The 128,713-nt window shown below is 52.8% G+C and overlaps 9 protein-coding genes and 1 non-coding gene across 13 annotated transcripts; 5 read left to right on the plus strand and 5 right to left on the minus strand.

Annotated features, from left to right (window-relative positions):
• Positions 1-2,491: 2,491 nt before the first annotated feature.
• GFER (growth factor, augmenter of liver regeneration) lies at positions 2,492-7,426 on the minus strand. Its single transcript, XM_074919679.1, has 3 exons — positions 7,222-7,426; positions 6,644-6,855; positions 2,492-5,721 (listed from the first exon to the last, which is right to left on the minus strand). The coding sequence occupies exons 1-3, from the start codon at positions 7,423-7,425 to the stop codon at positions 5,559-5,561; spliced, it is 579 nt and encodes a 192-aa protein (XP_074775780.1). The 5' UTR covers position 7,426; the 3' UTR covers positions 2,492-5,558.
• An 11,379-nt stretch (positions 7,427-18,805) lies between these two features.
• NOXO1 (NADPH oxidase organizer 1) lies at positions 18,806-21,846 on the plus strand. Its single transcript, XM_074919696.1, has 7 exons — positions 18,806-18,895; positions 19,004-19,079; positions 19,556-19,736; positions 20,001-20,194; positions 20,457-20,570; positions 20,836-20,953; positions 21,192-21,846. Exons 1-7 carry the CDS (start codon positions 18,821-18,823, stop codon positions 21,844-21,846), a joined length of 1,413 nt encoding a protein of 470 aa, XP_074775797.1. The 5' UTR covers positions 18,806-18,820.
• A 1,409-nt stretch (positions 21,847-23,255) lies between these two features.
• Positions 23,256-33,927, minus strand: TBL3 (transducin beta like 3). Of its 2 annotated transcripts, XM_074919128.1 has the most exons (22): positions 33,824-33,927; positions 33,616-33,667; positions 33,434-33,526; positions 33,114-33,161; positions 32,674-32,815; positions 32,070-32,154; positions 31,441-31,608; positions 31,059-31,134; positions 30,549-30,645; positions 29,984-30,180; positions 29,463-29,604; positions 28,944-29,002; positions 28,315-28,418; positions 27,255-27,405; positions 26,880-27,110; positions 26,043-26,113; positions 25,475-25,631; positions 25,030-25,088; positions 24,427-24,530; positions 24,124-24,195; positions 23,634-23,792; positions 23,256-23,480 (listed from the first exon to the last, which is right to left on the minus strand). In XM_074919128.1, exons 1-22 carry the CDS (start codon positions 33,862-33,864, stop codon positions 23,368-23,370), a joined length of 2,421 nt encoding a protein of 806 aa, XP_074775229.1. In that variant the 5' UTR covers positions 33,865-33,927; the 3' UTR covers positions 23,256-23,367. The 2 variants fall into 2 exon arrangements, with proteins under 2 accessions (XP_074775229.1, XP_074775230.1); XM_074919129.1 differs by lacking the exon at positions 23,634-23,792.
• Positions 33,928-34,499: 572 nt separating this feature from the next.
• Positions 34,500-34,624, minus strand: LOC141966768 (small nucleolar RNA ACA64). Its single transcript, XR_012634615.1, has one exon. It is a non-coding gene; the product is annotated as a small nucleolar RNA ACA64 (small nucleolar RNA).
• Positions 34,625-35,072: 448 nt separating this feature from the next.
• On the plus strand, positions 35,073-38,235 carry RPS2 (ribosomal protein S2). The gene is made up of 8 exons (XM_074919118.1): positions 35,073-35,091; positions 35,226-35,384; positions 35,579-35,668; positions 36,109-36,216; positions 36,784-36,957; positions 37,040-37,199; positions 37,661-37,752; positions 38,112-38,235. The coding sequence occupies exons 2-8, from the start codon at positions 35,229-35,231 to the stop codon at positions 38,190-38,192; spliced, it is 861 nt and encodes a 286-aa protein (XP_074775219.1). The 5' UTR covers positions 35,073-35,091; positions 35,226-35,228; the 3' UTR covers positions 38,193-38,235.
• Positions 38,236-38,678: 443 nt separating this feature from the next.
• On the minus strand, positions 38,679-40,284 carry NDUFB10 (NADH:ubiquinone oxidoreductase subunit B10). Its single transcript, XM_074919339.1, has 4 exons — positions 40,068-40,284; positions 39,524-39,662; positions 39,015-39,154; positions 38,679-38,895 (listed from the first exon to the last, which is right to left on the minus strand). Exons 1-4 carry the CDS (start codon positions 40,213-40,215, stop codon positions 38,789-38,791), a joined length of 534 nt encoding a protein of 177 aa, XP_074775440.1. The 5' UTR covers positions 40,216-40,284; the 3' UTR covers positions 38,679-38,788.
• Positions 40,285-40,761: 477 nt separating this feature from the next.
• Positions 40,762-49,297, plus strand: RPL3L (ribosomal protein L3 like). The gene is made up of 10 exons (XM_074919357.1): positions 40,762-40,834; positions 41,698-41,890; positions 42,496-42,664; positions 43,543-43,678; positions 44,737-44,923; positions 45,479-45,639; positions 45,933-46,034; positions 46,752-46,847; positions 47,347-47,466; positions 49,212-49,297. Exons 1-10 carry the CDS (start codon positions 40,832-40,834, stop codon positions 49,266-49,268), a joined length of 1,224 nt encoding a protein of 407 aa, XP_074775458.1. The 5' UTR covers positions 40,762-40,831; the 3' UTR covers positions 49,269-49,297.
• A 544-nt stretch (positions 49,298-49,841) lies between these two features.
• Positions 49,842-56,652, minus strand: LOC141966607 (testis-expressed protein 2-like). Of its 3 annotated transcripts, XM_074919528.1 has the most exons (12): positions 56,526-56,649; positions 54,203-55,125; positions 53,869-54,069; positions 53,476-53,779; positions 53,009-53,223; positions 52,637-52,786; positions 52,433-52,532; positions 52,139-52,271; positions 51,896-52,033; positions 51,460-51,672; positions 51,204-51,324; positions 49,842-50,447 (listed from the first exon to the last, which is right to left on the minus strand). In XM_074919528.1, the coding sequence occupies exons 2-12, from the start codon at positions 55,103-55,105 to the stop codon at positions 50,322-50,324; spliced, it is 2,604 nt and encodes an 867-aa protein (XP_074775629.1). In that variant the 5' UTR covers positions 55,106-55,125; positions 56,526-56,649; the 3' UTR covers positions 49,842-50,321. The 3 variants fall into 3 exon arrangements, with proteins under 3 accessions (XP_074775629.1, XP_074775628.1, XP_074775627.1); XM_074919527.1 differs by having other exon boundaries at positions 52,637-53,223; positions 54,203-55,122; positions 56,526-56,652; XM_074919526.1 differs by having other exon boundaries at positions 52,637-53,223.
• A 3,561-nt stretch (positions 56,653-60,213) lies between these two features.
• MSRB1 (methionine sulfoxide reductase B1) lies at positions 60,214-62,944 on the plus strand. Its single transcript, XM_074919113.1, has 5 exons — positions 60,214-60,333; positions 60,948-61,090; positions 61,204-61,318; positions 61,774-61,801; positions 62,631-62,944. The coding sequence occupies exons 1-5, from the start codon at positions 60,279-60,281 to the stop codon at positions 62,686-62,688; spliced, it is 399 nt and encodes a 132-aa protein (XP_074775214.1). The 5' UTR covers positions 60,214-60,278; the 3' UTR covers positions 62,689-62,944.
• Positions 62,945-85,546: 22,602 nt separating this feature from the next.
• HS3ST6 (heparan sulfate-glucosamine 3-sulfotransferase 6) lies at positions 85,547-126,388 on the plus strand. The gene is made up of 2 exons (XM_074919105.1): positions 85,547-85,969; positions 125,008-126,388. The coding sequence occupies exons 1-2, from the start codon at positions 85,602-85,604 to the stop codon at positions 125,624-125,626; spliced, it is 987 nt and encodes a 328-aa protein (XP_074775206.1). The 5' UTR covers positions 85,547-85,601; the 3' UTR covers positions 125,627-126,388.
• The last annotated feature ends 2,325 nt before the right edge of the window (positions 126,389-128,713 follow it).

Consider the following 128,713-nt stretch of genomic DNA (forward strand, 5'->3'; position numbering starts at 1 on the left):
TGAAATCCCTTTCCTACAAGCAAGCAATGCCCTGTATTATGCACACAGTGCTCTGTATAAGAAAGTGACTGTTACAAAATTACCAGATAAAATACATTCGTCCTTTCCAATCTGTTAATAGCCTGATATAAAAGCCAGAACTTCTCCATATATGACCAGCTACAGGCTGAAGATCAGGCAGGAAACAAGCTGGAAACAGCATCCAGACAGTGTTTTATTATACTTCCAAGTGCAGATTTTAGCTGCAGGCAGAGAAATAACACATCCCTCTTTTAGGTAATTATACAAGAGGTATTGTACACTAGTATGAAAAGTAACCAAAGTCAACAATAATCTCCTCCCAAAACCACGGGAAAGGGACTAGCATGAAGTAAAACATTTGACGTCTGGAGCAGTTTGCTATTCCAGAGAAGCTAAGAGACAGGAAAGCCAACGAAATACATGCTTTGTTGCCCTCTACTGTTGGCTTGATTAAGATGAAAAGCAAATTTTTCCCATAGCTTCACCCCTGTGGAAGAATCCAAGAAGTACGATGGTATGTGATACACGGGACGGAAAACCTGGGACCAGGAAGAGGCTTCTTCTGCATTAGGAGTGCTCAGAGGAAAACCTGCGGCCTGCACTAGCACAGTGCATGGAAGCAGAGGGCACCTTTCCACAGGGAGCAGCTTGGCAAGGCCACGGGAGGCAGGGGCAGAACTCAGCAAGCCTTGGTGCCAGGACCACGGCTGAGTGCTAGACCGTGCCAGACACTGCGAGCCCAAACGCCAGCGCAACTTTCCAGGCTGTTTTACCCTTCACTAGCCCATGAAGCACAGACAGGATTGTCACACACCGAGAGGAACAGAACAGTTTCAAAGCTTGGCAAATGTTACAGCTGCATGTTAGACTTTACTTCTGGAAACCTTAAGAGTAATTATAAAAATTAAAATGTGACAGCAATAAAGATACCCCAGCAGAGAAGGGTACCGAGTCCCATTTACCCTTAGTTGGTAGAAACCGACCTTTGTGTCAGAGTTTTGCAAGTTGTGGCAAATTTTGACATGTAGTAGATGCAAGCTGTGTGCCAACTACCACCATTGCTCAGCTCCCTCGACTGTGAATTAATTGTGCATCGGTGCAAACACACCTGAACCAGCTGTGTCAGCCAGCCTGGAGTCGGCATATGGCGTCAGTGTGCGCTTCCCTGCGGGACCTGCCAACCCAGGTCAGTGCTTCAGCGGACCGCAGCGCTGCCCCCGTCCCCTCAAACAGTTCTAACTGCTGATTTGCCCACATGCCATTAGCTGTGGGTTTGCTTTATTCACCTTATTATATTTCCTTTTAGCCTACAAAATCAAGAGTTGACTTCACGCGACCTTGCTGGCAGTTTCTTACTGAAGTGCTTACTCCTGACTACACAAAATACTGAACAGCTCGTCTCCACTGTTCAGACAAAAACCCAAACAGCCATTCCAGAAATGGGAAAAAAAAAATAATCAATGCTGATAGGAAGGGCAAAAAACCCAAACCCAAATCTAAATGCTACCCTCTCTGAGCCTGTAAAACACTAACAGGAAGAAACAGCACACACAGCCTGTAACAGGCTGGAGCAGAAGACACATGCAAGCAAAGCAACTCTTGGGAATCTTACTGTAAGCAGGAGACTGTACACACCCAACACACTGCAAAGGAACAGCTAATCCCTGGAAAAATGTTAAAGGCACAGTGGTGCTTCCACCAACATCTGCACTTGGTACTTGCCAAAGTAACTCAGCCTCCCATTCATGGAACAGACAATTCCCTCGTGGCTCCCTGCTCTTTGCTTTCAGGGTGGGGAACAAAAAAAAAAAAAAAAAAAAAAAAAATAAGTACAGCTATGAATGCAAACCAGTCCATGGAAACAGTAAGTGCTTTGTGAAGCCGAAAGGTTAACCAGGTGTCTATTACAGAGGAGCTGCTCTCAAGGAAGGTCCCACACCTCCTTAGGCAGCAGCTGCTCCTGGCTGTGCTTTGTCTTGCGAGGGCTCCTCGTATTGATAGGAAGCAGCTTCCCCTTCCTGGCAAATGCGATGGGATGTGGATGGATGTGTGGTGAATATGCAGTTAATAAACACTGTCCTTCAGGAGGTAACACCCTCCTCTGCCACCCTGCTCAAATTCAGCAAGATTTGAGCTACTCCCAACTGTAATGCTACCCTTAGTGCTGTTAGAAACAGAGAAGAAAAAAAACACTTGAGCCCCATAAAAAATTCCACTGGTCCCCACATAAAATCAAGTTTCGATCTGACAGGCAAGGACCCGCTGTACAAAATCACTGAGTTTTTGTAGCTTCATGGCCACAGAGAACGATGTCACTTCAGCAGGACAACAGCAAAGGAGCAGTTTCAGCCCCACCTCGCTGATAACACACACACAAAATCAAACCAAGCTCAGACTGCGGTATATTGGCACACAGAAGGTCAGACACACCAGTACAACACGATGCCTAAAGTCTCATGCAGTAGGGAAGTCAGGAATGAAATCAGTTGCTTTATTATTTTCACATCAACAGGAAATGTAATTTGAATACAGCATTTTAAAAACTAGATTTAATCAAGTGCATTTAGAAGAGAATTCACAATTTTCTGTACACAAATACAAGTATCTTCAATAGAAATTCCCTACATAAAATTAAAACATGAGATGTGGTACAAATGAGCAACAAAAGAAAATCTCCCCCTCCCTGCAGATAGGTCCCCAGAGATGACAATATGCCTGAGAAACATCTAAACCAAAGCTCTTCTGCCGTAAACACGAGAGAACAGAGTGCAAGCATGTATTTCACTAAATGGCCACTTTGCAAAGCTACAAACCGCCCTCGTGACACCGCAGCAGCCACAGCTGGAGGGCTCATTGTTAGGAAGCATTTGCTAAAGGCGCTGGCTTAGCTTTAAGGCTCTTCCCCTACCCCTGCACCACTGCCAGGACAGAGAACTTGCTGGCAGAAGGGGTTTTTCCTCCTGCACACCTCTACCACCTCCCTGAACAACACCACAAGGTGAGGAAAATTTTGTGTTGCCACAGCTGCTCCTCCCCGATCTTGAGCAGGATGCACGTTTATTTTCCTGTCTACACTTTTAATCTGTGGGCAGATGCTGCATCATGAAGGTTACCGTGCAGCTGCCTATCACAAACCGCTGGCCAGCACAAGGCAGCAGCGGCCCCAGGACTCTGCAGCAGAGATCAAGGGCGCTCGCACGCGTGAGTGCGATGCACCGACCTGGCCCATTTTCAGTATTAGGATGGAAAGGGATGAGATGGGTGTTCTACCAACCTGCTCATTTACACTGAGGCAAATCAGGAAGAAGTCTCATCACCTGCTCCACAGGCGAGAGAATTATCACGGAGAATAGTGGAGGGCAGACGGGAAAAAAAACGCAAATTCTTCCTCCAGCACAGTCAAGTCCAGAAGAAAATGCCTGTCCACATGCCCAGCTGCTAAAACCATCCTGACAGAGGTGGGTAATTCAGGTCGTGCCTGACAAAAGGGGAGGGCCACAGCCTTTTTGTTGGTCCTCTCCCCACAAGTGTGCTTCATTTCGAGACCAAGTTTATTACCAAAAGACAAAAAGCAAGGGCTGGAATTTATTTGTTCTAAGAACCTCAACATGTTAATAGGGAAATTTTCTTTTAATATTTTTATATATACTTTTTAAAACTTTTTATATATAATTTTATATATACTTTTTATATATACTTTTAATAACCGGAATGATACCTTCAAGTCGTAAATCAGATTGCACGCTTCATAAAGTACCTTATCATCAGTTCTGTTGGGTTTGTGTTTAAAAACGTTATTACATAAAAAACTTAATAACCAGTCCATAAAATTTGTTTCATACTGTTTTAACAGGTCCAACTTGAAAGAATTTGAATACACCATAAAACATTAAAATGTATTTCCAAAGTTCTTATTGCTTTTCTGAACACCAAAGAGCCCCACGCACACTGGTTTGAAGAGCAAAGTTCTTAGATACAAGATGTCATCACTCTCATACTATTGTAAAGTACCATTAACATTTCCAGGTAACACTCAATCAGCAAGAGTAAATTTACAAACATACTGTAGTGCTTGAAATGAGGAAGCTCGCTAACACACGCAAGAAAACCTCAGCAGGAAGTACAGAAGCAAGAAGCCTACTATTGTCATAGTTTGTGCAAACTCCTGCAAACTTTTCACAGCCAGAAATTCATTAAGGGCATGATATCGCTATCTACTTTAAGAACTTGAAATTATTTTGACTTCTTTTTGGTAAGCTGTCCCTTTTTATAGAGACACGTGCACTGTGGTGGAAATAATTTATGCTGCTATTTCACTTGAATCTGAAAATTCACACTTACGTTTCAATACACTGATACAGGAACTGACCTAGGAAATACAGATAGCATGGATTCTGAGCAGTTCCTGCAGAGGAAGTCTACCCTAGGGACTCAGCTCTGAGTCCCCTGCACAATAAATACTACATAAAGCTGACACAGCAGTCTTAAGCAGGACCTAAATATTGCACGGAGCTTGTAAAGTCCTTTTGTTCTAGAGAGATTTTTAGCTAGCAGATAACACCAGAATATCAACCCGGTCAGGAAGTACCAACCAAGAATTTAAAAACACAAGTGATATCTCAGAAATCCTGTATGCTAAATAAAGCTGAATATGTTTCATTACAGATATGTCTCAAGCTATTTTCAGGACAGACAAAAGTGCACCGCAGAGATGAAGAGGTTATCTGCTTTAAGAAGTAGGTTCAGGAGAACTTATCATCATACCACTTCTGGATCCAAAGAAAATTAGCAGCCAATTTAAAACTTTTGAATTTCACCCAGTTGACACTTCATTCCACTCATCAGATGAGGTTCTTTTTCTGTCCTGCTTTAGTTTCTCTTTCTACATGGTTAGTTGAAACACAAAAATAAAATGAGAAATCTGGGCTCAGTGATTTTAGTATTTAAATTAAATGCACCTGCCTTCAGGCCTTTTATCAAAGGAACTGGATGCAAGTTTAACAAGCAGCATTGGAGATCTCAGAAATAGAGATCCAGGGGTACAGACTTGGCACAGAACACAGCATGAGTTTTCACTATCAGAACAACAGAAATGAGAATTATGATTAATCAGATGCATCTTCTAAAACATCAGGATAATGCCTGCAGATAAACATAAAATGCCACAGGGCAGCCTTCTACAACTGTGTTCAGGGCAAATGAATTCTAGTCACAGAAATAAGGAAATGCCCCTAAAATAAGGAAATGTCATAATGAAGAGGTCTCTGAGTTTGGGACAATTTCATAGGTTTCTGGCAATCCCTGTGTCAAATGTAAGGCCTCAATACCTCGGGTAATACATGTATGTAATCTTTTATCAAAATATTATTAGGCTAAGATTTTCAAATTTACTTTTAGAATTGGTTTACCTTTATTTCCACAAGCCGTAACAGTCACACACACAAGCACACATACAGTTATTGACTCGCACATCTCCCTGCAGTGACTTGACACCAGATTGAATTGGTCTCTTTGATTTCCCAAGCAGTCTCTACCGATTAATCACAACTACCATCTTTCCAACCATCTCGCCAGCGCTCATCCACACGAGAGCAGTCAAATTCAGATTTCCCCAGTTTCCTGTTCACTTCATTATGAAGAAGACACAACCACTGGGAGAAGTTATTTCTGTTGCTAGTATCGGGCTGATTTGTACGCAATCTGCAAACAGGGAAGAGGAAACAAATGTTACTTCTTTACAGTCCCCCACTTCATACCCAAAACAGGTACATAGCACACAGACAGCCAAAGTCTCCACTTCTGCTATTGCAAGATGAGTCACAAAGAGAACCCTGAAGAAAGCACACAGAGATCAGTAATTATCACAGGTCAAACCTCCACTATAAAATACTGATGGCTACAATTGGCTTGGTTTCATTCACTGCCTAGTCTTGTGAGCTGGAAAAGACACAGGAGTCAAATAGCTTACATATGATAAAAAGCAAGAAGTACTTGAATTCAACAAAACCACAAACTAAAAAAAAAAAAAAAAAAAAAAAAAAAAAAAAAAAAAAAAAAAAAAAACACAAAAAAACCAAAACCCAAAGCACAACCTTGTTTTGCCATATGATGCCTGCTAAGACAACAATTGGGTTTCAATATTTTTTTTGCATGTTCATAATCCAGAAAAAAGGAGTTGAATCTTTCGAGAAACGAGCTGACTGTAACAGGAGAAGAAAACTTTATCCAACATCACAGCACATTTCCATCTTTGCCTCTACTGCTGAGGTTGCCAATAAAGGGGATTTTCTGGGGCTGAAGAACGCTTGCCTCCGGAAAGCCACATTATTTCAAATCTCAGACTAATTCCACATCTCAGCACAAGTCCAGTTTGAACCAGAAAATCCTGAAATTGCCTCAGGGATGCCTTGGAGGCAGCACACAACCTAACATCATGAGAAAAAGTATTTATTTTTTGAGTAAGTGTATCTCTGGTTTATGCAATAATGGAAGAAACCAGTTCAGGTAGCAGCAAACCCCAAATCAGGAAGAACTGCTGATATGCAAATAGCTGCTGCAGCTCAGCATTTCACTTTAGCCCCTTCGGCAGCAGCCACCAAAAAAACCCAATGAAGCAACTCACCTTGCCCTCAGATCCTCAGCACAGTGCTCGCAGGGGTAAAACTTGGAGAAGAGGTTGATGAACTCCCTCATCTCCTTCTGCTGGGCACTGGTGGGGTGGTCAGGGTAGTACGCAGCCATGGTGTGCAGGAACGCCCAGGTGTTGCGGCCCAGCTGCTCGCTGTCGAGGGGACAGTCCGGAGGTGGCTCTTTCTCCTCTGTGACTGTCAGCTCCTGAAGCAGGAGAAAGGGTTGTGAGGGGACCCCGGTGCTTGGTGGGGAAACAGCCCCGCTGCACTCAGGTGGGAGGATGAGGTGTGGGGGAACAGGCTTCACACCCTTAGCAGGGGGCAACGGCTGAGCCCCCCTTCACACCTCTGGGGAGAAGATGGAGCCCACCTTCAGACTCCCACAGAGGGGAAACCCTGCCCATGGCCCCTTCACACCCTGAGGAGGGGGACACACGGCCCCACCACACTTGGGGGGCAGGATGGAGGGCCATTTCACAGCTCTGCAGGCCCCCCCCCCCCCCCCCCGGCTCCTGGGTGACAGGGGAGGGTCCCACCGCCCCCCCCTCCACGGGAAAGCCCGCCGCCTCACCCCGCCCGGGGCCGCCCGCCTCCTCTGCTCGCGGAGCCAGCTCTTGAAATCCGTGCAGGCTCGGCACGGCTTCTTGGGCGGCTCCTCCGCCCCGGAGCCCGCGGCACCGTGTGGAACAGCGAAAGGGAAGGCGAAAGGGCCGCTCTCGGTGCCCGGGAACGGCGAAGCACCGCGACCCGGCCGGCCCTCGCTGGGCGCCGCCATCTTGGCGCCGCGGTGCACCACGGGCCGGGGCGGCCGCCGCGGGAGGCCGCCATTTGAATCGTGCCCCGTTTCCCTCGGGCGGGAGCGTGAACCGCGGGGAGCCGGGGCCGGGGTCCCGGTCCCGGTCCCGGGAGGTGCGGGAGGGCCTCGCTGTACCCCCGGCTGGGTGCTGGCTCGAGGGACGGGGCTTTTCCTCGGCCCAGGCGTTGGCCGTTAAACACCACGCACAGAAGTACACGTTTCTGATGGGTTTTGCCAATACGGCAGTAGCCTCTGGCTTTAAATCTTGTGTTTGAGGAGAAAAGAGTGGGCTTTCCTCTCACAGCACAGTGACATGAGCCTCCTGCTAGCACTTGTTCGCCTCACATCTCTGTATATATATACATATATCTATATCTATATAGTGTGTGGCAGGGCTCGTGGGCCGGAGCAGCTCTCCTGCATAGCGAAGGGCACCTCAGCAATATCGGTGCTAAGAATCGAGCGTGATTTACAAAACAAACAAATGGATAACTCAGTTCCAACTCACGCACCTGTAGCGGAACACACTCCTATCAAATTTTACGTGTTTTAACACCTGTCACGTGCTTGTAAAACTATATTGAAGGATTTACTTATCTCCCAAGAGCGTTTGCACGTGTCACACAAGGACGGGTATGTCAAAGAAATGAGCCCTCACCTGCAGCTAAGCAGCTCAGGGGTGAAGGAGAGCCCAGGCCTTGCCCCAGGTCTCGAGTGGACATTCAGCAGCTTTCCTTTTCCTCCTGGGGAGCCACAGGCTTGCAAGCACGTGAGGACAGTGCCCCAGCTCCTGGATGATGGTCCAGCACAGCACCAGCTTCAGAGCTGGGTCTCTCACCGCTTGGAAAGGTTAATTATCTGGGGCTTGGCACAGTGCTAAAAGCAGAGATAAAGCATTTGGCCGTTTCATCCTGTAGTCCGTGGGGTGTGACTGCCTGAAGTGCACCCTGCAACCAGCCTCCAAGACAGCCACCTCGGCAAGGTCTTGGGGGTCAGAGGACAAAAAGCTGGAGTGCAGCACAGACTTGCTCTTTTCCTTCTTTTTGGCTTGACACTGTGGTGCCATTAGAAGTTTTGAGGACATAGAATGAATCTCTCACTGTGGTCAATGCACTCTAGAATGCAAATTTTGTATCCACTTCCACTTTTTACCTCTTCCTGTCCTGCAGGTCAAGTGAAAAATATGATTATTTTGTTTAATGCAAACAAAGGTATGGCCAGGATGGAGATGGACCAAAATACCATCTTAAGAAATGTATCAGCTGGCTGGGATAGGTTTTTGCCTCCCTCCCTTCCCTTCCATCCTCCTTCCCCTTCAGGCAGCATCAGCCCTTTTCATGGCCCTTCAGGCAGTTGTGACCTGGGACATTTCTCCTTAGGAGCTCCTGCCCCTACAAACAGCTGCACTTCTCCACATCCTGTTTCTTCCAACTGCTTCGTAGCCTGTTTGAAATACATCTTGAGTCTTTTGCCTGATGTTGTGCTGCTGTGTCACCAGTTCTGCAAAGACACGATTTGTATGAAAGTTGCTGGAAAAATACTGCTCATTTTCAGCTGTTATCCTCCAATATATTTAACACAGCATGGTGTAAAATGTTTAGTAGGTAATGCAGCACTTCAGAGAAATGCTTCAAAGACTCGCCTTTGAAAAGATTTCAAAACTTAGTGTACTTTCCGTGGAAATGGCTGATCTGTTTCTCAGTCTGTGTAGCACTAAGTTGACAATCTGGATCTCCATCTTTGGACCTCCTATTTACCAGTGCTCCTTTTTTTTTTTAAAAAAAAAAATAAAATATTTGCAATTTAATGAGAACATTTCTTTGCTGATATTTGTGAGGGAGGAAAGAGAGACATGAGTAACAGATAGGAACTAGTGAAATGGGTTTGTCTAAAGTTATAGAAAACTATATATCTCAATTTCACACACAAAGGAAATATCAACTAGGGGAAAGGACATTCTCTATGTTTATTTTCCTCACCCACCAATAAATGTTTAAATTATGTTGATGACCTCATTCTTTTTTTTTTTTTTTTTATTCAGGAAAAAAGGCATGCTGGTATCTGGAAGAGAGACCTGGGGAATTTCCTACAGTGCTTTATTGCTTAGCCTTCAAGAAATTAAATATGTTCAGGGATGTTTCTAAGTCAAAGCAATCTCCTTATTTGGCTGTTAACAGTCTGTTTGCTTCCTTGTGAGTGATTTCATTTATTGAGTTAGTTAAAATATAAGCATGTTTTATTTTTATTTAAAAGGAAAAAGTTCATAACCCGGAAAGAAGCTGTTGCTTACAGAGGGATTTGTGGTCAGTGTTGGTCCCCCTGCCCCTTTCCTGGTTGGCTTTAAGAGCAGAGCTGGCTCTTTAGGAAAAGGTGTTCCCAATTTTCTTTATTTGCCCTCATAGCCAGCATCATCTTGTTTCAAAGCAGTCAAGTTAAAAAACAGAGAGATGCTCAGATTCAAACCAGAGCAGGGAAATCCACTTTACTGTCTCTTAATTGAATCCAAGTGCAGAACTTAATTAATTCCATCCGAAGGAAGGAACATGGCGCAGAGCAGAGGAAGGATGCAGCAGCCTCCTGTTCTCCCTTCTGTTCTGTCCCAGCAGGAGCCTGCTGGGTGCCCCGTGGAGGGTCCCCATGGGTGCCGGTGTTCAGCCACGCATCCCTCACCAGGACTGTGCCACACTGGAGCATCCCTGCTGTGTCCTTGCACCACTGCTGCCCCCTCGGCTCCGAGCCTGAGGGTGCTCAGACTGGGCAGAGAAGCTGCAGCACGCGTGGGCAACACGTGAGCTCGGGGGGGACGGTGCTCTGAGGCTGAAGAAGGCCGTGGTGAGCCCCAAAAGCCGCTTAATCCGTGCCTAGAATAGGGTAATGTGAAGGACAGCGATGACAGTCATTACCAGGAAGCGTTAGTAGAACCTGCACTTGAGAAAATGAAAAGGGTGTGTTTGCCTTTCTCAGAGGAAGACCGCTGTTTGATGTTCTGCTCTTATCTCTGGCACTTGCTAAACAAGAGCTTGGGAACTGGCAGCTGAAGGCAGGTGTGCGGGGAAGGAAGAAGAAATGGGCTGGCAACGGGAGATGACCTGTTATTTGAGGCCAGATCAAGAGGTATTCCTCTGCTCGCTCTCTGGTGCGAGGGCAGCAGCTGGGGCTGGACCCCCCCGGGGCTGAACACCCCCTGGAGACCTGCTACATCGCAGCCAGAAAGGCGAGTCAGGATGGGCAAAATACCTGGCACAGGCATCCCCCCCCAGTGGACATTGGGTGAGGACAAAGGCCTGAGCTTAAATACAGCTCCTGAGCAAAGGAGGGGAACCCCAAGGATGGGGAACCCCAAGGAGGAGTGATCCCAAGGAGGAGGAATCGCAAGGAGGCTTCACACAGCTCTTTTCCCTGCAGCCTGACCCCAGGCTGCTAATTTTCAGAGCTAACTGGCTTAGAGAGGCCAAAAGTCTTGCTGTTTTCTGCATAGCCCACTTTCTGGGGTGCAGCAGGATTGTATGGGAATGTAATAGCCTGCAGGGCCAGAGAGTCTGGACTGCCTGCTGGCATGCATTTCTGTTACTGCAATAAAAAGTTAGATTTTGACCAGAGAACAACCAATAATATTCTCAAAGCCTTGTGCTTTATTTGGGAACCCAAAACCCACTGACTTCTCATTAATTTATTTAAAGTTCTTGGAAAATTTTACCCTATACCTCTCAGGATTCTTACCATGTTTTTTGTGATGGTTTTGTAGGTAGTTCCAGTTGAATGTAACTGTTGTCCTCTCCAGGGGAATACACCTGCAGGAAGCTGACATGTATTTACATGCAAGGATGGGAGCCTAAAGTCCAACCAGTTACAGAGTGAGCATCAGAAATTAGTCATGCAGTTGTTTGTGAAATTACAGTCAACTAGGAAATAGCAGCAGAAAAAAAAAAATGTTTATTTCCAGGTAAGTGAATCATATTGAACAGTTTTGCTTGTCTACAACATCACTGCAAAATTTCCAAAGGCATGAATTTATCACCCAATTACCAGGAAGGACCCTGCTGCCGTACAGACACGCTTCACTCCACTAAATGGGTGAGACACCGATCTCAGTTCAGATCCATCCAGAACTACTAAAATCTGTTCAAACAGTCAGAGGTATAAGGCTTCGCACAGAGTATACCAAGCCTCTGTCTTGCTCAAATCTGGGGGTCTACACCCAGTGAGTGCAGTATGTTATTTTAAAATTTGTGCTGGTTTTATGTGTGGATCCTTTTGCTAATTAAACTGAGAATTCAGAAGCAGTGGTGTATATATTTGCAATGGCAGGGATAGGGAGAAAACCAAATTGTTTTCTGCAAGTTGGTACAGCCAGTCCTCTGATGCTGGTGTCGTGCTCCAGTCTGTCTCCTACATCCCAGACTCTCTCTGAGCATCCATGGAACCTGTTAATGCATTCTGAGCACAAACACAGCAAAATTGGGGTTTTCCTTCTGTGCTCTTGAAGAATAAAGCACAAAATCTTCAGCAAGCAGCTCCCGTTCCTCTTGGTTTTGCAAAAGGAGACTGGCCCAACTGCCCTCTGCGAACGCCAGCAGAGTTCAGGGTGGGCTTCAGAGGCAGCCCTTGTTTTAGTAAGAAGATGCTATTTGAAGTTCATTTTAAAATGTAGCATGCTGTTTCCCATGTGGATTTTGAGGGTCTTTCCTTACCAGATACTCCCATTTTTGTCTCCTAAAAATTAATGACCCTGTTGTTACGAGATCTGTGCTTTTTAAATCACTTGTCCCATACAGGACAGGTTCATCTGGTGATTCCCGTCTTTTTCCTCATCCTTATGCAGCTCTCCCTGATTTTGGGGCAATCCCTTTTTCTAGAAGTAGGTCAAAGCAGGTAGATAGTAGTAAGTCCAATCAGTGGTAGAGGAAGAGATTTTTCTCAGATAACAATTGCTAGATAATGTGTTGAATCATTAAGAATTAAACATTAATGAAACAACGGTTCTCCTTCCATGTTACTCTTCTCCTCACCAGACTTTTGATTGAAGATTAAATATTGTTTTCCCCGTTTTATAAAGGGGGTAAGGAACACAATGGTCTTGTCTTCACTCTGAAATAAAGGTGAACTTTTAACTTGGGCTACCAGTGCCAGTGGAAACCCCAGGAGAGATAAAGCACTTTGCATATTCTGCTTATCGGTGGCAGTGGGGAATGAGGAAAGGGTAAGAAAAGGATGATCAGATCTCAGACTAATCTGGGAGGAATGCAGTGGTCTTGCCTCTGATCAGACCGTACCATATTTACCATGAAGTAAGAATAGATTTTGCCCAAGAGAGTATTTCTACATGTCCGGTGGTGCTTGTTTCCACACAGGTTGTGTTGCTGCGATTTTCCCCTGACAGATTTCGTGCGGGGCAGGCTGTGCACTTGGAAACTCAACCCTGCCTTCCGTCTCCTTCAGGCCCCGTAGCTGTGTCCCAACATATACATACACTGCATTGGCCTTGCACCACACCCCGCATTCATCAAACACCTTTTTTTCTTTTTTTCTATAGGAAACGATGCAGGAAACTTTCTCTTGCAGTGGCTTAAGTTATATTCTCATCCTTCCTGTAAGTTTTCTTCCTGAATCATGCTTTTTTCCTTTTCACAACCTTAGGAAAACATGCTACTTTTACAAAGGAGCTATGAAACTATTGCCACAAGTGCTTGGTAAACAGGGGCCTGTCCAGCGTGCCCCAGGCAGCAAGCAAACCTGCACCAGGCAGCTTTCTCCCTGCGCTGAGCAGCTGGAATCCAAGGGCATTTCAAGGAGAATTTGCTCTGTTGCTTTCACCCCTCTCAGCCAGCTAGTGCTTGGTTTGAGGGAGTTTGATGCAATGCTGTGATTTTATACCAGCTGTAAGGCTGAGGCCACGCTGCAGTGACCTGGGGAGGGACAGGACCCCCCTGTGCTCAGCTCCGATCTCCTGCATGTGAGCAATAACCAGGGACAAGTCCATTGCAGGAGACTGTGGATTAAAAGGTGTGGGACTCACGCTGAGGTGGGAAGGTGGCAGAGGAAAGCAGGCAGGCATGGAGCACAGAGGAACAAAAATGCCCGCGGAAGCCAGCCCCTCTCAGTGTGCTGGCTCACAAGCCACGGCGATCATGTGCAGTTTCCTTATGTAAAAGGCAGATCAATGCCTTACAGAAAACAAGCACTGTCTTTTCCCAGCACTGCTGTAGGAGGCTTTGCTGGCTGGACTGTTTCTAAGACAGCTCAGGTAGCAGCACTTCAAAATTACTTTTTCTTCCTTCCAGCAAACGCTGCCTTACCAGTCTGAGCTGGTGGAGAACAGAGCAACACACTCAGCCTTAATGGCTCTTCAGTCTCTAGCAGGAGAAAAGTGTTACAAGCTGCAGCAGTTCACTGTGATCCAAATGAAAACTGGGCTTGCAGGTATTGCAAAATTCATTCTTGGTGCTGTGCAGACACTGCAAGTTCATTACTGGGAAAGGAAGGTCCTGCACACAGCCCTGGTGCAGATACCAACCGCCCAGCTCCTGTTAGTGTCCCCACAGTGCCCGTTACCACAGCTCTTCCATGCTTGAGCCCTAACTCTTTAAAATTTTTTCAATCTGCCCTTGAGGAGTCAGTGAGCCCCCTGCACTGAAGATGGACGTGCATCTTCTGAAGCTCCTGCAATGCAGCCACTTCGGGGCATGGAGACGTGCCGCGCTTCTGCGTGCGCTCAAAGGATTTCTGAATTGGATTCCACTGGCCACTGAAAAATGCTTTAGTGCCTGCAGCAGCTGCTGAAATTAGGAGGAAATGAAATACCTTCTTCTGGATTAGATATTGCAAAATCTCTCATCCCAGCCTGTGTGAAAGTTCAACTGCTTCCTTTGTTTATGAGGTGAAGGATATTTTTGTCAACTGCAGTGTCTGATTCTTTTTTTTTTTTTTTTAAATAAGAATCTGTTTATTTATTGGAAGTCTAAAACCTCTTTGAACTTTTAAAATCAGCTTTTAGCAGCTGGGCTTTTCATTAAAGGTGCTGATAGGTCATGTGTTATCACAGGTGACCTTCAAGAACAGTAAAGGGCAGGTTTTGATCCTGAGGTGATGGTGGGAAAAGATGAAGTTCTACTGGCGTCGTTCCAGGCAAGGCCCCCCCTTGGCTGTGCCCACGGCTCCTTTCCATATCTCTTTCTTGCAGCCGTAGTATCTCAAGGTTGGTTTGAGGACTTTTTCTCTCTTTGCCTTTCCCTGGTGAGTTTGCAACAGGTCAGTGAGTCTGACCTCTAGTAATTCCTCCTGTTTTGGGCATAGAAGTGCCTGATTTAGAGTCCCACACATCTGCAGCTTTGAAATGTACAGGTCACTAACTGGCCCAGACCTGACTTCTGTACGTGGTAAAGGATGTTCATAGCATGGTTCCTTCTCTTTTTCATATGTGTGTGTTTGTGACAAGGCCATTGCTTGTTAGACTTGTCAAATGGCTGTGGTGGAGCTGGTGAAGCACTGCCCTTGGCTGCCCCCGAGCACCCAGGCACTCAAACTCTGCTTCTGGCTCTTGCTGGATGCAGTGAAGGACTGGTCCAGGCACTTTTCCTGCTCGCTCTACTCTGGTTAAACACACCAGATTAAGTTATTCCTCATCTGTACTGAAATGAAAACCAGACCCTCAGTGTTTATTTGTCACAAATATTTTGCACTCAGTGGGGGGAAGCTGGTCTTGTAATGGCAATAGTGGCAGGGGCAGCCCGGGTGGCCAGGGGGACTCCCTGAAGCCACTGGATGACTTACCCCGTCCCTCAGACTCTGGACTCTTTAGGGTGGATCTCTGGTGTGACTCCCTGTGACTATACCTCAGTCACTGTCTGTGACACAAACAGTATTTCATGTACCCAGAGCAGCTGCTTCGGGGTGGCACTGATGTTCCTCAAGTGGTGGGAGGCAGAGCTCCACCTTTGCCAGGCGTGCTTGGAGCTGGCTGCAAAACAACTGCAGTTATTACTTGTGTTTCTTCAGTCTTGTCAAATCTGGAAAGTCCGCTCCTATATATTATTTGCTAATTTATGATCTTTTGTACCTTCTAAAACAACCAAAGAAAAAAGTAACTGCTGTCCTCAAAAACTATGTAAATACTGATGATGAAATAGCAGCACCCAGCAATACTTCCCCCAGTTTTACTTTTTTCAGGCAGACCACACCTACCCTTCAGTTAATCATTACACATAAGGAGGTACCAATTTATGGCAGGACAATATGGAAGTAGTAGAAAATGCAAAGTAAACTTGACAATGTCGGGAAGAGGGTGTTTTGGTTTGTTGTTTTGCAAAGGTGATGCAGTAATGCTGCTGAGGAGCACTTGTGCTGACCCAGAGGCCATCTGGCACGGCCCTTCCTCTGGTTTCACAGGTAACGTCACTTCAGACTAATATGACGTGACTCATTAACTCAATGTCTTGAACAGACAGTTTCTTGACATCAAACTTGTCAACAACACAGCAGTGATACTGCAGAGCCCTGAACTGAGCTCTCTGGGATGACACCAGAAACCTTGTTATCTCTGAGTAGTGCCTGGCCATTCTTCCCACCTCTGCTCTCCATTGCAGTGACCTTTGCTTCTGCAATACGCTTTCTCAGTAACTAATTATTGAGGTTTGAGTAGTTTTGCTCATACTTCACTTTATCTGAGATCCCTGTCCCCAGCCAATCTTCCCCAGAAAATGGACTCTCCAAACCGCACAACTGGCCCTTCACCCTCAGGTGACTTCCAAACCTTCATCATTTCACCCTCCTGTTGTGACATCTGGTCATATGTTTTCCATGTCCCCCTTCTGCCTGAATTTCCTGAAAATGGTGAAATCTGGCAAAGTTTTTGGAACTAGCAATTGCCAAAACCAAGACTGTTTCCTACTGTCCTTGTTTTCACTGACACCTGATGAGCGACGTGCTGTCTGAACCTCGCCTGGCCATCTCCTGTGTGTACAGACATTGCAACTTCTCAAAGATCTTAATTGTCTTTGGCTTCTCCCATTCATGTTTAACATTTTACACTCTCAGAAATACATCGTGTTTCATGTTTGCTCTGAGACAGGAAACCAATCAAATGTGCTTGATCGAGAGTCTTGGTTCCCGCTGTTTCTGAGCACCGCATAAGAGCCGTGTAACAGCGAGCTCGGCCGCGGCTGGGCAGCCGAGGAGAAGCCTGCGAGCGTGGGAATGATGACAGGGACTCGGTGAAGGGTTTTGCCACCTTGGAGAGTGGCAGCTTCTAGATAAACACGGTCATAAACAGAATAAACTCACTGGATTAACTGATTTTTTTCTCTCTCTGTAAAAACCTTACTTTTTGAACCAGGTAGATTTAACAGCACGTGCTTTTGCTGGACCCTTTGTGATCCCTCAGGGATGGAGGGTCTGATTCCGGGGCTGTTGAGGGCAGTGAGCTGCTTTGTATCACCTCTCCTCAGGGCAGCTCCTGTCTGGCTTCACGAGCCAGGAAATGCCCAGGAGATGCCGTTGAAGGGGTTTTCCCACCAGGACTGAAGTGTTGTCTGTATAACTTTCCTTTCCCTATAGAGGACAGATATCCAGCAGCAAAAGATTGAACTGCAACAAAAGCACCTCCCCCAGAAACTGCTGTCCTGCTGCGCAGGAGCAGCCTCACATGCTCATGAAACTCAAACCAAGGCCCTGCTCACTGTATTTTCTGGCCATCCAGAAGAAATCTTGTTCAGCCTCTTATTCAGATTCTGGGGGGATTCTGGGGAGATGAAAAGTCATCCACAGCTGCTGCTGAGGGTTTGATACACCAGGTGTGACTGGAAAATGAAAGGGAAGGCAGCACTGAGCCCCTCAATTTGGGCTCCAATAACGAGAATGATTCAATTTAGACTTCATCAAAGAAGAGGGGGAGGGAGGCTGGAGGAGGCGGTTTGATCACAGGGATGCCCTTCAGCCAAATCATACCCTGAGGCACACAGAAGGCAGCGGCTCAGTGAAAGGACAGGCTGGAATTACGGGTCTTGCAGTGCCTCTGAGCAGGGGGAGCTGGGCCAAGGGAAGAGCTGCTGGTCGCCCTGGTGGGGTGTGGACACCTGGCTTGGTGCAGGATAGAGCACCCAGCACCTGCAGCTGAGTCTCCATCGTCTATTTACACTTGAGCAGCTTTGGGACTTTTTCAGTTACACCCTGCGAGATGGGTTAATCCTTTGTTCCAACAACATTGGCATCAGCATCTTCCACGAATTTCTGAGAGCGCACAAATATTGATAGAGCTACCAGAAACACATTTAAAGTGAAGCATCTTAGCAGGTGGGAAAAAGCAGTAAAGAGAAGATTTGTACCAGCTAGCACACACACCGAGTGGTGCCTGATGTGTGCTTTACACCGAGCCATGTTAATCAGGTTTTGGGCCTGGTGTGAGCGCAGCCCGAGCTCAAGCAGCTCGGACAAGCAGGAACATGTGCTAAAGCCATAACCACAACAGGTCTGTCCCTGGAAATGCACTTCAGATCACAGGAGGTGTTGCTGCCCTGGTGGCCTCCCCGACACCCAGGGCTGATAAACGGACCCAGTCTCACCTGCTGCATTATTCTAGGAAGGATGTGATAAGATCAGCTGCTTCTCCTCCCCACCTCTCCAAACTACGCCCCTGCCATCTGCCCCTGGGTGTATGTGCATGCTAAAAGCAGGGGGGCAGGTAAAAGGCAAGAGGTAGTTTGCAAAATTACGGAATTTCTGCCAGCGTCCCTGGGCGGAGGAGGAAGAGCGGGAACTCCTGCGCCCTGCCTCCCGCGGCAGCATATTTAACCGGGAAGTCGAGCCTGGAGCTGCACCTCTGCCCCGGGGAGTGAGGAGCAGGCTGAGGGAAGATGAGCTGCAGCAGGTACCCAGTGAATGTGAAGGCTGTTGGCTTGATGCAATGCAGAAAGCAGAAGGTACTTAAATGGGTTTTTTGTTGGATTTTTTTTTTTCTCTTTAAATATTTACAAACCGGGAAACTAGAGGGCTTTTTGAGTTATTCTTACAGGGGTATGTTTACTCATTTCTCTGCAGTATTGGGATCAGAGCCTTGTGATCTAGGAGGGGGGGGGTCTTAGACTTGTTTTTTTAATGGGCTTAATATCATAAGAAAATGGTTATCTTGGATTCTGCTGTCTTTCTGTTCACAGTGTCATAAAAATCTTCTGGTTTTAATGATTACCCATTTGGGGCCCTAAAATTAAGGAAATATTTTTATAGGTCTAACATTTAATTTCATTTTTTAATGTGACAGTTTTGCAGCCTGAAGCCAGAATTAAACCACAGGTCCTAGAAAATGCTGATTGTCGAAAGCATCCAATACTGAACATTGTAATTTTAAAAAAGGCACTTTTTGCTTTTATTTTTCCAGAACTACATGATATTTGTGTCTTGGTCAGATCAGAACAACATTCTCATCTACCGGACATTTGAAGACTTTAAGAGATTCCATGTAAGTATCCCCCTGAAAACAGGATTCCTGTCCTGGGGAGGGGGAAGGAGCCCAGCTGTGTGCCGGGGCTGCAAAGCACCACTGTTCTCTCCTCTTCCTTGCTTTTAGAAAGAGCTGAAGAGAAAATTCCCCATCGAGGGTGGGTCGCTCAGGAGATCTGACCGGACAATACCCAGGTTTAAAGGTAAAGAGAACAAATCTCTAACAGCCCAAACACAACAGCACTATCAGGGACATTCATAACTGATGACAGACTTCAGTCCTTCCTCTGGAACAGATTAACAGCTTGCTGCTGCTCGTGGCCCAGTACTGCTGGGTTTATTAATGCACTTGGGTCTATTACTGACTGTAAATAACCCAGAATGACTTAAACAGAGAATTGTACTTGGTAAATTTATATTACACTTTAAATACTGGCCCAGAGTTCCTTGCAACATTTCAATGTGAACAAAGATAAAATTTAGGTATTGAAAACTTGTATCAGGTGCTATTAAAAATGATAAGGAAGCAGAAGCAGCTGCTGTTTCCTCTTCTGACAGTTTGGGCTTGTGTGTGGAAAGGGTGGCAGGTGAGGGCACTCTCCTCTTCAGGCAAAAGATGCTGCTCTCAGGGCATCCAGACCTGTTGTTTTACACCAGCTTTGCTCATGTTATTTTAAAGATGCAAATGTGAAGCAGAGGAAGAGGGGGAAGCTGAACAGGTGCCTGGAGATACTGAAACTGCTGGAAACTTACTCCCAGGAGCTGCTGAAAATGGATGCTAAAATATCCCAGGGTGAAGATGTGATTCAGTTTTTCAAGGCACAGACCCAAGACCTAGATCCCTCCTTTCCTGAAAACAGGTACAAAATCACATTTGTATTTTTTGTTTGTATGCATCTTCATGAAACAGAAATGTGACAGAATATGGGTAGAAGAGAAACAAAAGTTACATACTGGGGTGGCAGAGCAGGGAAGTTCTATTGAATGCTTTAATGCACGTTTATGTTGTTTCTGATGCCTAAGCTTTTCTTAGCCTACTACATAGATGATTTTACCAAAATTAATACTAAACTCAACCTTCCACGGGAGTTTTCAGTAAACCAGTATTAAACTTTACTTTTCAGTGTTGTGATAATGCCATCAGAAATTGGAGGGGAAAAGAAAAACCCAGCACAGCAGAAGCTCTCCTCTATCACACATCCCCAGGTGTCCCAGAGCTACAGGTGCATCGAGACCTTTGAAACCAAAGACACAAAGAACAAGACTTTCAAAGTGGATAAGAAGGAAATTATTGAAGTGTTAATCAAGGACATGACTGGTATGTTTGATAGGGATTTTTTGGTTTCAGAGCGGGATGGTGTAAGATTAATTCACGGCTTGGCAAATGCCAAGTCAGGAGCACCCTGGCTGCGGGTGGGTGTTTGTGCCTGTGCTGTGCTCACCCGGATCAACACAGGAGGAAGGAAAAAAGTATCAGCATGGCACTGGCTAGGCTCTGCAGAATGTCCCTCCTGTTTCTTGTGTATTATGGTTGTCTACTTGCAGGCTGTTAAAAACCTTTTTTTGGCTGTTTGCTGCAGGATGGTGGCTAGTGGAAAACGCAGACAAGCAGATAGCCTGGTTCCCAGCCTCATATCTGGAAGAGATTGATGTCCACAAGGACATCCAGAGTGCCTTGAGCTCAGACAAGGAGGGTAAGACTGGTTTTGGCTCCCTAGGACACCATGTTCCCCCTTCAGAAAAAAAAAAAAAAAAATTCTGCAAAAATCCTGCCACTTCGACCACAACTTGGAGCCCCTGCCTGGAGCTCTGACTTCTGATCAGCTGTGGGTCTCCTGGCAGTTCCATCACTCACAGGAGTGATACTTGTCCTGCAGCTACCTTGTCCCCAGGGCTGCGGAGCTGCTCTGTCCCATTTTATCCTCAAGGCAAAATCTGACGTCCCCCTCCTCTCTGCAGGCAGCCTTTACTTTGTGGCACGGGCCTACGAGTCGCAGAAGGCAGACGAGATCTCGCTGAACAACGGCGTCGTTGTGGAGGTGATCAGGAAATCCGATGACGGCTGGTGGCTGATCCGGTGAGGCGGCTTTTCCGAGGGGGCCAGTTCCCTACTGCGGGTGCATCCTGCCTGCTCGGGGCGCGGAGGGGCTCCCCCAAGTTGACTGCCCTCACCTAGGGAGGGTTTTCCCCTTCCTCGTGCCCTGTGCACTGGGCTGAGTCCCCACTTGCTTCCCCTGGGCGCTCTGCTCCCTCCCCACGCTCTGAAGCTGGGAGAAGGGCTCGTTTCAGCGTCTCTTTCCCTCCATCCCCCTCAGATACAACGGCAGAACCGGCTACATGCCCTCCATGTGCCTCCAGCCCTACAAGAACCCTCACCACAAGCTCCAGACCATCATGAGCTGCGGGCTCAACGTCTCCACGCCGAACCTCTGCTCCTCCCTGCTGGTTGCCCAGCCCCGGGCTGAGGCTGCAGCACACTGCAGGGTGCAGGTTTGCTCCTCCCTCGACCAGACTGAGGAGGACGTGAGCTCCTCAAGAAGCAGATCAAGGTCTCTGCCCAGGGCCAGCTCCACCCCAGACCTGGAGTCAGACAGCTTGTCCCTCAGCTCAGGGAGCAGCAGTGAGCGGGATGGCCGCCTCAGCTGGAAGCCCGATTTGTCAAGATCTCTGCCCGAAGTTGAGCAGGCCAGGAGCTCTCCCCTGGGCCATGCAGCAGCCACGCACGGCAACAAGTCTCCCCGCCTCACCCACGAGGACAGAAATGATTCCGGTTTTGTGGAATCATCTACAGCTGATTTAAATTACTCCCTCACTGACCCCGACTTGGCTGCTTGTGCCCCCAAGGTGCCTGTGCGTCCCTCAGCCCACGAGATCCTCCAGAAGTGCAGCACCGTCACGAAGCGAGCCGTGCAGCAGTCTTCCTCCCGGCCAGCACTCCAGGCTCTTCTTCCTCTCCCCAGCACACACTAGTGCCCTCAGGGTGGGGGCACACACCCAGCCCCGGGCCAGACACCATCCTCGCAGGAGCCAAGGGCTTGGGGCTGTTGCTTTCCAAGGACATGGTTAGATCCCGATGGATCCCACGTGCAAACGTGGCTTCTGTGGGCAACACCGCCCCGTGCTGCAGCTTGCGGTCAGGAGGAGCTTTAGTGGAGTTAGTGGGAGAGGATTTATGGGTTTAACTTATCAGGGGAGTCATAGCAGCTCCTGGGTCAGTCAGAGGTCACTTCAGATTCAGTTAATTCTCCCTCAGGCAGGTGTTTATCCTGCAGCACAGGATGTGAACCTTCTTTGCATTATTCCTGAGGGGCTGCAGCTGCCCTCCATGGTGGAGAAACCAGGTCAGAGCAGGGGAGAGTCACCCCAGAAATCCAGAGCTACGATTGCTGGGATGGGACAGTACAGCCATGTAGATGTCATTTATCCAACCCCCCTATTATATATATTTTTTAAAAACTCTGATTTTTGGTGTTTGTTTGGGGGCTTTTTTTGTTGTTTCTTTGGGGAGGGTTTTTTTGGTTTTTTAAAGGTGAGATCAAATTGGGTAGTGGAGAACCAGCCTTCAAATACAGGAATTGGCTGGATCTGCTGATCAAAAAACCTGTTGGCTGGAAACCTCATCTCTAACCAGTCCCTGCAGTGACATCTGTGCAGGCACAAAGCAAAACCAGTTGCAGTCCACCTTCCCTCCCAGCTGGGAAAGGGGGCCAGAGCCCATTTTTATGAACAAAATATTCCCCTTTCAAGGGGGTTTGCTAGTTACTGAAACTCGCAGCAATTCTCATCCTAAACTCATTTGCTAGAATTGAGTTAGAAAAATAGTTACAGAAAAACTTAAAGATGTATCTTATATAGATTGCTGCCTTTTAGTTAATCACCCAGGTATCTGTTCATTTTTTTTGAAACAAGTAATTTAACCGACTTGTATTTATGTTGTTCTAAGTTTTGTACATCTGACTATATAATAAAATACACAAATACCTATAAGACTGCTTGTTTTCTGTACTTCAAAAATTTGCTAGCTGGAGAATTAAAACTGTGCTTATCTCCCTTTCCAGGTGCTAACACTGAGGGCAGGCACAGGGGAGATACCTGGCTTGGCCCAGGCTGAGTTTTGCCCAAACAAAATATTCAATGGCATTGATACATCACGCCTGGCTGGGCTGCGGGATACAATACAATGTCATCAGTTGTCTCAAACTCTGTAAAATCTTTAAATCCCCAGGTTCTGCCTTTTCTCCAAACTAAGTGCTGTTTAAGTGTCCAGGCCTGAAAATTCTGGGGGTGAAAATATAAAGGAAAACCACAGCTTGGCCAAAGGAATGACCCCTTCCTCTCATTAAAGCCCCAAGGAGACCAAATGCTGGACTTGTTTTAGAAAGTCGAACTTTAAAATTTTATTATAAAATAGGGGAATAGTCCAGTTGCCATACCTGGCGGAAAAGCAGTTCAGGCTCTCCCCTCCGGAAAAAGCAATGGGCAGGAGGAGGGTCACAGCGTCAAGTCTTCCTGCTGGGAGGCATCAGCCAGCCTCATGTTCTGCCACATGAAATCAATGAACATGGAGGCCTGGAGCAAGCGGCTCAGCCTCTGAAAATGCCGCTCTGAAAGAAGAGAAAGGTGACGGTTCGCACTACGGGAGGGAAAGCTCAGAACAAGGCGCAAAAAATCTCTCTTTTTAGACCAAGGCAAGCAGGGAATATTCAGGACCAGGAGGAAGCCTCAGGCTCGGAGCCCGTCCCTGCAGCCTGACTCACCGGTGTAGGGCAGCAGCGACTCCACTGCAGATTTAATGCCCGAGTACTGCAGGAGGCTGTCCGGGGCTTCGTGCTTCAGCAGGGTTTCGATGACAGCTTGGGCCTCGTGGCAGTTCCGCGTGTTCGTATTCCATGTCACCAGGAACGTCAACACGGCCTCTACGGGGCAAGGAGAGGTGAACTGCTGGCGTGGGATGGGCTGAGGCAGCAAATGGCTCTTCTGCCCTACAGAGCAGCCCCGCTCCCGCCGGCCGTGCCCAAGGGGCCCAGAGGGGCAGAACAACGATGTGCTGAACTGTTTCCTGCATGGCCAGGCCAGGCCAAACCACTCAGAGCAGCTGCCAGTGTGCGCACGAGAGACACCATGACAAAGCCCGGGGAGCTCACTAGTAAACGCTGCGTTAGGGACATTCCTCTCCTTTTCATTTCAGTTGAGGAAACAAACCCCTGACCCGAACCATTTTAGCACTTAAACAACATTGCAACAAACCTTTCTGATCCTTCCGGAGCCGAGCAATGTTCTCTTCCAAGTGCTTTCTCCCGTTGGTTTCCTTGAGGATGGCTGCAGAAAAAGAAATGGAGAGTCTGTGCGGGAGCTCAGCCCTGCACCCGCGGGCTGAGCAGGGAGAGCATCCACTATCAGGGGTGACTGCACCGAGGGAAACAGGAGCCGTAAGAGAAAGGGAAAAGCAAGACTTTCAGACAATTAGACTTTGTTATCTTTGTCTACCTGGAGATGTTCTGGAAAGCAGAAAGGGCAGAAAAATGCCTTCAGAGCACAGCATGGACTCACCTTTGACCACCATCAACACTGTGTGTGGACGATCCAGCGAGATTGCCAACCCTAAAGCTTTGAGGTATCTTTTCTCATGAAGCAGGTTCGAAAGCTCTTGCTCTCTGGAAAACAAGTCAGGGTCAAGAGAGTAAGACAAATTATATGGTTGGCAGAAAAAAACGCTATACAGAAAGTAGCAGATTTGGCAATAGCAGCACGCAGAGGTTTAATGCCAAGAAGTTAACACCACTTGCCAGCGAGTGCCTCAGTGCCCTCATTGTGCAGGTAATTACCCTGGCACGTTCAAGGGCTCCCTGAACTATTCTGTGCTGGCTGAAGTGGGAGAAAGTGAAAGTAGGTTTCAGCGGTTTGACTTTGCTTATCTTGGCAGTGCCTAAATGTGAAACCAATCAATTGTCAAGCTGACAGTATTATAGCAAGGCTTTGCAGGAACTAAAGATAAACTACAAAGGAGAAGTGACTGCTGTGCCTTGACAGCCTCTAAATAGCTAAATGATGTAATTAATATTCGGATTAGACTGAGCTGGATGGCTCTAGGTGTGGACAGTTCCACTGGACAGCTTGTCTTTCACAGCTCATCACTGCACATGATCAACTTACTTCATAATCTGCTCCTCCTGTTTAGCTTGTGCCTCCTCCTCTTCAATTTCAGTGACATCCTATAAAAAACCCCAGAATATAATTGTCAAATCTTGCTTTAATACAGATAAATTTTTATTTAGCCATCAAGTGATGAGATCAGTTTCTGCAGCAAAATCTGTAGGTCAAGTAATTGAAGTGATAAATCCAGCAACTCATAACTTCCCTCCAAACCACCCTGAGAACACCAGCACCGGGCAGGCTGCTAAGGGCCATCTACTGTTCCTTTAACATCAACTGGGGAAATACCATACGGCCAAACCCCCCAAGATATGCCTTACTGACCCAACTTCTAAGCGCAGAAAATGAGAGCACATGTCATGTTGGAATAGCGGGGAACAAGCTGCTGGGATCCCCGAGTTCTCCACCTGCATCCTGAGGAAACAGAGGCAGACCCCGACTGTACCTTCCACAGCAAGATGCAGGAGTCACTGGATGCTGTCACAACCATGTCATCTTGCTTGTTAGAGTGAAGACCCCAGATTTTATCTTCATGACCATCTAATGTTTTCACACACTCATTTGTTTTAATTGTCCAGAGTTTTACAAGACCATCAGAGCCGCTTTTGGGAGAGAAAGAAACACAACAACAAGAATCACTGCCTAGATCCATTCTTGCTCCAACCCACCGCAAGTATCAGATAAAATGGTCCCATTCTGATGCCTTTCAAACAGGAGAATGAACCAAAAACATCTAGGCTGAGATGCACCCTCTGCTCTGCATAAATAGAGTGTCTGTCACCAACCCAGCAATGTCACAGCAGCTCAGGACAATCCACAGCGTAGCAGGAGAGGAGGAAGGTTAAGTCAGGCCCTGCAGAAAGCCTGGCATAAACACGGCCTCTTCCTATCAGTCTTTCCAAAACTAAACCCATTGCACAAGATTCTTCCCTCTTGCTGCTGCTATCAGCTAAGAGATTTCTCTTCTCATTAGTTTTGGCATCTTCCTCTAGACTCCTGGTGTAGGCATTTACCTGCTGAGCAGTTGCATTCCTCGGCTTACAAAAATGATCTTCAGTACGGAAGCATCGTGACCTTCAAAGGTCTGGAAAACAGAAAGAAAGCTCAGACCTGTTTGAATTGTTGCCTTTCAAGGGGATAATATTTACTCCCATACGGGTAATTTCCAAATAGCAGCCTTAATCCTTGGGATTATTACAGCTGGTTAAAAGGACAGCAGGAAATGATTTGTCCCCACACCATTTCTGCAGCCAAGCTGCTTGCCCACCCTTGTTGGCCGAGGTCATACTGCAAATGGTGGGAACGGGGGGGCCAACCGCCCCAGCTGTGCCCCCAGAAGGCCGATTCCCCCGACACTGCAGGAAGCACCTGCTCAGGGGGGTGACACTGCCAGGCAGAACGTGGCACAGAGTCAGCAACTGCCTTCTCGTGGTCTTAGCGAGACCCCACTGGACTGGAAAGATTGTTCTAGCAAGAGTGAGTCTGAGATTTAAACTTGTGTGCTTGAACTTGATGGGCACAGCTGGGTCAGGCAAAGCCAACCTCCTTTCAACAGCATGAATGTGCTTTTCCCCTACGATCAACCATGTTGCTCACTGGTTTAGAGAAAAGAAAATCACTTGAACGCTGGGCAGATGCTCTTGTCCTGCAGCTTTGTGTGCAGCTCACAGATCCAGGATCCTGCAGAACAAGGCTAAACCTGGGGAGCTCAACCTTCATCATGGCCACGTTGCTGCGTTTCAGCTGCACTACCTAGCAGGTTTGGTTTTTTTCTAAAGCAGCCTTAATCAACCCCTTGGGCTTTGGCACAAGGGCTGTCTGGAGAAAGGGGTGCTCTGAGTTCTCATTACCTTCAGACAGCTGAAGTCCCGAAGACCCCAAAGCTTCAGGGTCCCATCTGCAGAAGAGGTGGCCAAGACCTGATCCACGGGGGAGAACTGCACACACCAGATCCCACGCTTATGGCCAGCGAAGACACCCAGCAAAGAGCAATCGGAACAGGCCCACAGCTTGGCCAGCCGGTCCTGCGAGCCAGTGGCAATCAGCTTGTCGTTGGGAGAAACTGCCACACTGTTTATGTCCTGGAGAAGTCACACAAGTACAGAGAGCACCAGGCAGCGTCAGACTTTGCTCTAGCTGCCAGACAGGTAATAAATGTAGGGTACAACACAGGAGAGAAAGATTTAAACACTAAAAGCATGTTTTAATGTCAGGTGAAGCTTTACCTTGTCGTGACCCCTCTCAGTCACTTTTGCATGAAGGGCTTCTGGGCTGGAGATCAAGGCTGCTTTTGCTTTGGAAGTGAGGGATTCCGGGATATTCCAGATCTTGACAGTGCAGTCCTGGCTGCTGGTTACCACGAAGCTTTCTTTCAGTCTGATAAGAATAAAAATATCAAGTGTAAGGAAGCAAAATGGTGGTTTCCCACACACAGAAAAAAGCCCTTTTCCTCCCCTACCAGGATCTACACACGTTCAGTCAATCTGCTGGGATGTGAAACAGTGCTTTCATGTTTTTCCAAGCTGTCTTTCATTTTACTTAGGTCCCTGGGATAGCCTAGAGCAATTCACAGAATCACAGAATCATTCAGGTTGGGAAAGACCCTTGGGATCATCGAATCCAACCATCAGCCCTGCTCTACAAAGTTCTCCCCTACCCCACATCCCCCCACAGCTCATCCAAACGGCCCTTAAACACATCCAGGGATGGTGACTCCATCCCCTCCCTGGGCAGCCTATTCCACTGTCCGACCACTCTTTCTGTGAAAATTTTTTTCCTAATGTCCAGTCTGAACCTCTCCTGTTGCAGTTTAAACACTAGCCTCAGACACTAGGCAAGAGCATTGCTAGCTCCCTTCATCTGCAAAGGTACACTGCAGCTCTTAAATGGGCAAGCTGAGCTTCCAGGCTGTTAGGCAGCATGAAGAAAGAAGAGCTGATAAAAAGACATGCTATTCAAGCAAGCACCTTCACAGACACATTCTCTTCACTCCCCAACCCTCCTCTCCACATCACTCAAGCTTTATCTGGCAACTTATCCAGCAGCTGCTCTTTAAGGAGTTAAACTGACAAAGAAATGCAAACTTTGCAACTTATGGATAAACAGATGTGCATCCAAAAAAAGTCACCCTTCCTTCAAACTCAAGAGTGCTGTGGTGAGCTGGGACCAAGCATGAGAAACAACAGGGCTCAGAGGGAGGCACCCACCAGAACATTCACCCTGAGGATCAGAAAAGCAGCCGCAACTCATACTGGCAAAGGGAAACCCTCCTCTGATTTTTATTACCTTGAGCAAGAGACTGCGCCTACCCCGTGCGCGTGACCCAGTCCCTGGGCCACACAGAGCACCCTTCCATCTTTGTTCATCCGCCAGACTCGAAGGCTTTTGTCCTGTAACAGGAGAGGACAGAAACCACTGGGATTTGCTGACAGGTGATCAGTTCCTCATGCACTCACCACGTCCATAAGCCTGACTCTTCATTTATTTTCAGGCTTGAACCTTCGCCTGCATTCATCATAGTGGGTAAGGGTAGACAAAGGCAAGGCAAACCTGGTGTGCTGCAGCCAAGGAGGTTCATTTCTGGGTGTACCAGGGCAGTTGGCACCTTTTTTCTAACTTTTTTTTTTTTTTTTTTTTTACACGCACAGCTCCCCATCAGTCTCATGCTAATGACCTCTCTGAACTCTAAATGCACTTGGAGAATGAGACATCTCCTTTCAGGCTAATAAATCCCATTTCCTCAGGGACAACGTTAAAAAAGAATAGGGGAAGAACCTTATATTTGGGGGATGTTGCAGAAAGAAATTCTGTCTGAACAAAATCCCTTTCTGGATCACTAAAAAGAAATACAACAACTCTGCCCATAAAGATCACTAGAAATGAAGAGTTTCATTAAAGGAAGAAAATTAACACACCTTAGCACAGCTGACGAACATCAGGCCTTTTCTGAAGACATCCAAAGCAAGAATTGTTTCTAAACAGAAGAAAAAACAGCTGGATGCAAAATAATACTGAAATCAGAAAATAGAAACATGTCAATTAATCACTGACTGGGGGACAGGTTTGGGACACTTGAACAAATCCACACACTACATAGGGACCGGCTGCGCTCGGCTTTGGTGCGAGTCTGTCACCTGCAGCCACAAAACTGCACTCAGAGCTCACCCCCATGTACCCACGTCTTTAGCTCCACTTTAAATCAATCTCACTGCTAGTGAAAGGGACCAAATTGGCAGACATGGAAAAAGAAAACTAGTATTTTCAAAAGCAGGACAGCTTAATATATCCTTTTTCCACACAACTCCAAAACCTGCTGGGATGCTGTTCCAGAGAGAACTCAAGGACTCCAGTCTCCACAGAAGAGGTGCGAGAGAAGCTGCATAAAGAAATACTTGCAGATCTCCCACCTCCACGTCAGAGCTGACCACACACACCTGTGTGGCCGTAGAGAATTTGGCAGTGTGATGTGGCCAGTTCAAACACTTTCAGCTGAGGGCTGTTGGTGGCCACAACAATGTGAGAATCACCCGGCCCAAGGAACTTCACATCCAGAACTTCATCGTTGTAACCTGCAAGCTGAGGGTGACAGAACAGAAACAGCTTAATAGGGACAAGTCAGCTGGTTAGAGAAGCACTGAACGGGTCTGTGCTCAGGGAGACTGTGCGACTGTTACTTTTCATTTAATACTGTGCGTAAAAACCTTTTTTACACATAAGATGGAGCATGGGAGGGATTTCTAGCTAGGCCTGTTCTCCTTTCTTTTTCCTAGGTTTGTCTCTGTGCAATATTTTTCCAAACAAGCCCACCAGTGAAATTGGCTTTCTGGCTTGTAATCAAGGAACAATTCAAGTATGGGCAGGAGGGGAGGGCACCCTGGACAAAACTTTCACCAGAAGCAGAGCTGATCCTCAAGTATGCATAAGGGAGAGGAAAAGGGAGACTGAGGGTTGTTACCTGCTTCCTGAGCTGAAGAGTTTGAGCGTCATATAAAACAATGTTGTGTTCCACGGACACTGTGACAATCTCGTTTCTCTCAGGCACAAGCATGCACTGGGTGAGGCTGTGCTCGCTGGCCTCCTCCTTCAGCGCGAAGGGCATGGGCTGGGTGTACACACAAGCAGCTGTGGCAACTTCCCAAACTTTCAGGATGCCTAACAAAAACGATGAGAAATTATCTGTCAGAGCTGCTGTTTCAGATAGTGGTTGTGCAAAGAGTATAAAACAAACCCTGGCCTTGCCAACTGGAAAAAAGCTACGCAGCCTTTTGGCAGGACTGCGATGACATCCAATCACAGTGGCACGAAGGGCCACAAAATCTTTCTTCTTCAGTCCAAATCAAAACTTTACTGCAGTTTGAAAACATAAAGAGTTAAAGCTCCACAGCATGTCTGATCAACCCTGCTCACCCACTGTTGTCAGAGGAGGCACTGAAGAGAAGGCTCTGCCCTCCAGCCCGCGGTTCAGCCCGAGAATTCTGCCACACAGAGAACACACATCCCAGGAATGCAGCGACACTCACCTTTGCTGCCAGCTGTGACAAAGTGCAACCCTTGTTTCTTCACACCCAGCTGAGAGAAATCTCCTTTTCCAGGTAACAAGACAGCAGCTTCCACGCTCTGGAAGAGAGTTGGCCAACCACCAGCTGAGCACAAGGGACCGGAGTCCCATTTCAGCAACCAGAGCTGTGCAACAGCTTGCTAGAGCCGACACACCCCCCCACGCTCCCCTGCCCCAGGCTGTGGGGCTGCCCAGGACAGGTAGGCAGATGCAGTGAGAGAACAAAGCTTTTACACAACTGCCCTTCCCTCTTCCTCCAGCACTGGAGGCAGCAGTGGCAGGTATTTCCTCAAACTGCCCCGACACAACCACACCAGGCAAGCAGAGAAAGAAAAGAAACAGCTCTGGAAAGCACAAGGGAGGGAAATTTGATTTCACAATCTATAGGAACCTAAAGAGGGAGAAGTACTGTAGGATCATGACCTAGAAAACTACAAAAGATCTCAAAGAAATAAATTAAATGCAACTTCACCTCATAGACAGGGACGGTTCTTTTACTTTCTTTGGTTTTCAGGTCCCACACCATGCAGATTTTATCACGGCCAGAACTGCAAGTTAAAAGAGCAGTTTCAGGCTCTGAGAAGTCGAGCTGGCTGAGTGCAAATTTGGAATTGCATGAGTTCAACATCCCTCTGAAGAGGCCCACGTGAAAGAAAGCACCAGCCTGCCATGTGGCAGCGCAGCATATTGCCAGAAACAAGGGTGTTGACACCCTCGGTTACTCAGTTCTACGGTCAGGCAGAAACTGGACACTTGCAGGAGCCTTTCTCCTCACAGGACCTTCCCAGACCCTACAGAAACACCCAGGCTCTGACAGGGTGAAGGGGAAAGGCAAAGCCTCTGCAAGGTTTTACCTAATGAGCGTGTTTCCATCTGCAAACGCCAGTGAGGTGACAGCGCTGAAGTGGCCATCCAGCATAGCAACACATTTGCTGGAATTTAGGTCCCAGATGCGGATTTTGTAGTCAACTGAGGAGGAGAAGAGTTGCAGCCGGGAGACGTCAGGGTGGAACTCAACAAGGCTAGACAGGAGGAGATGCACTTGAACAGGACAGGAATAAACTATCTGGCGTGCTAGCATTAGCCCAACACTTAAATACACTTTCTACACAAGAAATTTGACAGATCAATTAACAGGAATTTGTAAAAGGACTTTATAGGATTTCATTCCTCTGCCACCCACCAGAAAGATTTACAACTGCTCTTTGCCACTCTTTCCACATTCTTGAAGTACAGGAGTTAGCAAGCACAGATATTCCATTTAGAGCTGAACAAGTTTCTTGACTAAACTGTTTCCTTTCTGGGCTAAAGTCAGTCATGGTGCTGCTCCTTCACTAGACATCTCAAAAAGCAGGAAGCAAAAGAGCCCAGAGCCTGCCCAGAATGGGCCTTTATATTCCATTAACTCAAGACATTTCACATCAATCCCAGCATCCAAGCAACACACTAATGCCAGCAACTGACAAATACGACTCATCCTTACTGTACAACTCCTGAAGATCCTTTTAGGTTGTGTGTGCAGTACTGTTTGATCATGTCCCAAATCTTAATGGTACTGTCACAGCCACCTGGGAAAAGAAGAGCATGTAAGAATGAACTATGGAGGAGACACACAGGAGGTTCAACGTATCAGCAAGTGTAAAATTTCATGGTTTGCAAAGGCAACAGAAAGAAAAATGAATCCAATAACAACCACCCATGCACAGAAAGTCCATGGAGCACCTTACACTTTCAGAGAGCTAGGCAAAACCTAACTGCTCACAGTCAAATCTGAAGTACAATTAAGCTATAGGTCATGCCTGACCTCCTCCATCTCCAAGGGTCCCTGTTCTACACCAGGACGACTACATTGCACTGCCTCACAGATACCTGATGTTTATCAGCATTTTACTAAGCATATTTTAGACAAAACATTGAAAGGATCCTGTCTATCAAAATGCCATTTCTATTTAAGTAAAACCTCTTCTGATGATGTCTGAATTCAGGAGATTGCTACCTCAGGCTGTGTCCAGCTGAGCCAAATGATTGAAAAGCAGAAGGGCCACTCAGTACCATCCCCCTCGTGTGACACTGAAATAGGGCCATACCTGTGGCTAACAACGTTGAAGTAGAGTCGAAGGCCATGCTAGCTACCGGTGCAATGTGCACGGCTTTCCACGTGCGAACACACTTGTTCTCTCGCCAGTTCCACTGCTTCAGCAACAGGGCTCGGCTCCCTGTCACGAGTATCTATGCAAAAGCAAGAAAAAAAAGCATGATGATTACTAATTAGATTTCAGATTTCTTTCAGCATCCACAGGCAAAGCACTGAAATGCCGGTTACTATGACACTCTTAAAGCTCAGTCTCTCAGCATTCCTCTGTCTGACTCGAGCCCAGAAGGGGAGACGGATGGAAGTGCCCAAGATGACTCTGCAGAGATGTCTGGAAATGCAGAGCGCTTCTAGGAGGAGCAGCTTTCAAGTGTCTGCTGGCTTTACCAGGAGGCCTAACAGAACAGCACAGAAAACCACAAAGAAAACACATACCTCATCATCAGGGCTGAGAACAAATGAAGTGATATCCTCTTCATCGTCCTATAAAAATGAAAAGAAAAAAACGCCACAGTTGAGCCACCCGTGGAGTGCTCTCAGAGTTCCCTCTTGACATGCTTCTGCTGACACTGAGTGCACCCAGCAGCTTCCAGCTGCACTTAGGGACAACACAAATAACATCTGCGCCCAGAACCATTCTCATCTTCCCCTCCGCTTCTCTCTTGTAGGAGCTTTAAGTCAACAGCCAGTGGTAAAGCGTCCCAGGAGCCCTGGAAAACCCTCCTCTCCAGTCGGCGGAGGCTGGATCTCCTCACCTGCTGGAGGCTGTGGAGGGCTCCTGTTTCTACATCGATGACATTCAGCTTGGTCCCACAGGGGCAAAACATGAACTTGCCATCTCGGTTTATCTGGAGAAAAGGGAATGGAAACCAGGAACGTTAAGGAACCGGGAGATGGAGTATTCCCAAACCTGCCCCTCGCTGTCTCAGCACATTACCTGGACTCGCCCTCCTTTGTAGAAAGGTTCGATTTTCCTCGACACGACGTAGCTGGAAGGAAAAGATGAGAAACGCGCAGACCGGCGGTTAAACAGAAACTGCGGCGGCCTGCTAGCTCCCGGCCGCGAAGCCCCCAGGCAGCGCCCGCCACACGCGCCCAGCCCCGGCCATCCCGCCGCCCGGGGCCGCCCCCCGGCCGCTCCTCACTTGCTCTTGAAGCGGACGGGGCTGGCGGCGGCCGCCTCCATGGCTGACCGCGCCGCGCTCCGCGTGCCGGCCGCTTCCGGCGCTCCCGGTTGCTACGGGTGAAGGGCGCCACTTCCGGCGCACGCCAGTGACGCGCGGCGCCACGCTGCAGAGGGACGCTACCAGCGCCATCTTTGGTGAGGGCAGGAGTCAGCTCCACCCGATGGCGAGGAAAAATACCCGGTATCCCCGTGCCAGGACGGGGAGGGGGAGAAAGCTGAGCCCAGAGCAGCCCCCGCACCGCTTCCCGGTGCTCCAAAGCGTCTTCCAGCGGGGCATTCCCGGCCCCATCCACATGGAAACAGTGGGATTTTTAGATCACAGGAACAGCAAATAAGAGACTTAACAAACGAGCTTTCAAGTAATCAATCTTTTATTGCATGTAAAAATACATAACTGAATCTCTTCAAAGCGTTCCTGCTGTGAGTACGCCGGCAGCTCTGGCTCGGGAAGGCAGGACCAAGCTCCGCAGCCCAGGCAGATCAGCCCCAGGTCCAGCAGCACCAGTAGAACCGTCCATGCGGGGAGGCCAGGCACGCCTGGGCCGCGCTCGACACCTGCTGGCAGAGGGAAAGATGTCTCCGAGGAAAAGCCGGTACCTCACCACGCGTTAGTCCCCGGTACCTGCTCAGCGAGGGGCTATGGGAACACGGGTTTCATTCCCCACACTTCACCGTGGGCAATAAGCTTAATGTTCCCTATACTATCGGCACAGTTATCTCACCAGGGGCCACAAGAGACCCCAAGTGATTTTCAGACTGCGCCCAGCGCCCGCAGCTAACACGATCTCCGAAGCGCCTTCCCAGACCGCTCCCCGAGGCCCTCCCCTCCGCACCCCACCCGACAGCGGCTCAGCCAGCACCAGAAAAAACACCCCAACACGCCTGTGGGTTTAAAAAAAAAAAATTAAAAAGGACAAACTTAAGTAAGGCACAAAGCGAACCACACAACACTCACCTCCCCGCACTCGCCTCAGACTGAGCGCTACGCCCCTGCGCGGCCCTTAGATACTGAGCTCATACGCATGCGCGAGTGTGGCGCATGCGCACGGCTCCAGCGGCCCTACCCGCCCCGCACCCTGTATAAGTAAGCGGAAGGCGCGGCTCTGCCCGGCGGTGTATTCCTCATTCATGGCGCGGGGTCCGCGCCGCCGGGCGGCGCTCTCGCGAGATCCGCGGGTATAAGTAGCGAGCGGCGGGGCGGCGCGGCCTTCTACACTGCGAGAGCACGTAAGGGCGGCGGCACAGGGGCGGGATGGCGGCGCGGCCTGGGCCCATCCGCGCCCATCGGGGCCGCATCGGCCTCCGCGCTGCCCTTTCCTGCCCTTACGGTATCCCGGTTAACGCGCCTCTCTCTGCTTTAGCAAATGGCGGACGACGCCGGTGCTGCGGGAGGTGCAGGAGCGGCCCGAGGGGGCTTCCGCGGCGGCTTCGGGACCGGGCTGCGGGGCCGCGGGCGCGGCCGCGGTAGGGGCCGAGGGAGAGGCCGTGGGGCTCGTGGAGGCAAGGCCGAAGATAAGGAAGTAAGTGGTTCCTGGGGCTGCGTGGGACCGTCCCGGGTGGCGGGAACCACGGCGGAGCCGGGCTCTGCGCTGCCGGCCGAGTGAGGGGCTGTGTCAGCTGCCCTCCCGAAAGCTGGAGCAGGAGGCGAGCCGGTTGCCGTGGGGTGCTGGCAGCGGTGCCGCTGGTGACCCTTCCCCACGGATTTCTTTTGTAGTGGATTCCTGTCACTAAGCTTGGTCGCCTGGTTAAAGATATGAAGATCAAGTCTCTTGAGGAGATCTATCTCTTCTCACTTCCGATCAAGGTAAACTGAAGTGAACATTGAAGTGATACGCAGCAGAATCATCATCTGAACTGCGGAGTTCACAGTAATTGCTACATTTGTTTGGGTTTGCTCAGGTTAAGTGCTCGGGTTAAAATCAACAGCAGCTGAGGACCGGTGCAGTCACTTGCAGTGAAGGGTGGTGGAATTTGTTGCACTTCTGCCTTGTGTGGAGATGGCAGCACGTCGGTGAAGTGTTTCTATAATAGTTTTGCTCAGTGGTGGAAAAAAAAAAAAACTTTAATTTGCGATGTTGGACTACCTAGCAAGCTAGAATAAGTTTATGCCTATAAAATTCAATGTATGTGCCTGTTACTTAAAGTACATGTGCATAGGATTGCTGAACTTGAATTGTAGGAGCCTTACTAGTGTGTTTGTTTAAAAAGCGTGGCCTTGTGTGATTAAATGACTGATTCTTGTAGGAGTCAGAGATCATTGATTTCTTCCTGGGGTCTTCTCTGAAAGATGAAGTTTTGAAGATCATGCCTGTCCAGAAGCAGACTCGTGCTGGTCAGCGCACCAGGTTTAAGGTAGCCTTTTTCTTGTTTTCTCATGTTGAGAACTGTGTGTTGTTCGCTGCTTTTTTCGTATTAATGAATTAGTTCAAATGCCTTTTTCTTCTGTATTAGCTAGTGAGTATTTTGGTATGGAGACGAGCTTGGGTACCTTGCAAAGTGTCTGTATTAACATTTGAATGTATTACTGAGGTCTTAAAGTTATTTGAAACAGCCCTAGCACAAAATCAAGTTGCCCTTGTGCAGTGATGTTGGCTTTTCAGGGGCTGTGGTGGAGGGAGAAGTCTTAGGCATAAAGAGGGAATTCCGTTTGGAAATTATCAGGACTTATGAGCAGTATGAGGCTGTAGTAGGGAATCAAATCCCAGTTCTTCAACCTTAGCTGTTTTTGACCAGCTCTGAGGGGGAAAACGGGCTTCTTGAACCATGAGCTCTGCGAGTTTCAGCAGGTGTTGTTTTGATTTGTACTTGAGACTGTTCACTGCTGTTAAAGGGTTTTGCCAGACTGGGGGTATCCTTGATGAGAGACCCTGCTGGAGAGCGTTCCCATGTAGCACATGAAGACTTTTCTTTCGATTCCAGGCTTTTGTTGCTATCGGGGACTACAACGGCCACGTAGGTCTTGGTGTTAAATGCTCTAAAGAAGTTGCCACTGCTATTCGTGGAGCAATTATTCTGGCTAAATTATCCATTGTGCCAGTACGACGAGGCTATTGGGGGAACAAGATCGGCAAGCCCCACACCGTGCCTTGCAAGGTGAGAGGGACTTGCTGGGCCTGGTCTGAGAGATGGTGCCGTGGCGGCTGTTTCAGGGCTGTAACCTGTTGGTTTTGTGTAGGTCACCGGCCGCTGTGGGTCTGTCCTGGTGCGGCTGATCCCAGCCCCCCGTGGTACAGGGATCGTGTCTGCCCCCGTCCCCAAGAAGCTGCTGATGATGGCTGGTATCGATGACTGTTATACCTCGGCCAGGGGCTGCACTGCCACCCTCGGCAACTTCGGTGAGATTTAGGATTTTGTGCTGTAGCTTAACAACACATGTTGCCATTTTTGTCATTGACAGGGACGCAACATACCCATTTTCTATAGTATTTTAAAATTATGTCAAAGCTTGTAGTAGTCAAACAAGTGAAGGCTTCTGCTGATACCTTTCACAATGCAGATTAGTCCTGCTGTAGATGATTCTGAAGTTCTGTAAAAGTTAATTACAAGAAACTGTTTTTATACTTGAATTGATGCTAAAAAAAAAAATCTCCCAATCTGCGCGATTGCACTTGTTTGAAGTAGTGTAATTGTCGTAAATGGAGAGAGAAAGAAACTTGATTTTTGTGTGTATATCAGAGAGGCCCTGCTATGGTCTCCCTGTTCCTTCCTAAATTCTACATTTTTGGAGCTGCATGGGCGAGTACTAGCGAGTGGGTTTCTGTAGCCGTGACGTGTGGTGTTTGACTTCTGTCCGTAGCTAAAGCCACCTTCGATGCCATCTCCAAGACCTACAGTTACCTGACCCCTGACCTCTGGAAAGAGACTGTGTTCACCAAGTCTCCTTATCAGGTAACAGTATTTCTGCAATTTGTCACTCAGATCTTACCCTTTTTATGTTTTAAAGTTCAGATGCTGTACCCAAAGAATCTGCAGTTTAATAATAGGAGAGTAGAGTTGCAGTCAGAGCTGACTGCCAGGTAGAGTGTGATATTTTTTTTTTCAGCATGCAGTTTTGAGTATAATACTTAAATGGCATTTTGTGGACAAAGGAAATGGGAAAAAGAAAGCTTTGAAACATCAAGTAAAAATAAGTTGTATCTGAACTACCCCTGCCCCTACAATAGGCACCTTTATGGAAGGGGATGCAGCACTGAAACGCCTATGACAGTGGTTTAAGAAAAAAAAATTATTTGTTTTCTTTTTTGCAGGAGTTCACTGATCATCTGGCAAAGACCCACACCAGAGTCTCAGTGCAGAGAACCCAGGCAGCTGCTGTGGCAACAACTTAAGGGGGTTTTGTACAAGACAATAAAGTGATCAGTGAACAAGAAATTGTGATTGGTTTGCTGGGTTTATGCACTGGGCAGATGGACTAAATCTGCTGGGGATTTGAGTAGGTTCATGTCTGTGGGCCAGAGCCAGAACATCTGTTGAATGAAACAGTATATTACATTATACTGATTCTTGTTAATGGTGTATTAATCCTAAATGGGGTCTAGAACCTGCTCTGAAGATTATGTGCAGTCCTACAGCAGGTAATCATTACCCTAGCAGGGAATTCTCTGCCAGGGCTGGGCAGAGGCTGTTTCTGTTGGTGTGGAGGTGGGGGAAGAGCTCCAGAGGGGAAATCCCAGTTACGGGCAGACCAGGGTGCTGGGAGTTGGGGGCTGACCATGGTTCAGAAGATGGTAACAATCAACTGGAATTCAAAGATGAATTCAGAGCTGGAAAAGGAAAAATTCTGTTTGCAGATCTCTTCAAAGAACGAGTCTAGATTCTGGTTGTATGGCAGAGTCTGGCTGCACATTTATTGTAGAGGTCAACAGCATCAAAGATGCAACATGCAGTATTTGATACAAGCACCACAGAGGGAGGGACTAACCATTTAGGTCTCTTGAGACGCATTTGCTTGTGCCTTCCTCTCCTCCATCATCCTGTGCTTCTGCTTCATCAGGCATGTTCTTGCATTTCCATGGACACCAAGATCACCATCTAAAAAGAAAGTAACTGTCTGAAAAGTGCCTCTAAGCAGGTAAAAAAAGAAGCCTCTGTTCCATGTGAAGCCTGGGATGTGGCTTAAGACCCCATCTCCCATCTGCTGCCATACTCACATTTGTCCTGGTAGGCCTTGGTGACCTGCACCAGCTGCTCTGCCTCCTTGGCGCAGTTCTGTAACCGGTTGGGTCCTTCTCTCTGATTGCATGCGCCCAGCCTTTCCCGGATTATCTCCACGATTTCCTGATCAACCATCCTGTGGGCAAGACCATGATCAGTGTGAGCTCAGCCAAGAGATGACAGAAAAGCTGAACAAAGGGGCAATGATACCCTGTGGAAATTCATCTCTGGGTTTTTACAGGGTCCTGGTCTGTCCTGCAGCAGTGCTGCAGGAACCAGGCAGTGAAGAAGGATGTGTCCTAATGCCACCCTGCTGCAGGGGGGACAGCAAGACTGTGAAATAGCTGTTCTGTAATGGAGTGGGCAGGAGGTGCTGCCTTACCACCCCAAACTCCACAAAAATGCTGTGAGTTTAAGCCAGCTGCTGCAGTTCTTAGGGCTGGCTAACCAGAGCAGTGTGCTCTGCTGGGGCCTCAACCTGGGGACAGCCCTGTGACAGCCATACCTGTCCCTCTTCCACTGTGCTTCGGCCTCGAAGAAGCAGAGGTAGTCATCCTCCAGACACTCGCTCAGGTCAGGCACACGGCGAAACTTCTGGTGGTAATAGTAGAACTTGTTCTTGGCCTGCTGGCGCTCGATCCACTCTGCAGCAACAGCCCTGTGGTCAGACATCCCCAGCCCACGGCTAGCGAGCAGACCCTGTGTGTGTGTCTGGCTTGCTCCTCCCTGGCCCTGTGTGCCCATCTGTGTGTCTGTCCCTCTGCCTGTGCTCTGTCATTGTGTGTCTGTCCCAGTGTCCATGGTGTGTTCTTGTCTGTGTCTCATGTCCTTGTGTGTGCCTTCGCGTGTCCCGTATCTCTGTCCCAGTGTCCATGCTGTGTCCCACGTCCCTGCCCCGTGTCCCCGCGTGCCTGTCACCCCGAGTCCGCCGTGCCATGCCGGGGCCCGACTCCCGCAACCGTCGCACACCGCGGAGCGATGCTATAGTGGGGGGGCCCGGCCGCCCCGGGACGGCGGCGGCAGCGGGGAAGGGCTCGGTCCACCGGTACCTCGGACGAAGGTGACGGGCGCGTCGATGACATAGTTGAAGACGGTCTGGATGAAAGGGACCGGGTTGGGCACCGACGTGGTCCTCTCGGAGACGGGGGTGCGGGTCGGGGGCACCTTGTACGCCTCCCAGTTCCTGTCCTCCGGCATGGCGGCAGCGGCGGGCCCGGCAGCAGGCGCGGGTAAGATGGCGGCGCCCCACACCACCGCGGCGGGGGACACCGGGGGTCAGGGGGCGCCGCTCTGCGCATGCTCCGCCGCGCCCGGTGCATGCTGGGAGGTGTAGTCCGTGCCCGCCACGGCGGCCTCAGGCCCCGGCCTGCAGGAGCAGCAGGGCCCGCCCTCCCCACCACAGTTGGGGCCTCGGCCTCTTCCCCAGTCAGAATCGCAAAATCTTTCTCACCTGGGCTGATGGAGGGATTTTCAGTCTGCCTCTACCCAGAGCAGCTGGCTGCCCGGAGCTCAGGGTGCCCGGCGTGGGCAGCTCTGGGTGCGCGGTGCCCCGTTCGGAAGCTATCCTAATTGCCGTTGACGTTCAAGTTGTTTAGGAGGGAGAGGTGTAAACTGAGACAGTGGCAACTGACCTTTATCACACCGCAACTGTTATGTCCAACCTGCCAGCTTGGCTGAGTATGAAATGAATATAGCAGTGGATGAAGCTAGAAGCTAAATTTGTGTCTTCAGACTGATAACCATCTTAAGTATTAGACTGGGGAAGCACTTACCGACAGCCTCTTCCTCTGCTGACCTGGGCTGAAGACATCCCATGGTTTGTAAAGCTCCGCACTGCTACCTTTCGATTGTGTACAGAGGGACCATGAGCAGGGCTGGGTTACCGGTGATGTTAGTGCAGCTGAAACGGGGTTGAACTCAACATAGCTCCGCTTGGGCTGGAAAATAAGCTTGGTAGAAAGTACAGCCAGGTGCTGGGACTGCTCTTAGCAAGGGGAGAGTTGTAGTGGAGGTAGATCTAACCCTTCACTGCTTGGTCTGACTGACCATTCCCCTGCCTTGAAGCCAGTTGTGTGAGAACTTGTCCACGTCTCTAAAGCGCTGTTGCTTTCTCTCTGCCTGGCTCAGCATGACCTCGTGATTGGGGTTTATATATTTAGCTCTTCTAATTTGGTTTAAAAGGTGCATATTTAACCTGCGTATGTTCCTATTACTGATTCTTGTGGGAATCCTTTCCCATTTCTTCTGATTGTTAGCTGTGCTTGTTTGGTGCTATTTGCCTCAATGACACAAAGCCCATGAATTCTGAGCAGGCTTTTGGTGCTGCAGAATACAAAATGACTCGTTATAATTAACATCACAGAAGGACAAACCCATTAAAGAATGTATTTCTCCTTCAAAGCCCTCAAGCAGAAGGAGGGAGATCATGTTCACATTTTTTTATTTAATCGCCATCATTTATCTAGAAACTTATTAAATTCTTCCACGCACATGATGGAAGCTTGAACAAAATCCCATCCTGTTATCAAGTTTTTTTTCTCATGTTGGAATTGAGGAAGAGCCCAGAATCCCGCCAGCATTCATTGATGTTACAAGGGAGATTTCCTGTTGTGCCTTGGGTCCTGGTGGCTTCTAGGATCTGAAAGTGAAGCCAATCTTTTTTGTTCTTCATCTTGGCAGTCCCACCGCAAGTTCTCTGCTCCCAGGCATGGCCACCTGGGCTTCCTACCCCACAAGAGAAGCCGTCGCCACCGAGGAAAGGTGAAGACATGGCCTAAGGATGATCCCAGCAAACCAGTCCACCTAACAGCTTTCCTGGGCTACAAAGCTGGCATGACGCACACTGTGCGGGAGGTGCACAGGCCTGGGCTCAGTAAGGCTTGGCTGATAGAAGTGGGGAGCCGTATCCAGGAGGGAAATGAGGGAACAGACCCGTGGGTGGGAAAGGCTGCTCATGGGGACGGATGGTGGAGCACTATGCTTCCAGGCTATCTCCTGTAATGCTGTCCAGATCTTGGGTGGCCAAAGGCCACCTCATGGCCAGTGTGAGCTGAGTCTGTGGGTTTCTGGGAAGTCCCCACACCAGTATGGTGACTGGGGCATTATTGGATCCTGCTGGCAGAAGGACTCTGCAGCACAACTACCTGACAAACCCTGCACTTGAAGCATCTTGCTGGTGAAGTTTATATAATGTTGCCCTCTGGGATACCCACAGGATTGGAGCCAAACTCCAGGGCAAGAACCATCCCATGTTCTGCTTCCCCCAGCCTGGGGATGATGGGTTAAAGTGTGCTGGGCCACAGGGTCGAACCTGTACTGGGCATCAAATGTTGCATGGTCCTCCACCCAGGTGGGAGGTGGAAGGGCTGAGGCTGGCTGTAAGAGCAGAGTGTGACCTCCTCATGGGCCATGAATGGCTCCAGGGAATGACCTGATCCTAGACGATGCTGAGCATCGTTTCCCTTTGATGTCTTGCAGAGATCTCCAAGAGGGAAGAGGTGGAGGCCGTGACCATCATTGAGACCCCGCCGATGGTGGTGGTGGGGGTCGTGGGGTACATAGAAACACCAAAGGGCTTGAGGAATTTCAAGACTGTTTTTGCTGAGCACATCAGCGATGAGTGCCGACGGCGCTTCTACAAGAACTGGTACGTGGCTCCGTGGCTGGGGAAGGTCACTGCATGTGAGGAGTTCCTCGTAGATCTTCCCCGCAGGCAATCCCTGGTGCCCAGCCCTTGCAAACAGCTCAGCTACTGGCAGCTGGCTCTAAGGTGGAGTGAAACTGGTATTTATTTAGTCATGCACAGAGATACTGCAAACAGCTTGATGCTGGGAATCAGCATATGCATATGTAAATTTATTCTAATAGTTGAACTAAGTTAGCTCTCCATGATATCGTATGGCAGTGCGTGCTGCAGGTTTGTTTTCCTTTGTGGAGGTCAGGCCCCTCTACTCTCTGTTAAATTGGAATACATGAGCTGAGGCACCAAACGAAGGGAGTAGAATCAGATTTGTCAGGGGAAAAATTGATGCAGAATGTGACCTCTGGCCCTTGTAAACATCGACACCCTAAATCCCACACCAGCAGAGAGGAAAATGGAAACATGAATTTCATAACTGTAGGAATCGTGTCTCCTGCAAAAGTGCCGTTGAGATCCACCCACCACATGCCTCTGATCCCTGTTGGAGCCTGTTTTCTCCTTTCTCCACTTAGCTCTGATTTTGTGCTTGTATTTTGATGGCATTGAGCCAGTCAGTGGGAGACAACTGGATTCCTCAAGCAAAAAGGTTTGAATTACCAGCCCTTTTCACAGCTCATTATTCACTTTCCTCTTCACATCTCAAAGCCCTGGGTGGTGACCCTGACAGTCTGCTGAGTTTCAGGTATCCACAGGTACTTTGCACCTCCGGGGAAGTGCCTGGCAAGGTGATCTGTCCCCCCCACTCTGTGTTATCTCAGGGCACAGCAAAGTGCAGAAGCACTTCACCATTCAGCAGTGTTGGATGTTAAACACTCTTGTTGTAGGCACAAGAGCAAGAAGAAGGCGTTCACCAAGTACTGCAAGAAATGGCAGGATGAGGATGGCAAGAGGCAGCTGGAGAAGGATTTTGCGGCGATGAAAAAGTACTGCAAGGTCATTCGTGTCATTGTGCACACGCAGGTCAGAGCCTCAACCGGGGGGGTGGGCAAGGGGGGCTCAGGGTCTTTCTCAGCTCGGGAGCATGGTGAGGGCCTGGGATCACGGGGGTGTCTTGGTGGGGTCAGAGGAGGCTGAGCAGGCAGACGCCGGTCAGAGGGTGTGGGACAGGGCGTGCAGGTGATGGGAGGTGCTGGCTGACCTTCCCAGCTACCTCCTGACACCAGCCCTGTCCTTCTGAGGGGGCTCGGCAGAGCTCCTTGCAGGGGGGCGCCGTGGGGCTGTGGCTTGGGCACGCTGGGGAGCCCACACAGCCGTGGAGGAGAGCAGACTTCGCACAGAGCCTCAGCAGGTGGTGAGCCCTGTGTCAGCAAGGGACCTTAGGCCCCATGATCACCTCAAATTAGCAACTGGTGTCAAATGTTTTGGGCAAAAATAACCCACAGGGAGTTTTGCCAGATGCTGATTGCCAGGGACTGTTGTCATGCTGATCCCTGGAGTTAACAGCTTCTTTGGAGTCTGGGGCAAGAGCTGAGCTGGCTCAAGGCTTCACTTGTGGCTGGAACAGACCCTCAAAGTCCCACCGTGGTGATTTGGCGGGAACTTTGCCCAGGGGGCTGGGCCTGGGAGAGAGCGGACACACTTCTCAGTGGGAACTAGAAATAATTGCTCAGTCTGGAAGCACAAGCAAAGGAGACTCTGGCTCGGAGCACAGAGCTGCATCCTGTCTGGTCGCAGCATTTGGCCTCGGTGCTCTGGTGATGGGCTCCTCTGGGGAATTTACCATGGTTATTACTACTGTGCTTAACTCTTGGGGTAGGATGAGGCCAGCCTGTTCCTCCCTGGAGAGGGGGTGTGCATCAGCTCCTGCCTGGAATGGGAGCACTGGCAGATGGGGTGGCTGGGCTCAAGGACAAGGAGTTGGATGGAAGAGATATGTAGACATGCTGACCCAGGTCGCTGGCTGTTATGAAAGGGGTTGACAGTGTGGTGAGGAGGGGTGGTGAAGTGCTGGCCCTGCCCTCATGTTCATGCCTGGGAGGTGAGGGCAACATTTTGCCCTAATGCACTGTCTAATGCAGATGAAGCTGCTCCCGCTGCGGCAGAAGAAGGCCCACGTGATGGAGATCCAGCTGAACGGCGGGACGGTGGCTGAGAAGGTTGACTGGGTTCGTGAGAGGCTGGAGAAGCAGGTTTCCGTGCACAATGTCTTCAGCCAGAATGAGATGATTGATGTCATTGGCGTGACCAAGGGGCACGGGATGAAAGGTAGAGAGCAGGGACACCCTTGCCAGGGCTCGGTTCTGTCCTTCTCATATGGCACTGCCCATAAGGTAGTGTTGGGGGAGGGGAGTGTTAGCCATGCTGAGAACCCACCAACTTATTGCACAGGGTGTAACAAAAAGCCTCTGGACCTCAACCATGATGTGCAGTTCCATTGTAGCAGCGCTTGGTTTCCTTAATCTCAGTAAAGACCATGTTGTCTGCCATGCCCAGAGTCCTTCCAGGAGGCTCAGAGGCAGTGTGAGTATATGTAAACCCACCACAGTTTTCACAAACCCCCTGTGTGTGGAGGTGTGGGTGTTTCTGTGCATGCGCGTGGATGTGCGCAGCAGGAACATATCACAGTCTGATCGGATCCATGGGAAGTGAGAACAGTTCTGTGCTCTGGGCCCTCACGGTGGTGACAGCTCTTGGGCTCCTTCCAACACGGTGTCTTCGGAGAGCAGCAGGAGAATGATGAGACTCTCCTCTCCCCAGCACTCAGATACCAGCCCTAAATCTCCCTGCTGTTCTCACCGCACTGTCCGGTCACACTTCCAGGGGTGACGAGCCGTTGGCACACCAAGAAACTTCCCAGGAAGACACACAAGGGCTTGCGCAAAGTTGCCTGTATTGGAGCCTGGCACCCAGCCCGGGTTGGCTACTCCATCGCTCGGGCTGGCCAGAAGGGCTACCACCACCGCACGGAGCTCAACAAGAAGGTATGACCCAGACAGGCTCCCTCGGAGCACCACTGCACCTTCCTGCCTGCCTGCCTTCCTCCTGTGCTGTCACCGTCCTCCTTTGCCCGGTGGCCCCAGTTTCCCCCAAGCTTTCCTGATGTTTCCCTGGAGATTTGCAGTGCTGCTCTTCTCCATGTCTTTCCCGGTGCTTTTTCCCTGCTCAGGGGGACACATTGCGGGAGACACATCTTGGTGAAAACTGCATCATCCCTGTGACATCGCTCAGTGAGGGGGCAGGAAAGTCTCCATCTCTGTTTCGTTTCCGTTCCTAGATTTACCGTGTTGGCCGTGGGATCCACGTGGAGGATGGCAAAGTGGTGAAGAACAACGCCTCGACGCACTACGATATCACCGAGAAGACCATTACACCTCTGGTAAGGGCTGAGGAGGTAACAGGGCTGTGACTGGCCCTGGCTGCAAAAATCTGAGACAGGGAAGTAATTCCTTGGCTGGAGACAGCTGCATAGGAAATGATTTGAAGGAAATTCGCTGAAAGAAATACAGTTATTCCTTTCCTCATGTTTTGGACATGGAAAACCATCTCTGTGAAGTGGTTTTTTTAGGCCCACTGGTAAACCCAAACATTTAATTTTCAGTTGATAACTTGGGCAGGAAGGGAGAACTTTGTTTAAAAAGAAAAAGAAGTATAAATTACATTAAAAATCTGATATTAAACAGATAAATATTTGTTACTTGGTTTAAAAATTCATTTTTTCTTATGAAAAACTGTTAGCTTGGGAGTCTAGCCAGCTCTGCTCTCTGTTCACCCATACCCTTCAGGGAAGGAAGCAGGATTACCGGTTCCCCAGGTCTCATGGGGTGCTCCTGAGCTGGGATCATGCAGTCTGTGTGTCTGACATGCTCTGGTGATCCTGAGCAGGCAACCTGAAGGGTGCAGAGCGTTGTTACAGAATCACAGAATCATCTAGGTTAGAAAAGACCCTGAAGATCACCGAGTCCAACTATTAGATTATTAGCTGGAAGCACTGTCAGTCACTACCTTCTCCTTCCCTAGAAAATGCCACCCGTGGACATGTCTGCTCCCACCCAGCTCTCCTGCCTGCCAAACCTCTCTCTGCCTCTTCCTGCAGGGTGGCTTTCCTCACTATGGGGAGGTCAACAACGACTTCCTCATGCTGAAAGGCTGCGTCGTGGGCCCGAAGAAGCGTGTTCTCACCCTCCGTAAGGTGAGAGTGCAGCTGGCGCTGGGCAGGGACAATCTGTAGCTCTCCACGAACAGATTCACCACGTGGAGAATGCCACTGCCTCCGGATGCTGGGCAGGGAGGGTGGTCGGGTCCTGGACACTGCGTTTTAGAGGGCCTGTGGCACAGGAGTGCAGTGCTCAGGGAGAGCATTCACAGTTAGATGGTTTGTGGCAGCATGCAGTCGGCTGTGCTCTCACTGGAGACAGAAGCTGCCAGCCTTTGAGGGCTGTGGGGTCCAGAAATGGAAACCTTGGCCCTAAGCAGATTGGGAGGAAATGAAATGCTCGTTTCAGAGCTGCTCTGCAATCCAAGGCATCACCTGCCACCTGAGCACCAGGGTGTTTCTCTGAAAAGGCAGATATTTATGGAGATATTTGTCTCATGGATGCACCTAGAGTATTCCAGCCCTTCTTCCCTCACAGCAGATGTCCAGATTTTCTGGAACAATAAGCCGATTCACTGTGACTCTTCTTTTCCAGTCCCTTCTGGTGCATACAAGCCGCCGGGCTCAGGAAGCCATTGAACTCAAATTCATTGATACTACTTCCAAGTTTGGCCATGGCTGCTTCCAGACAGCTCAGGAGAAGCGGGCTTTCATGGTGAGTTATGCTCTGTGCCGGCGCCAGCTCCCAGGTTGTGATCACATCCGGGGCTAAAGCAGCTGATCAACTCCAACCAAGCATCTGCTTCTCAATACAACAACAGTCAAATAAGTGATTGGGACTGTCTTGCATAAAAGACAGGCATGAATTCAATTCACACAGCAGATATTATGCTAAGGAGGAACATGATGGTTGTGTGAGTGATCCAAGACAAGCCAACTAGCAAATAATCTACCATATGGCCAAGCAGTTTTCATTCACCACGGGATGTTTTAAACAAGCAGTTAACTTGGCAGGCACTACGTTGGACATATGGTCCCTTTCACCCGTAATTGTGCACTTCTTTGATTTGTTTGGAATGATTTATAACTTGAATGTCCTTAAGAGGAAAAGATTGGGTCAAATTCAGACACAAATTTGTGATTCTTTTGTCAAGAAGCTTTCAAAAAGGCCAAGTGGTATATTTTTTTAAATCCAGGGGGAAAAAAAATGAAATAAATCCAAAACGAGCGGAGTTTCTGCAACCTACACCAGACTGGTGCATAACTCTGAATGTGAAATTGAGGAAGTGTTAAGTAAGCCAGGCCTTCAGCTAGCAGAAATGAAAGAAACAACTGCCTGGATACCACGCAGACATAAACTGTGTCTGGATCTGGCCTGTCAGCTAGAAATCCCATGTGAAACTAGCTAAGCCTCCTTAGCCCTGGGAAGGGGGATTGGGTATGCCATGTCTTTGCAGAGCTCTTTAGAGGTTAAGCTGATTTCCTTTATCTCAGTGTTAGGAGCTTGTTCTGTGTTCTGCTCTTGCTGTCACTGCAAGTCCTGAGTAGCTGTGACATGGATCTTAGTGATGGGAAGTGGTTTTACCTGGTTGCAGCTGTTTTCTTCCCCATTTTCTACTGTGGGGTGAGATTTTTCCCCCATGTATACTGTAGTAGAACTACATTTAGCTGAAGTGGAGGCACATCAGTAATTCTTGCCATCTTCTCCCTTAGGACTTATTTGGTCTGGGACAACCCCATTTCTTAGCTGGTGGAAAACCCTCGGGCTCTGTGGGGTTGGCTGATGATAATCTGTGCCTTTGTGCCACTCCTCAGCCCAGCTGCTGCTCCCCTCCACATCCCCCGACTGCAGGCCAGCCTGCCTGGCTCGGAGCAGCTCACTCATTGCCTCTCTCTGCTTTTGTGCCGTCTAGAGAAACAAACCCTTTGTGCGAGGGCAATGATGTTCCGCTCCTGATTGCTGCAGGGCTGAGGAGGCCCCGGGAGAGGGGTGGGGTGGGGTGTGGGGCTGGTGGATGGTGGCACAGAGCTGCAGGCTGGGGAGCAGACACCAGGAGCAGCCTCAGAATCACAGAATCATTCAGGTTGGAAAAGACCCTTTGGATCATCAAGTCCAACCATCAGCCCTACTCTACAAGTTCTCCCCTACCCCACATCCCCCAGCAGCTCATCCAAACGGCCCTTAAACACATCCAGGGATCGGGACTCCACCCCCTCCCCGGGCAGCCTATTCCACTCTCTGACCACTCTTTCTGTGAAAAATTTTTTCCTAATGTCCAGTCTAAACATCCCCTGTTGCAGTTTAAAGCCGTTCCCTCTTGTTCTATCGCTAATTACCTGTGAGAAGAGACCAGAAAGGGGCCAGAGCTGCATTTCTGCTCCCAGCTGCTCAGCTGCAGCTTTGTAGGCCGGGTTTGTCTGCCACTAACACTGAGATCTCTCCTCTCTGTTCTCTTCCAGGGCCCTCAGAAGAAACATTTGGTGAAAGGGAAGCCAAGCACGCAGGAAGGGCCGTAAGCACTGAGATACACAAGGCTATCTAACTGGGCACTTGCAATAAAGGGGTTTCAAGCCGTGCCTGCTGCCTGTTTTCCTTCTGGAGGGGTGTCTTGCCTGTGTTCAGCGCTGCCTGTGTGCAGCAGTGTGTCCTCAGGGCTCCTCAGCAGGCAGGGATAGGACGAGTAGTGTTTGGGACTGGCGCATACGGACAGGGACTAACCGGGACAAACAACTGTCTGCTCTGTTCTCTGGATCCTCCGTTTCCTTTGCCCAGTGAATTTTTTCCCACTGCCTGCACTCACCCAAACCAGGGTGAAGACTCCCCTTCCTCTCTTCCAGAGGAGAGCAGGACAGGGACCAGCACTTCTGCCCCAGTTTCTACTGGGAATACAGGGCTTCCCTGTTACCTGCCTCTGCCTGGTCTTGCTGCCCCTCTCTCCTCTCACTGCCTCTTGCACTCACACACCCAGGCCCTCCTTTTGCTGAGCTGTGGACTCCTCTCTGCACAAAGCCTCACGATCCCGGCCAGCATCCTCCGCAGATGTGGGAACTTGTGTACAATAAGATGGCTGCTAGGTAAAGACTGGGCAGTGATGGATTTATTCAGATTTTGGCCTCATTTCCCACCCATGTTTTCCTTGCAGTCCAGCTGCCTGCGGGGAGGGTGTGATGTATCTTGGAGCTGTGATGGCTTGGATCAGCGGTGACCACAACTCCCTTCAGTGCAGAACTGGCCTGGGCGTCCTGCACCCTCTTTGGGAACCAGACAGTGGAAAGCCCTGTTCAGAGCTGCTGCCTTGACCAGGAGTCCTGGGAACCTGGTAGGAGCTGTGAAGCTCTTGGGCTTCCAGCAAAGCCCTTGCCATGTGTCTGGTTCTGCTCTGAACATGTGCTTGCAGTATTTAAGGAGGAGGCTCATCTGCCAAAGTGCTGAGGATGAGATGAACTGAGAAGCTCAGAGGCCTCAGCATAGGCTGGTGTGCAGTCAGTGGCCAGGCCCTGGTTGGCCTCATGTCCCAGCGAGGTCCCTGAGCTCTGTGGGTGCCTCTGCCCTGGCCGTGGGGCTGCAGTTCAGAGCCTTTTGTCCCCCTTGGCCAGGGGGTCCTGGGACAGTCCCACAGTGGTTGGCTGAGGATCCAGGCCAGAGCGCATGATGGGAATGATGAGATCGTCCATGTTTGGCATCACCAAAATTTTCTGAAAAGAGGAATCCAGAGTAACAATAAGTGGTTTTGAATGCCACTACCTGACTGGTAACACATCAGCTGGGAAGTGGCCTTGGCAGGAGCCACACTCGAGTCGGTGTCTCCTGTGAAGAGAAGGTTCTGGGCTCCCACCCCCTCAGCAGCAACCAACTGTGCCTGGACCTGGAAGGTCATCAGCTTGGGGTATCACAAGGTGGAGACAAACAGGAGCAGTTTTTCCTTGCCCTGCCCACCTGTATGGCTTCAGGGGTGGTCATGGCAGAGGGCAGGGTCCAGCACTTTGAAGCCGTTCAAATGGGCAGCGATTTGGGGGGATGTGGGTACTTAAATACCTGTGGGAACATTCTGCTCTTTGACCAGAGGTCTCAAACGCTGAAAACAAACCAGTGGGTACCTTGTCATGGTAAATCTCCCAACATTCCAAACCACAGTGGAGGGGTGAATTCAGCCCTTCTGGGGGATGTCTGCCTGGGAGTTGCTGACACTTGTTGCTGCCCTCTGCTTGGGGCAGGGCTGCACATTCTGTGAGGAAACAGCTTTTCCTCAGCACTCAAGTGCTCAGGGCACCAGCCCTTAGAGCTGGTTATTCTGGTTGTGTTTCTTGACTGTCCAAAGCTGGACAGACCAGATCAGATGTTGTTTTTTTGTAGAGATAACCCTGACCCCAACTGAGGTCTGATTATCCCCTATCACAGCAATGCCCATACTTCAGCAGGGTTTTGCTGAGCCCTTTAACAGACCAAGGCACCTGAAATTCATGCTGCAGCTTCTTCTCGATCCACTCGGTGACATGGAGGAAGGTCACCTCCCTCTCCCCCAACTTTGGGCGCACCTTCAGCTCCAGCTGAGGTGGGACTCGGAAGCTGTACCTGCAAGGGGAAAGAGGCAAAGAGCAACATGTCCCAAAGCCCCAGAGCTGGCTCCTTGGCTGAGCCTCAGGGAGCAAGGGGAGCTGGAAGGGGGATGTGTGTGGGTTCCTGTAGGGGAGGAAGAAGAGCTGGTACCAGACACGGTCCGTTGGTGGTGGGGGAATGTTCACGGCCAGGGTGCCTGCCAGCTCCTGCACCTCCACCGTCAGCAGCAGCGGTGTGTTAGAAACCTCCTCGATCTTCTTTTTGATGAACTCATTTTCAGTGGCTTTCTGGAAGTACTTGGACTTGGCAATCTTATCCACAAAGCGCAGGATCTTCCGGCTCGTGCTGTTGCTGCCGATGTGGCTAAAGCGAGGAGAGCCCCAGCTCAGCAGTGGGGTGACACCCAGAGCCATGCTGCCTTTTGGCATCCCCCAGCCATCTGCTGCAGCCCCCCGCAGGGACCAGAGTCCCCTCCGAAGGCTGCCATGATGTGCCTGTCTGTGCCTTCCTGGGGAAACCGGCCCTGAGCTCCTGTGCTGGCATAGCCCCGTGCCTCCCCCAGCATCTCCCCAACAGCCCCTTTTACCCCTCGGTGCCAGGCGGTGGGACCCTCTCCCCCAGGGCTCCCGTGGGCTCTGCAGCGGTGACGTCTTCCTCGTCGGAGGAGCCGGCGCTGGACGACTCTGCATCGCTGTCTGCCAGCAGGATCAGCCGTGGCCTGGCCCTGTGAGCCCCGAGGAGCATTATGGGGGTGCCCTGGGCCAGCCCACTCTCACCTCGCTCAGGCAAGAGGAGGAGGATGAAACCCAGCCATGCACAGTCTGCTTACCCCTCTCCGCCTGCCTCTGCCGGGCCACTCTCCTCTGCAGCACTCTCCTTCCCCAGCTTGCAGAGGTTCATCTTCGTCTCCAGCGTCATCTGCAACGAGCCGCTGTAGGTCACCTCTATGTCCACCCAGAGCCCTGCCAGGGAGAGGAACAGGGGGAGCCCCTGTCAGCGCCACAGCAGCTGAGGGCTGCTCATGTGCCTGCTGAAACCTCCCTGCTTTGGGGAGCGGGCTGGCACCTCGGTAACAGCTGCTGTGGAGCCAGCCCTGGGGTCTCTGCTGCTCTTCAGGGCTCACCTCGGTCATTGATGGTGGGGTTGGAGGCGCTGAGGACTGAGGGGATGGATGTGCCCATGTCCAGCTCTGTTAGTGTCAGCTCATTCATGAAATAAGGGAGCTGATGGAGGGAAACCACACAGGGACGGTCATCGCAGCCTGGCACCCACCATGGGGCCTTGGGGACGGGGCTCCTCTGGGTGCTCTGCTGCTCCTGCCTCTCACCTTGATCTTGCTCAACTTCTTCTGGATCTTGCTGGACACTTGCTCAGCCCAGTATCGCTCCCGGAGGAAGTCCCAGAAGATGCGCCCCACCAGCGCGTTCATCCAGGCCATGCACGATGCCTCGCTTCGCCCGCCTGTGTCCTCAATGAGCTGCAGAGGGACAGAAGCCACAAGCCCCTGGAGTGAGGTGGCCCCATGAGCAGTGGGACCCACTGGCCAGGGGCTCCCCTGCACCACGGCTTGACTGCTCCAACTGCCGTGTGCTGGGAGGGAGAAGATGAACCCCAGGACTGGAAATGGCTCCACGCAGGGTCTGTCAGCCTCTGTGTAGCGCTCATGTCCCGCTCCCAGTGCTGGGTTTGTCCCACTCACCTTTGTGGGTGTGGGGCTGCCCAGTGCTCCATGAGAGGGGCTCCGGTCCAGGCTGCCCCCACCCTGCGCTGGCACGAATCGGGCCATGTAGGTGCTGTAATCCAAGAAAATCTGTCGGATGCTTCCCGCCAGCTCCTTGGGTGGGACAGTGGAGGGAATGTCCTCGGCGCTCCCCCCGCTGCTGCTGCCACTGCTCTGCAGAGCTGGTCCCACGCCTGGGGACATGAGCGGGTCAGGATGGCATGAGAGGTGACACACTGCCTGTCCCTGATGGCAGCGACCTGCCACCCACCCTATGCTGGCAAGGGGGATCCTACAGGCTCTCCCTGCTGCTGCACATGCTCTGGGATCCTTCATGTCCCCCCGCCCGCTGCTGCCTGCCAAGGGCTTGTCCTCCCGGCACAGGCGCAGCTCCCACCCCGGATCAGTCCCAGCACGGAGCAGAGGCCACGACAGCTGCTTCTCACCTGCCCTGGCCTCGCCGTGGCTGCTGCTGGGTGTCTGGCGGGAGGCTCGCACGAGGTGCTGGTACCACTCCTCCTTCTCCCTGCCTGTCCGCCCGAAGAGGTACAGGCACCTCTCCCTGCAATCCCCCGGGACGTCCTGCCCCGGTACCAGTGCCTTCTTTGTGCCTTCATCCCTCTGCAGCTCCACATCCTGCTCCTCGCTGCTCCTGCTCTCCACATCTGCCGGGTCAGGGAGGAGGATGCAGATGGGGTATTTCTTGTTCCACGTCCGCTTTCGGGCCAGGCTGGGGGGACAGAGGAAGACCTGCAACACCGAGAGCGGCGGTGAGGCCGGGCCAGGGTGTGGGGTGCTGGGGGTGCCTGCGGAAGGCTCCTTGGCACTGCCAGGCTCACCTTGGCGTCGGTCAGGTTGTAGCAGCGGTGGCTGATGAAGACAGGGTCGAGGATTTCCTCCTCGAAGGTGGCTCGGCGTGGGATGTTGCTCTTGGGGTAGGAGAGCTTGAGAGTGGCCCCATCCAGCACGGCGAGCACCGAGTGTGTGAGTGAGGGGTGGAAGAGCTCGGGGTCATAGACGTGCAGCTGGTTCATCCAGCCCTAGGTGGGGGAGAAGGAGCTGGCTGCTTCCCGCTGTGCTGTAGCCGGCACCTGCCACAGGCTCGGTCCCCGCCTCGGTGCTGCACCTCCAACCACCTCCCCCGCGCCCCATCCCGGACCACCCTTCTCCTACCTGGAGGTGGTGGGTTTCCTGCAGCTCCCCCGGGAGCAGCTTGGGGCGCAGGCAGCCCTGTGGTCCCCGTGTCACCAGTGGAGGCTTTGGCACGAGGAGGAGGACGGCGAGGAAGCCCAGCACCAGCCCGCAGAGGAGCCCCAGGCAGAGGCCGGCGGCGTAGGGCGGCAGGGGCAGGACAAAGTAGCCATAGGCAAGGAGGGCGATGGAGGCGAGGGCTCTGCCTGGCACCGTGCCCCCCGGCCGTGCTGGCGGTGGCTCCTTGGGGGGTCGTAGCTGGGGTTCGACATCCTGCTGTGCCACCTCCACCACCTGGATCACGTCCCCGTAGGAGCAGATCTCGTAGCGGCAGTTCAGGGTGGGCTCCCAGGGACTCCAGTCCTGCGCCCGGTGTCCCCCAGCCCTACGGCCCCCCATCTGCCCAGGGCTGCTGCCTGTCTCCTGCCCCCCAGCACCCGCCTTCGCCCGGGGTACAGGGCTGCTCTCCTCGGCCATGAGCCGGCTGAGCCGGTTGAGGGGCTCCTGCACGGCCTCCGACAGCCGCCTCTTGGTGTCCTCCAGCCTGGCCTCGCGCAGCCGGAGCAGGGCGGCACGGCTCTCCGACGGGGAGACGCTGGGGGAGGACGGGGCCGTGCGGGACTTGGCCGGACTCAGCCGGGGCTGGGGGGCCCGCGGGAAGTCAGCCAGGAGCATCCCCCTGGGCTGGGGTGAGGGGGATGGCTTTGTGTCCCCATCCACGGTGAAAACAAGCCCGCAGACATCCCGGCCGCCGCTGTCCTCCCTGGTGCCGGTGGGATGGGCCGTTAGGCCATCGGTATCCCCGCGCTGAGGCGAGCCCGGGGATGGTGCCAGGGTTGGAGAGGCGTCCGCCGCCGCCGCAGCCTGGTCTGCCATCGCTCGCATCGCCGACAGCACCTGTGCTGCTGAGGGAATGGGGGGAAGCAGCTCAGCTCCGTGCCACCTCAAGGCACAGCATGGCCCTGCCCTGGTCCTGCCTTCCCCATTGGCATCACCGTGAGCCACCGAGCAGCAGCGAGGTGCCCCCGGGGTCCCCATCAGCGTGAGCCAGGAGCCTTCCAGCCTATTTCAGGATGCTCGTGGGGCCACGGTGCTACCAGCGGACAGGCTGCTCATGGCTCTCCCTGTGCTTCCCAGCAGGGATGGGATGAAGGCACATGAGCTCAATGACAGCGTGTGGGGGACTGCTTCCTCTATAATGAGGATAAACCTCAGCCAGGCCATTATCAACAGGGCCTCTGAGAACCCCGAGCCATGAGCCAGGTGTGCAGCAAAACAAGGGGGGATTTTCCCACACTGGGACATTATGTTGGTCATGCAAGCACAGGGGGCTGTGAGGAGGGATGCAACGCAGGCAGGGCTCTGACTCCTCTAAATGCTTTTTGCTTAACTGACAGTGGTTTGGCCCTTGCTTAATGCATTGCATGAACCTGAAATGAGGCAAGCTTGAGTCATGGCCCCTGTTTAGCGTGAGGATGCCCTGGAAGCAGGGGGTTGGTAATCTGTTTTTACTGCAGGGGCACAGAAGTTTTCCTAACAAGTTTCTGTGGCCCTGAGGGTGTTCCTGGCCATGGCAAAGTGTTGTCCCATCCCCAACAGCCACTGTGACCCCTCGATCGCTGCGCTCCTGCCAAAGCAACGGGGCCGACCCTGCTCCTGAGCTGTTCCCCCTGTGTGATTTTGGGAGGGGGTTCGTGGGGTGCTCGAGCTCTGCCACTGCCCTCTTCCCCTGGCAGCACCCCTGTGGCAGGAGCAGGGCCGCTGTCCCAGGGGTGCCGGGGCTGAGCAGGACCCTGCTGCCGGCGGGTGCTGCTCCACGGGCGGCCTCACACCCAGCAGCCGCGTCGCCCTGGATCTTCAAAGCACTTCACTGCCACAAATTAATTACAGGCTGTGCTGCAGCTGCCACCAGTGCCGTTTATATAATCTCACGTTCTGTGGTTTTCGTTTTGCTTCTGATTTACAGGAGCCACTTGTTAACCCCAAATAATCTGTGGGTGATTATCCTGGTGATACCGAGCTCCCAGCAGGAACTGGAGCTGTGGGGCTGGCACCATCCAGCCTGTGGGCAGAGCTGCCAGCACTGCTGGCACCACTGGCACCCCCCGGCAGACGGAGCGGTCTGGGGCACCAGGCAAAGCACTGAAACAGCAAAACAGGGAGCAAGCAGAAGAAAATGGACCTGAGAAGGGATCTCATCCCTAACTCCCACTTAAGCCCCTCATCATCCATATTTCTCAGTGGCCTCATGCCACAGCCATCCCCAGTATCCCCACCGCCCTCGCCAGCCCTCAGCCGTGCCTACCAGAAAGCCCCGGGTCTGGTCCTTGGCTGGTCCTGCTTGGTCACTGCTCCCCGTTCCTGCCGAGTTAGGGGACCCTGTGCTGGGCAAGGGCTTGGCCCTCCACTCCGCCGTGCCTGGTTTTTTGTTACCACTGCTCTGGTATTCGTGGGTTTTAAAAGCTTAAAAAAAAAAAAAAAAAAGAAGACTGTTTCCTGAGAGACCATTAGCACAGTGGAAGACGGAGATAATAATAGCCTGGGTTTGTATGGGAGTTTTCATCTGGCAGAGACGTCAAGTGCAGTGGGGGCTATAGATATGCTGCTGAAACGCAGCCACCCCTAGGGAGTGTGGGTGCCCAGGAGGGTGGGGAGCACCAGGGATGGAACCTACTGGGTGCCACGGCTGGGCCACCAGCACCCCGAGATGGAGGGTCCACCTGGAGCAGACCCAGTGAAGGGTTTGCTGCTGGCTCAGGCTTCAGACAGTGAATAGGAAGCCCAGAGGCGCCCCTGGAGCTGGCTCCTCGGTGCCAGCGCTAACCCTCCGTCCCACCCAGAGCTCATCCTCAGCCTGTGACTGAGGAGGTGTGCAGGGAGAAAGTGAATATGAAGATCCTTGCAAGTATTTTCAGACACTGGGGGTGGCTGGGTGGGCACAGCTGGGGGATTAGGGAACATTCCCCACAGGCTCCGCACAGCACCTGCCTTGCGGTGTTCTGCGAGTGTACCCAGAAGGGATCGGTGCTGTGGGATGTCCCTTTGGGGAGTGCAGCTTGGGACACCTGGCTGGGAAGGTGACATCTCTGCAGAGCCTTGAGAGCTGCGAGTGCCCCAGCTGGGCAGGGACACAAGATCCCTAAAGACTGCTGACCCCTTGTGCTGCTCTTGGAAACAATGAAGCCATAAACAGCAACAAGCCTCTCTGCTGTTCCGCTCCTGGGACTTCACTGGACACAGAGACAAGCTGCGGCCTGGACTGGGCTGGTGTCTTTGAGAATCTCCCCCCCCAGATGCTCCCTTTACATGCCCAAGGCAGCAGGACCCTCTGCGGCACAGCATGGCACGGCATGGCACATCACAGCACGCCCTGCTGTTAGCTCATCCCAGAGTGCAATACCTACAAACCACCTGGAAAGAGAAAGTTTCCCCACGCCGGGGGCTGCCCCATCAGTGCCCTGAGCTGCTCGCTCCCAGGTGGGCACTGCTTTTGCTGTAAAATCAGGGAGAGTTAATTGGAGAATTAATTTCCAGCTGCCCTCTCCAGTTAATTAGAGGTGCCGGTGGCTGAAGCAAGGGGCTGGCACTGCTGGCGGGGACGGTGGCACGGCTCTGCCTGGGCGCAGAGGCTTTCATCACCCAGCCAAATGAGCTGGAAATCCCCCATCTAATTATCTCCACAATATACCGCTACAGAAACCAAATTGCTGTGGTTATTAGCGATGTAACTGGAGAGCTCTCTGCATTATCCTGTGATTAAGGAGTGTGGGGCTTTGAAGAAAGTCTCACTGCAACCTCAAGATATAACTTTGAGCAATGGGAGATGCCAGCTCCATCTTCTGCTCCTGCTTCCACATCACATTGCTCCTTCTCAGGGGGTTTACTGGTGGATACTGGAGCAGATTCCATGCTGTGGCAGGACTGAGGAGCCGGGCAGGCTTCAGCACTGCACAAATGGCTCCAGGGTGGCTGTGCCCTCTGGGATGCTCAGAGCCAGCCAGCCTCAGCACCCAGCACCCACCTGGTCCCACAGCGACCCGCTCCCAGATCCTCCCCCCAGCCCTGTGCTGTCCCAGGGCTTGAGCTCAGCCCTCCGCTACAGACTTCACCCCCACATCTCAGCCGTCCCCATCCTCTGTCCGTCCTCCCAAGACCTTTGTGTCCCCCGTGGTGTGGCCCTGGCAGCTCTGGGGAGAGCTCTCAGCCCTGGTTTCACCCAGATGCAGTGCTGGGGAAGGACCCAACCACTTCCCCCATTTATTTCATTCGTGCAGGCACTGCTTCACCCTCTAAATTCTGGCCAGCAGCAGGCGTCCGGGTGGACGATGCTGCTGAGGTGCAGGGTCCCAGTGGCGGGTGGAGCTCCCACCACTGGCTGAAAATCTGCACCCCAAAGGTGTACACGGCCCTTGAGTCTATCTGGAACCCTTCCTGACACCCCACTGGTCTAATCTCAGTGGACCGTAAGGGAGACGCTTTCAAAACAGTACGCCACCCGTTCTCCGTGCGGTGACACGGCGCGTCCTCGGCTCCCCCCCACCCCACGGTGCTGCAGTGAGAGCCCCTTCCTCCCTTTGCCTGGGCGCCTGCCATGAATCCCCAATCCCTGGGGTTGGAGCAGGGAGCTCAGCCTGCCCGAGATGAAAGCCTGACCTAATTCAAACCGGCAGCATCCAGCGGGCAGGAGCATCGCCAGCGCTGGCCCCACGCCGGGGGTTTCCACGCTGGGCCCAGCCCTGGGGTGAGCTCATGGCTGATGGACACGTCCATCGGCGCTGGGGAGCCGCGACCCATCCAAGGGCTTTGCTGGGGGCTGCAGGGCTCCGGCAGCAGGACTGGCTCCTCGGGACAGTCCCCGGCTTCTCTCCAAAGGCTGCCGGTGTTTTTGTTCTTGCACCAAGGATGGTGCGATTTCCATGAGAGCCCACCGAGTGAGGACTCATCCAAGGGTCCTCAGAGAAAACGAGGGAAGAGACTTGTGGTGGTTTTTTTTAGGGGGGAAGGAAAAGGAAACCGCATGCAGCTCATCCCCTCCTGGAGCCTGCCAAGGAGCCGGCTGCCTGCGGTTCACCTTCAAAGCCCTTACCTTGCCAGGCGCCGGCCTGCTGCCTCCTCCTTCTCGGGGAGCCCCATGCACCCCACGAGGGGACACAGCTCAGCCCCCCCGTCGCCTCCCCGCAGGGTCCCCACGGGTGACCCCCTGGGTCCTGGGGTGGCGGGACGGGTGGTCCCCGCTGAGCCTGCACCCACACCCCATCCACCGGGACCCTGGGGGGTGCGTGGGGAGGGTGGGGGGAACCCCCGGTTTGTCCCAAGAGCCGCCCAACCTCCATCACCCACCGCGGGCAGCGCTGCCGGTACCTGGGCCAGGTCCCGGTGAGCCGGGGAAGGGTCGGTCCTGGTGTGGGAGAAGGACAAGCGGTCCCGGTGCTGCCGGGAGACGGACTGGTCCCAGTGCTGGGGAGAACTGGTGGTGGAGCCGGGGGGACGGTGACCGCAGGGTCAGTCCCGGTGCCGGGGGAGGAGCAGACCCTGTGCCGGGGTAAAAGAGCCGCTGCTGAAGGAGGCCAGCCGGTCCCGGTGCCAGGATCCAAGGACTGGTGTCGGTGCCGGGAGAGGAGGGTCGGTGCGGGTGCCGGCGCCGGGGGTGAGCAGCCGGTGCTGGAGGCGGAAGGTCCGTCCTGGACCCGCTGCCGGCTGCGGGTGACCGGTGCAGGGCCGGAGCTCACCCCGCTCCAACCGGCGGTACCGGAGCATCCGCAGGACCGCGCCGGATCCCCGCTCCGCCCCGCGCGCCCCCGCTCCCGCAGCCCGGCGGGGCCGCCCCCTCCTCCCCGCGGGAGACGCTGGCGGGGGGTGGCGGGGCCCGGACGGGGGTTTCCGGGGGACCCCCCCACACCCCTCTGCTCCCCGGGCACCGGGACCCCCCGCCCCGTCCCCGGTACCGCCCGCGCCGCAGCGCCCCCTGCCGGCCCCGGGGCGGCGCCGCGGCGGCGGAGAGGCGGGGCCGGGGCGGGGCCGGGGCGGGCGGAACCGGGCCGGGGCGGCGGGGGCAGCCATGTCCTTCTGCTCCTTCCTCGGGGGCGAGGTGTTCAAGGATCACTTCCAGCCGGGTGAGCGGGGCCGGGGGCGCTGGGGGGGGTTCTCCGGGGGGGCTGTAGGGTCCCTGGGGGGGTCTGGGGGATCCCTCTCTCCCCCCACCCCCCCCGCGGTGGGGAGGGCACCCCCGAAAAGGCTGAATCCCCCCGGGTGAGTGGGGGGGGGAATCCTTCCCGCGGGGCATCCTCCACCCGTGGGAGCCAGGATGGGGGGATCCTCTCTGGGGTCCGTGTTGGGGGACCCCTGCGACTGGAACCGGGGGGGGGTAATCCTGCCTGCAAAGGTGGGTCTGGGGGGGTGGGGGTGCCCCTCTAGGGCCCCCCTGGGGGGATCCTGTCCTGCGGGGTGTAGAGGAGCCTCTATAGGGGATGTGGCTCCTTTCCCTCCTCCCAAAAGCTCCCACTCGCCTGCGCGGCCCGGGGGGGTCCGGCAGCAGCTGGCAGTGGCCCACGCGAGCAAAGTCCAGCGTGGGTGGGTGTCCCACGTCACCCGGCTGACGTGTCCCCACCGCTAACCCCCCTGCCTCCACCCCCCGATGCCCAGCAATCGCTGCTGCGAGGCGGTGGAGGAGCGGGGCCGGGGGGCTGCCCCCCAGCACTGACCCCTCTTCTCCTGCCGCCCTCCCCAGGCATCTACGTCTGCGCCAAGTGTGGCCATGAGCTCTTCTCCAGCCGTGCCAAGTACGAGCACTCGTCCCCGTGGCCAGCCTTCACCGAGACCGTCCGCGAGGACAGCGTGTCCAAGCGCAAGGAGCGGCCGGGGGCTTTAAAGGTGCCGATTCCGAAACTTTTTGGGGTGTCACAAAGCCCACGGGCTTTTTTTCTCATGAGCCTGCCTGCTGAGGCAGAGCGCTTGCTGTCCAACCCTCTCCTTGGCCTTTCTAGGTGTCTTGTGGCAAGTGTGGCAACGGGCTTGGCCACGAATTCCTCAACGATGGGCCGAAGAGGGGGCAGTCCCGCTTCTGAATATTCAGCAGCTCGCTGAAGTTCGTCCCGAAAGGTAAAGGCTGCGGTTTGGCAGCTGTGTCAGCCCGCAGTTATTTTTGGGGAAGCTGCTGATGGCTGGGCCACGCCATCTGCGATAGGCTGTGCTCGGCAGGGCGTAGCTGGCCCTGCAGATAAGCCAAGGAGCCACTAAAAAAATCTCACGTGCGTCAGTCTGAGATTTGGGGAGCTCTGAATATTGCAGCTGCCCTACGGGCGGGGAGCGGGTCTGTGGAGAAGGGCAGGGCTTCTCGCCCTTGCGGTTGTCGTGCTGTTTGCTTCCCCTGAGTCACAAAAAGGCTTTGGGAGGCCAAGTTCAGGGCAGCACCCCAGCCACAACTTCCTGTCCCGCTCGTCAGGCTGCGATGTTTGCGAGATGCTAGTTGCAGGTAGAAAAATAACCGTATAAAAGGGACTGGTGGTTCTGGAGCAAGAAACACAAGCCCCAATTTTTCCTCCCTTTCTTCTAAGGCAAAGCAGAAAACGACCTGAAGGAGAAGTAAGCGAGCTGCTCTACTTGGCACACTGCTCTTGGGCTGATCCTGCGTTCACACCTTGGGGTGCACCGTCCGGCCAAGGGGGCACCAGGAGCAAGAGAAACCCCAAAGCAGCTCTCGGTGTCCCCGGGCCGGTTCCCTCTCAGGGCTGCTGATTCAGGATCCCGGGAGGAGCATGGGGGAGGCGAGGGGAAAATGTGGTTGCTGAAGCTCCGTGCTTGCTGGGTGGTGAGGGGTATCACGTGAGGGTGTTTCACATGAACTGGGGTGCTGCAAAGGCTACAGCTCTTCATTTTACCCACCCTTACCCCCTCTCCAACTATCTGTTCTCCCTGGCATCCTGGCCTCTGCTGGCGAGTCCTTTAGGCTTTGCCCACGAGCAGCCTGTGGGCGGTCGGTCCCACCTCTCCTGAGCTCTGGGATGGTTTTGCTCTTGGCTTCAACTGAGCCAGGACACTGTCCAGATCACAGCCAGGAGGGGCCGATTCTGCCCTGGCACCGCTGCAATCCAGAGTCACTCCACTGGCATTTCCAGGGTGTAACGCTGGATTAGTTGAGGTCAGTCCGGGTTAATCCCTGGTGCTATTCTGGGCTGGGGTCATGGTATGAATTGCCCTATATAAACCCTTCCAGGGTGCTAGGGGAAGGATGATTTTATGATCCCACTTGACAGCATTCACGTATTTTACCCCTCTACCCATCCTGCACACAGTAGAGACAATTCTAGATTTCCCATGTCCTCTGGGCTTGATCTTGACTCGGCCTTACACCAGATTTATCACTGTGCTATAAACTCCAGTGGCACTAACGGTTCCTCCTTGCTCTACGCAGGTGCAAGGGAGGCCAGCGTCAGGCTCACAGGCTGCACTTTGCACAACTCAGGCTTTAGGAATCACGTCTGCATTCCCTCTGTGCTCGGAAGGGTGTGACACTGATTTCTCCTTAATTCAGCCTCTGATTTGTGGCCTTCCTCCCTGTCCCCACACCAATCCTCCTATTTGAAATCAATACACAAGGATTTTTGAAGGTGGCAAAACCTTTTTGCTGACCCCGTGGGTCCAGCTCGTTACCTGGAGCTCACTGCTGGTCTTGTACCTCTTTCAATACTGAAAATAAAGCACTGATTCACTGTGTTGGAGAAATAACCTCTTTTTTTTTTTTTTTAAAAAAAAAAAAAAGCACTGTTCATGGCACCCTGGTGCATCTGTCTTGGGATTCCTTCCCTGCTCGGTTGCCCAGTTTTAGGTGGGGAGTCTGCGCCGGTGGTGGGGTGCATGCGAGGCAAATACAAATGCAGGTACAAATTCTGTGCCTCCAAAGCCCCAACCAGAAAGCTGAGAGCAGATTTCATCTGATGCTTCTGTCTCCGGCCATGAACCCGCATCACTGGGTGTGAACACACAGTGTCTGGCATCCGGCCTGGTCTCGTAACCCAAAGGGTTGGCCTGAGGTTGGTGTGTGTGGTTTTATCCTGTGCCTGAGGTTGGTGTGTGTGGTTTTATCCTGTGCCTGAGGTTGGTGTGGTGTGTGGTTTTATCCTGTGCCTGAGGTTGGTGTGTGTGGTTTTACCCTGTATCTGCTACTGTTACCCCAGGTTTTGCCACGTGAAAGGGGGATGCTGGTCTATTTGGAGGCCTTTGGGCCTTCCTGGGGTCAAAACTTTCACTGAGGAAAGTTTCCTTTTCTTTCCAGTTAGTGTTTTTGCCCAACTGAAGCTGGTTTTAGCTTGTTTCATAGTATGTCCCTGGTGTTAACAGGATTTTCTGAGCAGAAAGGATCTGAGTTTTAGCAGTGTCTCAATATTTTCCTCCGTGAAGCTGCCTGCAACATTGGAAGCTATACAACCCTTGTCTGCCTCTCAGAGGTCTCTGCCCTGACAGGGTTGGATAGCAGGTTCATGGAGACTGGAGACTTGAGCTGAGCTTTGCTGAACTCCAGTTCCCTCCTCTGAGAGGGTAAAGTCTGCTCTGGAGCACAAGAGCCAGCACCACGTCTCCCTCCTGCTGTGCCGCTGGCCCGTGGCATCGCCCTCACTGCCTTCCTCGTGCGCAGGACGACCTTCAGCTCTAATTACTAATTAGGTTCCAAGCTGAAGGTTCAAGCTGCTTTTCGACCGATTAATCCCCTGCTCTGCTGCTTTGCCCTTGGCCTGGCGACCTCCACGTAAGCCTGGGAGGGCAGGAGCTGCCCCTTTGCTTCCCACCCTGGACCATCCATCCCTCCTGCCCCGCTGCCCCTCGCCTGGCGCCGGGAGGTATTTTTGGCATGGTTTCCGTTGAGATGCTGCGGTGGCAGGAAACCTCCTTGGGAATGCCAGCAGCGAGGGGATGGCAGCGGTTCCTCCCACTCGTGGGCTGTCCTACACCGTGGGGGGACACAGCCACGCTTCCATGCTGAGTTGCAGTTCGTGGACTCAGGCACGGGAGGGTGCAAGTGCTTTTCCTAACCCTTCCCCAGACGTTGAAGGGAAGGAAGGATGCTGCTGGGGTGGGCTGGGGATGCACAAGATCCACCCTTGCAGCAGCAAGAAGGAAAATTACCCAGGATGGTATAAATACGGATGGAAATTTATCCTGGAAATCTGTCCGGAGCTGGGATTTTGGCAGGGGTGTTAAAGACCTGAGGCTGGAGTGACCTGGTGCTGAGGGTGCAGGATGTGACCCCGCAGAGGCAAATCCCATCCCTGCCCCTTCCCAGCTCCGCTGAGCACCCCCAGCCATCCCGGGCTCCGTGGGGTCCCTCGTCCTTCCCCAGACCTCTGTGGGTGCTCATGGTAGGAGACTGGCTCTGTGGCACCGGGCATCCCCATCGCCACAGCTGCGCTGTGGCCAGTCCTTCCCCTCTGCCATTCATCCTCGTTTTATTATTACACTAATGACAATTCTGGCTTAATAAGAGGATTTTGCTTAGTTGGGCAAAAGCGGCTCCACATCAGCGACACGGGTTTAATGATAGAAATTGAATTACGTTACCAGGCCAACGCAAACTTCCTTGGTTGTTTAAAAAATCATTAATTTCCTCTGCCATAGCCTCCAGCTGACCTCCCTTTTTAATTTTTTAATTTTCTTATTCGCATGCCATGGAGAGGACCTGCCTCTTTGACCCTCCTTGGGATGGCTCCAGTGGACAGCAAAGCGGCCAGAGCACAGCAAGATTTAGATTAATTCTCCTAATAAAGACGACAAGCCCTATAGAAATTACGTTATGCAAGGAAAAAGAAAATGACCTGGAGGCATTAGGAAGCTCTAATTACCGTTACTCCTTGGAGCCAGCACTGCGGGAGGGGTGAGCCAGCTGGTCAGGCAGCCCTCTGCCTGCACCCGGCTGCTTTTACCTGAAATTTTCACTCATATTTCAAGCAGACTTAGTGGCCTCGGAGGGATGGCTCCTTCTTTTCTACTTGTGTTGGTTTATTTAATTTTACCCTTTGATCAACAGTTTTTCCCACTCCAGCTGAGCCCACAGGCTCCCCCGTGCCAGCAGGTCCGTGGACATGGTGGCACAGAAAGGGTGGGAAGCTGTGTCTGGCTGTAAACATGCACCGAGTCCCCAGAGCAGCACTTTTGGGGTTTTACACATTGGGACATCCCTTGGGGCAGGGAGCACAGCCTGATTTGGGGTGCTCTTGCACAGTCTGGTCCCATCAAATGGGCGCTTTCAGCCCCAGCCATGACCCTGAGCTGTGCCAGAGTCCTGCCCTGGTGATGGGCTCTGAAGCATCCGTTTGCTTAAAAGGAATTATTTGAATTCCTTTTGGGGCACTAAGGGCTGGAGCTGCTTTTGTGTCAATTACAGAAAATAAAGTGATGGTAATTAAAAAACTGCTACACAACCCTGATTTCTCCGAGACGTGCAGGGCTGTCAAGGGGTGAGGTGCCTCTCCATTGCCTGGCTCAGCCCCTCCATCCCGGGAGCATACCTGTCCCTCAGCACATCCAGCAACAGCTGGAGAAAATTAAAAGCTTATTCCACTTCATTCACCGATAATAACTTCATCTCTCCCTATTTTGGGCTGCCTTCCACCCTGAGACGCCGCTCGCCGGGCAATCGCTGACCTCGTTCCTGGGGTTTGTTTAATCCGGCTGAACCTCCCAAACCTATGGGAGGAAATTATGGGAGGTGGGGAAATTTGTTTTCAGTTTGTGGTGTGTTAATTAGGGAGATAATGACTGGAAACATTCAGAGCAAGTCTGAGCGTGCTGGAAAAATGTTTGGCCCAAGGAAAATTTACTTTTTTTTTTTTCTTCCAGGCTGTTGAGATCTGACTTTTTAAGGCAATTAGTGAGGGTTTATTTGTTAATCAGTCATACTTGTATGCTTGCTTTGGGGTCTTATCTCATGCTCCCAAGTGCACATCGCTTTTAATCATGATCTTCATTTCTGATGTGGGAGATACCTGTCCTAGGCCGGCTGTGCGTGCCGTGGTGCAGGCACGCTCCTGCGCTCGGCTGTGCCAGGGCATGGTGTGGACTGGCGTGTGCTGCCCTTCACAGAATCACAGAATCATCATCTAGGTTGGAAAAGACTTTGTAGATCATCCAGTCCAACCATTAACCTTCCCATGCCCAAAGAGCTGTGACTACCCCAGGCTCCATCCCCAGCCCAAGCGCATCCCATTTTTGGGGGTGGCTTCCCTGCATGGATCTTCCCGAGTCTGCCCAGGAAGGGACTTAATCACCCCCACCCAAAACCCCATCCCATGCTGTGGGTGCGGACAGAACCAGTGCCAGGCGTGTGGATGCCCACAGCACTCCTGCCCTCCCTGTGCCCTGGCATCGAGATGGATGAACCGTCCCCAAAAACACATCACCCCCCTGGCCCTGGGGAAAGATCCCACCAGGGAAAGATGCTCCAGGCTGTGCTGGCATTGGTCCAGCCCTGAACCAGCATCAGTCCCAGCCCTGTGAGCATCAGTCCAGCGCCGTGGCTGCCCCGATGGGCCACGACCCGAAAACCCACCAGTGGTGGTGGGCGATGCCCGGCCGGGGTTCTCCTCTCTGCGATCTCGTGGCACGTGCTTTTAAGCGATACGCTTTACTGTCTACGATAGTGATTTGTTGCTTGTAAAACCACTGTGATTAACTACAGTTTAGCCTCCTGGTTTCATGTCTTATCATGTTTCATCTCACACAAAAGACATTTACAGTCTATTTTCAACTTCAAAGCAAATGCTTCTTGCATGAGCATTAAGGAAGGCAAATATTTAAGCAGAACCTGTATGGTATTAGCGTCTCTTGATGTTCCCTGCTGAGTGAGGATTGATGGCTGCCTCTAAAGGCAGGTTTTTCCTATTGTTTTATGCACCAGTGATTAATATTTCATGTTCCCACCGTTATATATTTGCTGGCGGGCACTGGCCTACCCTGACAGTGCTTTCTTCATGTCTTACATGTCCAGCTTTTATGCACTTCAGTATAGGAAGTGTGACTCTTGGCAGGGTCCTTTGGTCTTATTGAAGCCTCCTGCCTGAGGTATTTTGAATTAAGTTCATCTTGATGGCGTTAGGGCTGAAGGCATGTTCTCCTTCTCCACCGATACCTCTGTCCTGCCCCTTCACAGTTCTCTGCCCCAACCCAGCCCCCTTCACTGCCCCAAATTTCAGACCCCCCCTGCCTGGCCCTGCACCTGCCTGGATGGGGACAGTGGGGACGGCACTGCGGGCACTGGATCCTGCAGCAGCAAGAGGGTGAGGCTGGATCCTGCCCTATGGGAGCCCTGCAGAGATATGGGCCGGGGCGAGAAGCTGCTCCCATGGCTGGAACCCTGCTCTGCTCAGTGCCTACGCGGCGCCAGCATCTGCCTGAGCCCGTCTCGGCACTACCATCACCACCTGGCACCGCTCGTGCTGCCCCAGTGGGGTTTCTGCGGGAGAAATGCAACGTTTGGCTGGACTCACCAGCACTTCCATGCTTCAACCCCTGAAAAAAAACCCCAAGTTTCCCAGCCAGCCTTGTCAGGGCAGGATGAAAATAGCCCAGGACCAAATTCCTCTGCTTTGAACACGATGACACACTGGCGTGCATTTGTCTGAACACTAAACATATTAAGACCAGGAACTGTAAGGGACGGCTCTGCTTATCATCCAGCTCGGAGTTAATATAATTCAATTAGCATGAACAGTAAATATAGCTCGTTTTAATTTAGATGTAGGGGTTGCTGTGGCTTGATCCTTTAATTTCAGGAGTAGGGGAGCTGTGGGAGGACTGCCAAGAATTTCTGCAAAACTCACATTTTCTCCAGGGCCATGGGCTCTTGCTCCGGGTGCTCTGCAGTGGTGGCACGAGGCCACCTCTGAGGAGCCTGGGCGCTTGGCGAGTGGCACCCGGTGAGGGGCTTCTTGGAGGGGCTGGGAGGATACAGCGGTGTTGAACTGCACCGTTATTAGATGCAAAATAGAGTGGAAAGCCACCAGGAGGGAATAAGTGGTGCAGCCTATTTAAGGAGCTCGGGAGAGACACTGGAGACATGTGTCTTCAGGGCTGCGCTGCATTCTTTGGAGATTATTTTAAATGCGTGCATCTTTTCTGCATCACAGTCTATCTTTGTTCCTCTCTGACGTCTTGAGCCGGGGCTGGTATTTTATGGCCATGGCTGTGCCTGCCAGCACCACGACAGCTCTGCTGGAAATTAACTTTTCTGCGCTTTAAAAAAAAAAAATGTCACAGGCATAAAATTCAAAGTAAGAGCTCAAACTAGTTAATCTCAGACTAATTTAAGCTGCTGGTTCCAGCAGGTGAAGTATCGAGGCTCTGACAGGGATGTAACGCAGGCAGGAGGTGCTGCATCTCCCGGCCATGCCCCGTGTCTGTCCGTCTGTCCAGGCGTGGGGGCACGGCACACTGCACAGCACATCTCCCTGCCCTCTGTCTGCATGAGCTAACCCTGACTGTGGTGCTTTCCATCCGCCCACCCCGGATGGCAGGACAGAAACCGGGTGGCAGGTGCTTTTCCCGGGAAGTCTGCCTTGAAGGGAGCGGGGTTTGTGGGTGCAAGCGTGCACAAGCACGCACGAGGTGAGGTCGGTGACGGGTCACGGCTAATGAAGCTCCTTCTCTGCTGGCTGGGCCAAGAGGAGTGTTTTCTATCATCTCTCCTGACATTACCGCATAACTTAGATTGCACTTAATTAAAATAGCTCATTTAACTGATGGCTCCTAAAATGTAATACTGGGGATTGTCCGCTTTTCCTGTCCAGCCCACACACGGCACAGGGATGGCAACAACCGGCACGACCTCTCTGGCGGGATGTGGGGGAGACAGCCGGGGACTGGCGGCCTGTGCTGCTCTGCTCTGGTGGTGCTTGGATGGAAACAGGCACCGAGGGGTCGTGGATTTGATGCTGAAAGAGCTTTTGAACCTCCTGGGTCAGCTGGTACGTGGGGGATCTGACCCTGCCCGTCCCCCAGCTCATCCACGAAGTGAGGCAGAGACCAGCAGCCCCCCGAGCTGGTCTGGTTTGTCCCATCACCCTACAGTGCTGTGGGATGGGAGCTGGAGGCTTTGCTGGTGCTGTGGTGGGCTTGGCCTCAGCCACGCTTCCCATCCTCTATCGCATTGCAAAAATGCCCTTATCTTTATCCACTTCTCAGGGTCCATCAGGCTGTCTCCCTGTCTGTTTAAGGCTCACTGTAATTAATGACCTGCAAAAAAAATCAGCCTCAGTTTGAGCAATGGTCAAACTTACCCTTTCCCATCCCTTCTAGGACTGGCACTGACTGCTGGGCACAGAAAGCTCAGCCCTGCTAGTCCCATTGCTTTGCAGAGCTGGAAGCATCACTCGGGGATGTGCCGGACTCACTGGTGCATGGGCCTGTGCTGGAGCTGGGCATGAGCCTGCAGGGTCCTGGCTGCTGGGAGCCCTGCAGAAATAGGGTACCGTGGGCCTGATCCTGCCTGCACAGCTGATGGGCAGGGGTGGGAAGCACAGGGCAGAGCTGGGTCAGGAGACTCTGATGGGGCTGAGCTGCTCCACCTGGCTCAGGTGTCACCCAGAGCAGGGTTTAAAGGAGGGAGCAGCCAGGCCTGGCCTCTCCCAGGATGAGCTGGGCTGTGGTTTGGGGCAGAGGCTGCTTGGAGGCCTCTGTCAATGCTGTCACCGCCCAGATCCTCCAGGTGGAGGTTGCTGGAGTCAGCAGGAGCAAACCCTCTGCGTGATGGCCCTGTTTGGTGAGGGGATGCTGACCACAGCAATTACCCAAGGCCCGACTGAAATGTCTGAGCTGCATTCTCCTCTTCCATATTTTATTGTGTATTTAAAAAACTGAACAATAGATGTCGCATAAATGCTAATAAACATCAGAATGAAACATTGGCTGTGGGGTGGGAGCTGCTGTGTGGAGCCCCCAGTCTGGGTGGTGGATCATGGGGGCGCCGCCCGGTGGGGTTCCCTCACCCCCTGCCCCAAACACACCCACAGCCCCTAATGAACGCCCTGTTTTGGGGGTGCACGAGTCTTCCAGAGAGCTGTGAGCCCAACCAGGTCTCTGCTGGGAAACTTCACTCCTGCTGCTTGTGTCCATCCTGGTGGGACCCATGCGGACGGTGATGGGCTGCCAGGGGAGCCAGAGGCTTTGGAAGGGGGGGGGTCCAGCTCTCAGCAGGGTTTCCCATGGGAAGGAGTGGTCCCGCGGGCTCTTTTTGAGGGGTTTTCCCTCTGGAGTGCCATGGTTGGAGCTGTCTGTGGAGCACGTCCCCGAGCTCTTGTGCTCCCCAGGGCTGGAGGAGGCTCCTCGCAAAGCTGGGTCACTGCTGCCACACGGACAGGACAGGGATACAGTTTCCTGTTTGGTTTTTTGTTTGTTTTTTTTTTTTTTTTTTCCCCACTTGCCTAGATCCAGTTTAGCCTGGAGGTACAGTTTTTATGGGGGGAAAAAACAAACCAATGACTGAATATTCCCACGTACCTGGGCTCCCCGAGGCAGCGCTCTGCATGCCGCAGACCCTCCCGGCGGTGCCCAGCGCCGCGGTGGCGGCACAGATGTGTTGAGGCACCCGGCTGGAGCCAGGGCAGCCTCCCATGTGTGTGCTGGGCTTTCTGTGCACGGGTGTTTGCACAATGGGTGACGATAAGCCCAGAGCATTTCTTATTTCTGAGGGATTTGCTGGGAGCTGGGCTCCCTGCAAGGGGCAAACGCGAGGTGAACGCCTCTGCCTCGGTGCAGATTAAACTGGGGGAAATAACGAAAGGCAGTAATCTGCCAATACATGCTGAAGGGCGAGACGGATCGTGTCTTCAATTATAGCTGCTCACGTGCGTGAGTCGCCAAAATATGCAAGGTATTCGTTTAATTTCTCCATTTGAGGCCAGCACGGTGTCCTGATACTTATCAAACTCGTGGCTTGGATGTAGTCTCTGGGGAGGAAATGTGCTCTCACAAACAGCTCGTGTCAAGCCAAGGCACTGCTTAACTCTCCAAAACTGAGCCCGAATTGAACCTGTATGTGGGTGGGTCACTGTTGGAGCAGGATTGTTTTTACCTGGTGTTGTGCAGGATGTGAATTTCTGCTTTGCATGACATCAGCAGGGGCAGATTTTGAATCCTGGTGTCCCAGGGAGGTGGGAGCACCCACAGGGAGCTGTGGCCACCCAGAGCTCAGTCTCAGCCAGGTCTCGAGTGCCTCTTCATGCTTGCTGGGCTGTCCCCAGCATTCTGGGGACGGGCTGTGGCTGGTGCCGGAGGTCCCGCTCCGCCGCTGGCACTGCTGCCCTGCTCTCCCTCGGGAGCTGCTACAGAGCTGGCCTGGTGCCCACCGGCAGAGCTCTGGCTGCAGGGCTCCAGCCCATGGGAAAGGTTAAATGACTGCAAACCATAAAGAAGTCTGTAAAATTAGTGGCTAATTAGCAGCGACTGCAGCGTACGTCATACCACGCTGCTGCTCCATGCGGGGACGGGTGCACGTGTGACACTTTGTTCCCCAGCCTGAAACATTTTTGTTTGCTTGCAGCCCAGAGCTACCCTCTTGTAATTGCAAAATTAGGGCAAAACAAGCGATTTGTTGCTACAAATGATATGAGCAAATGGAAATACCGCTCATCAGAGCTCTGGCAACGTGGATATCTGCCTCATGGTGCTGCTGTCAGCAGGAGGGGAAAGGGTGCCCAGTGAGATCGTGGCCGTGTCTGCGCTTCCCGGGCAGGGCTGGCACTGCTTGGCCCAGGCGTTGGCAAAAACAGGCCAGAGCTCAGGATCCTGCTCCATGTGCGGAGCACAGCGTGTAGTGATGGTCGGACACAGGCTGGAACCGGGGCTGGTGCGGAGTCTGGTGTCCTCTGCCACAAAATCTCTTGTCCCCTGCTGCTGCACAGTGGGATGGGCTGGCACAGTCCCCAGTAAAAGCTCCCACTGCTGCTGCATTGCTGCTGGTGATGCTGGTTGGTGTTACTAGTTGGTGAATTTTCAGGGTTGATATTTTCCCTTCCCTCTGTTCTGGCTGCAGGCAGCCCTAAGCTGGGCAGCCGAGCTGAAGACTGCAAAGCATTTGCCATAGAATCTGAAGAATTTGGAGTGAAACCCCCAAAGAAATTAAGGACAGATGGGTTACTGGGGGAAAAAAAGAAACCCAAATTCCTTCTGCCTCTCGGTGCCTGCCTCTGAGGCAGCCCCTTGTCCCCACTGTGGCTCTGTGCTGGCCACGGGGCTAGTTGGGCATCCTCCTGCATGCCAGGCGAGCCACTGCAGGACACCATCACCTCTGCCCCCGGGATGATGCCAAGCAGGGAGCGGGGGTGATGCCTCTGCAGCAGCCAGGGCCATCCCCGCTCTCTGCCCACAGCTGATCCTCGCTGATTCCCTGGCAGTGGCCCAGTAAGGACTCGGGGCTTCCTCTGAAGAGCCCCCACGGTCCCATCATGCAGCGGAGCAGAGTCCCCGGCAAAGCATCAGCTCCTGGAGAGGAGCAATGCGCAGTGGGAGACACATGGCAAGAATTAACCTCCTCTTCCCTAATTATGAGCTCCAGGGAAAAGCCAAACCCACCTGCTACAGTGGCTGGTGCTGCCCGGGGTGTGACCCCCATCCCCACACCCACGATTATGGGCCAAATTTCCCAGGATTAGGAACATTCTTCTTGGGCTGGTGCTGGCACACTGCCGGGTGCCACGTCAGCCCCAACACCTGTGTGCTGACTTCAACACCTCAAATATTTCTGATGCAACTTTTTTTTTTTTCCTTGTAAAGCAAGCTCAATGCTGTCGAACGCGTTAATGGGTAGAAACGAAGCGTAATTGTTCCTTTGTGTAAAATCAGTCAGTAGAATACTGGCGGCCTGGCTGCGAAACTGGGACTGCAAACAGGTAGTGGTGTGATCCATCCTGGCTTTGCTCCGTGTTTGCTCGGAGAACAAACCTTCTGCGAGAGCTGCTCGTGCAAGGAAAATCAACAAGATCCTCTTCCCACAGAGGGGCAGAGAAAGGAGGGTTGGGAAATGGCGTGTCTTTTCCTCTCTGAAGGTGCTGTGGATAATTGCTGTTGTGTAGGGCTAATTTTATTATGGTCTGTTTGATATTTTCCCATATGCCAAGCTGTGGTAAACGACATCCAGATGAAGCCAACGCTGGCACAGCCATGGCTGGGCTGGGGAGGAGGAGTATGTGCGGATGCAGGGCTCCAGATGCAAACAATAAGGCCAATGGATCTTGATTTCATCTGTCAAGTAATTGGGCTGGAAGTCTGTGCATGCTAATGACTCCACATCAAGCGGCTCGGTGCTCAGATGTGACCCATCCCGCTCCGTGGGGAGAGCGGGGGGCTGCAGCCTGTGGTGGCCGTGATGAATATCCCCCAGATGTTACCCCGTAGGGGAAGCGAGACCCACATGTATGTTATTAATAATGCCAAAGATCTGAGGTTAAAAATGACCACGGGGCGTTCACATGAGCCTGGGGATGGTGGGTCCCGTGGGCTGGTCCTGCTGTGGGGGGCAGCAGGAGACAGGCTGGGGGGGCCTGGCCCCACACTCCAGCTCTGCGCCTGGTGCTGCATGGGGTGGGTGAGCACTATCGGGGCTCCCAGCACCCAAGTGCCCCCTAGCACCCTCTGGGGCAGCCCTGTCTGCTTTGGGGAGGCAGAGGATGCTCCAAGGAGCTCCAAAAGTTGTGAGACTTAAAGATGGGGATGACACGGGGGAGAGGGATGCAGGGATGCCCTGGAAGGCACAGCCAGGGCAGAGCTACCAGGCTCATCCTAGCCACACTTCACCTCCAAGGTGTGATCCTAAAGCCTATTCCCAGCATTCTGGGTTTTTAGCTGTTGTTTCTCTTGCTGTTTAATCTGAGCTCAGAAGTTGGGTCAGGTGGTGGGTGAGACCCAAGGCGAGGATGTACATCACCACGTGCCAGTGGCTGCAGGGAGGGTGCTGCAGCCCAGCAAGCTGGTGGGGATGCTCCTGGTGAGGGCTGTTGGCTCTCCCCTTCCCCGTGGGGCTGCGGGGGTTCATCCGTGAAGTCTCCACAGGGGCAGGGGCTGGTGCTGTTGGGATGTGCTTGGCAGGAGGTGTCTGGGTGGATGAGCCGGTGCTGGGGACGGGCAATTCTGTCACTCTGCAGCTGACCCCCATGGGTGTGCGTGGGACCATGGCCTGGGCAGTGACAGGAGAGTCCTGGAGCACAAGCACCTAAATATTCAGATGGAGCTTTGAGGCATGGGATGCTGGTGGGTACCACGTGGAGTGGTGATGGTCCGAGGGCCCCTGGGGCAGCTCTCCTTGCCAGTGGAGCTCTCGGGCTGATGAGCCTCAAGTTACCGGCAGCTTCGGTCCCGGCTTCATCTCTCCCAGACGCGGCAGAGCCTGGGTGATTTGCCTGAAAGCTCCTGTCATCGGCCCGGCTCCAGACAAAGCCCCAGCTCCTTCCCACAGAGCCGGCAAGGGCTGACCTGCCTTTTTGGGGAGGGGATGGAGGCCCATGGGGTCACGCAGCACATGTGGGTGCCTGTGCTATAGGAACCAGATGCCTACTGTCCCCAGGAAAAGGGATCCTCACCACTAAGAGGCTTTTGTCTCTAAATGGGGCTTTTCCCCCAATGTTTTCCCCTGCTGTGCATGACCTGGGAAGGGGCCGGAGTACCAGGAGGCAGGATCCGAATGCTATTGAAGCGCGTGGGCAAGTGCTTGCAGTCCCCCAGCACCTGCAGTTTATTGGTGCGGGAGGTATTGCAGCCCCAGGGCTGCGGGAACGTGAGCGTACCCTGCGCCCTCTCCCATTTTGGAGGCTTTCCAACCTTTCCCGGCTGATTACTTCAGCATGTGCAGTGCAGATGATGAGAGATGAGCGGGATCGGCCCTTGCCTGCTGGGCGAGGACCCTGCCCTCGCGCTGGCGGGAGCTCCCGGCACGCAGCCGTGCTCCCTGCTGCTCCGTTCCACTCGCCTCTCCTCGCTCCCGGGTGAGACCCAAAGTCTTGCCGGAAAGTGAGTAGTTTTCACCCGGAAAGCAGGGTCGTGGTGCTCTTGGCATGTGCAGCTCTGGCGTGACCTGCTGGCTGCACGGGCTTTGATTTGGCAGCTGTAATTCATGAGTGCACATGATGCATGCCACTATTTGGGGGAATGAGAGTATTAGCTCGTTATGTTCATTACCCAATTCATTATCTGTTCATTAGCTGTTCTTAATGGTGCAATATTTTGCTGTCGTAGGGATTTTGCAGAATTAAGACTGGAATAGACAATGAAAACAGACAAAGAAAATGCATTACTCCTACATAAGACTTAAATACTGCTGGCGGGGCTGCTTGGGAAGTGGAGTCTGTGTGATGCTGGTGGCCGCCCAGCATCAACCGCAGGATGCAGGGAGAGCTCGGGGCTGGCCCAGGGAGCGGGACCATCCCCGTCTTGTGGGGGCTGAAAGTTAAGATTCTGACCCAAACTGGCAGCCTGATCCCTCTGCTACTACTGAAAAACTTCTGAAATTCAGGTTTTATTGCATTAAGCTCTGGAATCCGCATTGCCTGCAGCAGAGGGGCAGGTTTTGCTGGGGGCCGGGGGCACAGCTGGCCAGGGTTTGATCAGTGGTTTTGCCTCCCCCTTTAACACCACTTTATTTTTTTCCCCTTTTTCCAAAACCCAACCAAATGCATGACAGAAGGACACTTGGGATCCTGCCTCCCTCCTCGTTGGCAGCAGGGAGCCTTTTGAACTCTGCTTTTTCCCCTCCATCCATTTGAGACATTTTCTTTAAAACTTCGCTTTGTGTTATTGCTCGGCTCTGCTCCAGATGTTCCAATTCCCGATCCCACACCTTCCTCTCCCTTTGGCCACCGAATATTTGGCTGAACCAGAGCCAAATGAAAGCTACCCCCACCTGTGCATGGAATTAGCAGCGGGCATGCCAGAGCTTCATAGACTCATAAATGTGGCCATCTGCGCCCGGTGACATTATTTTTTAAAGGCAAACAAGCAAAACAACCCCCTACCCCCAAATGGTTTTGAGGTTGGGTTTTTTTTTAGGTTTGTTTTTTTTTTTTCAAAAAAAGAGGAAACTTGTAAACTGATTTGCTTGAAAAAAGCTAGTTCCCACAGCGATCGGGCGCAGCGGCGCAGAGCTCGCGGTGAGGATGCGCCCCAGCTGCGCCGGCTCGCTGCTTGATTGGGAACAGCTCTGCGCACTTACCACCCAATTTTTGCGAGTGTTTAGGATATAATTCTCCAGCTCTGCCCTCCAAGGCGACAAGCTGGGTCTGTCTTTTACGGCACAGAGCAGGCCCTGCCTGCCCGGCGTGTGGGAGAGCTCAGCTGGGCTCCAGCAGCCCTCCCGGCTTTCTTGGGTGGGTCTGGCACCGTGGGACCAGGAGAGCGGGCTCGGGGCTGGCACCCCGTGCTTGCCACCATCATTTTGTGGGGTGCTGGTGCGCCTTCAGGCTCCTCGGTTCCACACCAGTGCTGTCCCAGTGCCTTTGGCAGAGCTGGCAGCCCCCAACCCAGCAGCAAAGAGGGAAATGCAACAGGAGCATGACCCAGATGGAGTCAGCTCCATTTTTAGGCTAAAAAAGTGAGATGAAACTATGCGGCAACCCTATTGCTAGCCTGTTGTTGATGCATTTTAAAAAAGAAATGAGCAACTTCAGTGTGATGTGTTGTGTTAGCTGCCAAACTGGCCCTGTCCTAGCCATGTTGCTACCAGAGGTGGTGGGTTTGGGGCTGCCCCTGGTGCCGGCGGTGCTGTGGGTCAGGACTCACTTGCTGTGGCCAGGAGAAGTTCCCCTGTATTTGCCTCCTCCCTCGGAGCTGAATTGAGGCTGCATATCCCCCCCACCCCAACCCAAATGGGATGATGCTATTGATTTAGACCTGCAAATAAGCACCGGGTGGTGAAACACCCGGCAGAACAAATACCCGTGTTCCCATACATATTGATGGGCTGCACAGAGCCTTCATTGGGATGCTTCCAAGCACATTAGAGAGATGTCTGTTTGGCATGTAATTAACTCTAAATGAGATCAGCAATGAACACATAATTATGCTTCTACTGAATTACTGAGCTTGTAAAGAGCAGGTAAGCAGTTGTTGAGATACCCCGGGCTGGTCAGTCAACTGCTTCTTGTGCAGATTGACGTAGCAGACAGGCAGAAGTAACTGTGGGGATTTGAGGGGTGTCAGAGAGGCTCATAACGAGGGGCTGGTGGCGGGATCTGAGAGCTTGCTCCCTCCCTGCCTGAGAAAGGCAAAGGAGCCATCAGCTCATCCTTGGGTCACGACTCTGGTAACCTCACAAGGACTTTGCCACCTCCGCAGCACTGAACCCATGATTTCTGGGCTGCAAATCTTCCGAAATACCCATCAGGGTGCTGGTCACCGCACTGAAAGTCCTGCTCCATCTGTGGGCTGCTGCTGGGCAGGCTCCGTGCTGCCGGCTTCGGCGGCAGCCACCAGGCAGCTACAAGCTGTGAGGTTTCACTGTCTGGCTGCGTGGCATCGCCTGGCTCCTTCAAAAAGGGACTTTCTCAGCTGGAAATGGCCTTCTTGCCCCATACATCTAACCAGGATCAAGAAATCCCTCTGCTTCCACAGACCTGTGTGACCAGATGCTGGCTAGGAGCAAATTAAACATTAAAAAAGCACCTTTGCTTTTGCGCCTCCTCCTCGTCCCTGTAATTTTTCACTCCCAGGATGATATGAAACTGTTGTCACTCTGCGTCCTAGTCCAGGAGGGCATCAATAAAGGAATAATGGCAGCCAGCCCGAGTTTGTGTTTGCATGGGAAATGAGAAGGGAAGCGGGGCCAAGGCGGAGCTGGGACGCTGTGTGGAGGATGTCTGAGCGCTCTGGATGGCACAGCTGATAGCTGGTGTCCCGGGGACAGCGGTTTGGTTACCAAAGGGCTGTCTCTGATACTCTGCAGCTCTGCCTACTCTAATAAAAATCGCACATTTCATGTATATTATTTTTTAAATTGAAGCTTTAAAAAAACCAGTGGGTTTTGGCTGCTTTATCCCCTTATTGGGATTATTTAAATCAAAAGCAGAAATAGGGGGAAAGCTCCTTTTGTAACTCCAGCTGGCTGGGAGCCAGCCCTGTCTGTGCTGCGGGGAGCAGGCAGCGCTCCCCGGGCCGGTGCGGAGGCAGAGGGCAGTGGGGTGGGTGGGGGTCCCGTGGCTGGGGAGGCTGTTGCCCCAAAACGCTGTTACGAGAATAAGGTGGAGCTGTTGAACCCACATCCCTCTCCGGCTGACGGAGGGAGCAGAGACCTGCAAGCGCCAAGGGTCTGGGAAAAGTCATGTCCTGTCTTCAGTGCTGCGAGCACCAGTTTTTGCTTTCTGTGAAATGCCATCGCTGTTCGGCCGCCGGCACCGCTGCGGGACAGGACCTTGTGCTGTGCAGCCCTGTCCTGTCATCCCGTGGGGAGATTTTGCAGGGCTGCAGCCAGCGCCTGGCACTGGGACATCGCTTCCCTGCTGAAACCCTCGCTCCCAGGATGATGCTCCCATCTCAAGATGGGCTGGAGAGCGGCTTTGCTGTGGTCCACGCAGCCTCTGCTTGGCTCAGCCCCCAAATCCCAGCGGAAGATGGGCTGGAGCGGGGAGCTAATGTGGCTGAACATCCTGGCAGTGACAGGGGACAGGACAGTTGTTGGAGCTGGTGGGTGTTTTTGTTGTGCAAACGCCTCACCTCCTCCCCGAGCAGGTCTGTCTCCAGCTCGCTGGTTTGCTATAGCTACGGGCAATTTTCTGTGTTCAAGTTTTGCAAAACCATATTAAGAAAAATCTCGCCCTGGTGCTGCTGGCTCTCCTCCAGGCTGGAAATTGCATTCCCCTGCTTGAAATTCCTCCCGGAGTTTCAGATGGAGAATGTACAACTTCACTTTCCATCTTGAGCTGCTGTCACACATTTTAATAACAGGGGCTGTGCTACACCCCAGAGGTGGCCGCACGCCAGGATTTTGAAGCGAACCCGTTGGAGCGGTTGCGGTGAGGGTTTGGACGGCTGCGAAGGCGCTGGAGCCGCGGCTCAGCCCCCGCCCTGGCCCTTCCTGCCCCCCCCAGCCCAGCTCAGCCTCTTGGACCAGGACGGAGTTTGTGGGTTCATTTTTCATCCTCTGTGTGAGTGCGGTGATGAGTTTGTCGGTGTTTCCTCTGCACCAGGTGATGGGAAACCCAGACCGGAGGGGATCGGCTCTGTTTGCTGCACCACAGTGCCCATGGTCCCAAATGGAGAGAGACACAGTTCATTCCTCCTTCATGCTCAGTGGACCCTGGTGAGCTCAAGAAAAGCCCTCATGGTCCCATCTGGGTTTCTCCCTCTACAAAACCTGCCTCTCCCCACTGAAAGGACTAGAGCAAATCCCCCCACAACATTACATTGAGGATGTTTGGGTTTGGGTTTTTTTTCAGTAGCCAGTGGATAAACCTCAAATTTTGGCAGGTCTCTGGGCAAAGGCTTGCTAACGTCACAGGCCAGCTGAGCTGGGTGACAAGGGGTGGTCTTCACTGAGACCCTGGAGGGGACTATGGAGGGGTAGCACTGTCAGGGATCATGGTGGCATCCCCTATCCAGATGCCCCCAGGGCCCCAGCTCCTGGTGGGGACTGCAGGTTGGAGATCCCAACCCCTTGGCTGGAGGGGCTGTGCTGCTTTAGGGATGGTCACAGGGTGGCTCTTCCAGCGAGTGTCACTGTGCCTGGTGCTCGGGCACCCCATCCCCTGTGGTACCCACATCCCTGGGGACGGGGACACCTGAATCCCCGGGGAAGGGAATGGGCTTTGCCTCCCCTGGCTGCAGGCGCTGGTTTGCCTCTCACTGAGCTCCCTTTTATGGCTTGCTCTTTGAACCCAAGGAGTTGTGCTGTATTTGTAAAACACACTGCCGTAATCAGGGAAACAGCCTTCCTAATTGGATTGGAACGGCCTGGAGTAATTGGCTGTTTGGGAGCAGCCGTTTCGAATCAAGCTGTGTGCGCCTTAATAAGTTTGCTCGCCTTTATCAGCTTGGCAAACTCTGCTGTGGAGGTGACCTGTTAAATGATCTCCCGTGTTTCTAAAGCATTTTTCATCCCCACTGATCCCTTGAGCCCTTTTCTTTCTTTCTTTGTAAAAACAAACTTTGGGAAATCCCAGAGCACCCACACTGTGGCTCCTGCCTGCCTGCTGTGGTGGGCAGAGGGGAGGTTTCTGGAGGAGGGGCTGGGCTGTGATGCTAGGGTGGTTCTTTGGGATGCTTTAGCTCGTTATTCAGGGTTCCATCCTGCTCGGATCTGCTGGTTTTGGGGTAGGGGAAAGGATGGACAAGGAGAGCATCGAGCTGATGTGATGCTGTACTGATACTGTTCTGTTTGGCCCTTGGCAGGGCTTGTCACTTGGCTGGCCTGGATCAGGCACAAACCTCACCCGCTTTGGGACCAAAATTTCAGCTCACGGTGGGAACAGCTAATCTCTCTGCTCTGGGTGAGCCCCGGGATGGGGCACGGGAAGTTTTGGGGATGGTGGCCCTGGGAACCTGCTCCATCCCAGTGCTGACCCACCCCAGGGGAGGCTGGCAGGTACAGCCCTGCGCTGGGAGAGCAGAGGGCAATGCACAGGGCTGGAGGGAGCCTTTTCCCCCCAAAAAAACCTAATTCAAACCACACATATGTGTACAACTGCTTCTGGCATCGGGCTCTCACTGCTGGGCAGACACACGGTGCTTTCAGATGGTCACCAGACATTTCCAACTGCCACAAGATCTGCCATGGCAAGCTCCAGCCCCCGGACCCGCAGCCCCCCGCGTGGCAGGGGGTATTTGCAGCCTGGCTGGGAAGTTGCACACCACCATTGCTGGCCGGGGACCCCCAGCTGCCTGCCCCATGCCAGTGAGGAGGGGACGTGGGGTGCCAGGCAGAGCAGCTGGCTCCACAGGACCTGGGTGCACCCCTCAGAGCGGTGCTTCCCCACACGGGGGTCCCTGCTCACCCCCTCAGAAGCTGCAGCGGCAGCACCCGGGTGGTTTGGAAGAACTCACAGAACTCACATCACCACTGCCCCAGTCAAGCTGGGCAGGGCAGGTGGCAGCTTACAGCCATCCCCAGCGCTGGGGAGCACCCAGGCAGGCAGCCCCCGCCAGCCCGGGGACCCCCACAGCCAGCCGGGCTGGTCTGTCGCCAATGAAGGTGGCCCTGAGGCAAAATCTGGCCTTTGTATGGATGGAGCATCCCCATCACTGAGCATCCCGCAGACTGGGCCACCGCCTGCTGCTCCCTGGTACCTCCGGTGAGCCTGGCAGCTTCAGGCCTCTCTGCTGCTCTATTTTCTCCTTTTGCTGCTCACCTGGCAGTGCCGGGGGTCACAGCCATGGGAGCTCCCGGCCAGCTCGGATGGGTGTCACCTTGTCCCCTTGGAAGCCTTCTCACACTCCTTTGGCCACACTCCAGCCCCTCATGGAGCATCTTCCTCTGCGTGGCCGCAGTGCCCCGGCTGCCCCCCCCAGGGCTGCTGGGGACCCCCAGTCCCCAGGGAGCTGTTGAGCCATCAGCCAGGTCATGGCGCTTCCTGGGGACCCACTTGCTCCTGCTGGGATCCCCGGGGGGAAAAAATGACCATTCTCATCCAACAGTGGAGACAGTCATCTGCGGGGTTCAAAGCTCCCTCGCTCTGGTCAGATACAGGGAGTAAACCAGCCGCACTTCCATCTCCTCAATCAGGGCTCAGAAATGTTGAAGCTCCCTCTACAACGGCAGTGTCTGTGCCCCGCTCCCTGCCAGTGCTCGCAGCCCGCCCGTAACGCCAGTGACAGCCCCCCGATATTTTCATCAGCTTCTCCCAGCGCAGCCCGGTGGCTCCTGCATGCTCTGAGTGGCCCTGGGGACCAGCTGTGGCCCAGGGGTGGCCACGGGGTCACTGCTGCCAGCGCCCCTGGGGCTGTGGGTGCCACCCGAGGGTGCCGAGCCCTGATGCCAGCGACCCAGAGCAGGGACCGTGGTGTTCATCAGCCTGGCTGAGGTGTCAGGGTACGGGGTATGGCAGTGCCTGTCCCTGCTCTCCCCAGGGGTGAGGATAAACCATCCCACTGCTGTTCCCAGCCGTGCCCCGTGATGGGGTACTGCTGCTCACCACCCGCCCGGCTTTGGCTCCTTGGTGCAAACACATCGGTGCCCATTGCAGCAGCATTGCTCCTGTCGGGGGGAGGCCACCCTGTCCCCTTAGGGCCACCAGCACCACCGGCAGCCCAGCAAGCGGCTGCAGCAGGAGATATTTCAGCAGAATCACCAAACGCTTGGAAAGCCGCACTCGTACAAAAGCTCGGCCAAAGATGTGCTACCAGAGGGGGAAGGCCCCCAGTGCCCCCGGCACAGGACAGGGGATCAGAGAGGCACTGGCCACCGGCCCTGCTGGCCCATGTCCACATCCCGCGTCCTGCACAACCATCCTTGGGTGGCCACGGAGACATGAGGGTGGCCTCTGCCTGCCAAGGGCAGGGAACACGGGGAGCATCAGAGCTGCTCATTTCAGAACTCCTTTTTTTTTCAAACAAAATGTCCTAATTTTGCTAAAGAATGGCACCTGAGCACTTGTCCTTAATTTTCTGAGCTGCCAGCAAGGCAGGGAGCCAGCCTTTGTCTGGTGGGATCTTGGTTGAATGCGGGGACCCCCTAAACGTGAGGCTGGGGAAGCCTCCGGGCACATCCTGAGCACCCACGGTGCTCAGTGCTTCCCCTCCTTGCCGCAGGGTGCCTGGCCCAGCAGTGAGCCCCGAGCTCACATTTTGAGTCTTTTTCCCCAATTTTGAAGGCAAGAAAGGAAAAGGCTCCTCTGACCATGTCCAAACAGCGGCAAACGCTGAGACACAGCAGCGCCCGCGGTGCAGGGGGGGAGCTGGCAGCTCCGGCCCCGTGCCCCCGAGGGATCCCCCAGCGCTGAGGATGAGGAGGGTGGGTGTGCTGTGCTGCGCTCCCCCCCCCGCCAGCCTTTTCCCCAGCCTCCCTGACTGTGTTTTGACAGAAGTTTGTCAAAATGGATATATTCTTGCCAAACATTTCCATTTTGACAAATTGGCATTTTCCAACAACAACATCCCCCCCCCAACCCAAACAGGGAGCTGGAGCGGTTCCCACCCGCTCTCGCCCGGAGTGAAACAGTTCCTATTTCTAATCGCTTACGTAAACCCAACAAGAGCTGGCAAGTGCCGCGCGGCAGATTTTGGATGCGTTTTTATTTATCAAACTGCTCCCGATAACAGATTCACTTCCTCGTCGTAATCTTTCCTTCTCAATTTTCCCTGGGGAACCTTCGCGCTGCGAGTTGGATGGGATCACCAGTTGCACTCACGCGGTTATTTCCTCTTGTTGAGAGGAGAGGGAAGGAGCAGGAAGGAGCGGGAAGGAGAGGGAAGGAGAGGGAAGGAGGCTGCAGGATGGGCCACAGCAGCCCCTGTGCAGCCACCGGGCACCAGCCACGAGAGGGCACAAAGCCCCATCTTGCTGCCACCCTGCAGCCCTGTAGGCCTGTCACCCTGCAGCTGTGTCACCCCTCAACCCTGCTATCCTATAGCCCTGTCACCCTGCAGTTGTGTCACCCTGCAGCCATGCTGTCACGCATCTTTACCACCCTGCAGCTGTATAACCCTACATCTGGGCAACCCTGCAGCCCTGTCATCCTGCACCCATGTCACCCTGCTGCCATGCCACCCTGCAGCCCTGGCACCTCACAGCGGTTTCACCCTGCACCCATGCCACCCTGCACCCGTATCACCATGCACCCGTGTCACCATGCCACCCTGCACCCATGCCGACATTTCACCCTGCAACCATGCCACCCTGCACCGACATTTCACCCTGCAACCGTGCCACTCTGCACCCATGTCACCCTGCACCTGTGTCACCCCGCAGCCCTGTCACCCTGCACCCATGTCACCCCACAGACCTGTCAACCCACACCCCGGTCACCCCTGTGACCCTGCTGCCACGCCACCCTGCACCCATGCCACACTGCACCTGTGTCACCCTACACCCCTGTCACCCTGCACGCATGCCGTCGTACACGCCGTAAAAGAAGTAGGCGAAGAAGAGGATCATCATCGGTGCTGCTGTGGCCGTGGGCAGGAGCGTCGCTGCCTCCCGTTGCAGCTGTGTGCGTGCAGCTCTGCACCCTCCGGTCTGGGGCCACAGATCCCCCCCTCCCCACCATGCTCCATCTCTTGGAAGACTCAGGGGATCTAATTATAAAAAGAGCTAATTATATTAATAGGTTAATTAAGACACTGCTGATTTCAGATACAAAGGCTTCAGCGCCAGACTGGAAATCAGCCTCAGCGTTTCGAGGCGTGGGGCAGGGCAGACCCCGGGAGCGTTTCGGTGACGCCGCAGCCAGTCCCAGACATGACAGTCCCACGGGAGCCCCCCGGGGTGGGGCACCCTGGGGCCAGACCTTGGCTATTTTGTGTTTGGTGATGGCAAACACTGCCGGGAGGGCAGGAGCCAGCCGGGATGGTGCCGCCGCTGCCAGCGAGGCCCAGGCCTGGCCAGTGGCACCCGGGCTCCCATGTGCCACCGCCGCTGCAGCTCCAGACGGGATGTATTTAGCACCCGGGAGGCACTTGGCTTTGGGCCCCAAGGAATGGGGGTTCCCCAACAGCACCAGGACCCCTCCTTCCACCCCACCATCCACTACACACACGCGTTTCCAATCCCACCACCAAAACTCCCGCTTTTGGGCTTATTTTGTAATGTGTAGGGGAATGGGGGAAACCCCAGGACTGTCCTTCCCCTTGAAACAATAAACACAGGCCCAAGGGGGGTTGTGCCCCCCCCCTGCAGCCCGTGTAGCCCAATTAGCGCTGCCACTCTGGGTGCCGCTTGCTAATCGCGTGGCACTGGGCTACTGGGCTACCACCGTGGTGGTGATGGCTCGTCACTTGGAGAGACGCTGCCTCCCCTGCGCGTCTCCAACGGCCAAAACCACCCGCTGCAGTCCCAGAAATTATTAAAAAAAAAAAAAAAAAAAAAAAAGAAAAGCCCAAAATAAATGAATCGGGTGGGAAAATCGGGAAAACGCTCCTCGGCGCGGGGGTGGGGGCTGGGGGGCAGGCGAGCTGGCCCCCACCGGGAGCTGCCCGTGGGCGCGGGGGCGTGGGGGGTGTCCCCGTTCCCGGCGGGGCCCCACGCGTGTGCCTCGCCCCCACCCCTCGGGGCGTGGCCGCCCCCACGCGCGTGTCGCCCGCCCTCCCCCGCCCCGCGGGTGGGCGGGGGGGGGGCGGCGCGGAGGGAGGGGTCGGGCCGGGTGTGCGCGGAGCGGAGCGCGGAGGGGGGCGCGGGTGGGTGTAGTGGGGGGGGCGGGGGGGTGGGGGGGGGTTGCTCAGCGGCGGTGCGGGATGCGCTGCCCGGCGGGGCCGGGAGCGGCCCCCGATGGGATGTAGCGGGCGGCTGCTGGGACCCGTCGGGGGCCGCCGCGCCTCGTTGCTCCTCACCATGATCCTCTTCTTCACCTACTTCTTTTACTGCCTGCCGGGGCCCTGCGAGCCGCTGCCCCCCGCCCTGCTCCTGCCGCCCCCCGCCGCCCTCCCCGACGGCGCGGCCCCGGGACCGGCGGCGGCGGGGCCGGGGGCGGCGGGGGGCGGCAGCCGGCGGTTCCCCCAGGCCATCATCGTGGGCGTGAAGAAGGGCGGGACGCGGGCGCTGCTGGAGTTTTTGCGGGCGCACCCCGGGGTGCGAGCGGTGGGCGCCGAACCCCACTTCTTCGACAGGTGCTACGAGAAGGGGCTGCGCTGGTACAGGTAACGGCGTGAGCGGCGCGGGGGAAATCCGTAATTAGGCGCTGAGTCGCCTTTAATTACCTCCCGTGCCGTGATGGGGGCTGCGCTGCAACAGGCTGGTCCGAGCGCGGCGCGTCCCTGGAGATGCAGGGGGTTGAGATTGGGGGGGGAGGGTGCGGGTCCCAGACAGGGGTGCGGGGGGAGCCGAGCTGCCGGCCCCGGGGCGGGGTGGGGGGTGGCAGCTCTGACCCTCCGCCTTGGCTGGGGAGGGGGCTGGGGGCTGGTTTTTTGGGGCTGTTGCTTGAAGTCAGGAGCGTGAAAGTGTGTCACCCCGAATCCTCCGTGTCCCCCGAATCCCCCGTGTCCCCCCGTCTCCGTGTCCCCCATCCCAGCTAGGGACAGGTGGCTGGACCAGCCAGCGGCAGAAATTTGCTTTTTTTTTTTTAGTTATCCAGGCATTGTGATTTAAACCTTCAACACGTTATTCTCAGCCGTCTCACCGTTTCCCCACTGGGTTCCTTTAGGAATTATTTTATCCGAGCGGCTTATAAAAATAAAGGCAGCGAGGACCTCGGCTTGCAGGACCGGGCTTGATCCTGGCTTGAACCAGTGAAGCGGCAAGGGAAGGAGAAGGGTAAACCGGGGTAAAACAGTATCGCTTGAATTCCTCGGTAGGTCTGTGTCAAAGGGCAGAGCCGAATTGATTCAAGGGAGCTGTTTAGTTTTGAGGGTTTCAGTGGAATTGAACTCTTTGGGCGATAAAGCAGTCGGAAGAGCAGCTACTGTGCATGTGGTGTCTATTAAACTCCCGTCTCCTGGCCAACTCCGGAGTGGCCAGGCCAAACAGAGTCGGAGCGTTCAGTCAGTCCCTTGAAGCCAGGGAAAGAATCTGGTCCGTTAGTTTGAAGAGAGTCCAAACGTGTAGATTTATAAAAGCGCTGCGGTGTTCTCGGGGAAACATCTGAAAATAATAAAAGGAGTAGCTCTCCCTGTCCTTCCTGCCTCTCCATCCTCGTCTCCCCACGCCCCGCGGGAATACCGTGTTTCCTACGTGCTCTTAATGTTTCCCGATGTTTGGGGGAAGGTTGCAATTTGGCAATCGTCGCCAAAATAATAACCTGTGAAAATCGGCGTGTTTAACGGAAAGTGTAATTTTAGTGGTAATTTTACCCGCAGAGTTTCAGCTCTGTAAGACCACATCTGGACTGTAAAGTTATTGACTTAACACACCTTCAAACGCAGTAAGTAGCGCACTTATTTTTATGACTGTATTAATATTGCCGTGATTTATTAGCTCATTTTTCAGTTCCGTTTGTATCTACGCTGCTCTAGAAACAATAACGATGATCACTAATCTTTTTGGGTGAGGGTCGCAAGATCCATCTCGCTTGGCAGAATGGGAGTTTAATGACTGTGTGAGCACATAATTAAAGCGTGGAAGATTGAACGCTTTCATATCGCTCGCCGTAGTCCGGCGAGATGTTCGCGGGATGGACCACAGAGAGAAGAATAAATAAATTTTAGTTTTGGATTGCTGTGTAGTGAGTTTTTAGTGCTGTAAGTGCTTGCAGGGAGCCTGGCCTGATACCAGCGAGATGTTTTAAGATGATTCTGCATATGGTTATGGTAAACTTGGAGAAGTAGAGCAGGGAAGGTTTTTGGCGCGGCCAGATGCGTCGCAGGGAAGCGTACGCTGTGCTGGGAAGAAGTTGCATCCTTTCTAGTGAGAAAAAAATCAGTAGATGTTTTGCTTTAACTCTGCATAGAGCAAGTGTGTTTTCAATCACACGCACAACTATTTTTCCTAGTTTCCTCTTCTTTTTGTCTCTCTTGTTTTGTCTTCTTAAGGGCCTTTCTATACTGAGGGTTTTTTTCCTGGGAAAGTCAGACAGAGCTAAATGCTTTAAGCTGGGGTGTGTTGGAGTGGAGGAAAATAAAAGTTGGACAGAGGTTCAGGTTTTTCCAATGAATATCTCAAAGTGGTGTAAACATTTTTAAAATATTTGAACTTGCTAGGAAACCAAAATTACACCAACTGCTTCTCATGCCAAGATATTTGGCCCGAAGGCACCTGTAGGTCGTTGCTTGTCTTAAGTAAATGTAGAAAAAAAAAAAAAAAAATCCTTGGAAATATCGCCACAGAATTATTTTGTTCTTTCTCGGTAGTTCAGTCCCATAACAATTTCACTGCTGTGGCAGGAGAATCTGCCTGTGGGTGCTGAGTCGTTTACATTATAACTTAAGTTACTGTCTGAAACCATTTACTCTTACTGGAGTGTTTTCTTTTATTTAAATTTGAAATAGCTGAAAGTCGCTTTTTTGGAGTAGTTATTTTTGCTAGCGAAAAGAAAATGTTCTGCGAAAGCAGCGAGCATCTCATATGAAATTCCATGACTTACTATAGGTTTAGCTAATTATGAGAAGATTAAACACCTTTTCTAGACGGCAACATAAATTACCTAATGGATAATCCAAGCATGATGTGACATTTTATCCTAAAGCAAAACACTATTTTAATTTTTTTGGCACTCAGCAGGGCTTAAAGTAAACCTCAGTAAAAAGAAGAAGTGATGTTGGCGTGTCTACTGCTCTGCTCACGCAGTGGTTTGGGGAGCGCAAGTGTCCTGTTTGGGAACCTGGGAACCTTGCTGTCTGTCTGTCTGTCTGTCTGCTTTACGGGAACACAGGTGAAGGCAAATGTTAAGAGCTGAGTGGAATCTGAGATGTTTGCCAGTAATATTTAGAATTTAATTGCAAAAATTTGAAGAGATACTTGACGTGACGGCACAGGGCCAAATCCTGCCCTCGCTTGTGTGAATTGAGAAAAACTGCACTCATGGGCCGAGTTGCTACGGGGTGTAATGGTGTGACCCCCGCTGTGTCTGCAGAGCTTTCGGCCCAGGGACTTTTCGGTGTGAGGGGGAGCAGAGTCAGGGACACAGGCGGCATTTGGGGTGCTTGGGGTGTTTGCGTTTCCTACGATGCCTGTGCAAGAGGAGGCTGCTCTGCCCCGCTCTGCTCCACTGGCGACGTTTTGGGGGCGTAGCTGAGATTTCACAGGGGATTGTTCCCTTTTCCGTTGCTAGAGCCAGGCTCATTTCCCACGCAGCCGCCCAATGTTGCTTAGGGGTTCGGGCCGCTCCATCTGCCTTGTGTCGTAATTTGGCACGGCCGTGGCAGTTCTGGTGCTGTGGGGAAAGGGGCAGGAGACCCGGTGGATAATGGCTAGGTTGGAGCATGAAGGCAGTGCCGGGAAGGTTCTCTGCAGATGCTTGCTTCCATAAAAAGGAGTTTTGAGGAATTCAGCCTGGTGTAGCTTATACAAAGAACAGTTTCCTTGTCTCCACCAAAACTTTGCAGTGACATCAGCTCAGTGTGGCACTTTTCTTCTGTCTTATATCTCCTTGTATGATCTATGATCTGAGTCCCTCTTTTCCGTCTCCTCTTCCTGTTTTTTTCCATTAGCCAAGGACAGAGTTGCACAGAAACGGGTCTGGGCCAAGGCTCCTCGCGACCCTTCACGTCCCTGAGTGTAGCACACAGCGGGAAAGCAGCTGTTGTGCTCTATGAGACTGTGCCCTGGGTGATGGCACACACTGGATTTCATAGGAAATATAAAGAATTCCTTATTTTCTTATGGTTTGGGGCAGAAGTAGTAAAAAGTTGTATGGGGTAGCTAGTAACAGTTGGCCAAGGCTTCCTTGTGAGTGGCCAGGCTGTGCGGTGGCACACGGTGAGCGAGGATCGTCGCTGAGCGTCCCCCGATGCTGCAGAGCCATCCCAGAGCTCTGAATCTCTGTGAGGCTGAATTTCGGTTTTTATTGTCATTTCCCCTTGTGATCAGATGCGGGGCATGCAGGTTTGCATGCGGGGGGAAGGAACTTCCCCTGTGGCTCGTCATGCATTACGCTGTGCTTCTGTGCATGCATTAGTGCTGGGGGTGTCAAAGCTTGGGAGCATCTGTGTGTGCCCACGGGAGGTGGATGGTTAGCAGAGAGCTGCTACATGCGCTGTGGGTTGGTTTTTGGTTGGCTTTGTTTTTTTTTTCTTTTCCCCTCTCCTTCAAACCCATTCATGGGAGCTAATAATGTTCTTGAAAGGCATCCAGGATTTCTTGAGCCAGACTTTGTTATCTCCGAACCTTGCAACCCTGAAGCCTTTGAGCAGCAGGGAAAGGACGCGGCTCCAGTGCTGCTCTTTTGACTTTTGCTGTGAGTGTTATTGGCAGTTGAAAAGTAGAGCTAAGTAGATGCCTTGAGGGGTTTTTGTGTGTGTTGTGATTGTACAGACAGATCAAGACACTCTATAGCGCAAGCTGTTGAATAAAATCCGACGTTTCAGCTACTCTGGAGTCACCAGGCTGCATTTTGGCACGAAGCTTGTATCCCCTTCCAGGGAGAGCTTTTCACAGGCGCGTTTAAGAAATACATAGGTGGGAAGAGACAAAAGAATCTGGCGAGGAGTCAGATGGCAATGCACTGTGAGCTGCTCCGGAACATTATCTTTATTCATTGACACCACCTAATCTGTTCTCCTGATGGACTCGTGTTTCAGCTGAGAGTGGCCCTTGTTTTTCTTGGTGCATTTGCAGAAACTCAGTCCTGCAGCACGCTTCTTGGGTTTATTACTTCATGATCTCTTCTTTCTTTTTTTCCTTCTTTTATCTTTCATTACAAAAATAGGACCTTTCTGTATCAGCTTCCCCTATCCTCACCCCCATGTTTGGCAAATAAATCCTGAAATGCAAAGAAAAAATGCAGGAAACCTGAGAAAAAGCTGTAATTTTGTAACTATGAAGAAGCTATTTTGATGCTTTTACTTAGTGCACAACGCTTTGGATTTGCTGTTAGACAGAAAAAGTGTGTCCACATGTAGAGGGGCTCCAGGTCCCTTTTGTATCGCTGACTGTTTGGGCAATGTTTTAGTCCCAGGACTACAATTAGGAGAGGCCCTAAGTGCTGTGTGCATCTGTAGCAGCTGGACAGGTCTCCCCACGATGTCGTGCCCCCGTTTTACTGCTCCCTGACACACAGCAGCACCCGGCCTTAGGAAGCAATCTGTAATACGTGCGAAGTTAGGTCTTCTGCAAACTGTTTTCATGTGGGATTAAAAATAGCTTTTACTGCCATGATGAGGAATTAACATTTGAAACTGGTTTAAGGGATCCTAGGCAGATATTATCGAGGGCAGGCAAGAGGGGCTGTGGCTGCCTTGTTTTGGGGGGTCTTTCTCGCTGGCATTGAGTCAGCGATGGGTGAGGAGCACAGCTTGGCCCTCCTGCCCCCCACTTTCACGCTGATGCTATTCCCTTACTTTGATGTGGCAGCTCCCGAGTTTTGTTCCCGATCCAAAGCCCGCCGAAGCTGATGAAGGGCTTCTTGCTGATACAAGCAGGTTTTGAGTCTGAATTTTAGCCTGGCTCAGCTGCAAGGCAAAATTAAGTTGGGTTATTCCATGTGTTGTTACGCAGATAGTGTCAGACTAAAGTGATTAAAGCTGCATGTTAGTGTTGGCTGCGATTTTTCGGATAAAAGCTGTGACTTGCAGAGTGGAACGAGTCCTGGTCTTCCCGACTGAGGAATGCTTTCTCTGTCACTGTCTCTTTTAAATAAAGGGTAGGTTTATATACAGGCTGTGCAGTGGGGTGTGCAGAAGTAACCTGAGTTTCTAAAGGATTTCAAGTCTGCCAGTGTTGCTATCCCAGACTGCTTAAATAAATATGTAAAGCTGGGCACCTAGAAATCACGGGGCTGCTTTAAAAAAAAAATCAATATTATGTGAATCAATGCCTTTGGAAAATACTTCGTCATTCATGCCCTTTTTCTTGTGCTCCCCTGCTTACTCTTCTGTAACTTCAGGGGCTAGGAATCTAAACATATAAACATGGACAGGTTTTTTTATCACCTCCATATAATTCCAGAGAACTTCCAAAAAGATGTCAAATATCATGAAACTTTCACAAACAGCAGTGAAAGCTGCAGGGTTTCTGTTAGTTGAATTATTGAGGGGCTGGAGAGGTAGTCATTGCAGAGTAAGAGAGAGTTTCTGAGTTTCTTCTTAAAAGTATTATGGTGGGTTTTTTTTCCTAGATTATTTTTAGATGCAGACAGTGACAGAAGGTGGAAAAGGCCAGTGGATTTAGAGGGTGCTTTTATGCAAGGAGAGACTATTACTTAAGAGAGTTCAAAGCTTATTTATAAAACAGTAATTACCATCCCCTGAGACGGAAGTGGGCAGCTCACGTCGAGTCAAGGAGGGGGTTACAATAGTTAATTGGCAAATATGCTTAAAAGCTTCTTCCTGACCTTTTAAAAAACTTTTTGCTGAAACAGGCTCGGGCAGAGATTGAAAACCTTACTAATGAAAGGCCAGGTTTAATACCAGGACTTAGCTCTAAATGGCTTTTCAAAGGGCTTTGGAAATCCTCCTGCTTAGGGAGGCGGCCAGTGTCGGAGGATGCTCCTGAGTCCTGCAGGACCGCGCTCTGCCCTGGAGCCGGAGCTGATGGGGCTCCAGGAGCTGGGTGAGACCTGAGCCTGGCAGCTCCTTTCCCAGCTTTTGATGTGGCCAGAGGGGCTCGGGCAGGCTGGCATCGCCCAAGGAGTGGTCTCCTCCCCCCAGCTGGGTCCCACGAGGTGTCCCCCCCTGCTGCCCTCCTCCATGGAGCATCTCGGTTGAACTCTTGCCCTTGCTCTCACGCTACATTTCAGCCCAAACCATGTGCTGGGGGGGGGAGACTGAGATGCTCGGAGTCCCCCAGCCCTGACGAGATGCAGCGTGGCCAGGTGGCCCCTCCAGAGAGCCAGCTAGCCCTTCCTGCGGCACAGAGCTGTGCCAGGCGTTTCTGCCAGCTGTGCCCTCCTCCAGCCGGCTAAAAAATCACCAGCTCATCTACCTGGGAGTGGATGGCAGAGGAGCCAGCAGAGCTCCTGGATCTCCCTCTGCACCTCCCACCACATTTTTCTGGTGCATTTGTTTAGAAATATATTAAAGTGAGGAGCAAAGGGATGTTTTGGATGGTTTTCTGCAGGTCTTTGAAAAGCACTTGGTGACTGAGAGGTGCAGGGTGGAGGCAAACTGGCCAAGACTGGCCGGGGTGGTGGTTTAAAGTATTTCCTTGCAAGAGGATTCATGAGAAGGGTTGATGTGGGAGTAGGTGTTGTGAAGCACAAGTCCTTGCTCTCCACCAGCTTGCGGGGCTCCGGGGACGCCACGTGTTGCTCTCATGAGTCAGGGTTTGCAGGACCCGACTCGGATCTCTCTAGCAGACTGTCTTACCCTGGGCTTGTCCGAATTAGTCCCCCTGAGTGGGATGGGCTAGATCTGTTCTGTAATAAAGAAATGACAGACACGCTGTGGGTGCACACAGGAAATACATTGCAGCTCTCTGTGGATGTGCTGAGAGTCTGGAGAAGCGCCGGTCTAATCCTGCACCGCTCCGGCTGGGGCTCTGCCTAAACGCCCGGGCACTGTGTCTGGCATTGCCGTGTTCATTGTGTGTCCTGGGCTGGGGGAGTCTTGTCTGGGCTCTGTGATCGAGGGGTTTCCCCTCGGCAGGGTCTGAGGTGCTCAGGGCACAGTGTGCTCGTGGCTGCTCAGGATTTTCATGCTCACCTTTTGGGGTGATGGTCCTGGGTGGAAAATTCACAGCGACTCATTTGATTTCGCTTCCTCCTCCCTCTGCGCAAGAGCCAGCTTGCAGATCACAGAAGTCTAAACGTCTTCAAAATTATTCATGCATCTCTTAAGTGAGTCACTCTTGATCTGAAGAGTCGTTTGAAATGCAAATGGGGAATATTGCACTCAGTCAGACCACTGGGGCGGTAACCAGGGCACAGAGGCAGCATGCCCAGCTAACTGAGTTTGAACCTGCGAGTGATCCCGATGCTGGGGGCTGTAAATGCCCGACCCCGTGTGCTGCCGGTATTTGCAGGCAGCAGGGCTGACTCTGCCTGCAGAACTCCAGGCTTTGCGTGGCCGAGGTCCTCTAGAGCCGCACTCCAAGAAGAGCATCCCCATTCCGGCACGTGCTGCTCATTTGGGGCTGCTGGTGGCACGAACTGCCCTGGCCTGGAGCACGTAGGGTGCTGGGACCAGCACCATTCACAACTGAAACACGGAGTGAAATGGCTGAAATTAGCTTCTCATAAGCAGTTGCAGAAAACTTCCGCTGTTTGGGCTGTTAAAGCACCAGCAGAGAAATGTTTTAAGCGGCCGAGGGGAGTGGGATGTGCTTCTGGGCTCTTTCTGGGAGTGATTTTGTACAACTGAGTGTGCTCTGCCGAGGAAACCCCACGGCCTGGCGAGGACAGGAGGAGAATAAAACTTGTCTCTCGCAGCCCAGCCAGCAGCTCCACGGCGCTGGGGGTGGCACGAGCAATCCCAAGCGGCTGAGGTTGTTGTGCATTTTAACACACAAAATTGATTACAAGCAGGAGAGAATTACATTAATATAGTCACTTGTCATTGAGGTCTTATTAGTAATCTCCACTCATTAGTCTGGAGAGAATAAGGATGTGACCTTGTTAAGTGTCCTTGCTGAGGGAAAGGCTGACCACTTTGCTATTGATTTATTACTTAGCGTGTGTGTGCATGGCTGTCTGTGTGCCCGCCTGGCTGTGGGCATGCATGGGTGCACGGGAGGTGTTTCTGTAGTTGGAATGAAGATTTGGCCACTTCCTCACCTGCACCCTTTGGGCTAGTTCAGCCGGTGAATTAGCAGCCGCTTTCGGTGAGCACTGTGCTGTGCAAATAAAAAAACCAAGAAAAAAACCAAAAACCTGCTGGTGATTGATGGAAAGGGACAAGAAAAGTGACAGATCCTGTCCCCTGAGGCCACATCATGCTTCTGCCTCCTGCCCGGCGCTGTGTGGTGCCGCTCGGCGGGGGCTGGCGGAGCCCTCCCGTACCACCCAACTTCCCAGCTGCTTCAGAGCCCGCAGCATCCCAAACCCCGGTCCTAGGGGGGGCCTGGGCTGTGGGTAGGGCTGCCCCCCCCTCTGCACCCGACCGGCTCTGAGTGCAAGCAGACTCTCTTCTTGCTGCGGGGGAAATCAAGCCCCCAACACAAACCACAGCGCAGTGAGGAGGGGATGCGGGAGCAGAATTCTGCCTCCCTGCTGTAGCCACAGGCAGTCAGGATCCTGAAATGCTTCTGCAGTCCTACGTCAGATTATTTTCCTTAATTTTTTTCCTTTCTCGAGGCTGGCTGTGGGTGCTGATTGTGCCCCAAAGGTTTCCCCTGCCTCTACCTGCAGGATGCCTCCCACCATGTGCCATGCCGTTGTTCCTGATCCTGCCTGTGCCACTAAGCTCCCCTCTAATTCCAAGTGACAACGCACCCCCACGGACACCCTGCCAGGGAGGAAACGTCAATATGAGTGGAAGCAAAAGAAGTCCTCCAATTACTGGGAGGGTGGAGGGGGCTCGATAAGTGCCATTGATCAGGTGCTCGTCAGCGTGATCCCTCATCACTGCCGCTGTCAATAGATGCTGTGGAGCGGGAGGGGGCCTCTGGCTGCCCCTCTGGTCCCTGGCTGATGCAGCCCTGGCGTGGTGGTGGCTCTCCAGGTCTGGGTGGGTTGTTGATGGCTGGGCAGAGCTTTTCCCAGCCCCTTGGGCCTGGCTTGCCGGGACCTGCCGGCTCCATCCCTATGAGTGACAGCTCAGCGGGGCACGTAGCCGGGACGGGAGGGGGGTTATTCTTCAACAAGAGCATCGGCCGCTTCCTCTGGCTGCCTTTATATTTCAGAAAGTCATGTTCCTACGCCACACAAGCCATGAGAAAAATTTCAAGGGGTTGCTGCCAAGTACTTTCGGCTGAGAATTTAGGTTTTGTTGAGGGAAGGGATCGTTTGTCTCCATGAAAAGCCCATTTTGGGGGGAGGGAAGGAGTTGAACGTTCCCCCGCGGTGTCAGAGCCCCAAGCGTGACAACCTGCATCCGCTCGGCTGCCACCCGGGCAGCGCGGAGCTGTCGCTGGTGCCTCTCCTTCACAAAGGAGCCGTCGGGCGGGGGCCGGGCTGCTGCCGGAAAGAGAAGGGAGAAAGGCATCCCCCAAGGGCCTGATCCTGCCGGGTCAGCGAACGCGGCGGAGACGAGGGTCTGACAGTGATGGTGGGAGCATCCTCGTGCCCAGGTCCAGGCAAGGGGCCATTTGCAGGAGTGGAACCAAACCTGCCATGGCTGGACACCACCCTGCCCTCACCCACCAGGTTTTCCTGGGGTCCAGGCTGCATCTGTCTGGGTCCTGCAGCTTTATTATTTATTTTGAGTTTGTGTGGAGAGGGAGGTTTGCTAAAGGTGGCAGTGCTCTGCATCCATTGGGTTTGAAGCACAGATCTCATCTGAGACGGGGAGGGGGTTAGATGGGAGGGCAGTGGGTTATGGTTTTGTTGGAGGGTGCTATCCTGGTGTCAGCACTGGCAGACAGCTCTGGGTCACTCGGTTCCCCCAGCTCCGTGATTGGGGGTCTCTGGGTGCCTGCACCATGTCCCTCACTTTCTTCCAGTCAGTGATGAAGTGTCCCCCCAGCTCTACTGCAGGTCTCTGCAGCATGCCTGGGCTGTTTGAGAAGACCACCAGAGACAAACGGCTGCCACGATCACCCAAACCTGCCCTGGGCCTCAGGGCATGGTGGCAGGGCGGTCAGAGCCCATTGGCCTTGGGGAGGAGATGGGGATGCTGAGCTCAGTACGGCCCATGTGAGTCCCAGGGGGTCGCCGTAATTAGCCCACACGTGGGCTGCGAGCGTGGCATGCTGGCTAATTACCTGCTGTGCAGATGAGAGGGACACGTGGTGCTGGTGTGACCCAGCCACCGCGTCCTCTCCGAGACCATGCTTGGTTTGATCCTAATCTTGTTACAAGGCAGATAACGAGGGATAGCCTTGTTCCGTTCTGATCTTGTTATGTATATTAAAATTTAATATTTGGCTGCTTTGAGGTGTATTGGGAAGTGTGTGAGAGCTTGCTGTATTCATGGGACTTAGCAGGGATCACAATAAGGTCTCTGTCATGGAAAAGGTTCTTAAAACTTGAATTACTGAACAGGAACCTTGAATGGGCAATTCCTTTTTAGCATTAATTACTCGGATGGTGCAAGACCTCTTCTGAATGTTTTTTTTCTAGGCAAACATTCTTTAAAATAAAGGCAAATTCAGGCTTAAATCCTGCCAAGGTTTGGTGACCACCTAACTCCAGCTCTGTCCAGCTGTGGGACCCTCATGTCAGTGTTTGCATCACGGCTCAGTGAGTTGCCTGGAAGTGTTGACATACGTCTTGTTGTTGGTAGGTTTCTGGTTGCATGACGTCAGGGGCTGATGAATTACACAATTGGTTTGGTGCGCTGTACCCAGCTCTGACCTGTAAACAGTCCCCAAACCTCATGCTCTGTTTGGGTGAAGTTGGAACCAAGTTCATGTGAAGAGGAAGGGTAAGCAGTGCCCTTTGGAAAGAAATCTGGCTGTGAAACCCTCCCAAGCTCAGCTGCGATGCTCTCAGTGACACATCCTGCTCTTCTCATGGCAGCAGAACATAAATTTTTAAAGCACAATCTCTTCAGATTTTGTTATGAATCTCAAGAGACTTGTTGGGCTTTTTGAATTGTAGCTCCTGGAGTCATGGGACAGGGAGAGTTTCAGTTCTTGCTTGAAGCAAGTGTCTCCTGAACACAAGAAAACTTGAAGGCTCAGGAACCAGAAGAAAGCTTTGGAGAACCATAGTCCATGTGTATGCGCATAGCTGTATTTGAAGACCATCCGAATTTGAACCGTGATTCGGCTGAAGGTCGTTAGTGTTCTTCTCACCTACAGAAAAAACTCAGCAGTTGTTTCTTGGAAAGTTATGAAGCCCTCGGAGACAGTTTACAGACCGCAGGTGAGTGGTTTGAAGATCTCAGTGGATCAGAAGAAGGAACAGTTCAGTGTAGGATCCTGGTGTAAAGTCCTGAAGAGACCTGACTTCTGCAGAAATCTCCTTTCCTTCAGGGTCTGGAGGAAGACTCTAGAAGAAGAAGGATGTGGAGGAATGCTGGGGCAGGGGCGGGGTGTCCCCACCGCAGGCAGGTAGCTCAGTCCTGTGCTGGCTGGGTCGCCTCGTCCCTGGATGGCCGTTGGCGTAAGGCACCGCACGTGCTGCACATTAGTGCCCCGAGTCACCGTGCAGGACGTAGAACAGCAACTTTAAAGAACAAGTAAAACTGTTGCCACTTCAAAACTACTCTCAGAATTGATGCCAGGACTCCAACAGACTGATGTTCCTTTATTCTCCTTTTAATTAATTCCTTTGCCTCCAGTGAATTTCCATCTTTTATTTCTGCTGCAATCAAAGGACTGTGAGCAGCAAGGCTTGCATTAGGAACAGACCGATCCAACCTTTTTTTAATCTTCCTGTATCAGTTACTTGTCTTTTTCTTGCGCTGCCACAATTCATCTGAAGCACATATGCCAAGAGATGACTTGTTGAAGGAGAGATGGGACACGCAAAACCCTGGAGTTTGCTCGCAGCAGGTCTCCTTTGCTGGCGGTTTTGTAGGGCAGCAAAGAGTAACAGTCCAGATAAACTTGCTCAGATACACAAATGGGCAATTATGTGGTCACCTGAGAAGTGCCTGATGATTTATGGTGTTATTAAAAGGTGATGGTAAGAGTAGAAAAGATTTGTAACATCTGCATCGAAAACCCCGTCTCTGACCCTCACACCCCAGATACCAACATATTAAATATCCAAACAGGCATTCAAGCCTGTGGACCGCTTTGACAGATCTCTGCACATCTGGTAACACTTGGCCTGATAGTTAAGACCCTGGACAGTGTGTAATTAAATGTAACTCACTCCTTGCCCTGTTACGGACTCAAAGAGGCTGTTCTTGCTTGAAGGGCGGTGTTTGGAGGAGCCTTGTGGAAGAGGAACATGCGACCAGAGCTGATGTGATGATGAAGATGAGCTTTGCTCTGGGCTGCTGGGGGATGAGAGTCATATTGTGGGACAGCAGTCATCTCCAGGTGGCAAAAGAGCCAGGGCTGGAGTTTTCATGCTTGGTGGAAGCGAAGCCTGATCCCAACCAACAGCTCTATCTTCTTGCTAGTGATGACTGCAGCTCCAAAACAGCCTCTGAGGCTCATAGGTCTCTTCCCATGTCCAACACTAGTGTGACAGCGTTGGCCATCCTTGGACAGACCACTGGATCTCCTCGTTCTTTTGCCCTCTGAAGAGTGTAGGGGTCCCAGGTGATGCTGTTGGCTTGGGCGGTGGGACACTGCATTGCTGGAGGAGTGCAGCATTCCCCTTTCTTCCTTTTCTATCCGTTATTTGCAGTTCTGGCTTCTGGTCCCCCTGGATGGGTGTTCTGCTCATTAGAGGGAAGAAATCATAGCTGGAAGTGCAATGGTCAAAGAGGGGGCTGATCAAGAAGGTTTGTGGTGCTACCTCGCAGGGATGGCCTGGGTATGTTATTGCAGGTGTTAGGGTACGGCAGAGCCTGTGTAGGGCTGAGAAGCAGTGTGGGATCTGAGAGAAAACACTCTTTTTGCGGCTCTGGTCCCCCACACCTTCACAGCTGGAGGAGATCTCTCTCCTCCCAGATCCTGTCTGGCATGGATCGATAGGATGCCATTGGCTTCTGTGGAGTGATGCTGCTTTGCAGCAGTGGGGTTCCCAACTTGAAATTACATCTCAGTCTGCCAGAGCTGCCTCGTTTTTTAGGCAAACACTGATTTTTAGGTGCAAGGGGGAGAAACCTGTGGGTGGAAGCAGCTCTGACGGGCATGTTCACTTGCTAGAAGTGTGCGCTGTGCTGAACTCACAGCTTCTGCTTTGCGCTGAGCTGAAAATGAGCAGAGTGGAGGATGCACATGTTTTCAGAGAACAGGGGAGAGCTGGCAGTGGTGGGGATAAAAGCAACATATGTCTGATTGAATAAATGGAGAAATGCAGGCCAGATGGCTGGAAATACTAAGAACTGTTTAATAATTTCTGAACCCTTTGCTCTCTAAAGCAAGATTATGGGCACTTGCAATCTTTTCCTCTCTGCTCAGTTTGCCTCCTCTGTTGGCTGCATTACTCTTGGCTTTGGGTAGAGGTCTTAATATTGTTTGTGACCCTCAGAAATTTGTGAAATTAATATCTGGGTTATTAATGTTGAGCAGCTTTCCAGGAGCAGCCAGTGGTTTGTAAGAATGACCCCTGGGTCCCAGGGAGGTGGGGCTTTGGAGGTGCCTTTATGGCTGTCTCAGCACCATATATGTTACAGGGTCTGAACAGTGCAGCAATAACCAGGGTGGGTCCTGGGGGAGGCTGGTCTCTTGGTCTAATTCACACTGACCTGGCTGGGCCAGTTTCAAAACAGGAGTATCTGTGCCAAATGCTAGAAAAATCACTGTCTGCTCCCTGGAGCAGAGCATGAGTAGATCCATGGGATGAGCACACACTGTTCCAGCCACTGAACTTGGGCAAAGCAAGGTCTGGTTTGCACCGTCTCTCCTCTGGCTCCTGCCAAACTGTTAAACTCAGCAGAGAAGCTGAGCTCAAACCATTTGCATTGTGGCAGTCATCCTTCCTAGGAGAGAATTTGGAAACCGGGTCCTATGATGTGCCATCCTCCTCCTGGCAGTGGCTGAACCACCTGTTATGTGGGGCAAGGGAGGAGGGAGGATGCGTTTGAAGGGCTTTGGGGATGAAGATGGCTTTGAGCAACCTGGTCTAGTGGAAGGTGTCCCTGCCCATGGCGGGGATGTTGGAACTGGATGATCTTTAAGGTCTCATCCAACCCAAACCATTCAACGATTCTATGAAGATAAAGGTGTTGGAAATGCTCCTAGGGATGGGTCCTCAGGACAGTTTTCTGGTGATTACCTTGTCCACCCTGGAGGAAGCTGGGGAGGACTCGGAGAAGCCAGGAGGACCCTCCCAGCCCGTGCTTCCCTAAAGTGTCCTGATCTTCCTCATACTACATCTCTATGGCCGGATATCTTGTCTTCGTTCCAGGGATGCTAGGAGGTGGTGAGCACAGTGGGACAAATTAATTCAGGATGTGGATGGGGTGGTGCATGATCAGGGTGGTGGTGTAAGGACAGGGGCCAGCCTGGAGCAGGCAGGAACCCACGTCCTCTGGTCCATCCCAGTGTTCAACTTGTGAGGTTAGCAGCTGATTCTCTCCCCAGGTTTCCAAGAAGATCTGGAAGTGCCAAAATAAGATGGGAAATGACGACCATGCAATATTGCTGGCCAGGACAGGAGAGGAGAGGTTTGCAGCATTGGGGACCACCAGCCAGTTTCCCAGATGTGAGAGATGGGGATTGTGCGGGCATGTGGCTGGCTTTGTGAATGACCCAAAATCACATCTTTCTGGGCATCCCTGGTCATCAGAGGAGCTGCTTCGTGTTGGCGATTCATCTCTCCAGAAAAGCTCCTCTCTTTGGGAAGTCACAAATACATGCCCTTTGCAGGTTGACAGGGAATTCAAGCTTTTATTTGTTGTGGTCAAAAAGCTTAATTTTCTTCAAAGCAAGAGTCTACATTTTTTTCAAATGCAAAGAAAGCTACGATCTTCCAAGTGAAATCTTGGATTTGGTCAGTGTTGGTGTTTCAAAACTGGGGAGGTTTTGAGCAGAAAACAGACATTTGTGCTTTAGGGGAAAGGCTGATCTTCTTGCTACTTCAGAACCTCCTCATAGGCTGTCAAGTTTCTCTGTGGGTGGTTGTAAAAATAGATATTTTCTCTGAAATACTTGTTGTTTTGCACCAGACAAATTGCTTTCAGGGTTGTTGTGTGGCTTCTTCAGGGACAGATCCTGCTGACATCTGTGCGGGTTTCACTGATTTGCAAGTTGACCCCTCTTGGGTTTTAGAAGAGCTGTTGTGCCCCTCACTAAGGTGGGGACACTTCGGAAATTAAAAAATTGTATTCTTTGCATGATCTTTATTTTAAAAAAAACAACCAACCAAAAGTACCTGGTGTCCTTTGAGAGAAAAGGCATGGTAGGAGCAGAAATTGCAGTTACATTAAGTTGAAAATCCTAAATAATCCAAAATAATGCAGGTTGCAGTTTTAGAAGTTGCTTGCTTTCCTTGCAGAATGGAAGGCAGAACAAAAATATCTGTGTATATACCCTTTTTCAAGGAAAATGAATTGCAAATAAGAAAACCAAATTTGAGTTTATTCTTCTTTTCCGGCACAGCTCCATTCAGTGTTTTTTAAAGTCAAGGGATTTAGGGATCTGGAGATAGTGTCAATGTTTTTTGGTAACAAGTACAAACTGTAGCAGGTTTTAAGACTTCAGAAGCTGTTTCTGATTAGTATCTTTTCTTCTGACAACTTTTTTTTTTCTTTTCAGTAAAAAGAAAAAGGGGGAAAGGGCTTTTTGTAACACAGTTGGGCTAGAGATGGGGAAAAATCTGTTTGAAATATGCAGGGACCTGAAAGAAAATCTTGAGTGAATAATAAGTTTAACTGACCTTAAAATATCCCATTGCCATGAGGGATTTGAGAGTAATACTTCAAATGGATTTTTGATGAGGCTCTCCAGGCTGTGGGGAATTGAATATTTTACCCAACACGTTTTCTGATCTAAATTTTCACAATAACTAGGAAAAACTGTTCTGAAATGTCTAAAGAAGTTTTTGTTTTGTTTTTCTGTTTTTCACTTTAAAGCTACTGAGGTGCAGAGAAAAATCAATTTACTGGAAAGTGAATTTTCAGAATTTTTTTTTTTTTTTTCCCCTCCTAATACTAAATTTCATCCTAACACAGAATTCATCCTGCCCACCAGTGTGTCCTCCCTGCACGGCATCCTTGGCAGGTCTCCGCCGGCACGGTGGGATCCAGCGCGGTGTTATCCCTATGCCCACCGGGTTGTGTCCCCAGTTGGGGGGGGACAGTGTGTGCCCCATGCCTGGCACCAGCCTGGGGGCTTGTGTGGGACCCCCATCCTCCTCTCTGTCAGCAGAAAGCCCACGCTGGGGGGAGTTGTGTGGGGATACCCTCAGGACAAGGACTTTGGGCGGGGAAGGCATCCTTCGCTGGGATGCAGAGAGACCCCCACATCCCAGGACAGCCCATCCCTATGGTCACTTCTCATGGAAAGGGGAACAACCAGGGATTTCTGGGCTACCTTGCTGTCTGTCTGTCCATCCATCCGAGGGACCAATTCAATCAAAAGCAGACAGACAGCTGCCTGGAGCCCGCAGGGGCAGCAGAGCTCCACGATGGGCTCCGTTCATTCCCTCCACCCTGAAAAATGGAGCACGAAGTGGCATTAACGCCCCATCCTGCTCCTCTCTGCACTGGCCCCTCTGATCCCAAGGCTTTCCTGGACCAGTCCCTGGGATTGGGATGGGAAACTCGAGGACTCTGCTGCTGGAAGCAGGAGGTCCCAGCTGGGGCTGGGTGCTGCCAGCCAGCCAGGCACAAACCCATGTGAATTATGGACGTGCCAGGGAGACTTCCAGTGGGCACCACTCTCACCATTGAGATGTTTAACTGGGGGAAGCTGTGATCCAGTTGGATACCACGGAGCTTTATCTTCTCTTGGCATGGGGTGATGCAGACATGGTCCTGTCCCAGCTCCAGTCAGTATATCATGCTCTTTCTTCTTTTATTACAATTTTTTCTGGTGTGCAACTCACACTGAATCCCATCCCTTGTGCTGAGCCTCTCCAGCTGGGGCAGAGCCACCCGAGTCCCCTTGCTGCAGGCTTCTCCTCGGGGATGGTGTGCGGTGGGCAGGCAGCCCCTCTGCCTGGCTCTTGGGGCATTTGGTTACATGTGCTTTTTCTGCATTGCTTTGGCTTTGGTGATTGTGAAAAGGAGCTCGGTGAACTCGAACTGAGCCAGTGCCCTGCCTCTACTAGCAGGTTAAAAATAGTTCTATCTGCTGATAAAGTTCAAGTTGTGGTGTCGAGGAGTGGAACAGATGGGTTGCCAGTCAGAGAGGGACCTGGGGGGGTTGATTACCAGCTGGCTGAACAGGACCCAGCAGTGTGCCCAGGTGGCCAAGAAGGCCAATGGCATCCTGGCTTGTGTCAGCAATAGCGTGGCCAGCAGGGACAGGGAAGGGATCTGACCCCTGGACTCGGCACTGGTGAGGCCGCCCCTCGATGAGTGGGTTCAGTTTTGGGCCCCTCACCCCAAAAAGGCCATTGAATGACTCGAGCGTGGCCAGAGAAGGGCAACGGAGCTGGGGCAGGGTCTGGAGCACAGGTCTGCTGGGGAGCGGCTGGGGGAACTGGGGGGGTTTAGTCTGGAGAGGATGAGGCTGAGGGGAGACCTCCTGGCCCTCTGCAACTCCCTGACAGGAGGGTGCAGAGAGGGGGGATGAGTCTCTTGACCCAAGGAACCAGCACCAGGCCCCGAGGGAATGGCCTCAAGCTGCCCAGGGCAGGGTCAGGCTGGCTCTGAGGAAGGATTTCTGTGCAGAAGGGGCTGTTGGGCGTTGGAATGGGCTGCCCAGGGCAGGGGGGGAGTCCCCATCCCTGGAGGGGTTGAAGAGTCGGGTTGACCCAGCGCTGAGGGATCTGGGGGAGTTGGGAACGGTCAGTGTGAGGTTCATGGCTGGACTGATCTTCAAGAGCTTTTCCAATCTAGATGATTCTGTCATTCTGTAATTCTGTGGTACTGTGAGTTTAGCCAGTGGTGTGAGGCTGGTAAATGAAGCATCGCTGTCAGCATCCCAGACATCCCCTTGGCCTGAGTGGGCAGCGAGGGCACAGGCAGCCACCTCTCGGTGCCATCCCACCTCACTGCCAGCACCTCTCTCCCTCCACCCCCTCCTTTATTTTGATTTTATTTTTCCTGGTGTTCCAGCTTGGGGCTGAGCGCAGTCTGGTGACCTGCTGTCACTGGGAGGAGAGCTCTGTCCCCACAGACCAACCCCTGGCTTAAAAGCCATTTTCCATCAGGGTCTCTCTACCCCAGCCGCAGCTCGGAGTGGCCCATGGTGTCCCCACAAACACCACTGACAGCCAGGGCTTAATTTGCCATTGACAGCCTGGGGTTAATTTGCCATGTGCTCCACATTTCCTCCTTACACAGCGGGGTGGAAAAACAGCACTGAAGGAGAGGTGATCCTTAAAGGAGAGGTAGTCCTGGTCCCTCTGCCCCTGGACAGGTCCCATTGTAACGCCAGCCACTGGCGTGCTGTGGGCTCGTCATCGCTGCCATGTCCTGGCGGTCTGTGTGTTGGTGGGACCCTGCGGATGGGGCTGGGACCCTGCAGCTCGTGATGTCAGCAGGATGCCTCAGTGCAGCATGAAGCCAGCCAGCACATTCCTGGTGTTTGCACCATCATAGTGCCAGTGTGCCTCTGTGTGTGGCTGTTTTGGAGTGGGGGGAGCGTGATCTGATGAACCCTGGGAATCTTGTGGCTCCCTGCAGCTGCCTGGGTCCCCATCCACAGGTTGGGTTTCTGGACAGTTCCTCCAGCATCCCCCCAGCATCCCTGGAGGCTTTTAAGCTGGTGCTTCCCAAGCTGTGGCCTGTGGCTGTGGTGTGGAGCCGTGAGTCACTCTAATGCCGGATGGTTCGTGCTGGTGCTCACTGGCACCCCTCGGTTGGGTTTGAAGCTGCGTTATGCCTGAGCACAGCTCCCCAGTTTCCAGCCTCACCCTTCCTCTGTGGCCGCCGGCCCCGTTGCGAGGGGAGCAGAGCCCAGCCTGGGGCATGAAGTTGGGGGGAAGTGGGGGGTCAGGCCATGGGTGCCTTCTCCGCGTTGCCAGCTGCAGAGATGAGGCCAAGGATGCTGGAGGAGCATGTCCCACGGGTGGGGGGGCCGTGGTGGCACCCCAGAAGCTGAGTCAGCAGCAGGAGGACGGCTCTGGGAAATGCTCCTGTCAGCTTGTAATGTCCCACCCGGTGTGAATCCGGCAGCAAACAAGCTGCCAGTGTCCTCCGTGCTTTTACAGAGCAGCTGGAGCTGCCAGGCGTGCTGGCCACCGGCTGAACGTGCTGTGGGAGGAACGCCTCTTGGCCTCCCACCGCTCAGTGCGCTCTAAACGGCCCCACATTTTTCCTCTGTTGCATTCAGAAAGGGAAAGAAGGAGAAAACTGTGGTCCCACAGCAGCTGCTGGGGCTGTGGGCTGGGGAGCTTCCCCCACGCTTCCGCAGGACACACAGACCATGTGAGGGTCCTGCTCACTTTATGCAGGGACAGCGACTGGGAACACGGCTCCCTGGGTCCCTGCGGAGTGTGTGATCTGGCCAGAGCCGTGGGATCTCTGCCTTGTTCCTGGTGTAATGGTGGCTCTGGGAGCTGGCCCTTGTTCTGCCCCGCTCGTGACTATTTGTAAGAGAGATGCTATTGGGTGCGTGCGTGAGCGTGGGTGTAGCTGTGCTGGAGGATAAAAGACCTGTCGATTCGGTTGTGTGCAGCTCTTTGGCTGCAGTCACTGCCTGAGGGGACAGGACGGTGGCAGGAGAGCTGGGCTGCCAGCGGGTTTGTTTGATGTGCCTGGTGCTCGCTGTCCCCATCAGTTGTGTAGGATGGGGTTTCCATGACTGCTGCTTGTGGATGATTTCCTAGGCTGGGTATTAGCAGACGACGGCCCAAACTGTGCTGCTACACTCACTGTGTCCCCAGCTGTGGGTTCTGGTGCTTTTCCTTATCAGTGGCTGTTTGTGAAGCTCTTTCACAGCAGGACCATCAGCCACTGCAAGCCTTGATATTACCAGTCCTTTAAATACAGCCTGTCAGGCTGGTTACAGCTTCGCTGTGGGCTTGGCTCCACGTGTCCTCAGGCTCTGCAGCCCACACTCACTGTCTGGACCTCTGCTGCAGACCCCGGCCCTCACAAAGCCCCCGGCTGCTCCCTGCCTCGGGCTGGGTTATCGGGAGCAGCTGCCTGGGATGTGGGGATCGATCTGTCCGTCTAGCTGCACGCTGCCATCCATCATCCCTCTGCCCATCCATCATCACCCAGATATTGAAGTGTCTAGTTAAGGATGCTAACACGGTGACTCTGTAGGAGATGAGGAATAGATTCAAGCTCCTGGCTGGAGGAATTATTGCTTTCTGTCTCAGCCAGGTATACCAAACCGTTCCCTGTGCTGTGTGAGTAGTCAAGTGTCCCTGTGGTCCCGTGCTGGGCTCTGGGCGAGAGAGGAGCCCATGGAAACATGGTTCTTGCTTTTTCATGACTCCAGAGTGCCAGGTAGCTGTGGTCTGCCCATGTATTGCAGCCAGCACTGACTCCCTTTGGACCAAGAGAGTTTTGTGCTGCAGCAATTGGTCTGCAGGTCCTCAATGGAGGTGGCCGAGGTGGCTGCCAGCCTGCCTGCTGCTGGTGCTTCAGAGGGAAAATGAACAGGTTCAAAAAATTAGCTGGGTTAAAAGAATGAGCTGGGTTCTCACCTCTCCTGGGAGTTTCTGTGTGTCTGGCTGCAGGCCAAGGTGGGGACAGCATCAGTCCCAGGCAGCCTTGGTCTTTGCCACCACGGAATCTCTTGCTGTGCCTTGCTCCCTCCCTGCTCTGCCAGGCTCTGAGTTGGGAGAGCCTCTGGTGCTTATGGAAATACTTTACTGCTGATAAATTTAGGGGAAAAACCTACAGGCTGTGGATAGACAGCTGAGGGCAGGAGGGGGGACACACACGGGACACCCCACTAGTGCTGGTGCCCCTCCAGCCCTGTCCTGGGAAGATGCTGTTATTAGACACCAGAGAATTCATACAGGCAGCCTCACTATGAGCTCAGCCACGTTACGAGACGTGAGAGAGCCTACATCAGAGAGCTGGCTGCCACGATGCTGCAGGGCTGCCTGTGCTTCTCACCTTAAATTGATGCCCAGGGATGAGGGGCAGCTGGTGGCTTTTGGGGGAGCAGTGGCTGGAGGCTGCCCGAGGTTTGTGGACAGAAGAACATTTCCTCCCGCCCCACCTCGGTGGGCTCGGTGGAGACAGGGTGTTCTCAGGCTCCCGAGGAGGCTCCTGAAGGTCCTGTCTGGCTTTACAGGGGCAGCCCGAGGGAGCCCTGAGCATCCCGATGGGACAGAACCTCGGGTGGCAAACACCGGCAGGGCGGCAGGTCTGGAGAGCAGCCCTGCGGCCTCTCATGTCTGGCCCTGGTTGGGCCCACGCTCACTGATGGAGGCAGGAGAGAGGCAGCTCCCTGGGGAGATGGGCTGAAGGTCTGGGTGACCCCCCATCCCTGCAGCACCAGGGAGCTCAGCCACGAGCCGTGGAGGTGGCAGCCCTCGGGGGAGCACCCGCCTTGGCTGATGGTTGACGTCCCAGTTTTCAAACGCAGCAGTGAAAGTCAACCTGTGGCTTCCTGGAAGTGCGTAGGAGTTGATGACTGGAAGAAGCACAAATTAAATTAAATACGTATTACCGTCGCTGCACCAGTGGAAAAGGTGGTGCAAGATTTACTCCCCTCCTCTACCAGGGCAAAATGAAGAGCAGCTTTCTGCTTCTGCCAGATTCCACACTTCCACCTCCGCTGCTCTGCTGGCCACCAGCTTCTGGGGGGTTAAGACTGTCTCAAATATATACGATGACATGTAATAACTTGGGATCAAACAATGTAGCTTTGCAGTTCCTTCTTCCTGAAGTCCCAAGCCTGGGGCTTTGCAGAAATATCCTTTCTTTGCTTTGGCTTCTCTGCATGGCTCTGCCAGGGATGGGCAAGTCCCTCCGCACTGCCCTGACTGCTGCAGAGACAGGATTTTGACCGATCTGAGGGTCTTTTTCCAATCGGGAAGAAAGGCTGTGGCAGCGAGACATGCTAACGATGTGAGGCGGGGGTATGCTGGGATGCTGACTTTTTTTTTTTCCTTAGGAAAAAGGCAATTTGGGGACAAGCCAGCAGCGAGCTGTCCCCGGAGGCTGGTGTTACCCAGGGGTGTGGGGTCAGGACTGAACTTGAGGACATCTGGCCTGGCTGCTGTTATTAACTGATGCCCAGGACCTGGCAGAATCTGGCCCCTGGCTCCAGGGAAGCCTTTCCTGCTTGTGAGCACAGCTCCGCCTGGGGTGGCGACTCTGCCAAAGGTGGGTCTGCCTGGAAAGCTTCTCAAGGAGATTATTGAGAGCCTTTCCAACTTCTGCAAATGCGTTTTAGTTGCAAGGAATATATTTCTCCTTCCTCCACAATACTGGCCACCCAAATACCCTGGTTCTGAGCAGGACCTGGGGAGCCTGAAGCCAGTAAAGCTGGTGTGGATGGGGCTGCTGGGTTTTGGGCTGTGCTGGAGCTTCCTTGCCTGGAGTTGAGGGCAGTGGTTGGGGTCCCAGCCACCACTCAGCTGCAGCTTTTCATGGACATGTGTGAACTTCCTATTTATGATCCTTGTTCTCCATCAAATCTGGCTGGAATAGGCCGGTGGGATCAGACGTGGCTGGGGGAAGACAGGCAGACAGCTGGGCGGACAGGCAGACAGACCGTGTGATTGCTTAAGCCACATTTCCTTAGGAAGCCAGGCTAAAAATAATCAAAATCCAGTCCTTTCCCACAAACAGCTCCGTTTGCCGCAAATCAATGCTTTTCCAGTGAAGAAATATTTTGTTAGAGAATTCCCGGTTGTTCCTGCTGGAGGGAGGGAGGGAGCACCAATGCTGGGGCAAGAGACCCGAACCTGTTGGGCTGCGGATGGAGCCCTTCCATCTCCTCCTGGGCACCTGGGGCTGGAGAAACCCCTGTATCCCCCGGTATCTCCTCAGCCTCTTTCTCTAGAGCTGGAAAAACAGCTTTTTTTTTTTTTTTTTCCAGCAAAGTGCGTAATCCACCCACGTCTCCCTCCTCGGTGGGGGATTTCCTTCGCCTGGGGACCAGCTGAACCGCAGCACGAGGGGCGGGGGAGGACGGGCTGCTGCCCCGCTGCGCGCCCAGCAGCATCCCCAGCATCCCGAAGCCTCCTTGTCCGGGCTTGGCTGGATTTCTGAGGCCTTTATCTGCGGAGAAAACAGTTATTACCTCCCACATGATGGGCTGCAGAGTGGGGAGGGAAGTCCCGCACAGGCATGGAAGCGCCTGAGCAGGTTCTTGGGGAGAAGAACCATTTAGCAGCCATTTCGGGGCCAGGAGCTGCATGTCAAGGCTCTTCCCCCCAATTCCCTTTGCCCGGCTCCTGCCGATGTTTCGGCACATGCCGCAGGGTCGGATGGCACGGAGCAGCTTGGGTTGTGTGAACGGTGGTGGCTCACATCACCACCTTGCTCCAGGGTGAAGCTTGGCTCCGCTCTTCGCCAGGAAACGGGGCTTTTTCTGATAGCGGGGAAAAAAAAAAAAAGGAGCTAAATTTGTTTCCCATCTTCCCCCAGGCTGTATTACAAATTTGACACAGATGGGGAATCTTTTTTGTTTCTGTGGAAAACTGGATGCATTTTCCATCCCAACAAGAGCAGCATGACAGCGCTCGACCCGAGACAAACACCAAACAAACCATATTTCTGGTTTTTGTTGTTGACGGAGGCAGGGAGGGCAAACAAGCTCCTCCAGCTCGGAGCTGTTGTGAGCTGTAGCACACGTAGCACATGCTTTGGTGGGAGCTGCTTTGGGGGAGGACTGACTGGGGACAGAGATGGTGACCATGACAAGTGGGTTTTAAGTCAAAGTCTTCCCTGTTGGCCCCCAAAGCCAGGGAAGGCGAGTGCAAACTGCAGCATTGATGCAGAAACTGGAGGGACACAGGTTTGGGCTGATGGATGCTGTTGCGACCTCCATTCCGGGGAAGGAGGAAACACGGGGATGGTTTGCTCTTGCCTGGGGGGGTGCTTTTGGGCACCCTCTGGGCTTTGCTCTCCAGCTGCAGGGTGAAACCTCTCTCCTTTGACATGCCATTATGGCTCCCTCACCAGGGAAGGTGGCAAGCAGGAAGGTTGGGCAGCCCTGGCTCCATCTCTGCCTCCTTGCAGGCAGCTGTCTTGAGGGGTTAGGGGTAACCATCGCCTTTGGATGGGAGTAACCTGCTGCTCTGCAGAGCTGCTGCCTGCTCCAGGCCATCAGGCAGCATGCAGGCAGCGTGTGGCCATGCCTGCTGCCAGGGCCAGGCAGGCAGCAGCCCAGCGATTGCCCGCTCAAGCTGTCAAAGGCATTACAGTGGTGCTGGGTAATGGGAATGGCCAGATCCTGGCCACGGCTGGGGACCGGGGGGTCTGTGATTGTGGCATTGCTGCCTCAGCACATTTCTGCCCCTCCTGCCTGCGCACAGCTGCGGCATCACTGCCTCCTCGTCCTTCAGCCCCCCTTGCCCCACAACCTCAGCGGCTCCCGGGGCCTGCGGGACATCTGCTCCCCGCCCTGAGCCCCCCGGGAGCCCCGCGGAGGGTCCCCACTTCAGCCAAGAGCTGATGCTGCAGATGATGCCGCTCCTCTGCCAGCTATTGAACCCGGCCCAGGCACCCGCGGAGGTTTGTCTAAACTCAGGTAATTGCACCAGTATGGTGTTTTTCCTCCCTTGGGCCAAACCCTGCAGCTCATGCATCACTTTGGGCTGTTTGTTGAAGCTGCTGCTTGCTCAGAGCAGAGCTGGGCTGGTCCAGCACCATGCAGCGAGGGCAGGATTGGCACTGCTGGCTCCCGTCCCCCCTCCTGTCCCCCCTTGCTGCGGGCAGCCCAGGGCACCCTCCTGCCCAAACCCTGGTGCTGTCAGGCGATGGGTGTCTGGCGCTGGAGGGTTTTGATGCTGTGGGACACGGGGCAGGGTGGGGGGATGCTCCCAGCAAACTGGGGCAGCAGCAGGCTGGGATGGAGGGTGGGGGAACCGGGGTCTCCCATTCACAGGGGGATTGAGGTGCACAGTCACCGGTGGTTTTGGTGAGCATTATGTTCCCAAATACCTTTGTGGATCCAGCCAAGAGAGCTTAAAACTGTCACTGGAAACTGTGCTGATGGATCCCCACGGCTTCGTGTCAGACCTCAGACCTGGCTCTGGTTCACGAGCGAGGACTGATTTATGTTTTCTTAGGTAGAAATGAGACAGTTTTGGACGCGTTTCAGAATGACTCGTGGTTAGTTTGAAGCCGGAGCTTCGAGCAGGACTCAGTGCTTGTTCAGCAGAGGAGAGCCAGACTGGGAAAGCATTTTTGCAGAAGCCTCCATGAAATGTAGTCGGTGGACTCGCCGTGCGCTAATCGGCACACAGCAGTGGGAGAGGCGTTACTCTGATGGCAGGGGTTGGGCTCTGGCCTCGCTCAGAGCATCTTGGATTTCTAAGTCATCAGATCTAACCAGCGCAATTTTAAACTGAATGTGGAAGGTGGTGTGGGCAGGAGAATTGCATTAAAATTGCTTTTGTTAAAGCAGTTGACTTTGCTCGATGTAAAATACGGACCGTGTGCCTAGCTTTTACTGCTTGATTTACCTACTGGAGTAGGACCTGGGGGTCCTCAGTCAGGGAGATGCAGGGAGACCCCTGCCAGTGTCATGGCAAGGGTTGGGTCTGCTGAGTGTGGTCCTGGCTCATCTTCTCCCGAAGCCACCCCGGGAGGAGCTGTGAGAGGAATCTCAGCTCTCACCCTGGGCTCAGACCCCCTTTTTTCAGCCCTGGCCATGTGCCATCACACACTGTGGCATTGGGGCAGAGGAGCTGAGCATCCCAGGGAGGGAGTTTTTCTTCATCCCTTCCACCAGGAGCATTTTCCACTGGGTGCCTAGTTTGGGGCCCAGACCAGCTCTCCCTTCCCCGCAATCCCCCTCATCCAGGGGGGAGACCCGATACCCCATGCAGTGCCTGGGTATGCTGGTTCAGAGGTAACATCTAGTGGGTTTATGGCCAATTCATTACTCTAAAATGCATTAATTGCTTTCTAAAGAGCATCCGACCCTTGGTGGTGCCAGCAGGACCTGGTGGCCCTGGGGCTTCCAATCCCAGCTCTGACCCAGGAACCAGAAAGTGCAGAGTTTTCATTTTTGTCTGTTTAAAAGAGGAGGAAAGGTGAAAAAGACTTCAGAATATTGGAATGAGTTATGTTAACAGTTGTGAGGCTGGGAGGGTCTCTTCTTTTCCCCAAGAGCTGCTGCGGGGGTCCCTTCCTCACCCCGAGCCTGGTGGGCTGGCTGTGCAGGACGAGCTGGTGGAGGATGGTGAAGAGCATGGCAAAGGGCTCTCTCCTCCCCGGAGCACGTGCCGGAGGGGCACAGCCAGCCCTGCCGGCGGTGGCCTCGGAGTGGCCATCTGGAGAGCCCAGCAGCCCCTTCCCCATCGCTCTGCGAGGGTCCGGGCCGGCACTGGGCAAGGCGCTGGGGCCAGCCCCATACTGAGATCAAATAAACAGAAATACACTGAAATTATTCATGGCTCTGGGGACTTGTCTCGATGCCTCGTCAGCATCTGCTAATCAAATCAAAGCAGCTGTCAATTCGCCGGCCAGCGGGAAGGTCTCGCTCTGGCAGACATGTGTGGATTCCTCCTTTCTTCCTCCCTCGGGCTCCCGCTGCTCCTGCACCTGCGATGGGGCTGGGACTGGGGTGGCCTATGTGGGGCTCCTGCCCACGCAGCCTCCCCAGGACTGGGAAGGACTGGGCAGGACTGGGCAGAGCTTCCCTGGCTGCTGGGGATCCCCTCACCTGCACCCCATGATCAAGTCACGGAGGGATGCCGGGGACCCATCGCCGCAGAGGGCAGTGCAAGTCCTGCCGCCGGCACTTCACCCTGGCTAATTAGTTTGAGCTAATTAGCTGAGAGCTTGTGGCTTGGGCTGGCACTGCTCATGGGCTGGGACCACCTGCAGCCACTGTCCCCCAGGACATGCACCGCATGGCAGCGAGGGGATGGATGCACTTGAAATATTGAAGGATTTTGCCTCAAATTTGAGTATTGCAGCTCCTCGGCGTGGTGGGTGCTGGCATGCAGCAGCCCAAGACCCTGCAGGCAACTGCAAAATTGTAGATAACTTTTTTTTTTTTTTTCCTCTGCTGTGCCCTGAGTGGGGTTAAACCGTAGGAGAGAAAAACACCATCTGCCCATGGGCACAGGGATCCTTGGGAGGGTCCACTGTCCAGAGGCTGCCCAGGCAGCCCCTGCGCCTGGGGAGGGGCCGAGGTGGGGGCTTGGGACGCGGTGGGTGCACGACTTTTCCATCCCTGGAGCATCCAGACAGGATCCGGCCGTAGTTTGACTGCATCGGACGAGGTAGAGTCCTGAGGCTCAGCGAGAAGATGGTCGGAGGGATGGGTGATGCCATGACCTGAGAGCACAGTGCCGTGGGAAAACCAGTTTTGATGCCCTTGTGCTTTCACATTCATCTTTTAGGAACTTTTCGAACTAGGTTTTCCTTTTGCCCACTCGAGCATCGGGAAGTGGAGGAGTTCCTGTGTCTGCTTGCCATATAACTTTAAACCTGAAAAAAAAGAGGTTTTGTGGGCTTTTTATGTCCTTCCTGTGCTCTCCTCGGTTAGCTAGGAAACCAGGAACAATCAGAGGATCGACCAGGAATGATCAAGAGGATAATGTAGCGAAAACCAATATGTGTATTTTTTATTTGTAATTGAAAACAAAGACCTTAGACTTACTTACAGTGATCTCAGGGCTTTTTTTTTTTTTTTCCTATTTTTTTTTAAACAGCAATAAATTCTACATCTGAACAGCCTGCCAGAAGCGTGCTGCCTGCCTGGAGTGCTTAGTCTGGGGACAACTGGTCCGTAAAAAATAGCTGGCCATTAGAAGCATATAAGTATGCCTTAATCGTGTTATGCCTGTCCCAGCGGCATGCGCGTTGCAATTGCCTGGGTTAGTGGGGTGCTCGCCCACAGCAGCAGACAGGGCGTCCTTTCCCCTCCCCAGGCTGTCGTGCCCCAGTGATGCAGAGCCCCCCAGCCTGGCGGCCCCATGCAGCTCTAAGAGCAAATTTTCCTTATTTATGGCAGCACCCAAGCATCCCAGTTACCGGAGGTATAAAATTTGTCACCGGTGCCTGTGCTCTGGTTGCAGAAGAGCATAATTTGTGTTTCCTTGTGCTCTGACAGCAAGTCAGGTCGTAAAACACAAGATGCATGGTGAGAGGTGAATGTATTTAAAAGGCTGATTCCACTGAAAGGTGTAATAATCTGCCGGATTACTTGCCAGGGTAGCTGCAGGAAAATTTACTGCCTTGGAAAGAGATTATCAGCAGCCGCTGCTGCCAGCAGATTTCTTCCTTTTTCTTTTCTAAGAGGAAGGAAGCTTTTCATTGAATTCCCGCTGCTCGCACCCGCAAGCTATGCTCCCCCCTTCCTGCAGCCCCACCACATCAGTTCTCACAGTTAAGAAGGGAGAAAAGTGATCCGGAAGATGCCAATTTTTATCCTTATCTCCCCTCTCAGGTGTGAGAGGGAAATTCGAGGCTGTGCTTGAATTGTGCTGGTGTGAGTTTACAGGTGACCAGCACCTTTCCTTCTCGGAGCCTGAAGGTGCTGAGCCAGCGGAGGGGGGGGTTGGGTTAAGCTTTGGAGGCTTAAACAGGAGGAGGCATAAACTTCCCCCCCCGCCCTGGCCCAGGGCTCCAGGGCGTCTCACCAAGCCCCAGCTGCAGGAACAGGCTTTGCAGGGATGAAACCAAGCTAAGCAGAGACCCCCACCCCAAGTGTCCCCTCCTGCGAGTGGGGACAAACCCCAGACATCTGCATCTGCCCCCCACCCCGGGGCAGAGCCGAGCTGGACCCTGGCAGAGAACGGAGCAGCTTCGTGGGCTGGAGCTCAGGGCCACTCGTGCGCTGAGTTTGCCAGTCCTTCTGCACTCCCCCCAACTGTACACCGGAGGGACCGGACCAGGGCTTGTCGGGGATGTGTGGGGGTTGGTTTTGTTTGATTTCATTCCCCTGGAAGGGAGGAGGGCCGGGGCAGCTAACCCCTTTAATTGTGTGCAATGAAGGCTGACAGTGCCGAGGCGCAGCCTTTAAAAGGGGTACTGAACCTTTAATTCCTGAATAAATCATCTCCAGTCTGTTGCTCCTTCATCTGCAAGCTGTTTGAGCGCGGGTACATATTCACTGCTGGGAAGGGTCATTTGGAGATCAGAGCCCTCGGTTGACCCGGGTCACAGGCAAGACACCTGCCACAGGCTGTCCCCACGCCCCCGGGGCTGCCAGGACGCGGGAATACGGGGGAGAGAGCCCCCAGGAGAGGGTTTCTAATTGCCGTCGTGCAGACTGCGCTTCATGCCAGAGGGATGGAGAGATGGAGAGGGTTGTGCGTGCCCCTGCTCTCGCCTCCCACCAGCCCCAGCCCAGCATCCTGCCAAGCTGGGCCCGTGTCAGCCCATGCTCTCCGTGGGGTTTTTAGGGGTTCATGTAGCTGTTTCTCACCTGTTTTAACCCAAGCAGCGGGTTTGGTTGTTGTTTTGCTAGTGGTTGCTTTTTGCTTGTTGAAAAGGAAATATTGCCCTGGGGAGCAGGAGGTTGGTTTTGCTTCATGTCCCCCTCCTGCAGTTGAGGGCTGCAGGTGGCACCGTTCTGCTGTTGTTCTGTCTCGGGGTGAGCTCTGGAGGTAGAAAACAGCTCCATGGATTGTGGGGTGCCCAACATGCACTGCTGCAGCCATGGGCGATGACTCTAGGTCCCAGGGTGGCCGTGGCTTTGTGCTTTGGCCAAGGGGAACCACTTTCAGCAAGAGCACAGGGGAACCTGAGCGGTTCAAGGGTCAGTGTGAGGTTGATGGTTGGACTGGATGATCTTCAAGGTCTTTTCCAACCAAGATGATTCTGTGATTCTGTGGTTCTGGCTGCAATGGGTCCCTGGCTGACATCAACGGGGAGTTCAGCTGCTCTGAATTTTTGGGGTGACCCCAAGCATCATAGCTCCACAATGGAGAAGGGTGAGGAGGGACTGTCCATGAATCCCATGAATGCTGACAGAGGCCAAACAGCCTCTCCCAGCGCTGTCACTCCTGAGCAGGGAAGGGGCTTTGCCCTTATTAACTCTAGTTTCTGCTCTTCATAATCAGATGCCGTTATGTGCATTCACCAGAAGCCCTTTGGCCTTAATGACCCCGCTGGAATAACCATGCAAAGGAAAAAACCTTCAGGGCCTTGAGCCGCCTGTAATTGTAACCGCCAGCCATAAACATGAGCACGATGGTGATGCAAATGCCGGGCAGTGGGTCTGGGTCGGCGGGGGAGCAGGAGTGGGTGCAGGGGGCTGCGGCTGCCCTGCGGTGTTTTGGGGGTGGTGGGAGAAAGGCCTTTTTCTCACCTTCCTGCCAGGACTTCGGGTGCACAAGAGATCTGGGTGTCTTTACAGACGGGCAAAGCAGCCGTGGTTTTCCAGATGGCCCTGTTTCTTATCAGGGTTAATAACTGGGTGTCGGGTGACTTGTGAAAGCATTCACTCCATTAGAAATGCTAATGCTGGCTCCAGTGTCTCCCCTTTCCCTCCCTCTGCATCTCCCAGATCTTGATGCTAAGTCAAACACAAAACTCTCTGGCTCCTGGCCCTTCCCAGAGCCCCCCAACAGACCCCAGTGCTGCCTCCCTCTTGCTTTTCAGCCCCTGCCCTTCACAGGATGAAGCAGCCAGGCTCTGCAACCAGAGAGGGAGCCCCTCGGGAAGGGTCTGGGGGGGTTTGGACACCATGGGGAGCAGCCCCGGCCGGCGGCACCACCCAGCCCATTGCAGCTCCCTTCTCTGAGCCTCTTCTACTGCCTGACCTGGCTGAATCCCAGTGCAGAGACCCTGATCTGGTGGTGGGAGAGCTCTGGGGTCCTTCGCATTGCCTGGAGACTCTCCAGTCATGGTCCTGGGCTATTGCCCTGGCGAGAGGCTGCTCTGGGGCAGGAGGAGACACTCGGGGCTCTGCAGAGATGCTCAGCTGGGAACAGGACTAGGCAAACCTCTGGGATGTTTCATGTATCAAACTGTAATTAGGAGCAAAGGGCAGTGGGGTGCAAAGGAGCATTAATAAATTATCTTCCTTGTTGTTAATTGACGTGTCTCCGAGTCAGCCGATCATTGAGCTGAGGGCTTGGCTCCCCTTCCAGGCGCATCACAGGCTTGTTACTGCCATCATTAGCATATTCAGGTTTTCCTGCTTAAAGCCAATTAGCTCCTGGCCAGGCCTGATTGGGGAGCCGTGGCCTCATTTGCACATTTTTGAATCAAAAATAATGGAGGCAGGCCTGGGATGGAAAACGCCTGGGGGGCTCTGCCTGCTGGGGGGGTGCTGGCAGGACCTGCTTGGAAGGGGCAGCGGGGAAGGAGAGGGGGAATATCGCAGTAATTAGGAATAAAAAAGAACATGGCCTAATTTGCTCCCGGGCGGCTTGACAGCGGTTCAACAGATGCCCTGGTGCTTGCTCCGGGAAGAGGAGGTGATGGAGGGGACTGGGGTGGGGGGTGAGCATGGATGCCCATGTGTGCCCCCCACCCCACTTAGGGAATGGGGGGTCCAGCGTGTCCCCCGGCAGCTGGGGTCTCCTTGGCAGAGCCAGGATCAAGGACACAAGGCTGGATCTGTCCCTGATGACATTCTATCCCCCTCGCTGCTTTCTTGTGCCCTGCTTCCCAGCAAAGGTGCTGCTATTTTAGCTGCTTTGAAGGAAGAGGCCGGTATCTTAAAGTCTACATAACTGGTTCCAGTTTAACAACTTCATAGCTGCTGTGTGGCCACAAAGGCAGCCTTGTCCCGCCGGGTGAGATAAGCCTGTTGGGGCGATTCATATGCAGATCCGGGTGGTACTGGGTGTCTGCTGGGAGAGGATAAATCTGTCCCAAGCCTTGTCCCCCTCTCCTGGTTCCAAACTGTTTTACATTTACACAAAAAAGGTTCTGTCCCCCATTGAGCCCCATCCCGGGCAGCCTGTCATCCTGCCATTGAGAGAGGAGGTCCCCTGGAACCGCAGCCGGACGCTGCTGGGTGCCCCCGGCCCAGATACGGCTGGGCTGGGCTGGGCTGGGTGAGTGGAGTCGTCACCAGCGCTAAGCTGGGCTGTCCGGAACGGTTTTGTCCCCCACATCATCCCATCGCCCATCTTATCGCCTTGAAAGAGTCACTTTCTTTGGCCCCTCAACCATATCCCCTCCGGCAGAAATCCCCTTGCCTTTCACTTGCTTTTGTTGGTTTTTTTTTTCATCAGTGCTTGGTTTTTTTAATAATAACTGAGAGAGTTACACACACACACACACACCCTTTTCCACTTTTAGCAGTAACATAGAACCTGCAAGCACTGATCCAAATGTGGCACCCATCACCCACATCTGCAGATTATCCGGGGGTTTGGAGCTTCCCTTCACACTCCTGGCACAGGTTGGACCTGCTAAAGATACTGCCTGGCATTTTCGGGGGTGGGGGGTGAATTGTGGGCAGAGCCTGTCCCTCACGTGAAGCTGAGAGCATAAAGTAACGGATGTGCCCGTTGGAGGACGACCTTGCTGATAAATAAGTCTCCAGTCTGAGAAAATCCCTGTGTTAGCTCGGTACTGGGAGGAGTTCTCCTTCATCTGCAACAAAATCATCCCAGAGTCGAGGCATCGTGAACCAATTAACCCTAGAAAGTTGTGTCGGCCCAGTTTTTTTGAAGTCTGCTTTGATTACCTGCCTGCTATGGCTGTTAATCTGTATTTAATGCAGCTTTCTGCTTTTTTATCAGCGCTGTAAGTTATTGCACCTTGCTACCTCAACAGAGGAGGTAATTAATCTAAATGAGGGTGCCTGGGGAGCGCTGCCGTAATCTGCAATTTCCCATTGACTGCAGTAGAGGGAATATCCCAGAGAGGTCCAACAGCCCTTGGAAATGCACCTCGGCTGAGAGCAATTATGTTACTGTCAGCTCGGCCCTCGGTGACTGGTAACAGCAGCCCCGGGGCGCGGCTGCAGCCCGTGCCGAGCTCGGGGTGGTACGGCAGCGATCACACAGCCTGGGGGTGAGCGGGTACCGCAGCTTGAGGATGAGAGGAGGATGAGGATGGGTCACTGGGGTGTGTGGAAAGGAAAATTTGGTGAAACAATCAGCTAAATGACTCCTGGCAGGCTTTGAAGTAGGTAGTGGCGTTTTCCATCCCTCTCTGTGATTTTGCTGTTTTCTTGAAGCAAGAAGTGTTGCTCTTTTCTTTACGCTGTGGCTGCCCCTCCTTGGAAGGGTTCAAGGCCAGGTTGGATGGGGCTTTGGGCAACCTGGGCTAGTGGAAGGTGTCCCTGGCTGTGGCAGGGGGTGGGACTGGATGATCTTTAAGGTCCCTTCCAACCCAAACCATCCTGTGATTCTGTGACCCGTAACGCCCAATGTGGGACAGCACTGTCACACCAGTGCTGGGTCTCTGGGACGAAGGTTTTGTCCCAGTGCACCTCCAAGGTGCACCCAGGAGCAGGGCACTGCTTTTCCTACTCTCCAAGCAGTATTTCTACTATAGGAAATACCATTTCTGATGCCTCTCAAATGCCAGTTGTTTTTCTATCTAATTCATGAGCTTAATTGAAAGATAAAAAAGGGTTTTATTTGTCCGTCTGCATACACAGTCTTCTCTTAAAATATCCCCTCCAAGGCTGATGGGGTGCTCCCTCACTGTAGTGTCTCCTACCTGTAGGTGATGCTCAGCATTGCCGAGGTGTTCTCCTAAGGTCAGTAAGAATTAACTGTAAATTTAATTAAAATTTCCACTGCTTGCGCTAAAGCGGAGCATAACAAAAGCATGGTCTGCTCTTTGCCAGTTTAAGCCAGATCTGGCGGGAGACAGGAGTTATCAATAATTAACTGGGGTAATTTAGGGGAAAGTATTAGGGAGCTAATGAAAATGTGAAATAGCGTCATTATCTTGCAAGTAGCTGGGAGTGATTGAGCTGCTGAGGAAGAGGTGTGGCACGATTAACTGCTGGGAGGCTGCTGTTCCCGGCGTGGTCCTGGGATGATGCTGGGACCCAGCTCTGCCACCACCAGCCTGACCCTAGCCGCCAGTGACTCCACGTTAACCAAGTACAGGATCGAGGGCTTTGAACCAAGTCAGCAGCATCCAGCCCACGGGGGGGTTGTGCACTTCTCGTTCCCCTCAGAAACAAAACTGTGGGTGTGTTGGAGCCTGTCTGAGGGTCCATCTAAGTGCTTGCAGAGCTTATGGTGCTGATGGACCAGCCTTGGTGGGGTTTTTGCATGGGATCTCACTGCCCCATTTCTGTCCCTGGAGGGGGGAAACAAGTGTGGGGCTGTGCTGGTGGGGGGAAGGTCTCTGCACCCCATCACAGGAGCTGTGTGCTGCTGCTCCAGGGGTACCTGTGCAAACAAAGCTGGGAATCCCTGCCCCAACATGGGCTTTATTAAAAATTCTAATTTAATTATGTTTTAATTAAGCCTAGGATGGTGTGGTTTACTCTAATTAAAGTTGGTGCCGTTCCTGTGTGCTGAGAAGCCCTTGGTCAGCAGGATGAGTGTGGGGAGGGTGCTGGTATGCTGAGTGCAGGTGTCCTGGGTGGTGAGTGGGGTCCCAGGGGGTCCCTCTGCCCCACAGACCCCTTAGGGACGGCCTCAGCTCTGTGGGGCTCAGCCTGGTCCTTGCTGTCTATCTGCAAAAAGGAAGGAAGGGAGTAAATACCTTTTATTAAAGTATTTTAGCAAAACCTCTTCTGGGACATCCAGATTCACGTTGCTCTTCGTGGTCGCTGTGTCAGTGCTCTCAGAGAGCACCCAGGTTGCTGGGATAGCTCACAGGTTTTCTCTCTGGTTTATGTCCTTGGGAACACCATGATGGCAGCAAACCCAAACTGTTGTGTTTTACAGAAGCTGAGCACAACCATGAATTCCTGAGCTCAGGTCAGATCGGTGCTGGGGTTGGGGAGCACGGGCTGAGAAAAGCAGCGTTTTGGTTTAACGTGAGCTCTCCAGGCTCTCAGATCACGTCATCGTGAGCATTCACTGTTCGATAATAAACATTTTATTGCCTGTTGAGGAGAGGGATTGATTTAGGTCTTAAGCCCATGTTAGCTGGGAGAGGGTTTTGGGTGGCCGAGCAGCACGAGGAAGGAGCCCTTTTGCCATGCAGAAATCCCAGTGGTATCCAGGGAAGTGCTGCAGAAATTCCTCAACAAGTTGCCCAGAAAAAGCTGTGTGAAGCAGCCTGGCAAAACTTATGGCAGGTTTCTGAATGTAATTAGAGTTAAACATACTTTGCTGGCTTGGCCGGGGCCGGGGGGGCTGGGGGCCAGGCAGGTTGGAGGTGGTGGAACAGTGGCATTCAGAGATGTACAGTTGGTTTTTCCTTGGCTCTGGGCAAGGGTGTGGGGTGCAAGGGCCTGATCCTGAACTGGGAAGGCGCTTCCCAGTGGGAACCCCGACAGTCAGCCCCTCTGTGAGCACATTTCTTGGGGGGGGGGTGGGGAAGGTGCTGAAGAGGTTGGGGAAAGCACCCGTTGCTGCCCCAGGATGCAGGTACCCCCGAAGGGCATCCTGCCTGCCTGGGTGCCAAATGGAGGGGCCAGGCTGTTGGGTGGTGATGCTGGGGATGAGAAGTGGCTCTGAAAATGCTGGCACTGTCAAAAAAAAAAAGAGTTAAAAAAAAAAAAGGGGGGGGGGAAGCCACAAGTGGATTTTGCCTCTTGTTTGGGGGAGGGAGTTGTGCAGGGCCCAGCATCACTCGCAAATGCTTTTAATAAAGTGTTCTTTCCTGCGTCCAGGGGAAAAAAACCCAAAAACCTCAAGCCTTTTCCCATTACATAAAGAACAGATGCTGCTGGGCAGAGCCCTGCCTTCCCCACAGCACAGCCCTGGCTCAGCCCGTCCCCTCCCACTGTGGGGACCCAGCTCCCCCACCAGTGCCACCACTCCAAGCAATGGGATGAGAATCCCTAAAACACCCCGTCCTGCCCCAAAGTGCCGCTGCCAAGAGCCAGCCCTGCTGTGGGACCCAGCCACCCATGGGAAGGTCCATCCTCATCCTCCTGCTCTGCCAGCGTTCCTGCAGGGATTGTCTGGGCAGGGATTTGGAGCAATCCCTGTCCTTGAGCTGGTCGGCTTGGCCTCAGACAAGCAACGTTAAAAAAAACCTGCCCCTGACAGGGTGAGGGGGGAGAGGTTGTGCAGGGACAGGCCAGGGAAGCTCCTCTCCTTTCTAGGGACCCCCGAGGGATATGGGGTGGAGCAGCCCCAGGGGAATCCTTGAGTTATAAAATCAGAATTCTTCCAAATTCAGGCAAAATGGAGAGTCCTTGCAGGAAAGAGTCTGTCCAGTCCCAACTCTCTCCTTTCAGTTAAGTGAAACCTCTTGGTTAAACTTGATTTTTTTTTTTTTGCTTTATTTTACCCCTTGTCACGGTTAAGATTTGGGTATTGGTACTTTTTTCAGGAGACTTCCTGATCCCTGGAGCTCATCCTGGGATGCCTCTGGGTGTGGAACAGCTCAGGTTGGATCCCTGTGTGTTTGCTGACCCATACAAGTGATTTTGTGTCAGGATGTTGTTGGCTGGATGAATGTAGGCAGCTCCTACACAAGCCACGTCATTGCTTGGTGCCTCAGTTTCCCATTGTAAACCAGTGCTTGCCTGCTAGGCTAAGTGCTCTGCATCTGCTAAATCCTAGGCGGGAGCAAAGGATGGGATTACTCTGTATATGATTACATGTATTTCTGTGTGCACACAAACATGTAGTTTTTATTTTAGAACTAATGAAGTGGTTTGGTCATTTCCTTTGGTATTAAGCAATGCTCTGAAAGCTTCACATCCCCTCCCTGCGGGAAAGCAGCCTCCTGCTCAGGACAGACCTGGTGCAAGGACAGCCACCCAGGTCGGGTGGACAGCAGGGCTGAGCCCCTGGCACCAGGGCAGAACACTGCTGTGCCCCAAGCAGAATGAGTTTCCAGCCCAGGGCTTTCAGCAGGAGACTCCTCTCCTTTATGTGGCTGGGGAGGTGGAGGATGCACGTCACCCTGAGCATGATGGAGGGGATGGGGAGCACAGCTTGTGACAGCACAGAGATGAAGCCGTCTCAATCCCAGATGAGCCCCCCCAAAGAGTGAGCTCCATCTCTGCGTCCATGTGGGGCCTGTTGGCAAGGGCTCCTGTGCGGGTGCTGTGGGAGGGAGCTGGTGGGATATGGCTGGGATGCAGCAGCTAGAGCTGCCAGTCCCCTGGCACATCTGTCAGCAAGGGGAACCATGGGGAGCAGCAGCAGGTCGGGGTGGCACTGCGTGTCGGGGAGCCACGCTGGGCCCATGAGCTGCCTCCCAGCTGGCCCCGCAATCTTGGCTCAGGGAGTTCAGATGTTGGGGGAAACCAAGTCCCTTCTTCACCAGGATGACCAGAGAGGACATGTCTGCTCCCAAGAAGGGGAACGTGAGGGGCTCTGGGGGACGTGAGGAGCTCTGGGGCAGGTGCCTGTGCTGGTGGCAGGGGGGACCCATTCTGCAGCCCCTGGCTCTCCTCACAGGGTGACATGCCTGGGTAATTTCTCTGGCAATTAATGCCTCATTAAAGTGCACAAGGGAACAATCAGGGCAGTGAATTTTACACAGCACAATGACTGGGCCCTGAGAGGTTTTCTGCCTTTTTTTAAAAAAGGAAACAGTCTTTTTCTGGTCTTAACTGCTTGCTGTCTGGAGGCAGAGGAGTTTGGAGCCTTGGTAGGCATCTCTTGGTAGGCTGCTTGGGTTTACCCTCCGTGGATGCACATTTACCTCTTTCTTCTTTGCAACCCCGTGTGGTCTGTCGGCACATCCAGTAACTGTAATCGGTCAGAGGCTGGGACAAAAACCAGCCCCATCCCAAAACCTTCATGCCAAGAGACTGGTCACCACCACTGAAACTCACTGGGGTGGAGGAGGAGCGGGTAGGAGAGATTCCCAGGGTTGGGAAGGGGGTTGTGGGGAACCTCTGAGGTGGATTGACAGCCTGCAAGTACCCTCTGGATGGTGTTGCCTGTGGGGCAGAGTGACAGGGAGCCCCTTCCCTGGGACAGACCCTGGCGGGGATGAAGGGGAGGCTGAGACGAGGTGAGGGAAGGAAAGACCCGGGCAGGGGGACTCCTAGGGAGGCTTTTGAAGACGAGGAGGTGGCTGGTGGGGAGTGACAAGGCAGTGTCCCTGGCTGGTGGGAGGGGAAGGAGAGGGGCAGTTGCAGTTGGGGAGCCTCTGGGCATTTCTGGCCAAGTTTTAGGGTTTGCTCCTGCTTGTCCCCATCACGGCATCAGGTCAGAGCAGCTGTGCTTTGAGTGAGTCCTGACTGTGTCCCTTTCTCTCCTCAGGAGCCTGATGCCACGGACCCTGGAGGGGCAGATCACGATGGAGAAGACCCCCAGCTACTTTGTCACCAAGGAGGCTCCTCGGCGCATCTACAACATGTCCCGGGACACGAAGCTGATCGTGGTGGTGCGTAACCCCGTCACCCGTGCCATCTCAGACTACACACAGACACTCTCCAAAAACCCCTCCATCCCCAGCTTCCAGGCCCTAGCCTTCAAAAACCTCAGCACGGGACTGATCGACACGAGTTGGAGCGCAGTTAGGATCGGGATCTACGCCAAGCACCTGGACAACTGGCTGCAGTACTTCCCCCTCTCCAAATTCCTCTTCGTTAGTGGGGAGAGGCTCGTCAGCGACCCGGCCGGGGAGATGGGCCGTGTCCAGGACTTTCTGGGTCTCAAGAGGGTGGTGACGGACAAACATTTCTATTTTAACGAGACCAAGGGCTTTCCCTGCCTGAAGAAGCCGGAGGGTGGCAGCAAGCCCCGCTGCCTGGGGAAATCCAAGGGGCGGCCGCACCCCAAAATCGATACGCAGGTGGTCCAACGCCTGCGGGAGTTTTACAGACCCTTCAACATGAAGTTTTATCAGATGACAGGGCAGGACTTTGGGTGGGACTGAGCCATCCACAGGGCACGCTGCTGAGCTGAGACCTGGTCTGCCCAGCAGTGTGCAGAGCCAGGACCACGGTCCAGGGATACTTGGGGCTGCTGTGGTCCAGGGATGCCCGTGGCTGCCCCACCAGCAACCTCCTCCCTTCGTTCTAATTTATATCAGACCTCTTCTGGCGAGAAACGGACCCTTCTGGAGTAGAGAGAAATATTTAAGAAATAAACCCACAGATCACCCCTCTCCCCTCCCTGACCAGATTAAATATTCTTCCACATAAATTCTTGCTAATCTGTATTAACAGTGAGTGTTCTGGGTGGTGAGTGGGAGAGTGTGAGCGTGTGGACGGGTGTGTGTGTGTGTGGGGACATTGGCTCTTCCATCCACAATAAAAGCTTTGGAAACCAGTTGGCCTCTGGGCCGTGCGGCCGGTGGGTTTTTGCTAAATCAAATTCCGGTGCTGAGCACAGGCAGCGGCTGCTGTGGGGCGGTGGGTGAGGCCGGCTGAGCTGCAGACCCCAAGCGTGGGTTATGTTTTGCAGACAGAAAATACTCTGCAGGAATTTCCTAGTTAAGAAAAACAATTAACGGCAGTAGTTTTGAATAAATGCCAGGTCTGGGGTTAGGGAGAGGGAGTTGCATATCACATACCTTCTTATGTTCTTTGAGTAACCCAGATGATAAAGCAGGGCATTTGTAACCCTTGGGATGAAAATCCCTGCTTCCCCTGAATTCACCCAAGCACAGCAGACAAAAGCCCCAAACTCTGACCTTTCAGTTCAATAATCTCAATAGATTTTCAAGTCTGCAGCCATAGAGGGCCATCATGGGAGGCTGCAGAAATTAGTTTAATCTGAATTAACTGGTTTTCCCTTAATTAAAGATGGGGAAAACATTTAATTAACCTCTCATATCTTATTAGTGACTTGTATTTGTCTCTTTAATGAGCTAATTATATGTTTTCGAGGGCCCTCAGGCCCTGCATTGTTTGCAAATATGTTTTGGCCTCGGTTTCTTCCGTCATGCAAAGCTGACTGTCCCACCAGGCGTGTCCTCCCCTCCTCGCTGCTGCTGCCTGGGGGCGATGGAGGCAGCAGGTACCCCTTCTCCTGGGATGCACAACAGGCCCCAGCCCCTTTCCTCCCAGCTCCAGGGTGGTTTTACACCGGCACATTGTGCTTTACCCCGCGCACCTCTCCCCATATCCCGGCTGCTGGCACCTCCTTTGTGCTCCTTGGAGGTGACATGTGTTTTCTGCACCGATGTGCTGAGCTGTACCTGAGCTTTGGCATCTTTGTCCAGTTCAGCCCCTGGGCTCGTCTGGTCGCTGCTGGGACAAGTGACATTTGTGGGGATGGGCTTAACGTGATGTTGGAGTTCAATGCAAACAGTTGCCTGTTTCTGCGCGGGAAGCAGGGCATCGTGGTGTGGGTCCCTGCCTGTGTGAGGGGTGCTGGGGACAGACACAGATGCTGCCAGCGTGGTGCCAGAGCTTGGGGCTTTATGGCCCGTATTAAGAAACTGGGACATTGTAAAAGAATAGTGAGAAGAGACAAAATCAGGGCTGTTTTTCTGCTGGTTAAAACTCCAGAGCACTCTGAGCAATGCGGCCATCACCAGGTGGGACTCGGCACCCCACGCTCAGTGCGGGGTACCCCCGGCAGTGTCCCCCAGGGACTGCAAGTGTCCCGGCCACCGACCCGCTGGGGGTTGGATGTCAGAGCGACTGGAGCCTGTTGTCATTCTCGCTGGCATCTCTGCATGATGGACTGCGCTCTGCTTGTTTAGGTTTTGTTTCCAGCCACGACATTCGACCAAATTATTCTCCACGAAGGGCTTTAAAGTTTCCCAAGTGCCTGTGAAAGCCTGGAAACGCTGATAGTGATCCTATTTCTCAGCTGAGTGACTGCATTCAGCCCCAGCCATATTGATATGCAAAACGTTAAGGGTCCCGGCTCTAAAGATGGTTTCTGTCTGCCCTGTGAAAGGGAGCCATACTTTTTTAAAGCCCGGGCCTTTCTAAAGCCGCACAATACCATATAGACTATGCCATTTAAAGCATCTGAAGCGACCCAAAATGTATTGAAAGCTTGCTTTGCAGACTCATTAAGACTACTCAATAGGTTCTGGCAAATACCGTGCCAGGGCTGACCGCACGGATTAAGACTTTTGAAGTGTTACACAAACCCCCTGCTTAAACTAATTGCTGCCCCGCAGCTCATGAGGTCAAGTATTTGTATTCATTGCCTCCGAGAGGAGCCACTTATGGGTCTGTCCAGGTGAAGTCTGCACTTCATTAGATCAAGACAATAAAAGTGGCTTTGGGTAGGAAGGGGGAAGGTGCCCGGGATGAAATCTCCCAGCTCAGGCTTATGTCCACCACAGCAGCGTTTTGGGCTGTTTCTGTTGTTTTCAAGAGCCCCATCAGAGCGATGTGCTGCCAACCGAAGCTGCTTGGTGCGAGATGGTGGCTGGGCTGGGGGCTCTGCCAGGATCTGCGCCGTGTCACTCCCCAGTCACCTGCAGCACTCACGTCCCACTGGCGCTGTCCTGTGGTGGGGCTCCACCAGCGTCATGGGGGTTTCAGCTCAAGAAGCGATTCGACATGCGAGGGATGGGCTGGGATTTGGGAAGGGGGGGCATCGCTCGAGCAGTGGCTGCTTGAGATTCAGTGGGCTCACCCAGCAGTTCTCCACTGGGATGTTTCATTCCCCGGGACTGGGAGGGTTCCCTTGGCCTGCAGGATGGGAATCCCATCACGTGCCGGTGCAACGGGTGTTTCTCCCGTCTGTGCAGAGGAGAAACCACCTTTGTCATCACTGGCGCCTAATTACAAAAGGAGATTTAAGAAAAGTCAGCAGCCGATTTACTGAAGGTGTCAGCTCACACCTCGGCAGATGCTCTTGTGCCATGTCACCAAGGGCCAAGGGCTACTAACAAAACTTTGGCTCTTTATTGTAGGTGCTTTGGTGAAGCTTATTTAGGAGCCTTTTCCCTGACAACAAGCAGCGGGCTCTAGGGAAATCTAAGCTCAAACCCCTTTTGTGGTGTCCTTAATCAGCAATATCAGCTTGTGGACCCCAGCTTTGGGGCTGTGGC

The sequence above is a fragment of the Athene noctua genome, chromosome 15, assembly GCF_965140245.1.
Source record: "Athene noctua chromosome 15, bAthNoc1.hap1.1, whole genome shotgun sequence".
NCBI classification, from domain to species: Eukaryota; Metazoa; Chordata; class Aves; order Strigiformes; family Strigidae; genus Athene; species Athene noctua.

Coding starts and splice junctions, on each gene's coding strand:
- GFER (XM_074919679.1), bottom strand. CDS start 7,425: ATGGCGGCGCCCAGCGAGGGCCGGCCGGGTCGCGGTGCTTCGCCGTTC. Junction 6,856..7,221: donor GGCGGGCGGCCCCGGGCGGG/GTGAGGCGGCGG, acceptor CTCCTGCTTCAG/GAGCTGACAGTCACAGAGGA. Junction 5,722..6,643: donor GCTGAGGATCTGAGGGCAAG/GTGAGTTGCTTC, acceptor CCCTGTTTGCAG/ATTGCGTACAAATCAGCCCG.
- NOXO1 (XM_074919696.1), top strand. CDS start 18,821: ATGATATTTGTGTCTTGGTCAGATCAGAACAACATTCTCATCTACCGG. Junction 18,896..19,003: donor AAGACTTTAAGAGATTCCAT/GTAAGTATCCCC, acceptor CCTTGCTTTTAG/AAAGAGCTGAAGAGAAAATT. Junction 19,737..20,000: donor CCCTCCTTTCCTGAAAACAG/GTACAAAATCAC, acceptor TTTACTTTTCAG/TGTTGTGATAATGCCATCAG.
- TBL3 (XM_074919128.1), bottom strand. CDS start 33,864: ATGGAGGCGGCCGCCGCCAGCCCCGTCCGCTTCAAGAGCAA. Junction 33,162..33,433: donor CCCTCCACAGCCTCCAGCAG/GTGAGGAGATCC, acceptor TCATTTTTATAG/GACGATGAAGAGGATATCAC. Junction 27,406..28,314: donor GGCGCAGTCTCTTGCTCAAG/GTAATAAAAATC, acceptor TATTCTTATCAG/ACTGAAAGAAAGCTTCGTGG.
- RPS2 (XM_074919118.1), top strand. CDS start 35,229: ATGGCGGACGACGCCGGTGCTGCGGGAGGTGCAGGAGCGGCCCGAGGG. Junction 35,669..36,108: donor TCTTCTCACTTCCGATCAAG/GTAAACTGAAGT, acceptor TGATTCTTGTAG/GAGTCAGAGATCATTGATTT. Junction 37,753..38,111: donor TCACCAAGTCTCCTTATCAG/GTAACAGTATTT, acceptor TCTTTTTTGCAG/GAGTTCACTGATCATCTGGC.
- NDUFB10 (XM_074919339.1), bottom strand. CDS start 40,215: ATGCCGGAGGACAGGAACTGGGAGGCGTACAAGGTGCCCCCGACCCGC. Junction 39,663..40,067: donor GCCCGTCACCTTCGTCCGAG/GTACCGGTGGAC, acceptor CTGTTGCTGCAG/AGTGGATCGAGCGCCAGCAG. Junction 38,896..39,014: donor CAAGGCCTACCAGGACAAAT/GTGAGTATGGCA, acceptor CTTTCTTTTTAG/ATGGTGATCTTGGTGTCCAT.
- RPL3L (XM_074919357.1), top strand. Junction 41,891..42,495: donor GGTGCACAGGCCTGGGCTCA/GTAAGGCTTGGC, acceptor GATGTCTTGCAG/AGATCTCCAAGAGGGAAGAG. Junction 46,035..46,751: donor AGAAGACCATTACACCTCTG/GTAAGGGCTGAG, acceptor CTCTTCCTGCAG/GGTGGCTTTCCTCACTATGG.
- LOC141966607 (XM_074919527.1), bottom strand. CDS start 55,105: ATGCGAGCGATGGCAGACCAGGCTGCGGCGGCGGCGGACGCCTCTCCA. Junction 52,533..52,636: donor AGAAGTTGAGCAAGATCAAG/GTGAGAGGCAGG, acceptor TCCCTCCATCAG/CTCCCTTATTTCATGAATGA. Junction 52,272..52,432: donor CCCCACCATCAATGACCGAG/GTGAGCCCTGAA, acceptor TCTCCCTGGCAG/GGCTCTGGGTGGACATAGAG.
- HS3ST6 (XM_074919105.1), top strand. CDS start 85,602: ATGGGATGTAGCGGGCGGCTGCTGGGACCCGTCGGGGGCCGCCGCGCC. Junction 85,970..125,007: donor AAGGGGCTGCGCTGGTACAG/GTAACGGCGTGA, acceptor TTCTCTCCTCAG/GAGCCTGATGCCACGGACCC.